Below are 139,722 nucleotides of genomic sequence, written 5' to 3'. Positions count from 1 at the left end.
TATAATATAATCATTTCAAAATCTAGCTCTTCGTAAGATATTAGGAATATTCAAAACAGCTTCAATTATTCCAATAAAAGTAGAAGTTAGTCTAAAACCTTTCAAAATCCGATTAGATTCAAATATCAGACAATACGCTTTCCGATTAGTTAAGTTATTACTAAAGCATTCAATCAATATCGAAAAAGAAATTTCAGTTCAATATCAAGTCGATTTAGAAGTAATCCCTATATCTCGAAGAAAACGATATAAATCTATTTAACTAGATAGAATCAGAGAATCGATAAACCAAAACTTCAATTCTTCCCTACTCGAAAAGATTATTTATTTTAACTTTTCTCTATAGAAAAGAGATATCCTTTTCAAAATCAATATTAGCAATTCATCAAAAAAAGATACTGCTATTCTTTATAATATTGTTTTCAAATACAGAAATAAGGATACTATCTATATTTATACTGACACCTTCTTTATTAGAAAGGGAATTAGTATTGGGATAAGCATAGTGACTATACAGTTAAATAATCGAATTCTATATCAAGAGTAAAGCAATATTTTATTTATTTATTTATTTATTTATATTAATTAATGTCTGTTTTGGATCTCCCTAAGGGTATTTAGACGTGCTAAGATAAGGAACTATTTGAGCAGTGTAATCATCGCGACTGAATTTAGCAATTTAATTTCAATGCTAGGGGCTATTCGCTTTTCTGCGGGTGTGATCTGCTTTTGTTTCCAGAAGGGAATGTCTGATCCGGGTTGTTGTTGAGGTAGAGCTTGATTCCCGGGTAGATAGGCTTGTTGTGAGCTTCGATCCTTATGATAGAGGAGAAGAAGTGAGAGTGGGTTGCTATTTGTTTAGCCGAGCAGTAGGGCTCTTGTATTATATATTGGGTTTGTGGTTTTTAGAGGTATAGTATATTCGAGTAATCAGTTGAGTGGTGAGTTTATAAGAAATAGACAACAAGCTTTATTGAAAAGATTGTTACTTTCTAAAGGTCCTTTAGTAGTTAGGATAGATCTGAGTGTAGAACTCTGAGTCGGTGATCAGCTGAGTGAGCTTGCTAGGTGTGTATAAGAGTTTCTTGATATATGTAATCACCTGCTTGTTAGATTATGTCACAGGTTCACTAGCATAGTATATTAGCATAATGAATGCTTAATCATCTTTGCCATTATATAGCAAAGTTACATCATACCACTTTCAACCTCTTTATAGAATATCATATATCCAATTTAATACCTATCCCTTACACCATAATAGTATATTCTATTTTCTTAAAGATCCCATTACTATATATCAATAGCAATCCAATCTTAACAATAATACTTTGATAGAGATTTTGTTTTCACCCTTATCTTTATTTTTGTCTTTATCTTCATCCTTATCTTTATCTTCATCCTCATTTTATCTTCACTTTTAAAATAACAGATACACCTAATTTATCATCTGCAGAAAATGGAATTCAAATACCCGACAATCTTAAAACAAATATTCGAATTGTCTTTACTGAATAATAATAATTCACAAATAAACTTTCAAGTATCTCCGACCCCGATCTTCGAAACCCAGCGCTCAGCCTTTCTAAGAATAAACAATTATACTTATATTATTTATATAATATTATTAATAATTCATTAGAATTATTTTATAACATATAAACTAAAATGAATACAGATCTAAGCAATAAACACACAGTCCTAACTGATATACAAACCCACTTACAAATCTAAATACAACTAAACATAATATTACAAAACCAGCTTTTCTAACTACTACAAAACACATTAGCCCAAACCCTCAACTCACCTACTAACATTCAGCAACAAACCTCCAAAAACCCGAAAACCTTTAAAGAAGAAAAGATTAATATAATAACATAATAAAACAAATATCTAACTTGAAAACAAAAATTACAAATCTACTGAATATCTGATGCCATTGTATTTGATATTGAGAAGAAAAAACTTTTGCATATAACCTCCCTTATCGAAGAATATACACACCAAAAACAATTAAAAGATATTGATAATATTTTACAAAATAACTCAATCCATATAACCACCAATTCATTCCTCAAAAAGCTTAATAATCTTTATATTACAATCGATTTCGAACAGAAAACAGCAATTTAATTCGATAAACTCAAAATACCAAAGAAACAGGTCTTTACAATATTTTATATACAATTGAAACATTTAGGTAATCAATATCACAAGTCTAATCGAGAAATAATTCTTACTTTAAAGCAAAAAGTTTTTAAAGAACTAAAATTTATAGTTTATATGAACTCAAGCCTTTATACATTAGATAATATCAAAAAGTGAAAAAAGAAATTCATAATTTGAAACCAGAATTACTAGGAGAATGATTATTATAATATAAGTCTATCAAAAAACAATTACAATCAATCTCGATTCAACACAATCCTTTCTACATTTACTACTACTTTATATAGTAATTCTATAAAGCTCAATACTATCAAATTCCAAAACAAAATATAACAATATAAAAAAAACGCCATCTTGGCCTTTGCCATTACTACAAAAAATCAGGTTACTCTGTTTGAGATTGTAATGTGAAAAAACAAGTCGATATATAACGAGTAACCAAAGGATACAACATAGAATTCCTAAAAAAAAAATATCAGAATACAGTTACAATAATACCGAAAAAGGAAACCAACAATTCGGCCAAGGCGGATAATATTGAAGCAATAACAATTATAATCAAAATGACTTTCAGGAATATAACTATCAATAACAGTTTTACACACAACAATAGCTTAATATAGTTTATAACTATATTGAGAATAATTCTTTAATATTCTTAGAAAATACCTTTAATATCTTTTTATATAATAATACAATATCATTATTACTATCCAACAGTATATATAAGTTCCCAGAAAATGTATTACTTTCATAATAAATTGACTATAGAGATTATCAAGAAATAAGAAATAAATAAAACATATTATAGATAATATTAAGCTATTATAATTTAGCTTTATAAATAGCAAATCTCTATTTATCCAAACTATTATATTTCTAATATACATTTTCCCTTTTAATATAATCAATCTGATTGATAACAAATACTTTAGTAAAATATTCGCTGATTAATTATTTATCAATTAACATAAAATTCACACCCAACTTGTGTGAACAAGGGAATTCACTTCAAAAGAATGACTTCAATACAATGGCTACTGTATCAAAGGTATTTAGGCGAATGCGAAGGAGACTAGCTCTTTCAGTAGTGCCTATATAAGGCCTACTATTTCCCCTCATTAGCTAGCTCTTTAGACAGAATACAATATAGATATTTAGGGGCCTACTAATGATAGTGGGAATCACGTCTCCCGTATTCCTGATCTCATTATTGAATCAATACTAATTAGTGATATTACAAATTACTTAACTTATTTATTCGAAATATCTTCTCACTTTTATTTCTTTTATTTTCCGTTGTCAGTATTATGACATCCCGGGCAAGTACTAATACTAGCTCTAAACAAGCTGGCAAGAAACCCGATACTGGTAAGAAACCTATTCTATCCGATCAATCCACCGGCATAGAAGGATTTATCGATACGACAACTGACGATACTGATTCTTTGCAACAGGAGTTTAAGACTTCTCTTTACGAAGATATGACTAGTACTCCTCCTCATCCTCCTACTCTTTTCAATCCTTATATTCCTAATAAAGCAATAGTTGAAGAAAGAAAAACTCAGGAAATTACTAAGGATTTGAAGTTCAAAAGAGAATCTCAGAACTATTTCTTTCCAAAAGATCTCAATAAAGCTAGATAGTTCTATAAAGGATATACATTCAAGATAGGGACAGAGCACTAGATCGACGGATACTTTCTTTTTCGAATGGCTATGTACTCAAATACAAGGATCACCGATGCATTTCTTCAGAATACAGTCACATTCGATTTCGAGCTCATTCGATGAGCTTTACTTAGAAGTGTTGATAAGTTGATATTATATGACTTTTGCAAGGTCTTGTAACATTATGGAGTTTATGTTAATATGAATGCAAATCTCGATAATGCTTTAATAGAAGTATTTCTTTGCAAAGAGTATTACGATTGAACTACGAATCAGTTTCTGGAATACCAGATTAATGAGGTACAACCATTTGTATCTACGAAATGGGCTCACCTTTCTGTCGGACTCGGTCCGAGACCACAAGCCGAACCTTTCATCGAACCTCAGAATAGTATTCCAGCTGGTTACCTAACTTTGTCAAAATCTGGCAAAGTTATAAGTGGTTCGATTATTCCTCTTGATATATATAGAGGATCAGTTCTATTCCAATCTGGGAATATACGAGTCCTACATGCACCTTTACTAGTACTAGAACCAGGCTTTAGAATTCCATCGGTTGACGCTCCTGCAGGATTACTTGGTGATGGTGATGATCCGGATGATGATGACGATTGGGGTAGCGATCGAGGTGGTAATAATGGTAGAGGCGGCGGTAATGGTGGTAGAGGCGGTGGTAGAGGTAGTAGGGATAGGGATCATTCTGATTGTTCTAATCATAAGGACGATAATCAACACAATCAGAACTATTATCTTGTTGATCTTTCGAAAATCTATAGGGATGACGATAGATATAAGGGTATCGATGATTCTTTTGATTTGAAGATCTCTATATTCGGGGAGCATTGTTGTAGGGTATTTGTATCAGTGAAGATAACTATAACAGCCTTTTCGATTATGCTTGCGGGCACGGTTAAAAACTACTATCAGGCAAATCTTAGTAGTCTTCCTGATTTGTATCAAGGCTTGTGCGATATGATAATCAACAATTTCGAAGGATCTGAATATCAATGGAATATGTTTTTCAAGTGAAATAATATTACTTTCAAGGATTATATCGAGAAAAACCTATTTATAGAGCTTCAGGAAGTGTTTAATACAATGATTACAGATTTATGCTTCCTTTAATATATTATTTTCAGGACAATGCGCGATTCTCAATTGTATTATATTAAGATTTTGTTTGTGTGTGATGGTGTTTTGGAGTGTTACTCTGCGATATGCAACCCTCGTCCAATTGTTGTAGAGCTTATTAATCAGATTAAACAGACTATCAACTCTTATTGAAAGGCATTTCCGAAATCATACCCTTTATTTGAGATATTCCTTACAGATCGATGTTTCTATAATAGTGTATTTTCAGGCTTTTCCTCTCGGAAACCTTATAATAAATACACTGGTCGATAATTCTTCTCTATACCAGTTGATAAGGGTAAGGATGATTATTATTTCTCTGGTTGTAAGAAGAAGGGCTATAGATATTACAAGTATATACAAAAAAAGAAAGATTGATTTAAAATGAATTATTGTATTAAGTATAGCAATCTCGATAACAAGAGTTTTACAAAATGATATGATCAGTTCGTTATTGATATTGGATAAGAAGATGATTGAGATGGTGATAGTGATAATGATGATAACCATCTCATTAATCAGTATCTTATTGATATAAGTAGTTCTAAAGGGATCTCCAGGATATTCTTTATCTCAATAAATACTTATAATGGTTTTTCAATAGCAATTAATCTCAATAATACTGTAAGCACTTATAAATTGATAGTTAAGGTATTCATTGCAAGTGGTAAGCGATATAGTGCTGATACATTTTTCGATATTATAATCGATATGGGTATGGCTAAGAGATTATTTATCAAATACAATCAGTATTTGGTATGAAAAAAGATCGAGGATGTTGAGTATGATAAAGCTATTATTGGATAAGTAATAATCCAATATGGTATTGAAGTAACGATTTCTATTAGTTTGTTTTACATTAAACTTCCATTTGGAAAAATAGAATGGAACGTAATGGAAGCCGACTTTCCATTCTTGTTTTCTTTGGCCGATATGGATAGACTTAGGTTCAAGTATGATAACCTTGATGATGTTGCTATTATACCTAAAGGCGTTTATCCTGTATATCGATGATTCGGCTATGTATTTTTGCTATGGAATGTCAATATCGAGGGACTGATCAATCATTTTATTGATAGTGATGATTACTATCTTACCGAAATCGAGTTGTAATGAATTCATTATCGGTTCGGTTATCTATTTATATACAAATTTTATAAAGTACTTAAACGCTTTGGGTATAATGAAGATTTTGAAGCGATTAAACAGCTTACCAAGTTTTGTCATTATTGTCAAATCCATAACAAGTTATCTGATAGATTCAAATTCTTTTTGCCTGATAAGGATTTTGAGTTCAATTATATTATACTTGTTGATATGCTTTATATCAATAATAATCCGATTCTATATATTGTTAATAAAGCCATACGTTTTCAAGCCGCTTAATAGCTAAGCAATATATTTGTAAAATATATATGGGATAAACTCTGTGAGTATTAGATTAATATATATATTGGTCCACTGGAGTATATTACTTATGATGCTGGTACCAACTTTGTTGGAAGAGAGTTTCAATAATATATTATATCAATATCCATTCAGACAAAGACAGTCCCTATAAAGGCACATCATTCGATCAATATTGTTGAGAGATTTCATATATTATTGCGAAGATCTTACAAAATTATTTACAAAAAGGTTTATAAATTCAGTATTCGCAAGGCAGTTATACTCTAGATAACTATAAAGACAATCAATAATACTACCAGACCTAATGGTTTAATGCTTACTTTACTTGTTTTTGGTATTTTTTCCCTGTATGGTCGATACCAGCCCTTCGACACCTACTATTCAACAATATACTGCCACAATCTCTAAAGCTATAATAGAGGTTCGCAGATTATATAGCTCTATGCAAATACAAGAGGCCTTAAATATACACAATGGACCCTCTACAATTATACTTTATGACTTACTACCAAACAGCAAGATTTTGGTCTGAAGAGAGAGCAATAGAACAGCTACCAATAAATGGAAAGGACCTTTTTCACTCATTAGCATAGAAGGGGAGATATATACTCTTAATCTACCTTATAGACCTACAAGATTTAGATCTATATCGATAAAGCCGTATTATAAGCATTTAGAAGCTGGACATATTGAGAAGATTAAAGAAATTGATCATGATATTGATCCCAAAATAACTTTGCCAAATTCCAGCAAAATTATATCGCCTTCTTCAGAAATAGTAATCACACATACAACAAATCCAAAGGAATCTCTCTTGAATTTATTCAAGAACAACCAAATGCCTACACCAACATCTTTCCCGCAAATGGTTATACCTCAAATTCAAGCTTATATACAAAATTACTATTCCGAATATTTTGCTACTGATTTTAAGAATCCCATTATATATAAAGAATCTAGAAAAAAAGAGATTGATAGATTGACAACTAAAAGTATATTCAAGATTGTATTATTTTTGGATGTTTCTTTTAATATACATATTTTTAAGTTGCGATTTGTTAATGAAATCAAAAACAAAAGAACAGATACTGAATTCTACAAGTTGAGGCTAATCATTCAAGTATATAATAATACTGATAAGATATTTGTATTAACACAATCCCCAACAATTCAATGATTGTATCAACACATTTTAGTTTCACTAACTACGAGTATTCGAAAAACAGGTATAGAAATATATATTCGAAATATCATTCAGGTGTACGCTCAATCCGTTTCGAACTTGCATCGCACTTTTTATACTCATACTCCAGAAGAAATGAATCTATCAATCAGTATGATTTTATTTGTTGTTAAGCTATTATATAGTATTCCTGAGGTAGGAAACTATTGGTTCTGGACATACTATACTCATCACTACAAAAAGCTTAAGATGCAGCAATCCACATATAACCCTTGTCTTTTACATACTAATAATAAGAAAACTAGATTCAGCATTATAAAGCTTCAGATAAATGATACACTCATCATTAGGGATAGTACATTTATACAAGCTAAGGATAAGTAACTCAAACAAGTTAACTTTATAACTAAAGATCGCGAGGAATTTACTCATAATTATTTATTAAAGTTTAATAATATCATTTTTACACTCAAAAATAATGATATTCATCTTGACCAGAAAAGACAATATAGCAATCTACAGCTTGTATCTATAGGATCCATAAATATACATAATACACATGGCAAGGTTCGGAAGCATGCTTTTACACATAAACAATATATTGCACAACAAGCCCGCGGAGTATACATTGCAACTATGTATCAATCCGAGGCATCTTTCGATCTATCCATAACAGCACAGACAACCCAATCTGGCAAGGATGATATTGCAGTGCTAAACAAGCATATCAAGTAGCAAAAAGAAAACTCTGCCAGAGAACTCAAATACATACCACTTGACTTAGATTCACTTAAGATTGTTGTCTTTGCTAATACCTCTTTTACAAATAATAAGGACTATTCGTTCCAAATAGACTATATGATTGTTATGATAGATAAACACAACAATACTAATATCATTCATTGATCATCCATTAAATACAAAAGAGTTACATACAGTGTTTTGGCATCCGAGCTATATGGATTAGTTCAGGGATTCGACATCAGTACAGCAATCACTTCTACAGTTAGCGCCATTCTCAGCAAGGAGATTCCATTAGTTTTGTGCACTGATTCCAAGTCATTATACGACCTACTTACGAAACTGAGAACAACTAGTGAAAAGAGATTAATGATCGACATCATGGCACTACATCAATCCTATGAGCAGAGAGAGATCGTTGAAGTGATCTGGATTGATGGTCCGACTAATCCGGCCGATGCGATGACGAAAGGAAAGCCATGTCAAGCTCTTGCTGATCTGATTAATACGAATAAGATCGATATCAAGACAATGAAGTGGGTGAAACGGGATTAAAGGAAGGGATTGGTTCTACTGGTAAGAGGTCAGGGACTTTAGCCAGCAGATGGAGGATTTTTATGATTTTACGAATTTCTTTTCAGCCATTGTATTTGAAGCTATAAAAGAGAGTTCCGAGTGTGTGAACAAGGGAATTCACTTCAAAAGAATGACTTCAATACAATGGCTACTGTATCAAAGGTATTTAGGCGAATGCGAAGGAGACTAGCTCTTTCAGTAATGCCTATATAAGGCCTACTATTTCCCCTCATTAGCTAGCTCTTTAGACAGAATACAATACAGACATTTAGGGGCCTACTAATGATAGTGGGAACCACGTCTCCCGTATTCCTGATCTCATTATTGAACCAACACAACTCTTACCCCATCGCCAATAGTTTTGCTTAGCCAATAGCAATATAGCAAATATTATTACAGAATATTTTATTATACCTATAGCAATAGAATTACATTTAGAACCTGGATATTCTTATTACAAAACTCTTTTTCAATACACCAATCATTTTTGGCTTACCATAATTACAACATTACAATCTGCATATAGATTAAACAAATATAATACTTTCTTTTACTTCTCAATACTATACAATACAATATTATCATAAAGGAAGCTTATACCCTTAAATATCTATAATCAAATCGATTCAGTAATAATCTGATAATATCTCAATTTTTCAAAATATTAATCTAAAGACTAAAAGGGTCTTGAATATGTTACCGCCACCAAAAATCGTTTTTCAAAAAGCTTATAAAACAAAAGATTATTGATTATTATATATAGAAAACAATGATAAACTTAATAGTGATTATAGATCTGAAAATGCTAACACAAAACAAGATATATCTATTGAAGCAATACTCATCTTTAGCACAAATCACTATTATATAAGGATTTATAATAAAAATATAGATATACAAGCATAGATAATACAAAACCAGTTAAAAATATACTTAGTAGTAATAAACAAGATCGCAGGACAAAAACAAAAAAAACCAAATCTAGTGAGGAAATCATTATTATTCCTTTTGATATTATTATTAATAGTTCGAGAATACAAAACAAGCTTAAACATAAAGGATATTCGATAATTATATACCTCGAGCTTTATTTCTTTTTATCAACAAAACAACATTCATACAATACGAATTATCTGAAACAAATTAGATTAAGCTATAATACCCAAACATAAGCTCGATTATATCTCTATAAACAACTTTGCCAAAAATAAGTAAAATTATAAAGATATACTTTAGGGATGTGGTAGTCTAACGGAAGCATTTTTTACAATATTATTACATTTATATAACTTTGTTTGAGATTGCTATAAACCAACTTACCTATAAAAGATCTTTAAAACTGATATATCAAAGTTCTTAACAGAAAAATCAGACCTTAATAATAAAAAAATACAAAACACATTTCCTAATTGACTTTAAAACAAATTATTAGCTTTCCTTCCTCAAAATACTAAGATACTACCACCACAACAAGCTTAGGATCATAGAATCGAACTAATATCAAATAAAGAACCACCTTATTTCAAAAACCGGCCACTATTATTATTAAAACTCGAGATAATTTGGAAGTGGATTAATAACAATCTTTCTAAAGGATTTATTCAGAAATCAAGATCTCACAATACAGTACCATTCCTTTTGACAACAAAGCCAGAAGGCAGAGTTTACATTTATTAAGATTATCAAGAATTAAATAATATTATAATAAAGAACCACTACCCTCTACCTATTATACAAAAGACTCTTAATATATTATATAACACTAAGATTTACTCCAAATTGAATATTATTACTGTCTTTAATAAACTATATATTATAAAAGGAGATAAATGGAAAATAGCTTTTATTATATATTTTGGGTTGTTTGAATCCCTTATTATACCCTTTGGATTATATAATACACCAACATCTTTCTAGTATTACATCAACTATATGCTTTTTAATAAACTCAACAAATACTATACAGCATACCTTAATAATATTTTTATTTATTCTAGTAATAAGATGGAATATAGGAAGTATATGTAAATAATTATCTAAAAACTTGTTGATACAGGTTTATAGATCGATATTAATAAATACAAATTCAAAACAATATTTATATAATATCTAGATCTGATTATCATTATAAACAATATCAAAATGAATGCCAATAAAGTCAAAGCAATTATATTTTAAAAACAATTTCTTTCAATAAAAAACCTATAGTGTTTTTTAGAATTTGCCAATTTCTATTAACGATTTATAAAAGACTTTTTAAAGATTTATTGTTCTTTAAACAATTTGTTACGTAAAGATATCTTTTAAGTATAGAATCAAATATATAAGAATACTTTCGAAATATTAAAATAGGCTTTTACAACTACACCTATCCTTACATATTTTGATTATAACAAATGTACGGTTTTAGAGATTAATATTTCAAATTATTATTATTATTATTATTATTATTATTAGTAATTTTCAACCGGGCCGTATAGGCGAACCTCCCAGGGGGCATTACGATTGGGCTAACTGCGGGATAATCTCTAATTTACATGATCCCCCTCTCCTAAAAATGAGGTCTCAATACCCTCAGTAGCCTTCCAAGCGATAGCTAGCACGCTTGCGCTTTTGTCTCCGATCCTCTGAGTGCTTCCGTGCGTGCTTTCCGATCTTTTATATAATGTTTTGATTGAAAGCTGCTTTATCCTGTAAGGGTAGCTTTTGTATGCATTCTAGTGTAATGCAGTGTATTGCATATATCGATTTTATTCTTTATAGCTTTGCTATATCGATTGCCTCCTATTTTGTATTTGTGTTTACCCGGATCGGTCGATTCATTTCCATTTCCTCTTTTTATTCTTCTGGTAGCGTTCTAGGGCATATGCTTTTATAGAAGTCTGTTTATAGCAATAAATTCAGCGAACTTGGCTGGTGTGTGCATTAGCTGTTTCAGTAGTCGTTCTTGAGCCGCCTGGTTGCGGGGTGGGTATTTGGGCCTGATATCTGGGGGCCAGGTTTTGTAGGTCGCAAGGACTTTGTGGCAGTGTACGATGTGCTTGGGGGATTTGTATGCGTCATATAAGCAATGGATTGTTGCTTTCTCGTGTTTAAATCATCAGTGATAACTTTCGAAATTGTTGTATGCTAAGCGGATTGCTAGTATGTGGTGGAGAGTAGTTTGTGAAAGTTTTAGTTTATTAGGGCATTTGTTTGTGTTTTTTGGATTCCATTTCTGGTATTATTTGGAGAGCATTGGTTTCTGTTTGATCCACCACGCCTGTGCTGCCGATTCCATAGCAGTTTTTGCTATAGAGCGGATACCATATATATTTCAAATTAAACCTCTAGAGAAATACTTTTTCAATATAACAATAAGAATGTTTTATAACTAATAACCTATTTCTTATTAAAATATTCAATAGTAAAATGTAATTACGAAATCTACAATAAAAAGCTTTTAGCAATAATCAAATCAATAGAAAAATAGTAATCTGAATTTCAGGGCTTGTAACAAAAATTCGAGATTCTCATAAATCATAAGAATTTAGAATATTTTATTATAACAAAAGCTCTTAATCAATAATAAAATTAGATAATCCGAATTTCTATTCTAATATAATTTCCACATTGTATACAGACCAGATATTAAAGCCATTCATTCGAATATCTTAAACCACAAGCAGAAAGACAAACCAGATCTTTCGAATCCTGATAATAAGTGGCTGAAGAATAGAAAAAGAATAGTCTTATTAATATAAAAATTCAATATTAATTTATATAAAGAATTGATAGGGGAAGTAATATTAGTATTTATGGATTTGATAATACCTATAGAAAATAAGCTTATCAACAAATTGATTAATAATACCTATATGAAATTCAATATAGCACAACAATTATTAGCAGTAATTAGAAATCCGTATATACAAAAATGGCTAGTAGAATTCTGAAAGACTATAAGAATTGCTATATAGAATTGTAGAGTATTTAATAATAGAATATATTATTGTAACAAACTTGGATATCGTCTGATGATAAACTGAAAGTACAAATTATCTACAGAATACACTCTTCCAATCCGATTGGTTATTCTGGATATATCAAAAACTATTGATATCATCTTCCAAACCTATTAATAGCCAAATATACACCAGGAGATTGATATATATATACAAGCATATATATTGTATACTCGTACTAAATCATCAAAATCAGCTCTATCAAGAGTTTTAAAACCTTTCCTAATTCTATTTCGAGTATAATCTGATATATCAATCAACTATATCACATCTTTTCTAAAGAATAAACACTACGATTCGATATATAAGCATATTCTAGTAATAATATATAGATTAACAAAGATATATCATTTTATTGGTATAAAAATCTTGATTATAGAAAAACTGGTTAGTATATTTATTAGTCGAATATATACCCTACATAATATACCAAACAATATTATTTCGAATCGAGGTATACAATTCGTATCAGGATTCTAAATATAGTTATCGGAAAAACTAGTAGTAACTTAAAATACTTTTCGGTCTTCATTTATAAATAGATAAGTAGACAAAGTGTATTAATTCAGTTCTTAAGTAATACCTACACACTTTTATCAATTTTCATCAAGATAATTGGATAGAATAATTATTATTGGTAGAGTTTGCCTCTAACAATATAATTTCGGAAACTACAGAATATTCTCTATTCTTGCTAATTACAGTTTTAACCCAAATATTGGTATAAAGCCAAGCAAATCCTGCCCCACCAGAAATAATATTAGTTCAAAAACGTGAATTCTTTAAGGATAATAAAACAGCAAATAGGATGGAAAGGATTCTGAATCAATTTCAAGCATTTGCTAGGCAAGCTATAGATATATACAAGAAGTATACAAATCGATATTAAATCAATTTGTCTTGATATTGTATAGAACAAAAGGTATTCGTTAATACAAAGAATATAAAGATTTTTCGAAAGATAAAGAAACTAAATAATTATCGTACAGGACAATAGCATATCACGATGGAGGGGAATGATTGGACAATAATGGTATAAGTATAAGAATGTGTATATCTCCTCATCTACAGTTAGAACTGATCTCTTCTCGTAGAGAAGAGATCGGATTATATACTGGGTGATCTTCGGGTACCGATCACGGGAGCGGTGATCAGTCCTGCAGCCAATCCGGTTATCGTTGTTCCGCTCCGGAGTATTCTATATAATGAATACCTGACTATTATATGATCTGATCCACGTGGTCTACAACACCGTTTCCGTCACACACCCCCCAGATCGCGATGATCTGTATAAACAAACAAAGGAAATTAGTGTAGTTGCGTTTTGTTGGAGTCTTAATGTGGTTTAGATTATATAATGAAATCATTTTATTTTTATTATGGCAGGGCTTTGATATCCATTTTCTATATGATCGGTATGAGAGTGTGATACAAAGGAAATTTTGATGCGTCTCTAGCTGTCGGTAAATCGTTTGATTCAGGTATTATGGGGTGATATCTCTCATTTTCCATTATATTACCTGAAAATTTTTAAAGGATTGTGGGTAGATGTTTTCTTGAAGCCTCACTTTGTTATGTATGCCTGCTGATCTGCTGTTACAAATAGAGAATACAGGTTCTGATTCTCGTATCCGCGGATGTATGCTGTAATGTCAGCATTGTTATTCGGATAGGGTAATTAAATTGATGATCATAATAATAGTAGTGTTAGGTTGCCAGAGACATTCAGGAGGTCCAGGCGATCTCTGATCAAGTGATCTTGCCCATGTGCAGGGCAGATGTGATCTATAATATATACCCTTTTCTTCGAACTCTTCTTTCTCTAGATATCAATACTATCATGTTTTGTTTCCTTTCGAATGGATCACCCGTCTCCTGACAAACGTAGTCCTGGTCGGCCCAAAAACCCTGAAAAGACAGGGTGCCGTGGTCAGCCAAGAAAGTATCTTTCTGCTGTTCCTTCTTTTCCTTCTATTTATAATGAGTTCTTTTCTGAACCTGCATTTGAGTGTGATTCACTTTTATTCTTAAGGTCCCCTGCTCTGGCAACGACTGATCCTCCGGCAACATCATTAATTGTTTGTTCGAGTGGTCTTGCTACCGTTGATCCTATTTTGTTTCTGTAAGCCTTGTTGCTGATCGATTGTTGACTTAACAGCCATTTCTTCCTGAAAACTTTTCTGGAAATCCCTCGATTGGTTTTCCTCAACTGCTTCCTTTTGCTTTGCTGTCGAATGATGGTCTTGCTGATCCCAACTATGCTGCCTTCCTTGCTTGGATGCATCAAACCTGTTAATACCCTTTACTAGGAAGTGCTATTAACCCTGTATTTCCTTTTGCTCTTGTTGTTGTTACTCCCCCTGTTCCTGTTTCTGTTGCTACACAACAAGGATCTCTGCTTGTAGCCCCACTAGAAGTAGATATTATTATTACCCCTGGATTGACTATATGCTGATTCGAAACTAGATATAGTCCGCTCGAAAGTATGCCTTGTGTAATACTGCTCTGGGAGTTTGTTGTGATAATCCTGAATTGTGTTTCTTTTATAGCTTAAAAGGAATGATTGTTCCTGATTCGCAAGAGGCTATTGCGATTCCTGTAGGATCCAAGGGGAAGGTTGTTAACTGGTCAAGATCAAGTGTGAGGATCCGGATGACTTCAGAATCCCCAATCCTCTTAATAGCCGATCTGGATTGATCATTGTTGCATCTGTTAAGCACCGTCCTTTTTGCAATCCGGACAGCTACTTTCGCGCTCCCTCTCCCTCACACAACAATCCCGATAAGCATAAATTCTACAATCTCCATACTTTCGATAATAATCCCAATAACGACTTGCCTCTTACAGATCTTTAATATATAAAAACTGAAAGTGATCTGTTAAGGGCGTTTGCCAAAGCTCGGTCCTCACAACCTGATGAGTTCATCAAAAGGCCAGTAAACGATTGTCCATGTCTTAGCTGCATAAAGTCTTTGGTCTCTGGGCAAACAAAGACTTCAGGTGATTGCTACAAGGATCTCGGCCGCACCAAGAGCACTTGTTGCTGGAGTTGCAAAATATACATGTATAAGGTTGCTTCGGATACCATAATCTTTGTAAAAAAACTTTATGCCGATACTTACAAAACACAGGATAAAAAAATATATACTTACTTCTACCCCCGATCGATCATGGTATTGATAACCAAGCTAGAAACTGGAAAAGTTCTGTGGAACCCTTCAAGAACTCCTAGCAAAGTCTGAGGCTTGCAAGTCTGCTAATCGTAAAGCTATTACAATCGATTTCACGAGAAAGGACTTTTTCATTAAGAAGCATATTCCTAAGGATTCGTTTCCGAAGGCTTTTGTGGACAAAAATAAGTTGCTAGCCCTCATTCGACGTTTTGAGAACGAGGCTTGTGAAGCAAAGAGGCTTGCCGAGGATAAACAGCGTGAACTCGATTTGCTCTTAGAAAAGGAAAAGACCAGGAAATGTACTGGATCAACTGGAAAAGTTCAATCTTTAGTCAAAAGGAAGAAATAAATGTATTTTTAGCTGGCCTTTTAATTTAACTCTTTGATTTGTATATTGATATCCTGTAGATTGAGTATTGATCGAAAGCACTCGAACTTCTATCGAGATAGATTTTTAGTTAATCTGTTTGCTGTTATATCAGTAGTGAGTAAGTAGGTAACATTGAAACTTCTTTTAACGTATTCTTGATGTAACCATATATTCTGTATATCAACATGCCTGAGTTTAGTAGTGATCCGTTTGTTCTCCCCGACTACTAGGTGTATTGATTGTGTGTTATTATAGAAAATGGTTACTGGTTCTTGAATCATAAGATCGATCTCTTTCAAAAGATATAGAGTGGCCATTATTTCTTTTGTTGTTCGTTCCACACCTAACAATTCTGCTTCGGTTATAGAAGTGATCATAGTAGATTGACATAATGCTTTCCAAGAAACTAATTTCCCGAAGAGTAACATGACATATCCTTGAGATGATTTTCTAGTTTTCTTATCGTTTGTAAACGATACATTTAAGAATACTAGAAGTTGAGGGATTGGCTGGGGAACTGTATTCTATGGATAAAAAGCAAGTGTTCTATAAATATATGATATAATAATCAATAGCTTTTATATAATCAAGAGATAGATTGGTAAGGAAATGATTTAGCTGAGAGGCTGCAATGTAATGTCAAGGCGGATTGTGATTACTGTGTACAGTACTGATCCTACCTTTTCTTGGTATTCCTTGATTATTGATATAACACTATTCCATCAAATTTGATAAATTCAATGATTGACAGTGGTGTATATGTATTATCTTTATTAAGCTTAAATTTCTTAGCGATTTTCTCAATATAGGTGTTGTATGCTAGTCAAAGTTTTTTTATAGATCTGTCTTTCAGAATTTTGATCCCCAGAAACCATTTAGTATCACCTAGATTCCTTAAGCTCGTAAGCTGACTTGATCTGATCAGTGATCTTCGTAGCACTAGGTTTGTTGTTCTTATGATATATAACCTGGAAGTTATCGACGAAGAAGAGAATTAGTACAGTGTGTTCCTTGTTGAAATAAATACACGATTCTTCTATACATCCGATTATTCCAATTGATCTCAGGGTTGATGTGAAATTCTTAAATTAGATGGATGGTAAATCATGGAGCCCATACAAAGCTTTATCAATGATTACATTCTTTTCTGGTTTCTTGAATCCATCAGGTAGTAAGTATATTATAGGATTGCTAGTTGGATTGTGCCGTACGTTCACAAAAAGTGTTAATTATATCGTATTACTTGGTTTCAAATTATACTTTGCAATTAGAAACATTACGATACAAAACAATTGATTTGCAAGTGTTACTGTATATATACTCTCGATTGTAGTTTTCTTCTGTAGATCTCCCCTTATTATAAGATATAATCGATATCGAGTAATAAAGCCCTAATTATTACTTTTGTAATTGAATATCCAAACTAGTAGAATAGGTTTGATAGATTTTGATTTAGAATCTATCTTACATTATATTTCCCTTGAACACAGATTATCGATCTCCTTTTGACAATCAGCCTTAAACCACAATCCTAGAATATACTTATCAAACTATTGATATCGACTTGGGCATTTGGGTACTTGAGAGAGGTAAATACATGAATTATCTTCTGAATTTGAAATCATTAGATCGAATAGCTAAACATTCTTCATTATAACCACTATAACGATTATATTATATATTGTTATGAAAAAATGTTCTTCTCTTGATCCTTGATCTCCTTAAGATTAGACTAAAAGATAGAATAGAAATCATATAAGGATTTATACATCCTACTATAATTTCCAAGATTGATCCTTAAACAGGCAAACTCAGAAATATTGATATAGAATATACCTTCCACCTGTGTCTCTTCCGAGAAGGACTCAATCGTACTTGGTCTAACTGATTATTTGTAAATAACTGATATTGAGATAAATTCAGGTTAACTTTAGGAATCTCTATCATTATATTGCAAGCTCTCTTTCGGAGATAATCGTTCTGAAAGATTGAAACTTCTTTTAACTACTCAATTGCTTTCTGATTAGATAATCGCTTTGGCAACTCAAGTTCCTCTATAATATATTCCAGATTTGGATTCCAGTCTACTGCCTTTCGAAAAGGTTTTATACGATATCAGGTATAAAGTGAATGATCAGCCAATAGAAAGCCAGGATTACTTTTATACTCCACTCTAAGTATTATAATCGAAACTCCTGTATCCTCTATATCCATTACCTTCAAACTATTATCACCTTCTTCAATAAAACTTCTAGAATCGGGTATTGTTATCTTTTGTTCCTGAACAGCTAAATTTATGGGCTTGCTATATCCTATCCGCATTTAGATGTTGTAATCCGTAGGAGTAGTAAAAGCCAATCTTCTATTCATATTTCCTGGTGTTGGAGTAATATATGGCTATAAGTCCTCACCATCTTCTAACACCAAAAAGCTATCTAGTAGTTCAGGGGATAGTTGGATAAATTTCCCTTTGCTTAGTATCTTGCTTACTTTTTACTTTCTATCCCCCAAATAATTATCTTCTTTAGAATTCTCAGAATATAAAAAAAATGATTGATTATTTGAAGTGTGCGTGGTGAATAAGTCTAAGAATAATAATTGGCCTATTAATATGGTAAAGATGTTTGTATCGTTATTATTGTTTTCGATAAGGGTTCCATCCATATTTACATAATTAGTAATATCCAATAATCTAACTAATTGCCTTAACTGATTCACGGATATAACGTTAACCTATTGACTAAAGTAATCCTATTTATAGGTAAATGTTTTATCAAAAACGATATTCCGAGAAACAATAACCCGATTAAACATTAGTATCCAGAGGCAATAGATCCGTATACTAGGGATATATCCAACTAAATACCCAACGTGTACTCGAGGATTCGTCTTATATTATTTTATTAATACTCCAGCCTTGCATTCCTTATCCAAGGGGTACACTCGATATCCATATCTGTAAATTGAACTCCAGTTAGGCCAAAATCATCAATAATCTTGGTAATGAGCAACAAATCACCTTCTTTCAGGTACAATCGAAACCACTCATCTAACACTTGATTCGGTGACTTGAATGATCTCGTCTTCAGGGGACTAATATTATAGAGGTAGGTAGTGGCCATTATAGCCTCTGCCCAAGCTTGGTTGGCAACCCTGCGAACAACCGCATTTGATTTGCTTGATTACCAACTCTTGCCCCGCTCGCTCAGCTCCTCCATTAGTCTTGTGAGTATGGCTAGGGGAGAGCTCAAGCTCGATTCCCTCAATCTCAATCCATTTTTCAAACACTATGTAACCCATAATTCCGATAATAAAGATATCGTTATCCTGTTTGATTATCACAATCGAAAATCCGTACTTCCTGTAAACCCAGACAAAATAATTCTGAATAATCAGGAATACCTCATCATGAATCCTTTTTACCAAGAAATAGCTAAACAGCTTTCCGTTATACATTTCTTTAATAACCAACAGCCATATTACTTCATTGAGTACACGAGAGAAGTCAAACAAGTCCCATTGTATCTTATAGAAAGGTCTAGGTGGTTGACGATCACTAGGTGCTCTGGAGATCACCTGTTTTGCATATATATGTGTACAATCAGAGCATTCTTATCTTAAAGGGCCTTTGATCCTTATTTCTCTCGCAGCAAATACTAAGTATTCAAATGCTTCCTTTTCAAGATATCCCGCTCTCTCGTACTATAATTCTGCTTAATCCTTTTTTGGGATTAGGGTGTCCCTTGATTGTCTAAAGAATTTGTTGATTTTACAAAAAGCAATAGGACACATAAGATTACAATTTGAAATTGGAATAAGAGAATAAAAGAAACAAGGCTTTATTTCTAAGAATACAAGGTTGCTGTGTCTAATATACTGAGTACATACCTCACTCTTTATCATATCCCCCAAAGTATAGAATAGTATCGAAACCACTAAACCATAAACCTAGTTTAAACAATCGTACCTCGGAAACAATATTGATGTGGAAACCAGGAATCAGGGCAACATCTGTAAGGATCAGATCCTTACCATTAAGAATGCCTCTCATCGTTCTCTAACCTCTTCCAACAACTTGGTAGAATACTAATCCTGAGTCCACCTGATTATTCTTGGAGAATTGATAGTATGATTGATTATCCAAAAGAGATATATTGTTGATAATATGTAATACTCTACAACTATCAGAGGAGGGTAGAGTTATAGAATTCAAACTCTGGTTTTGAAATCGAATTGGTTACAAATATCTTCAGTATGGTAATATTTATAAATTTGTTTTAGCATTCTAACAATAGATAAAATGGTATCATAAAATGATCTTTTCATTTATTCCTTGCTCCTGAAAGTACTGTAAAGGTACTTCCAACTGGTTCATAATCTTGTACCTAATCTCCTTAATCTAATCTACAAAAAAAGTTGTGCTTGGGTTGATTAATACATTTCCCGGGTCAAAGCAATTTTCATCTTGCTATAATTCTTAGAATCACATTTGTAAAAGTTGTGCCTTTGTTATCTTTTTTAAACATACAAGGACATTTGCTTTTTCCAATATTCTTATTAGAATGGGAACCCTTAGATTGATCTTGTGAAATTCCTTTGAACAGAACAGATGGTTTAGGCTGCTCGATAGTATAGATTCCTTTTGCTTTAGGTAATGTAGCATCGCGACTCACAATATCCCCGAATATCATAAACTACCTGTTAAAGTGTTTGACATTCTTAGCCTAAATAAATCTTTTCATCAATCTTATTGATTTTGTGTTGAGTTTATGAAAGTGCTATTCTGATTCCAACAGCGTTGAGGAAAGTGCAGGTAGCTAATGGTCTATGAGTGTTTAGAAGTCTATATACGGATATCTTTGAATAGGCAATACCCCAATCCCGAAACCATTTGACCGGATCAATTCGTCCACTGGATGCCTGAGCAATCAGCACACGGTATTCGAACTGAACAATCATTTCAATGACTTGGTAGGATAGTGCCAGTTTGTTATGGAGCGAGAGGACCACCTTATGAAGTGGCTAAGCCTTTGATCCCTTGTTTGAGAAGGACAATTCCATGAGATGAGCTGGATCAACGGTTGATTGGATCCATTCATAGACTTGTCGATAGGATTTGTACTTGTCATCATATATCATTTTCTCATTACGATATGACCTATCAAAAACAATAAACAAGGGAATTACATCGACAACAGATATAGATACAGGCTCAAATAATAGCAAAAAAGCAACTGGGTAATCAATTGATTCCTTCATTTCTATATCCCCATCTTCGCTTTTCCGTTCAAAATACTTAGCATAATATTCAACAAGCTCTACCTCATAGGCATGCCGCTTAACCCTATCCTGTTCCTATCAAGTACTCTCAAAAGTTGAAGGAACAAGTAAAGCTGCAGTCAGCCAATCGATCACTTCGAATGATGATTCTAAGGAGAGAAAGGCTAAAGGATTTATCTTTGATAGAAATTCAGAATCAATCTTATCCCAAATATCTTCTAACTAACATTTAACCCTAAAAGCTTATACCAGACTGGCCAATCCGATTGGATGGTAAAATATACCGACGGATGTGTATATTGCATTGACATGATTGATCCGGATATTTGGACAGTGAAAATTTGGATTTTCAGATATAGATCGTAATATACCCACTCTTGATCACAAAAGTAGTCTATAGCAAGATAGCTATATTTAAACACAAACCAGGCTCATAACTATCATACAGAACAATAGCATATCACGATGGAGGGGAATGATTGGACAATAATGGTATAAGTATAAGAATATATATATCTCCTCATCTACAATTAGAACTGATCTCTTCTCGTAAAGAAGAGATCGGATTATATACTAGATAATCTTCGGGTACCAATCACAGGAGCGGTGATCGGTCCTGCGGCCGATCCGGTTATCGTTGTTCCGCTCCGGAGTATTCTATATAATGAATACCTGACCATCACATAATCTGATCCACGTGGTCTACAACACCGTTTCCGTCACAATAATAAATAGATTGGATCTTATAAAGTTATTAAAGTTTACCCACAATTTTGTTTTATTCAATTATCAGAAAATATACAAATCTTCCCTATCTTTCATTACTCTTTACTTCTACCAATACATAACAATAAACGATTCCCAATACAATCCCAAATCAACAAAATAAAAACTATTACTACACGGGATAGAATCCTTGAAAAGGAAAACAGTAAAAAAGAGTTAGTTTAGAAATAAATATTCAAAGGTATTTTAGATAATTATAATGAGGATGGATATCACTATTTAGTTAAATAAAAACATTACACCCCAATTTGATAATCAGCCTCAGATCTTAAGAGTAATAAAAAGATTATAGCTCACTACCATCGCTTACACCCAGAAAAACTAGGTCCACCGAAATAGGTACTGGAAAACCCGGAGGCTAAGACAATTTTGATCCCTGAACAAAAAGCTGCAAAAGAACTTGGGGAGCGAAGGTATTTATTACAATAAAAGAAAGTGTGGTTTGTATAGTATACTTTCTTTCAGCTTGTTTAGAACAAACAAATCTTAAAGGAAGGGATACTATCACGGGTTCACTAGTGTAATATATTAGTATAATGGATGCTTAGTCATCTTTGCTATTATATGGCAAAGTTACATTGTATCACTTTTAACCTTTTTGTAGAATATCATATATCCAATCTAGTACCTATCCCTTGCACCGTGATAGATTACATTTCTATAAAAAACAAGAAACCAGTCTGAATGCTTTAGGTTATTTATAATGCATTTAAAGAAGTAATATGGTTCCTTAGCGCTGCCGCATGAGCAGTCCAGCTTGTTGTTTAGTAAAGCAATATTGATATTAATCAATTAGTATATAATAGAAAGCTCTTTGGAGTTATAAAAGCTATCGAATATATTAATTTTATTATTTGTAGTAATCAAAAGTTCAAGATCTATTTAGACAATTAAGTTGGTTTATATTGCTTAAAAACTTCTTTAGATTATTCAAAACAGATCTACTAAATAAAAGCTATTGTTTTATATAAAAAAATAATATAATAATATATCTTTTTATATATATATATAGTTCTATATTCATATAGTATACTAAGAGCAAATCACAATATCACATGATCAGATCACATGATCGTCGCTTAAGAGAGCTCTTAGCCTAGAACGGCCTGAAAATCAATTCTTTATTAGCTCTTTATTAGTTCTTTCAATCCATTCGTAGTAAGATCGACATAGTACTAGCGAAATCGAATAAGGAATAAGAAAGAAAAGCTTTATTTAATGGAATGGCCGGATTAGGAAGAGATCTACGAGAAATAAACGAAAGTGGAAAGCTAGATTAGTAGGAAAAAGCATAAAATAAGGCCTTTTCCCCTCGAATATAGAAAAAGAAAATAAGAATATCATATACTGTTTCATGAAATCACGTGTTTCATAGCTATTTAGTTGTTAATACGAGCCAGCTTCCCATAATAGACTAATATTAGTCTATTCCCTCTTATATACTATATACTCATATACTAGCTCATGACCTACGATAAAGCAATCAAAGCAGTAAAGATTATTAAAGCAAAAGGAGCCGAAATCTCGCTAAATTGGGTTCCTGGCCATACTTTAGTTAAAGGAAATGAATTAGTAGATAAGTTAGCTAAAGAAGCAACTATAATATAATCCACCTCGAATGAAACAAGCTTTAGATTATTAGATATAATTGTTAAGGAATATGCTTCAGATCAATAGCTTGATATTTTTAATCAATACGAATTCAGATCAAACTAATCCCTATCAATTTACTCAAAATTATTTTTATAGAAAATAGGCTCGAAAATCAAGTTATCAAACGGAATTAATCGAAATACTATTAATATATTCTTTCAACTCAAATTAGGTTATAGATATATCAAATCCTATTTATATTGCTTCAAACTTTCCAATAATAAATGTATATGTAATAATATCGAGGCACTATAACACTTTCTTATTAGTTGCCCCATATATAAGCTAAAAGAAAAGAAATCTTTAAGGAAATACCTTTATCCAAATCACTATACAGTTTCTATTTTATACCAAAATTGATATCGAGTTAGCTATCAAATTCATCAATATTACCAAAATAGCTACAAAAGCATAGCATCTAGCTAGAACTCTGATACAAAACGAAACAGAAGAAAAAAAGGTAGTAGAAGAAAAAGAAGATGCAATAATAGAGGGAAAAAGAGTTATTGCAAAAATGGAAGGAATAATAGTTGAAGAAGAAGAAGAAAAAGGGAGAAATCTCTTTCTAATTTCTTGAGTATTATATTTCTTTTTCCTTATTATATGCAATATGTATAATAAGCGGGCATTGGTCTCCAATATTTGTTTTCATTTCCCTAAATCGAATATATCCATTTTATAGAATAAAAAGTTACTTGCTAGAGCCTCTAGAGGCCTAGCCGTCCTATATAGTCTTAGACTGAACGTGGACGTAAATGAAATCAATCAATCAATTGATAGATATGAAAATGTTAATGATTTTATCTGGTCTGGAAAGAACGTGGACCAGGCGTGGTCGGGTGCAAATCTCATCTAAAAACGTCATCTCATCGGCCTTGTCGTTGTTCTTGACGACCCCAATGTCTTGTTCACAACTCGAGTCTTCTTCTCACTCAAGGTGTGTTCGACTGAATAATCTCCTCGCACATCAGGTTTCCCAATATACAATCTTCTCGACTGAAGAGCCTTCATCACTAAGGGACAAGTCCTGGGAAATGCTGAGGACCTGAAAAACATCAACATCATGGTATGGATAGCGTTGTGGAAACACAAACGAGAAAAAAATCTTACTCCTTCTGTACTTCCTCGGAACATGGGTACTAGTTAGAGGAAACATCAACTAACGACACACGGGGCGGGATTGAAGCGCGCAGACAATTATAGGAAGGAATGTGACATTGTAACATGGCATGGGAAAGGAACGGGCTGATATACCCCTGCCATTGAGTGGCGGACAAATTTCTTTGGGGCGGAGGGTCGGGAAGTGAATCGGAGGAAATTTCAATGTTTCAATACGTGGTTGGGAGGGATTAGTTGAGACTCTTTGGGATTTTGGTGGTGCATAGCTAGTTTTATTGAATTAATATCTTTTCAACGACTTTACTCCCACGGACTGTGACTGTGACTGTGATTATGGTTGTGATTGTGATTTTGATATATTTTGAAGAACGATTTTTAACATGAGAAGAAATACTAACTTAATGATAGAAACAATGCGCTGGGAAATGTAGAATGATTTTCATGCATCGTGTGAAGATCCGATTGGACACTTGTCCAGGGTACACAAATCCCAACACTTCAAATGTCTCCAATAGATACGTGTTAAACTGCGGTCAAGGAATGTGATATGAAAGTTTGACTTGACCTGGAAAGACAAAATACATAATTCCAAGACCGGAGCTCGCCCATGTATTACATAACCCAGAAGAATACCTATTTCCTATAAATTATATACCATCAAAATTTATCCTCGAATATTCAACACACTCAACTGGAGTAATATCAAAAGCAACAGGGAATATCAAACATCCCAGCCTCAACCGTCTCGCTTCCAGCCTTAGGAGCGGGATATCACGCAACCGCAGCAGCTTCATCCGCATCTGGAAAAGTAATACGGAACGTCTTCTTCCAGCAATACAATCATGGTATTTATTATTTCCGCCAATGGCAATCATTCTTCAAGCTCGGAACATGAAATTCGAAGTCCGAAATCTAGATACCGGTCGGAATGGTAATATGAAATATGATAATTATCTGTAGTGCCCGCAATACTCCTGGGATAGTTTCTAGAATATTGATATGAGTGGGTACGGCAGGTACAGTTTCTTTGAAGTGGTCTTCTACCACGGTAAAATGTATGCATAAAATAGTAATCCCGACCTTGGCATTGATGTTGAAATGACTCGGGGGTCCAAAACAAACATTTTGACCTGCTTCCTATTCTTTAATTTCTCCATTTGGTCAGATTTTATGGAAGGAGTTCCTCCTGACGACATGCAACAAAAGAGCTCGCTCGAAATATGCTTGTTTGATTTGCTGTGATCTAGCTCAGTCATTGCACATATCTTCCAGGATATTAAGCATTTTCTTTTGCAGCTCCACCAATTCATCCTCATCAATCATACCTTTTTCCCCCTCCATACTAGTCGTCCCAGTCCTATTTGTGGCATCATTCTTTCCAGGGATTCTAACCAATTCACTCTTCGTCCCAAAGAAAGGTATCCCTAAACTCCTTAATTTTCCATTCATCTCTCTGACCATTTGAGTTTGAGCTTTGTAAACTTTCATGTCGAATGTCTCTAGCTCTCTTGCCAATTCTTCGGGACTGGTGTTAGATGCCCCGCTTGATGTGGCTCCACCTACTGCTTTCCTGTATCGAGGTCAACCATTTGCATAACCGGAACTCGATCGATATAGTAGGACAACTCACAATACCTCTTCTAATTTCTTCTGTCCTTCCTTCCTAGCGGCTTGTCGCTCTATAAGAGCTTCTCTCGACTTCCACCATTGCTCTTCATGCTCATGTTGCACTTTGATCATCTATGTATATGTAAGCTCAAGTGAAATGCTTTACAACCAGGTAATAGATCAAGTCAGACTGCTGATAGCAAATACAACCAACCTTCCGAATTTCCTGGAGTACATAATCGTGTTTATTCATCGTCCTCATAACACATCGCAGGCCTGCACTCCAGTCAATGATGGTAGCTGGATCAACGGCCTTTGAATTGTTGATAGACTGTACTTGAGCTTGAAGCTGACCAGATTCACGATGTGGTATTGAAGGGGCTGCAGACTGAGACCATTGTGGTTGTGGTTGCTGTTGTTGTTGTTGCTGCTGCTGGATTGCTTGACCATGTGACGTGATATCTGGTGTTTGAGCTGAAGCTATTTGCGTGGAAGGTTGAGCTTGTTGTTGATTCTTAGCTTTTGCTAGATTTGCTAAGATTTCCATTACAGAAGCAAGATCTGGAGTTGTATTATTGGACGACATTTTGACGAAATTGATGAATTTATATTGATTTTATTGTTTCTTGATTGGGGATGGTAATGACTGACGGAAGGATGAAAGGTCGCAAATATCGCGAAGTTTATATCATCGTCCTTGCAAGTATCTCTATCATGAATTATGAGGCTTAAACACTTCTTGATGTTGATATCTATAAATGCTGTACCGAAGATGTATAAATTGGTCTCGAAGTGCTTTGATTTAAATTGAAACTGTACGAGTCCTCGAGTAATTATTGATAATTCAAAGAGCTTCCATCATCAAGTCTGTGTGGTATGGTATGGTAACCTTATTGCAGGGATGCGGAATGACCCGCCGCTAAGAAATCCCACTGGTCATTGACATCCTCGAAAAAAATCATTCGATAATGAAAGTTCTATCATAATCCTCCATTTTAATACGACGACGACGCCAGATTACGATATTTCTAAATCAAGATCCTCTTAATTAATATTTCAAAGGATGGCGCGCTCAGCAACAGATGCAACACGATTTACTTCGACAACCCCACACGCTGCTACAAAACCAAAACCCGTATCGAGAAATCCAGGACCACCAGGAGAGACACCGCAACAGAGAGTTAAGAGGTTAAGGGCTGCGGCAGATAAAGCTAGAGATGCACAAATTTCGACTTTTGACAAGTTCCTCTTAAGGGGAAGAGTGTGGGCAGATAAGGCGCATAGGTTTACAGCTTTCAGTTTGATTGGACTTACATGTATGATTTCCCCGCATCGTTGTCCGGTTCCAATTGGGAATCCATTGCTCTTGATTCGAGTCTGGAGGATCTGGTAACTTAAGCTGTACATCTGCTAATTGATTTCATTTAGTCATTGCCGGTGGCGTCACAGTCTATGCATTGGGAGATATGATGGTATACAATCGCAAAAAGCGCGCCGAGTTTTACGCAGAACAGAAATTCAAATATGCTATGGCACTTGAGAGTGCACAAACTGCCGCAGCATCTGGCACTGCAACCGAATCACAAATAGAGTTCTTGAACAGAGAAAAGGAGCGGGAACAGAAAGTGAAGATTGCAGAAGAGGCCAAAAAGAAGGCTCCCGGAGCATGGAAGAAAAGTAAGGATTGGTTATTTTCGGGCCTCAAGAAAGAAGAAGAGGGAGATAATGTAGGGACTAGTGAGAGAAGGCTAGGATATGAGGCATTGAGCGAAGAGGACGATAATCTTGGAGAGAGGGAAAGTGATGTTCTAAGAGCGATCGAGGAGAAGAAAATGGCAATACAAAATAAGGCCAAATCCGCATTTGAGGCAGAGAAGGAGAGACAGAGAAATGGTGGACCGCTGGATAGGATAGGGACTGATGGAGAAGAACAAAAGCCGAAGTCTGGCGGCTGGACATCTTTCATGATAAGGAAATGAGCAGTGGGTGTGGATGAGGAAGGGGGCAGAAATAAAAGAAATAAATGAACGTCTATGTATCATATGGGATGAAGGTGTCTTGCATTGGGCTTGGCGTTCGATTCATTCTCTCCTGTACTAGAACTAGGAGGTAAATATGGCCAAGCCGACGTCTCTCACTGTAGATTTGGCTTACTATTCCCAATCGCGTGTCAATGCTTCAGTGCTTTGAAGATTCTTAGATCTAACTGGGCAGATCATTCGGAATATAACGTTCGAGGACGGGATGTCAAAATGAAAGACACCATACTTTCGGCAAGATATGTACAAGAGGGTCTTGACCCCTTTTCCACATTCTAGACCTAATCTACGATTGTGCCAAATAGTTCTATGTCTTAAAGACTAGGAATCATTACCAAATACAGACAAATATGGGAACATATCAGAAGCATGTATAGTGCAGCACAACAATGATCCAGCTGGATTTTGAGAGGGGTCTCATAACGAAAGATGGTAGGTATCAACTTCAGAGAACCCCTTTCGAAGCTACTGATTGTTTTCAATGCCAATTCAACCAGAAATTAGCCCCACCAACAGGAGTAGTTTCATGCTAGTCTCTGAAATTCTGTATACACTCTCGCCTCAGTTTCCTGAAGGAATACACAATCGAGCCACGATCATCACTCGGAAATCGGAATACTGGAATAAATCCATTGCTAAGTAACACTGCACAGCCCAGTCGTACCCGAAGACTCGTGATTGGTCCAGCTGATACTTCTTCTCCTTTTCTGTCGAGTCCGTTAGCTAGCACCCCTGATATCCAATAGTCATTAGCTTACACCATTCATATTTTGCCTTCCATCTTCCATTTACACAACAGAAATTAAGCATAAACAATTCATCTGAACAATTTCCAACCACCATTCAACTCTAAGATTGACCTAGATCATCATCCCCACTATTTCCACAGCTGTCAGATTGTCCAATTGGTTATTGAAGCTATATATAGTAACGCCAAGCTGGTCTTACAAGCATAAATTGCTGATCTTCTAGAAAAGATTCTCCATTTTACTTATACAAGGCAACATAAACAAATGACGTTGAATACGAATACACTGGATAACCCAGTCCGATGTTTACACGACATCGAAGATACGAGGGAAAAAAACACTTCATATGCAAGTAAGTATTTACTAGGTATGCAAGAGGTCAGGGACTCGTAAATGTGGTGACGGTCGTTCTTGGCAATTGAATAAGTATCTCTTGTTTTCCCTTCTTGCCTCTTTCTATTTTGTCTCAATCTCTATTATATAATCTACCTCTCACTTCACATACTCAGAGTTCTTCATTGCACTCTATACAATCGTTTAAATTAATCTCTATTCATATCATCATCATGAAGTCAACATCTATTGCCCTCGCACTTGCGAGCACCCTCACCGGCGCAAACGCATACTGGAAAGGTTTCAACTCCCAAGCTACCCTCGGAAACGGTGCTTGCAAGACCCAAGCTGATTGGGAAAACGATTTCCGTCTCATTCAATCATTCCCCGGTGGATTCGACAGTTTGAGAGTCTACGCATCCTCGGATTGTAACACCATTGCCAACGTTGCCCCAGCTGCTATTGCCACCGGTGGAAAAGTTCTCTTGGGCGTTTGGACCGAGGATGCCGCTCATTACGATGCCGAGAAACAAGCTTTGTTGCACGCCGTTCAGACCTATGGTTTCGATTGGGTCGTTGCAGTATCTGTCGGCTCGGAAGATTTGTACAGAGGAGATACTACCGCTTCTACACTCGCACAACAGATCTATGACGTTAGAGGAATGTTGAGCACCGTTGCCGGATACAGTAGCGCAGTACAAGTTGGACATGTTGATACATGGACCATGTGGGCTGATGGAAGAAACGTCGATGTTATCAAAGCATGTGACTTCATCGGATTAGATGGTTACCCCTATTTCCAAAACACGCAAAACAACGATATCAGTCAGGGCTCTCAACTATTCTGGGACTCTGTAAACCAAGTCCGCACGACTGTTCAGAATGCTCAAAGTGGTGCTTGGGTTTGGGTTACCGAGAGTGGATGGCCTACTGCAGGTGCTCAGGAGAATGCGGCTATTGCATCGGTTGACAATGCTCGTACTTACTGGAAGAATGTTGCTTGCGAGGCATTCAACCAAGGACACACTTTCTGGTACTCTCTTCAGGACTTTGATGCCGTCCCATCGTTCGGTGTTGTAGATGGAAATGGTAACCTCAAGTATGATTTGAGCTGTTAAGATACAGGTTGAGTGGTGAAGAGAAATTGGACTGTCTATTGGTAGACTACTCAGTATAACTTGATTCTAATGTAATTATACACCCAAATTTACGATTAAGTAACAGTGTGATATTATCTCTGCGCTTTCCTTGGCAGACTGGTTTTCGTGATTGATTGAACCTCATGAATATTGTCAGAACACAATTCCGTTGATCTTTGCTCAAGCAATTGAAGGGAACCATTATGAAAGCGGAAACCCATCTCACTATCCTATTATTCTTTCTCGATTTGTTGGATCCACCCCTTGCTATATTAATACTTTTCCCCTCCAAAAGATTCTTCAAACTCTCCAGACTGAACTCATATAGATTGCCGATCTACAGGATCTCTCAACTGAAGGACTTGATTCAATTCCGGAGTACGTGCGTCCAAACAAGTCGAACAACACACTTCAAACCGGTAACATTTCACCATTAAACAGATCGACTTAAGAACTTGGTGTTTCTGTTTCGTTGAGTTGTTGATTGAAATGGTCAATCATCGAAGATGTGGATCTCGAGGGCCTAATTGACTGATTGGGCATACTCGCTCCGCCTTCATCGACTCTTAGAATGATGGTCAAGTCATCCATGGCGAGATCTCCTATTGGTATGATTTCGCTATTCTTGGAGGTTAGCTTTTATAATAATAAGGAATAGTATTATTATAATGATAGTGGAAGATCTAGTCAGTTTAAGCTTGAGGGATAAATCGAATATATAGAATAAGAGTTGAATTGAAGTCAATTTAGAAGAGCTAGGCTGAGTTGAGATGAATTGCTTGCTTTTTCCTAGATTTTCTTTAAAGAATATTCTAGGTTTATATAGTTTATAATGAAATTCCAGTATATTCTATGCTTATAAATAAGATCGATTTAAATCGTATCTTATAGAATCATTTTAGATAATAAAAAGAAAGTACAACCAATCAATTTAGCGATATTTCCTGTATACTTCCATCTAGTTCCATTTCATTCTATTCCATTATAAATCAATTTGATAAGAGATACTATTATACAACTATATGATAATATGATTTTATAATATAAGATCATATTATATGTGTATTAGTCATCAAGATATCTCTTATTTAGTAAGATATTAATAAGTGATTTAGTGGACTTATTATGAATCCTCACAGCTATTATGCATTACTCCTTCATATGTTCGTGCGCTTTGTGGTAGGTTTGAGTGTACATTCTCCTCAGATGTCGGGGTCATGTGTTCAAAAAGCCTAGTCGAGTTATTTCTCATAATTTCCGTACCAGCGTCTACTCTCGCTTCAGGCTGCATTACTGGAGAGATCGATACTGCAAAGCTGGGTTTAGCATCCCTAACAATGTTGGTATCGACAGGCTGTTGTAAATCTTGAAGGGTAGAGCTCTGAGATGATGCATATGGTTGTGATTGTATATTCCGACCAAGCTGGCATCCTCTGACTTCGCCGTCAATCAGATCATTAATGGAGTGGCGAAGCTGGCAATCTTCACACCTAATATCAGGGATTGGACGAATACTCCCACTCTGCTGCATCTTATTGTACTGCGGCTTGCTATCGCTCCTTTGGTTATGGCAACTATCGAGATAACTCATTTGCCAGATCCGGTATTGTTCAACTGCTCTTCGGGAGACTGGCGGATCGAAATATCCCTCTGCGACTGGAAATTCAAGTGATGGCGGAGAATTCTCGTCAGGGACTGTATGATTTATCAGATACATTCCATAAATTGCAATAGTTGGATTGCGTACAAAACTTCGTCCAGACTTGGCGCTCTACCATTGATTGGCGCATCTCTGGTGATAAGTCGTACTCTGTTTCCTCGACGGTGGAAAGTATTTCGTTGTAAGCCTGCATGAATGCAATCTGCGTGGCTCCTCTTTCTAATGCGTAGATCAAGATGCGGAATCTCATCGGAATATGGGCTTCATCTTTGTGGTTGTCTTGGGTTTTCATGGTGATGTGATATCGGGTCTTGAGAACCTTCTTTCAATGATCAATGATATTTTGACAAATGAAAATGATTTCTAACTTGGATCTGATGAGAGGGATAGATTCTCAAAGCGTGGGAGGGCTATGTTGATCTGTATCTTGGCTGTGTCTTCGAGGAGTGGTGATTCGAGATGAGAATCGCAAAGATCCTACCTCAAGGGCGGTCAAATGACAACGAGGCAGGTGTAGAGATGGACTTTGAAGTTATCGTCGCAACTTCCCCATCTAACAATTCAAAATCTACAACTCGAACTTTGAATTCAGCAAAGACGTCAGAACCTCAACGCATGAACCTCAGTTCATACCACAGTCTGACTAGAATATTACACCGGGTCTCCAAGCCGGCGAATAAATTCCTGTGGAAAATTACATGCCATCTTCTTCTAGTACCAACACGACCACAACAAAATGGTGCTTCGCCACCCTTTCACAGATACCAGAGCGTAAAGGCAGATTGGAGCAGCTATAATGCCATCGGCGGTGCTATTGCTCAACTTGAACATTACTGTCTTATTCTTCATTTTCTGATCTTCCATGGGGAAATTGTACAAAGATTTTGAAGAGCTTCTTTAGAATATGGATGGAGGCTTTGGATTGGTGATCGGTAAGAAACATCGATGCTATGGAGCTAGATATGCTTTGTATAAAATGTTTGTGTATCTGCTTTGAGTTTTATCATTGCCTCGGAACAGATTAATGCACAATATGATGCTTATGGATCTGAATACTCGTCATGGTCTGTGTTGTCTGTGTACAGAATCAACAGATTTCATGACGATGACGTTTCATTCTTGACTTGTATCTATCCTCAGAGGTACCTAGTAGGTAAGAGATCTAAAAAGGCTTTGATAAATACATAAGTTATCTCGCGTATTTCTGGGCCATTCTCAAAGCCGGGATGGGGATGTACTAGATAATGCAAAGACTGGTCGCCATCTCATCTCCAAATTGCCATACGCATCGATGATACTAAACATGAAGGGTTTCCAGGCAACGAAAGAAAGAACAGGACTTTGTAAAATCTCCTGTCATCATGAGCAATGGATTGTAGTTTTGAGTTTTGCACAACTACTCGTGGACCCACCAAAATATCGATTTTCATCCCATCTTCCCCACATCCTAACTTTAAAACAAAGTCGCCACACAACTTCAATGCGTAACATCACATCCTACGCTTCAGGGAGTTGTTCTCAATTGACTTGGCACTGTCTGATAGTCAAATAGATGAAAACACTAATAAACATCAGCTACTTTTACTATACTGGTGCTACAATTATCAATTTCGGAGAAGTACACTTTAATAGTCAAATTTCCTATGAACCGTACAGCACTTCACATGGATTTTTCAATTCAAGATAATTTTTGAATTTTATATTCACTATTTAATCTTTGAAATATTTGAAATCTTTAAAGTCTTTAAAATCTTTTGAAAAGACATTTTGAGTTGCAAAGTCCGTATGTAGGACTATACATGAGACGAAAAGCAGGATAGTATAAATGACTTTCGCGATATATTGTATTTGAATTAAACAACACGAATCCTGTTATGAAATAATCATGAATTAACTTTTATTTTTCAAAGTTTCTTGGCCAATGAGCTTCTAGCATCTGTATGAACCTGTTAGCAGGGAGAATAAATCGGACGATGGGAACTAAACGCATACCAAGCTTCGAAGTCTCTTTCCGTAAACATAAATCGGCACCGCCAGCATGCAAATACCTGCATTGATTAAACCGATAGTAATAAAAACGCTCTTTGCCCCAGCCGTATCTAGCCACCCATTAATAAAAGAGCTGGAGACAAACACCATAATCGCCTTGACGAAATTGATGGTTACAAATGCTTGGTTTGCATCTTTGGGATGGCAATCAATCACATATGTGAAGCTTGCTGAAGTCGCAAAGGGTACAGCTAAGGAATTGATCGTCATGAATGCTACGGGCCAATAGATAGGTAGTCCTCGTTCTACAGAGATACCGAAGCCGAAAAAGCCTATTGTAGAAAGAATGACTGCTGGTATCATCAGAGTTAAGCGGAACTCAGGCTCATAAACACCGTTATTGTGACGAGACATGAATGCAGCAATCTTATCCGCGGTCCAACCGGCCAACATTGTTGCGGCAATCCCCATGAAGAATTGGGGAAGATTTGTAAGACCAATTTGTGATGAAGATAAATTGTAAGGCGGAGCCGAGAAAATATTGACGGACAGGAGAGAGAAAGATATTAGCCATGTTTGAACTAAGGCACAAGATTAGCATACACTATTCATGGGCTCAAGTATGTGCCGACCTACATGATGCATGAACAAAGGTGCTGACAATAACGGCGGGGTAGACGATAAGCGGAATAGGTTTGATTGCGGTTTTCCAAAAGCCTGCGTCAGAGACACGACCGTTGTACAGAGAAAGTGTTTCAACAAATGTTTTCTTGGACTCTATTTCCTGGATTTCAATCTCCATTGTGGATTCTTTCTCCGAGATATGAGTGTGCTCAAGTATTTTTCGTTGGTATGAGGTCTCTGGAACAAAGAAGTATACCAGAGGAATGATTACTATGTAGCAAAGTGAGGTGATTCCAAAAGAAGCCGAAAATCCCATAGTTTCGATGATTACCCCTGAAATGACTTGACTGAAAATGATGAGTCTAAAAGCACCTAAAAAGCAGATTCAAGATGACTTACCCTAAAAGTGCACCTGTAAGAATAGCGAGTCCCCATACTGCCAGCTTTTGCCCTCGTTGATGAACGAAAAAGATATCGGACACTGTGGAGGTAACCAGCGTTTCTACCGGAGCACTAGCTGCACCTTGAATTGCCCGCATCACCGTTAAGGAAACGAGGCTCTGACTTGATGTTAAAGACTTTTCGGGGTTGTACAAAAATTGAGCTTACAGTGGCATAGAATCCCCAGACTGAAGTGATCAGCAGGACAACCATAGATATGATAAACATAGGTCGTTTCCCCCACACTGTCGCAGCAGCGGAAGTGAAGAATGTGAATGTACCCGTAACCAAAGTCAAAACCCCTACCAAAGCTATTGACACAGCGTTGAAGCTGACATGATATGTAGCAGCTACTTCCCCAAATCCTGGAGTAACCATAGGACCGAGTCTAAGTGTTGTTAGAATTACTCTACTGTTTACTGAGTAAGTAGGTATACATACGATACAGTAAGCCAGAGGCGATCGAAAGGATCCAAATAATAACATTTTTGCGAGTTGAAGACCTTGGACTCAATTAGTGATATACGATGTTCCGGGTCTCATCGGCAAATACCAGTTCAGAGGATCATTTACACTATCACTAGGTTGAGGGATGAGAATAATTGAGCCAGACTTTTTGATGTTGGGATCGACTTCAACACCATCTGCCAAATCGATGCCTTCTTTGTTGAATAAAGTGGTTCCCGGAACTTTCGTCAATTTGTAATCATCCAGCACACCCCAAGCCATGTTGACGCTCTCACAAACAAGCAAGTGATAGAGATGGGTATCGTCCAAGCCAGCTTGAATTTGAATATGATACTAGATGATGAAGTCTAGCTTGCACGTTGAAGAAATGGAAGAAATCGAGATGTGGCGGAGATCCAACATCTGCAAGTGCCAAGTCGCGGTCAAACCTCGTCCGCATATGTGCCGAAAGACGGGAAGGACCGTCACATACTAAAAGATGGTAATTCAGCAAATCAACTCATAGCAAATAGAAGGATGGAATCCACAGTTGAGGCTTGTTTATATGCCTGACGATCCATGTCTCCGTTGAAGTGGAAGCAAAGCTCGATAGCCAAAAATGTTCCCTCATTGCATAAACTTCATTGAACTTTGTACAGGGTATTGTAACTCGATGCTACAGTATGTGTGGGGCATTTTGGACGAAAATTGCCGGTGAAACTATACTCTGCTGCGGTTAATTTCTGGATGTGAGATTTTAGATTGTCGAACGGCGGGAATATGCAACACCTATTGAAACCCCTGGCTTCGTGCTGTCAAAATGAAAGTCAATTGCCGAGTAAAATGATTCGAAGTATAATTAAGCATCTTAGATCAGATGATCGAGACCCTTGCATGACTTTACTATGTTGAAATCGCGAGAAGTTTGCAACCATTATCAATACGGGCAAGTAGAAGTTTTTGAGGGTGGCATTCCACTCATTCCAGAAGGCGTTGGGAGGTGCGGCTGTCTCGGATTGATCCAATCTTCAAATGGGATTGCACTTTTCAGAATAGATGGTTTATTTATGGCCGGTAGCGATAATTTAGCAGGTAAACCTAGATAGAATCGGTAGTACACTCTTATTAGTCAAATCGTCGCAATCTCGACGTGAGGAAATCTCAGAATGCGGTAGTAGTAATACCATGATCCATTCGATGAAAATGTTCGAGGTTGATTTCATGGGGGTCTGTGCACATTTCGTGTGGGGCCAAGTGAGCGTGGGGCTGAGTAAGCAGGATAAGGTTAATCCAGACGACAACCCAATGTGACAACATAAAATAACAACTCGTGGAAAGTACCACCAGACATCCAGCATTACAGCAAGAAAATCAAGTGATATATTAGCTAAAATGTACTGAGGACTGTGAACGTTTTAGCAAAGATTTCTTGGCGATAGAAGGGATACGTCCAAAGTTGAGTGAAATGGTGAGATAGCACAACGTTTTTGCGAATTGGACTTGTGCAAACGAATGTGTGAAAGCTTTCTTGGATAGTGTACTTCCTAAAAGATGCGTCTCCTAAGTTGATAGACATAACCTTGTACAAAATATGGGCGACTGCATCATATATTGCGATCCTTGATGCTAGCATCATGACCTTGCTCTCTTCGACATCTTCAACTGCCCCCGGAATAGACTATGTCGATTCTGCGGTAGAACTACTTGTATGTATCTCTAGGGCTTCCTTGAAGCAGGTAAAGTATTTTCTGTCTACTGCCGATGAATTTCGGCTATCTGCTATTCACACCAGTGCTCAGCGGTAAATTGACGAATTCTGGTGTTTGCTTTTCTGATATACAGCTTGGAATTTTGACTTCAAATTCTTGCCATTGCTCTTCTATGTCAGGCCCAAGATGGTGATGATGAAAGCAGTCACCCGAACTAGCCAACCTATAAGTGAAAAGCACGTAGATACCACGATCGGCACCGGGAACCTTCTGGACAAATAGACTTTGAAATGCCCAGTGACTCTAGAAGACGCCGATTTCGTTAATAAAAACTTCTTCCAAGGAAAACCCGGTAATGCCTCTCCAATAAAATTGTCGCTAGTACCGATCCTATCAATAAGCTGTGTTTTGAATATTTTCCCATCTTTCGTATGCCTTCAATCCCTCATTCTAATCTTCCGTCTGTAATTATTACCCCTTTGATTTACTGTTTCCCTGCGGATTCAATGATTCGAGTATTTGTTTTTGTAAGCGGTGTATATACAGCCATGCGACTCTTTCACCCGAAGGGTCGCGGTTTTAACACACCGAAGAATACTTGTTTAGAAAAAATGCACGACTTTCGGAGAATAAGAGGACGTGGCGGGAACAGTTCCATAGTGAGGAGACTCGATAACGCGCAGATTTAAATGTTCAAACAAAAGCGCAATCTTATTTTATGACTGCTTAGTGTGCGCCGGGATCTAAAGAGTACAAATTGATGAATGTGGGAAATGCATTGTCAAATACTTTAGGTCGAAAAGTGCACAAGATTTGCTTGAGTATCGACAAGTATTTAGACTACCCATTAAATTCCTAACCAATTAGAGAGTTCATGTTCTGTATTGTTTGGGTAAATCTTATTGTACTCATTGGCCTTGTTGTAGATCTGGGAAATGTCGAAATTGATGTGATGAATTCATATGAGCCAGTGACCTTGCAAGCACAAATTGATATTACTAAAGGCACTCATAAACAGCTTATCATACATCAGTATCATCCGAAGGTTCTCGAAGCTTTTGAATGTGGCGCTAGAGTGAATTACGTCTCAACCATTTCATTTTGTTGCACATCTGAGGGATATCGAAATTGACGTCATACTAATTAGGGAGCCAATAGACTGCCGAGCGCAAGTTTATAGATGTAGTCTGAAGTTTATGAACGTGCGTTTAAGGTGAATCATATTGCCATCGAATTCTTTTGTTGCATATCTGAGGAACATCGAAATTGACGTCATGCTCATTGAGGACCCAATAGATTCACGAGCGCAAACATTTGAAGGTGAGAAGTCGCAGACTAGCGGCGGGAGCTATAACTAGCGTCGCACTACTTCCAGCAGCACGTTTGGAGACGCTCGTGGTTGACTGGGTGGTTTGAGACGTTGAAAAGTTTTGTTGCATATCTCAAAAAAAGACAAAGTTTCAGAGCTCAAAATCTCAAAAGGACCAATAACTGGGCGAGCGCAAAGTGTCCCAAGCTTTGCGCTCGCTTGTTTATTGGTCTCTTGGAAATCGTAATCTGCGGTTATTCCAAGCCAGAGGTCTAGAACTCTGGTGCGTTTTGAGCTAAGTGCAAATGCCGAAGCCCCCTGTCTTGTATCTGCCGCCTTTCCGCCTTCTGCACTTTTTCTGGCCCTCTAAGGTAAAGTTTTGGGATTCTAGACGTGCAACAAATCTTCCATAAGGCGGGATGGCGCCATAGAAGGTGAATGATGGGAAAAATGAGATGCGGGGTACTATTTTGTTGCATATCTGAAAGTTTGACAATTTTCTTAGCATCCCTTGGAATGGTTGGCTCTCGTTGAGCGCAAAGGGAAATGGAAGAGAAAAAAGTGACCAAAGCTTTGCGCTCGTCAGTCTATTGGATATATTCCAGAATCCGTAGATTTTTGTTGCACATCTGAAGGTTTGATCTTTTTGTTAGCGGCTTTTGGAATGGTTGGCTCTCGATGAGCGCAGAGGAATAGAAGAGCCTAGGCTTTGCGCTCGTAAGTCTATTGGGTACATTCCATGAATTTGGAAAGTTTTGTTGCATATCTGAATGTTTGATCTTTTTTTTAGCGTCTTTTGAAATGGTTGGCTCTCGTTGAGCGCAAAAGAAAACAGAAGAGAAAAAAGTGACCTAAGCTTTGCGCTCGAAAATCTATTGGTCTCAGGATATATAAGTGAAAGAAGAAAGCCAGATTGGAAGAAGGTCACACGTGATTAGGGTTTGTGAGGTCGCGGCTTCGCCATTCACCTTCAACCTCTTAAACTTGATTAGCTTGGAAAACCTTTCCCTTGAAATCTTGTTTAACCTCGACAAAATATATTGAGTGTGATCATCAAACGCCAACCATCGACGAGTCCGGCCATTTTCTTCAAAACTTATGTCCTGCACAGTATTTTACAACAATTTGGGTTGAAAGGAAAAAGGTTCGGCTTCGACACAACTTTACGACAGAAGGTAGGACTACGTGATGGGTAGAAATGCGACTTTGGCAATCTATGAGGACACACTGAACACCCGGAGATTGTGCGAGTGACATCGATACAAAGACGGAGATACAAGATTGCTGTGAAGATTTTCAACTTGTGCGACTTGTGTGACTCAAGTTGAGATGAAGTCTGATCAGCAGGCTTTTGCGACAAGAAGTAACTGGAGTCGATAGACGCTATAAATTCAGATACGACATTGATAGATATGGATTCCGAGGAGCATAAATTGACTAATGTAACAAAAATGCAGCTGAACTGCGTCGAAACAGCTTCACGATAAAGGCGAAGATGGGGTTTGTCGAACTTCAAACAAACACGATAGTAGTGCTTAGCAGACGCGAAGATAAGCTTCATAGGCCTTGGCCGGTTTGATTGCGTCTTGTTGCGACAAATGTGAAGAGTGATTTATGTGACTCAATGAGAACTTGGGAGAAATCACCTTGAACTGGATGCTCAATTGCGACAACAACACAAAAGGAGAAAGTAAGACAAGCATGGCCAGGACTGCCCGATAATACTCTTAAGATAGCAGGTACTAGACAGTGCGCTGTGGTCCTGAACGATATATGGAACGACGTGGGACACTTGATATTGACCGTTTCCACGATTTGGGAAGAAAATGCTGCAGCCACTTGAAGGAAACGGAACCTAACATTTTCTTGCACATGGTTCAGTGCACATACCATATTATGTTCGGTTTATTTTAGATTCCCCCCTTGGAAGAAAATCGAAAAATATATCAGCTTCAATAAATTTCGTCATACTTCACAACGATGATGAACTTCTATTTCAGCTCTAGCTGATGAAAGAGATTGAATGCTTGGTAAGTAATCTTACAGAATTTGATTGTATTCTAACAAGTCACCATGACCATCTGTACGAATGCGAAAGATGCGCAGAAGACACATGTTAATCGGAAGTAAACACTGAATCGACATTGATTAATCGGGAGGTACCTGCGGATAGCGGACGAATAATTACGGGGACCCTACGAGATACGCCATGAAGTCTAGATTGATGAATGGATGTGATGAACCACACTTGTCAATATTGAAGGAAAAGAGTGGTGAAAGCCGATGGATGCTATGGAAAGAGTCTTTCGAGGCACACTACTTGATGAGGAAACCTGACCCTGGCCTTACCACTCGCTTGCCTGGAAAAGTTCTGTAAAGGGCGAAAGGGGAAAGACAGAAAAGCAATGAATGAAAGAAGTAGCGGGTGCAGGAGAAAGATGAGGGGCAAGCGGAAGGCAAAGGATGCGAGGAGAATACAGGAGGTGGCAGTCTGCTTGAAGGAGACAAAAGACTCAAGCCCGAAACCAGCAAAGCCATTAACGCCTCTGAAGAAAGTTGACGGGAGCACACGAGCAATTCGAACGATCAGACTGTACTAATAACTAAGCGGAATGGGCTGGCTCATAAACAAGCTGCGAGAATACAATCCCTAGTTGGTACTCACAAGCTGATACATAGAAAAAGGAAACTTCCTCGCCGTCAGAAGGACTGGAACATGTGAGTTGTGACTGGTCCATACTGATTTACCCGAGTTTCAGGGCGGACTGTCTAAGCTACACGATAGATGATTCTGCAATATCTCAAGCTACCTAACCAACAAACAAATATAAAAGGGACTGACCCATACGGACCAAGCGTACTTCAAGTTGATCATACCCTGCTATCGATCTCCAAATGACAGAATGTCAGTGTAAGGAGTTAATTTGTCCGGAAGAGCGCTGCCCACAAATTCGAGACGCCAGTTTTTGGCTTAGAGCAAGGGCTTATGACGGATGAAGACAGGAATATTCATACTACTACATATGAATAGAATCCTATGGTGCACCAAAACGAAAATTAAAAAATAATACGCTCAAATGTCGAGAGGGCCGGCAGCTCTGCTTGTTCAGCATCTGAGACATCATAAGGGTGTGGAACCGAGTCTCTTTTTCTGATTTAGAAGTAGGTTATTGAGACAGCAGGTATGCTGAGAATGCTTGATTCAATGGGCTATTTTCACACTATGTTAGATCGGGTATGAGTCCATGGAAAGCTTCACACTCCCAGCTTTGTTTTGATGCTCTCACAATTGCTGATCTACTTTGATATGCACAAGTACCTAGCAAGCTTCTTGTGATTGATACCTGCTTTCTCTCTCAAAGATTTGATTCTTTTGCATTGTTGAATCACAGAATATACCACATTGACACGAAGCAGTATGGCCTCCGCACCTCACCACAATTGGGAGCGGAGAAGCCTGAGGCTGGGAGAGCGTGAGCTGATTTCGGAAAGTGAATATAAAATGTTCAGACCCAGGCTGTTCTTCATTAATATATAGTCATTCCAAACCTCCCCGAATCTTCTTCCAATTTATCTTAACCCTTTTCAACAGAGAAATCACAAAATAAGTTCAAAACTTAAAAGCTTATAGGCTCACCTACCGAGTTAGTCTCTCCCCAAAATTGTGGACAGAGCTTCAAAGACTCTGACTAAGTTTGTAAACTAGTGGCAGAGATTATACGCTCCTCAGAACAAGATTTGATGATATCATCATTATCCATCTTCTCTTTACATCTCCCTGACCCAGAAGGCAAAATCGTAGCTCAGATCCTGGACCCTATAAAGACCGACAAGCTTGAAACATTTCACTATTTTCCATCCCTGATCAAGGAGCTACAAATCAAGATATGGGAAATTCGCTTTTCCTCCTCCACGAAGAGTCGAAGTACGACCCAATCGCTTCTGCCGCCAAAAGGAGCCTCACTGCACTTCATGTAAATGCAGAGCCAAGCACACGGCTCCTTTGCCCATAACACTGTATGTCAATCAGCAAAGTCGAGAGGAGACACTCAGACACTATCGACTTGTTTGGATGACGCCAGAAACACAAGGCACTTTCAACGGCAAAGTAAAACCTCTTTGCTTCGATCCATCACGCGACTTTTTGTACACAGACATTTTCGACATGATGTGTTGTACTCGTTCTGATTGGATGGCTCCATTGATCGCCAATCGATTCCTGAAGAGAGATTGCTTCAAAGATGTGAGAGTGTTGGAGGTTCGCTCTTGGCAATGGCATCATGATATCGGCGAATCTCTAAAAACGCCATATTGCGTTGCATTAGAAGTCTTCACACAACTTGAGGAAATACGCCTCATGCTACATCATCCATCGCAATACCTTCCAAAGTTCTGTGCAGATTGTAGAAGCAGGCATGGAGGGAGGCCGTGGACAAAATCTATGGAAAAGAAAAGTATAGATGCGATGACCGCATTTTTTCAGCGCATTCATGATGATACCGCCGTCGGTGAACAGCTCGCTGAGTGGGGATTTCAGTCACATACTAAACATGAGATTGCGGAAGTCAAGATTCCTAAAGTTGTTGTTGTTCCATGGACTAGACGATGTTAAGTGGGCTATGCGCTAGTCGAAAGTTAGGTGCACTTCTGGCTCCTCTTCATGGAGCGCTACCAAAGTGATACGGGGCTGACAATTAAAATTGCGCTTAGCGGGTTCGGATAGTGCGATGAGTTTATAGCAGAATAACGTTGAATTTTTACATCATCTCTTTACATGTGCAGATGCTTTCTTGTTGAGGCGCTTGAAGATTTTACCAATATCAAGAGACCTTTCGTATTTTCATGGCAACATTTTCCCAGGCTTCCCCTTCCCTTACTCTTCCTGCTCCGCCATGAACCCCAAACACTCTTACAGCCTTTGGCATCCACCATTTTCTCGTCGCGTTAATCTTTCTCGTATCTCGAGAAAAATTCACAACGCCAAATCTTTGCTTTACAGCTTTTAATTCGGAGATTTCGAGCCTAGTCACCCTTGGTTTCCCTACAAAGTTCATCGTAGTGATATCGACCTGTGCATCTTTTGGTGGGTTCCTTGAGTATCTCATCAATAGATCCCGTGAATTACGAGCGAAATTGGGCAGCCTGAGATGGATGTAATTGACAAATGGCGATGTTATATATGCCACGAACACCACTGGAACAGCTCCAGATAGTAGAACTTGGAATTATATTAGTTTCTGAGAGAAAAAAGGACTCGGTAGTCTTTGATGACATTGCTTCATTTAAATTCCGCAGAATTCGTAATCTTAGCATTAACTTACCAGCAGGTGCCACCCATTCAGGTTCATCCTCCGCATAGTAATGTGCTGGCGCTACAACTAGAGTAAAAAATACAAATATGAAAATAGTTGTAACTTTCAAGCAGCCAAGAAACACTGTTCTTCCAGTCCCAGAATGATAGATAAGTAGACGTTCGGGATATGCTATTTACAGTTAGTTTAAATAACACAAAGGGGCAGATGTACTGACCGGGCCTTTTGCTTGCATATTGTGGTGTTGGTACAGGTTGTGGTGTTGCTGCTCGTGGTATTTTATTTTTTGTAATCTGACTAGCGTATCTGAAACCAGCTGTTCGAAGACATGATAAGGGTCTCTGGATAGCCAGCCCTCTGGGCGCCGTTAATCGTGCGAGCAATGTTATCATTGCAATTGATCACGGGTATGGCGAGGGGAAAGAATGTCGTCAAGAAAATATATTTGGGAATGAAGTATCAATCAATCATTATTCTGCTTGTGGCCGAATAGCTGATCCAATGTCAAATCGAATCTCAATATCTGGCAGCTGTGTAATATTTCAAATATTGTTTAAATGGATACAGCATAGAAATAATTTGATACAATGGCCAAGCGCGTTTGACGCCACGGGCCGCGATATTTAGCCGCGGTTACATATCTCGGTATCATTGTAACAGATTACCGTTAGACTTTAGGAACGAATAGTATTTGCTCACACAACATTTGGGGAAGTATGATATTGCGGAGATATTGCAGATAAAAACAAGAGGCGCTCGCCTTTTCACTCGGTATAATGATTTCACAATACATCGGAACAATCGCTTTCTTGATTTGCAGCATCTTGAGTATCAACGTCACGGCATACACTCCCTTATCCGATGAGACATTCCATAGTCTCCCATCTGCAGACGCAGATTTTGACATACATAATGGGGCCATTCTTTCCCCGATTTTGATCCCTAGAGTCCCAGGAACCCCAGGAATCCAAACTGTTCAAAGACACTTCGTTGATTTCTTTACAACGCATCTTCCGGAATGGACAATTGAATTCCAAAACTCGACTTCGAAGACTCCCGTCACCGGTGACAAACAAGTACCATTTGTTAATATTATTATAACGCGCGATCCTCCTTGGGCGAAATCTGGAGATGTTGGAAGATTGGCCTTGGTTGCACATTACGATAGCAAACTCACCCCTACAGGATTTATTGGCGCAACTGACAGTGCAGCTCCGTGTGCGATGATTATGCACGCAGCTAGAAGCGTGGATCAGGCATTGACGAATAAATGGGAGGCTATGAAAACGGCGGGTGATATTGGTTTGGAGGAAGAAAAGGGTGTTCAAATACTTTTCCTCGACGGCGAAGAAGCATTCCTGAGCTGGACTAATGATGATTCTCTTTATGGCGCAAGGTGAGTGATTTTTTCCCAATCCGCACAAATCGCAAACTAACTCATTCAGGGCATTGGCGGAAACATGGGAAGCGACAGCTCATGCAGCTATGTCGAGTTACAAAAATCCATTGGACTCGATTAGCTTATTCCTTCTTCTTGATCTTCTTGGGCACGAAAATCCAAGCATTCCTTCATATTTCGAAACTACACATTGGGCATACAAAAGTCTTGCTACCATCGAAAATCGTTTACGATGGCTTGGGATAGCTCAAACAAAAGCCGAACAACATTTCCTTCCCGATGTCAGTCGGACTGCCTTTTCTGGTTTTGGTGGTGTACAGGATGATCATATACCTTTTATGGCCCGTGGTGTGGAAATTTTACACATGATACCTAACCCATTCCCGAGCGTTTGGCATCATATTGAGGATGACGGGGAGCATTTAGACATGCGTACAGTAGAGGATTGGGCCAAAATGCTAACAGCGTTTGTTGCTGAATGGATGGATCTGGAGGGACATTTTCCATCGAAGGCACAAGCGGAAGCAAAGCAGGCAAAGAGAGACACTACTTCTGATAGAAAGACTGAACTGTGAGTTGTTCATAGTCACTTTGTAGCTTCCAAAACTCGTATTAATTTTGCAGTAGTAATGAGACTTAGGGATGCCAACTGGATACATCGTTTCAGTCAAATGATGTCTGCTTATTCGAGTGGATTTTCTTGCTATTCCTGTCTCATTGTGCCGCGGAAAAGTGATATTAACTGAGATTTACAAAAGCTTCATGACATCGAAACTATGTTTTTGCTCAACACACATCCTATTTTACTTACCGTAAACAAAATGTAATAGGCAAGAACTAATTCTCTGGTCGTTGTTTGCCCACTTCGCCTTGTGTTATTACTGCATTTACTCATCTGCTTCATGATCTTTTCGAGTCTTTTGTATCATGCCATCTTGACTAACTCTCGCCGAACTCGAATTATGATGAAATTATAACTGGATGCAAATACTTTATTTCCAGTCACTGCCGTAATTCTCTCAGAGGTATCAGTCTTTCACTGGAACGAGCCAATCAACACCAGACTCAGCACGAACAAGTTTCGAATCAGACCAATTGTTGAATTCTAGACTTTGTCAAGCAGGGCGATTGGCTTTGTTACTGGTTACCAGAAATCTGTCCACAAAGAACCGTCAAAATTCAGAATTTTAACGCAGCTCGATGAAGCTACAGAGAAGTATCACGAGTGGCATACGAAACTAAGATGACTCTAGGGCCGGTAAAAATAACCCTGGACCAGGGAACATCTACGATACAGCATATGAGGCTGTTTGATGTCAATGGCCTAATGTGACATTAAAAATAGGTAATTAATGAAAGCGACTAAGGATATTGTGTCTCTCTTGAGTAACTTCTTACATTACCCTCGCCTTTGAGAACCGATCTGTACCATCGCCTACCTCAAAGGATCAGGGCACACTTCACTCTCGAGGGAATCCCATCGGTTTAGTATGCTTTCCCTTAAAGTTTTCATTCTTTTCCGAACGTTTAGGCTCCTCTTAAGCATTGAAGCATGAAGGAGGAAGTTATAAGGGGAGAAATCGCAGTACCGACAAGAATTCATGGTATCAAAATTATTGTGCAGATGCACATGGGAGCAGAAATATTGGCATAAGTACCGAGGGATAGGCCAGATGGTCATGAGTTCGATGTGTGCAAGTTTCTCTTGATATCTGGAGTAGCTACTTGGAGGGTGGGATCACGTTTCAGATTGGCACCCGCCGAGGCTGTAGCTCAGGTGTTGGAATCATGTATGTCCATGATGCATAGAATACGGTGATGGCATCGCTGCTGTGTAGGTTCAGATTTGGGCACGGTTTTGATTTTCAGTCAGGATAGATACTTCAATCTTAGGCGTTGGACGGTTGACGTGATCTACTCTGGTTCAGCTTAAAACTCTCGGGCTTTAAAGTTCAACGGTTTCAATTTTTGCAGCACAGAATCGATATCTCATCCATTAATAATTATAGTTCTCACTACGCGGCTCACTCACAAGCATACTCAAGTTCAATTATAGGTCCAGAATGAAAACAATATATATAAGCTAAGTATGGCCTCAAAGAAATGACTGTCTCTACCTGGGATCAGTACTGAAAAGCTGTATTCAGCAGCAAGAAAATAATTCATGACATGAATTCCTGTCAAAATATGTACAACAAATTGTCAATACTCAAAAACACAAACTATCACTTATCCCGAAGCACCGGAAGTACAGGTAAGGCCCGTTGATTTATCAACATTTGCGCACAGAAAAGTGGCAGAACCAGATGCTGGAGCAACAGACCAAGATGAGAAATTAATATTACATGTTCCGCCCCTTGGGCAGTCCAGATTCGCTACATCTGGAGAATATTTTGAGCTTGTCGTTCCTTTAAAATTTGTGAAATGTACGTCTGTGACTGAGGCCGTGCTGGGACTGCTGGCACAATAAGTTGCGTCTTCGTTGTAGCAACTTTGGATTTGAGCTGCCCAATCACTGTTCTTTACTGTAACATCATTGAAGGTTACGTTGCTGACGATTGCTGATCCGTGTGAGCTTCCCCCAGGATACAGCTTGATGCCAACGGCTTTGGTAGAATTGACCATCGTTGCCCCAGTGACGTATATGTTTGTTACTGAATCGGTTGTGCCTGCTTTGTTTCCAAGAGAACCAACCGAGAGTCCATGTGATCCAGTACAAGTAATGGTATTCACAGTTGTGTAGTTTGCTCCAGGCTTAAAAGCTACACAATCATCTTGATTTGTAACTGTGATGTTGTTTAATGAAACAAATGTCGAGTCACCAACGTCGAATCCGTCTGTATTTTTTGGAGCCGTTGTCGATTTCGAAGCTGCTGTCATTGTCAAGTCAGAATATGCCGACATTTTCGAACCTCCAGTAACACTAAAGAAGACGTTGGGTGGATTCTTGACCCTGAGGTTCTTGATGGCGATATTGGAAGATGCCCCGGTTATGTAGTGTAATGTTGGGCGAGCATATGAAGAGTTGATAGCGAAATAATCGTATGCTGCTTGCCCATTTCCATCTATCACTCCGGTTCCAGTGACGGATTGAATAGTTGCTTTGTTGATGCCATTCATATAGAAAATAGCTCGTTTTCCATCCCAAAAGTTCAAATCGTCCGAGACTTTGAGTGTGCCTTCGATATTGAGGGTGCACCCAGCACACCCCTTGAAGTCGACAACACTATTTATTGCATACTGTACGCCCGGCCGGAATTGAATGACTCCGCCACTTCCACATGATGAGATGGCGGCAGCAATGGCTGGAACGTCATCGGTTCCGGAATTTCCAGCAGAAGCAGGAGTGCAAGTCGCACGTTTTGCAAGACTGACACCGTTCGCTTCGTTCCTCACTGCAGTTGGTGATGCATAGGCGGATAAGAAGAGCGATGTTGCTAAAGCCAAAAGCTCAAATTTGTGATGCATGGTTGCAGATGTAGTGGTAGAGATCGAACAACAAATTCGAAGAGCACAAATTTATATTCACGGCTGACTGTCTTGGATGGCTCAACGGGTACTTTCGTTCACTTAAATGAATTAATCTATGTGGAAACATTTGCTTGATGATTACAAAACAACCCCTCGAAGAAGAGGAAGGGAGTTGAAGGTATTGTCCATTTCTGGAGTATTTCCACGTATAGACATCTTATTCCTGTTACAATTTAGGAAAGGATCAACTCAACTTGTTTGTTTCGAGGCGTTTAAATCCTTCTGTTTCATACCCCTTCTCGCCCTTCACTACGAAGGTTGTAAGGGTAATTAATGTAAACCCCACTTATACTCGTAAAATCTTACTGTTTTATAGATTTTGCTGCTGCTTTGAGCGATTCGAATAGATATTGAGCTGTTCCCCCCCAATATTCAATCTTTGAAGCTTTTACTTGCTTTTTATCAATTCTGATAGTTTTTTAGTATTTGAGTTATTTGAAGTTTCTGATAAGTTCTAAATAGATTCTAGATAGAATTTCGAATTAAAATTCAATAAGAAATTAGAGATTTTAAATAAATTATAAATAAAACATGACTTTTATAATACTTCCACCACCTAGAATTCACCATATAATTTTTCAACCAGCAATATAATTCTATTGATTTAAGAGCTAGACATGGGGATATATTTAGGTGCATTTATATTATTTACCCTTCCAATCTCCGTATGTTCCTGCGATACGAAGGTTAAAAATGCTTTTGAACCTCCGTACGATCCGCAAAAACGTTGCGTAAATTGCAGGGTCATGAATTGAGCCTGAATACAGGACCGTCATGTGGCATGTGCGTGGTCACTATCGCCCCCTCAATATACCGAGAGCGACTTGTTCTCACCCTGATATTTAAATGAAGTACCGACGTGTGGATTCTCGAGATGTTTCCGTTACCACTCAAACGGAAATTGAGGATTGATTCCCCGCGAAATAAGCACATTGATGATATTTCCGTACCATTCCCTGCGAATATACCAGCGGATGTATCCATTTACAGTATTTTCGCCTGAGGGAATCAGAGAGGTAGATTTGAAATCTCAATTGGAGCGGTGAGGAGTTGAACGAGCTTCATTTCTTGGCTAGATCTAGGAAAACTAGATTATATATAAATAAGTACTGTTACTGTTGCATCTAGAGCACGCTTCTCAATTTTCATCAATCAACTTCACAGTTTGCTGTTAAAGTCTATCTTTGAAACCATGGCAGCTTTCAAATACATCCCTAGTTTCTTACTTGCCATTTTCTTGTTTGTCGGTTCCATAGATGCATCAGCAGTACTGCACAAAAGAGCCGGCCGAACTAGCCCACCGTCTGGATGCCTAACAGTGAGAGGGAGTGGTACTCTCTCCGGCGAATATAGCACAGTTGGGGCTGCTTTGACTGCGCTTGGGTCGTCGACTACTACTGCTTGCATATTCATATACAGTGGAACATACAACGAGCAATTGACGATCAGTTACGGAGGAAACCTCACTGTCTATGGATATACCACAAAGTAAAAGCCCTTTGACAATCTCGGGGGGCAAGCAACTAACTCGTGCCAGCACTGGGACATACAAAAGCAACACAGTAACAATTACGCATGGCATTAATTCCACAACTATTGGCCTCGATGCTAGCTCTACAGTTAATATCAGAAGCGCCAATTTCAAGGCCTATAATATCAACTTTGCAAATACCTATGGAGCCGGAGTTCAGGTTCGCTATTTTACTCAAGCTGCATTTTCTAGCAGTGAACAATTGACTAACATGACCATTCCTAGGCCGTTGCTGTAACCGCCAATGGAGACCAACAAGGATATTATGGATGCTCATTTACTGGCTACCAAGATACTTTGTATGCCAAAGCTGGCAAGCAATATTACTCAAATTGTTATATTGAAGGTAAGGTTTGATACTGGAAGAATACAGATGGAGATTGCTGACTATAAAAGGGGCTGTGGATTATATATTTGGAAATGCTGCTGCTTGGTTCGGTGAATGTATGTTATCTCGAACAATGCAACAATCAAATAGATGCCAGCAAAGTGTTCTAACCCATTTACAGGTACAATTGCTTCGAACGGAGGTGGTGCAATCACCGCAAGTTCCAGGACACTTGCCACTGATTCTTCTTGGTATATTATTGACAGTAGTACCGTAGGAAATTCCAACTCTTGCCCCGAAGAAATCTCTAAACTTTTGTAGATCACCCAAGCAGACGGATTCAGTCTGACAGGAAAGGTCTATCTCGGCCGACCATGGCGAGCGCTTGCTCGTGTAATCTTCCAGAACTCTGTATTGACAGACGTGGTTAACGCAGCGGGGTGGACTACACTTGCCGCTGATGCCACACCGTACGTTTCACCCCAAGTTTTATTCGATGGAAAATGCTGACATGAGTTAGAATATTTATGGAATATGCCAATACCGGAGCTGGCTCAAGCACATCTGCGAGAGTTTATGTGAGTAAAATAGACATATGAACGGATTTAGAAAATTATGCTTACTATTGATCTAGGAAACGGCTGCTACTGGAACAGTCAGCAAGACCACATTGTGGGGAAGTAACTGGGCTTCTTGGATTGATTCTTCATATTGAGTTGAAGTGTTGAGAAAGAAGGTTGAAATAATTGTTATCAATTAAATTATTCTCCGCGACTTAATCCGGATAACTTGTCCAATCTTGTTGCTCGTAATTATAAGATGCTTTGTACCTGGATCCTTTGCAATCACTTCTTCTCCAATTGACACACAACAACAATCATATCCATAGAAATGCTAACCCCTTTTCTCGTCTCCAGTACCGCTTTGTTGAACGCCAGTCTATAAGCTGTTCTTTCCCCAAGTGCTCTCTCCGAAACGACATATCCCAGATCTTCAAGGCCCATCAAATAATTGTCCGTTGTCATTTGTCTCAATATGTCATTACAAGGAAGGCGGAAATTGTCGACGACTTTCAGACCTTGTTGGTTACATATCTCTGCCAGATTGGAGATCCACCTGGCCGTCAAAAGAGGTTTGGTTAGCTATTTTCCTGACTGACTTGGTGGTTGATAGAATCAACGACTTACCCAAAATCTAGATCACTCTTCTTGCACATGTCTTGGAAACTATCTATAACTAGTTCCATATTCACTTTGGTGTGAATTCACTTGGGAATGGGCACTGAAAGATGCAGAATCCATCTCATCCCATTGAAGATATCCTCCCGGCTCTGATATTTCATACATGGATTAGTTTTCCAATCTTCTCACCCATCTTGTCGAAGTATGATATGATGTAATTACTCAGCATAGCAATAAGATTGTCAGCAACACTCCAGGGTGGTCCCCTTTTACAACAATTGTAAAAGCCCTAATATGAACAACATCGAATTTTCCCCTGAGGTGTTCTGGCAACGTTCCAAAAGCATCGAGAATCTCTAGCTTCATGTTCGAGGGGAGATATGCTTTTGCTGGAAAAAGCTCGCTGGATATGTCGAAACCATGAGTTGGACATTGGGAGAGACTTTCTGTGATAATTCTAGCAGCCAATCTCTGCATTCATAAAAGTTTAGCTTAGTGTTGGTATCCAGTTGACTTGTTGGCAAAATACTTACGCACTGCCAATTCCTACATCGGCAATGGAGAACATAATCCTCTCTTTGGGGAGCCGCCGGCACAAGAATTGACGGGTGAAGTAGCCATCCCAAGCGTATGTTCCACAGCAGATGTTGAATATGAAGTCTATTCAAGTCAGTAAAAAGCCGACTACCCTCGATTAGATCTAGGGAATAGCTACCGTGCCGAATCTCGAAATCCACGACTAAACATATAATCCTCCTGAACTTTGTTCTCACCCATCGTGATGTCGAAAGTTATGCTGGTGATTAGAGTACTATTCAATGGTGGCCTCTCAATGCAATCTTGTCTGTTCTGGTTGAGTCAAAGGAGCAGGAGGCTTCCACACTGCAGAGACAAACTTTGTTATTGTGCTATCTCATTAGCTTATAGTTCCTTGAGTGGGGTATCACCAGTATCCCTCATTCATGAGCATTCCTGCGTGTTATCAGACTCCAGTAATGCGTCTCGAGAAATTAGCTTACAGCTGTGGTGTACCGTGGTTTAATTGCTGTTTCGGGGACTGACCTCCGATCGATAATTTTCTATTCATGTCCTAGCTACTTCTATCGTATGAATCTGGAAACACTTGCAGGTGTGCTTGTTTAATGTATGATGCTTTGCTTGACTTGCTCAGTGCTTCCATCCTTCCAGGGAATGATTGGAAATAACACGCTATTTAGTATAAATCCTGACTATTTCCTGGTATAACTTCTTGAGAAATATATAATTACACGAGAAAGAACCCGGACGTGCGTAGCATCTGGTCAGGGGCTCCTGAGAGTCAACGCATTGAAGACGAAAGATCCTTGACGAATATTTGTGATTGCTCGATTATGACTGGTTCCACAGTATTACCAGGGGTGCTCTCTAACAGTTGGGAATGTAAGGGCTTCTTTCGATATAACGAAATGACTGAAGTTGATCTAGTAATAAGGACCTGGCGAACATAGAAGTTAGGGCGGGGGGACGTAATCTAATGCAGAATTGGGGGTTTGACCCCTGGGTATATTCTTATCCCCTTTTGCATATAACTATATATAGTGTGGTATCCGTCAATCATTATCTATACCCTAGAATATATCCTCGTAAAACAGGGATAGAACTAGATCAATTTGATAGAATAGAGCTACATCTCCATTCATAAGTTGTGGCCACTCTGACAGATACAGAAGGAGAGAAGCTTTCCCTCTTCCTTGAATCCACATTGCCCAGCTATAACCCCATAAAGCTGTACCACCATTAAGTGACCTGATCACTGTCAGACCCCGTTGATCCTGGAAATTCCCCACTTGCGGGGATTTGGGGGGCGCGGAGCAATCTTCCGTCGACAATTTCTTCATGCAATGTATTGTCCTGTACTTTTAGGGCTGTGCCGCATCGCTTCTATTACTTTGATGTTGCCAACTATTTACCTCACTCAACCGGAAATCTAGTCATGTGCGTGTACTAGGCCGGTCATTTCTGCGCATTTTTCTTAACTCGCGGCTAAGAGACCTTGTCGTGATGTTATTTCCAGAGCCCAAATCAATCTATTCAAGCCGTGTCATCGGTGAAAACATTAATGTCAAGGACTTCATGATTATGAAGACGAAAACCAAAGGCCGATATCAGTCAAAAATGTAGCGTCAGATTTTGGACTACAAATCTGTATAGTAGTCTACTCGGATGGGTCATACGCGGTTGAGATGAGAATTACGTCCTTTCCCGTTTTTTTGTAAAACCCGTTGACGACAATTCCTGGTTTCCTGAATTTCCATACACGTTTCCCACCCTCAAATTAAAACAGGCTAAACACCCATTGTGACGTTAGCAAACAATTTGAAATTGGACCCAGAGGATCGGTATCAAACCCTGGCATGATAATTATTGCAGTTTCTTGATTGGCTGCCATAATATTGCAGTTCATCGTAAGAGTCGTTATTTTTGCAAGTCCTATTGTTTTACGACTGCGACTGGCTCAAAAGAAATGTAGGCATTTGTACCCAGCTGCAAACCTTTGTAACGTTTGTTTGATAAATCTCGCATAGAGAGTCCCTTTTGGTAGCTTTCATTCACCCTCATAAGGGGCAGCGCCCTAATCATTGATATTCTCTCCTGGTCGAAGTCATTACTTTCGTCCGTGGACGGAAAACAATGATCCTGATGCAACCCACACTTCGCACAAGGTTCTTCTACAATTAAATACACTATACTACACCAATATGAATCTCTTTGGGCGGCAAGCGATAGAAGGTGCTCTTCCTCCACCACCTGGAGTGACTCCGAATTTTGACAACTCACCTAGCATTGCTAAATATAATGTTTCTTTGTCAGGCCGTCTGTGTACCGGTTGTCACTGTATTCGTAGTCATACGATTGTATACGAGAGTCTTTATACATCGAAAAACAACGGGAGATGACTGTAAGCTTTACAATCCTAAACCTCGAAAAACTTACTGATGTGAGAAGATTCTTGCATAGTGGCTTGGGTAAGTCATCTTAGCGACACATTTACTGAAGCTTCAAAAGGCTGATTGGGCATGCAGGTTGGCACCATTATATATTCTGGAATGGCATTATCCTGCAAGTTCTCAAGCAGAAGACACATACACAAATGACGCTAATAAACGATAGTGAACCAGTATGGCGCTGGAGTGCACCAATGGGATGTTCCAGCTACAGATATCAAAATGTTTGGAAAAGTGAGTTAAAGAAATACACGAAGTCAAACTGTATTGACGTCGCATGCAAAGTTAGTTTATGTGACTCAGATGTTGTACGGGCCGCAAGTCTTTGCGACCAAGGTCGCAATTCTACTTCTATTGTCTCGCATATTTGGCGTCAGCAATAAGATGTTGTGGGCGATACGAGTGCTGATCGGCTTGATGGCACTATACTATGTTCCTGCAACAGCAGCAAAGATATTCATATGCTGGCCGGTCGCCCATTTCTGGGATCCTCTAGCCAGGAAAGGCACTTGTCTTAACGAGAACTCGATATTCCTTGCTGATTGTGCCATGAGCATTATTAGTGATTTTACGATTTTGTTCCTACCAATACCACTGATTTGGGGATTGAAAACTCGTACAATGCGGAAGATTGGGGTCTCGATCGTGTTTGGAGCCGGCATTTTGTATGTATCTTCCGCAAATAGAAACGCAGTCTAACAACTTTCAACAGAGCCTGCACCGCAAGTGTTCTGCGTCTTTATGAAACACTACATCTTGGGGGTACTCTGGACAAGACTTATGGTCTAGTACCTATACTCCTCTGGAGGCAAGTGAGACTTCTTAAGGTATTACAGAGTATTGACTTACATACATACATAGTATTGCTGAGGTGAACATCGGCATTATCTGCGGCTGTTTGCCATTTCTCCCATCCTTCATTAAAATGACGTTCTTCAAGTCTCCAAGCCCGAACGATTCCACCGAAAACAGTAGTTATTATCGTCTGGAACGAATATCAAAACCAAAGCGCAACGTTGATAATTCTATCTTACGAACACAAACGAGAATGGACGATTCGGATGAGCGCTTAAACGTGGAACAATCTACACTTGCACAAGTTAATCAAGGCAACATATAGGAAAAGGGGCTGGGATAATGAAGGAGATAGAAATCGATCAAAGGATTTGATAGGTGACAGTAGTTTTCAAATTAAATATGTAGTAGTGTTCCTGACCAGTATGCTTGCTGTTGGTCTTTGGCTCTTGTCCCTATGCCGATCCTGATGTTTGGCCAGCAATATTGCAAAGCTTGGGACGGTTTTTCTGTCTTGTCTTTCCTGGCTGGTTTCTGTGTCGGTAGTCGAAAAGGATGCATAGCCTTCATCAAGATTATATTGCGTCCCTGTAAGGTTGAGAAATATACATGTCATATGATTGCAAATATCATATGCTCGGAGGCCATTCGTTGACACACGGTATGATGGTCAATTTCCATCTTGAACTCCAAGCCTTCCACGCTTCAGAAGGTCTATGAATCTTCCATTCTCTCGTCCATCAATTTCATCATTTCATCCTCTTCATCGACCTTCTTGCTATGACCATTACTCGTCCCATTACTTGGTCCCAGCCCTCGTTTCGCCAGTTCTTCCATAATATCATCTTTAGCAATCATCATCTTCTCCCCAAATATTTCTTTCCCCCTCCGTGCCACGCCCTCTAAACTCCTCATCCCAACTACCAAGAACCCTAACTCCTCCCTCTCAACATCAAACACCTCCCACCATTCATCTTCTGGCATTTTGATTCCCTCTTCCTTTGCTGCTAGGTATACTGCCGCCACTGCTAATGCGCATGGCTGATGTGTCAAGTATAGCATCTGCGGACTGAGCAACGCTGTGTTGAGATATTGTATGGTCTTCTTCGCAACCGCTTTGCCACTGCCATTTTTGTGTGCCGGTGAAAATATATCGAGAGTTTGGAGATATGTAATTGCGAGGGGATGGGGAAGAGCGACGTGTGTATTGAATCCCAGAGCATTCAAGACTTGGCCTTCAATGTTGAGGAGTCGTGTACGGTAGTTTATGTAGGCAGATTCGGAAAGATAGTACGACGAGGGATTATTTTCGGGCACGTAAGAATTTGCGAGAGTTGCGGATTGAGAGAGGAGATAAGCATATACATTCGTTATACTGCGAAAGGATCGAGGAGACGCGGATACTTTAGCAGTTAGGTAGAGGGTAGCTGCTGAGACATCCTGAGAACATGTTATTCTAAGAAATCAATGATAGACTTCCAATTCATCACGTACGCTATATTCATATTGCATCAAGTCATCCACAAGCCAATATCTGTAGAGAAGAACATTTGCTTGAGCTGTGATGTCTTGGGGAAGGCCAAGCAGAATGCCTGCGGCTTGCGTAAGTCGTGCGGTATAAAACCGGATGCTGTCTTGAAGTTCAGATGGAAGGCTGTTGTTTGAGGTATTTTGGTATAATTGTTGAGCTGTTTGCAAGAGGATTATAAGGTGTGACATGATTGCTGGTTGTAAACAAATGAGGAAATGTAGGTCGCGACGTGGTTGAGGTTTGGATGCTAGAAATTGTAGCCTTTTGCGCAAGGCTGCCATTTTTTCCCACAGCAGCCAATCTTCAACTCCAACACTGTGAAATAGCAAGCTTTGAACGAACGCTTTTACGACTTTTTATTGTTATTAATATCTATGAAATACCGCTGGTACCAGAGGAATCTTTATTATGTTATATACCAAATACAAACCCAACTCCCTTGCTGCCTAGATGCCAAGAGGGCAATTCTCACTATGTTAGGAGACTTCAGAAAACCCCCTCCGGTCCGAGATAAGTACCCATGATCTCAAGTCCTCGAACATTGTCCTTCGAAACCACCTCGTTGCCTGCTTTCAAAAATTGAAGAATGACATCGACTGCCCAATAAACAGTATTCTCAACTGTGTCATCGACAGTAGTTCTAACAAACACGCCGTCGACATTCTCCTTTCCGGCCTCTCTTAACAGCCAACCGAATGAATCTTCATAACCCTTCCAAACAACTTCTTCAAAGTATCCTTCTGACTTCCACATCTGTCCAGGACATCTTCCACCAGCTGGAAAGTCGATGTATGGGAACCTGCTCAATCTCCTCTCTTTAGCGACCTCCTTGCTAGTAGGCAAGAATAGTTTGATATCAAATTCTTGCATTAAAGCTGCCTTTGCCACGACCATCTTCTCCTTCGTTCTCATCATAGAATCTTCCTTCAATGCAGCTTCTTTCTCGAATTTTTGTCGTACGTTTTCTGATCGCCCTGCGCAACGGTCTTCGACCTCTGAGGATGCATCCAGCCATGTGCTTCTGTCGTCAGAAGGCAAAGTTTTGCTGAATAATAGAAATCCCTCAACAAATACCCATCCATAGTTATAGTCCGCAACAACATCGTTTCTCATATGATTACCTATTCCAACAGCTAAGCACTCTCTAACCCTTCTGCGCATGCTTTCGATCACCCCGGAATATTGCTCAATCAGTTTCTTCTTGTCTGCGTCATCTTTATATTGAACACAGATTTCTGACTCGGGAGTATTGGCCTGCGCAGCTTGAACCATTCGAAGTAGATTGCTAAAATTGACCGCTTCCATACAATCAGTATTTGGTCCGGTGATCTGTACATTTCTTCCCCATTCGTGCCAGTTCGGGCGTAGAAATAGACTGGGTTTTCGTTCTTTTGAGCAAGACTTTCTTTTACAAAACGTTTGTCGTTGGGAGTGCTGTTAAATTGGACCAATGGACAGTCAGCTTTCGGAATGAAGAAAGCGTCCTGATGGATTATGGTTGTAAAGGGATGTGTAGCTTTTGCATCGCCTAGCTTATTTTCCTTGGATATATGTGGAGATTTATTTTCTGTCGAGTGTTTTGTACTTGGAGAAGAGAAGATCTCTGAAATTAGTAATGCCAACGTTGTTTTGCCTGATGAGGTGCATCCTGAGATAGCTACAGTGAGCGCTTTGGGGGTAATTTGAATGACACTACATTCTTTTGTTGTTAGGTGTGGCTCTGGTGATTCAAGTCTCTCCAGTGCTTCAACAGAGTATAACATTTCTTTTTGCTGGCTAGGATGATAGAAAGAAGGGTTGGTGGTTGTGAATTCTTGAGACTCCATGGCTTGAAATCTTCAAATAAGACCAAATTTGTAACAACCTGAGATCAGTCTTACTCAAGGATAATTTTGGGACTATTCTGACTAGATGTAGGAAAGTCGCAACCGCTGTATCATAAGGTAAACAATCAGCTTCAATAGTCTCTGTCGTCTTTCGAAGAGGTTTAAACTACTGTTTATATCGGCCTGGTCGAAGAAAGTATTTCTTTGATATATAACGAGGATTCAGTATTGCCACAACGTGGTTTATTCTATAGAGTGAATCATGAAGTCAGGATTAATTTTTCAATCTTCACGTGGATGACTGTCGATCAAGGGTTAAGTGGCATTAACCTACCAAGGTGTACATCGCTGTTTGAAACACACTGAGTAAATCTACGGAAAGAGTCAATATAATAATCTAACTGCGTTTTGGTCTTTGTGCGTGTTCGCTTGAATCATCATCGGGCGACATCGAGATTCCACCCACCACTCGCAAGCAGCCTCTGTATCCGACAGTCAGCCAAATGTAACAAGATTCGTACGAACCAAATCCTCATACACTTGCCATTTAAAATGCTTCAGAAGACTCGCACTTAGTTTGGTTCTAATCCCCGTATTGTTCTATAGATTAATCAAAAATAACAGGAGAAAGCTAATTAGGAAATCACTCGACATAAAGGTTTCGGCAGGACCACATCAAGATCGATACAAAAGCTTCTACATTCTTGAAGTACGAATGAAATATATATAAGGCCCAATGTCTTCTGTTACAAAACCTCAAATATCCACGAAATTATAGCTTGATCCAAGGTTAGAGCCAAGGCAGGAAAGGCAACGTAGGAAAAAACCAAAATATACATAAAAAATTCATGCGATCAAGACACTGCCATGCCATCCTGATAAGAAGTCTTGCGTTGGATTCATGATACTTTTAGTCTTGTTGTTTGAAAGCTCTTTCACTCAAAGATTCTTGGCGAGTAGGTATTAAACAGGCAAATAGGTTAAAGCAACAACAGCATTCAACAAGCACGCAGGTCTGTACCGGTTTTTATTGTGAAACCCCTTGGTTTCCGAATACGCAATGCTATTGAAAGATTGAAATAAGAGTAATTATTGGAGCCAGCCCTATAATGTAACTTTTGCCATCTTTGATTACCAATGAATCCCTGTTCCCGCCAGGTTCATGCTGTCCATGCTACCTCTTCGTGTGTTTACTGTCTCCCAAGAATCCTTCGATACTAGGATTGCCTCCGATCAACTGTAGATCTCACTATTAGCTCGGTGATACTGGCTATAAAAGAAATTATGCAGAACGATAAGAAATTTGCGTTTGAAGAACCAGAAGACTTACACTGATACCAACTAGACTCCACCTAAGACACACAAAAAACTCACATCCGAGGTGCTTTTGACCTGCATATCACCAGGTCTCGAGTACGACTCAGTACAGGGAAATGGTGCCATGATGCAACCAGATGCATCCCCGTGAGCTTTAGGCACTAGATATCGGATGCCTGAGTTATCGCAACAATTGTCAACCGCAGAAACAGCATAATAGCTTTCTCCTTGCCAGCCCTGGAATGTAATTTCACCAGTGACTTTGGGAACGTTTGGAGTTTCTCCTGGAAGAACAGCTTTGAAGGAGCCGCTCCAGCTAAATTAAGTTTTCATTAGTAACTTGAAGACTTGATATCTGATAGGTAGTGGACTTACCCTTGAGGAAATTGGACAACAACTGCATATTTGTCCACAGGCTTCGCAGGAAGAAAGAGGCTGGGAACTTCAGCAGAACCGGTATTTGGGGTAAAGAAGACGGTGCGCTCGGTGGTGTCTTGAGAGAAAAATTCCAAGCTATTTGCCATGACAGAAGCAAGGAGCGAGAAGATAGAGATCATAAGAATAGTGATACTGTTGAGACGAGACATATCGTAAGAGGTCAAATGAGGATTTAGCGAACGAGAATACCTTATAATGGAAAGAGTAAGGTTTTAGGATCAAATCGATCAATGATGAGAATTTGATTGTCTGTTGTTCCGATGGATGGAGGAGAGGAATTTTGTGATTAAAGAGAGGAAATTTTGGAGAAGGCCGAGTGCGAGTTTATAAGGAAGAGGAGGAGCCAAAGACTAAGGCACTACTCCAGGCGAAACAAATTTCCAGTCAAATCTGGAGTGGTCGGCGGAGAGTGAATTGCTTCCTTTAAGGTGAATTGACAAAAGTCGTGCAATAATTTATGTCTTTGACGAAAAACCATGCCACAAAAAGGAGAGTTTGGAAAAATTGATACTAGTGTATTGAATGAGAATTCTATGAATTTTCAGACATAAATTTTGGATACTAGAGTAAGAGATGTGACCTGAATTATAAGTGATCACAATGTAATAAAGATGGGTTTCAGTGAGCAGGGGTGCTTAATGAATATCTAGCTCTCCTGCAAACGGCGATCTGCCGCAGACTATCTGTAAGGATCACTCACCAACCAGAATCTTACAGCCTGGAAACAGTTATGCTATCTCTTATTACTTAGCGGTTGAAGTGAAGAACTAATTCTTCGGAGTATGATGCACGGAAAAGCAGGACTTGTCAAAACCGACGTTTTCAGTCTCCTTAGAACATTAATTTTTTTTAGATATCGCCTGGTACCAAAGATAATGCAGTCCGGAAATACCTATATTACTTAATTTGAATATGGACTTAGCTCAAATCATCAATATACAGGTGCCTGGTATTTCCTCACGACTCACGTGATACTATGTTCACATAAGATATTTCGATGCCGAGACTAACAATGTCAGAATTGGGAATGTCGGAATTCGAGAAGATGAAGGACCACTATATGTAGAAGCTACACTTAGGTTGTTATGATAAGAAGAAGTAGGTATGAGAAGAAAGATAAGACGAACAAGCTATCAATGCCGAAAACCGCGGTGTCGAAAGTTTTCAAAAGTAGTCCATTCTAAAAGAAACCTTGGAAGAACACGTCCTACGGAAATCAGAAGCTATGATTTATTGCCGGGCTCCTGTACAGCGGAAGTTGCATATGGTATCGCTATGTAATGAGGTGGTATGAATTATTCCTACTTTGAATACCTAGTCACTCCACACACCGATACATCCCCTATTTCGGTACCCCCACCCTTTGCAATCAAGCGAGAAAACGAAGCCACGGATTAACAAGACACAATTTATAAATCCAAATCCAAGCATTTTTAAAATAAATACACCCAAAACGTTGTATTTCCGGCAAACATGGAGAAGAGGGTGCGTCAGATTTGGCTTGTGAATGGATGGATGGAAAATTCTTTATCCAAAAAGGTAAAAAGCAAATGCAACCACGGCGAATCGAACGCCGACCTCCACCTTGGAAGGGTGGAATCCTAACCATTGGACTATAGAAGCTACCATGATGATAAAGGTTTACTTGATTTCTTGTTAACGGAACTCTATTTTGATTACATATTACCTACTTGTGCCTTGTGGGTGGAGATGTGTGGAGTCAAATGGGTGTGTGGAGATCAAATTAGTCATATCCGTGCTTCAATGTCAAGGATTTGATGTTTAAATTTTGGAAGACTTGACCTTCCTCAATCTATAATAGAAGACCTCAAACGTGCGCACATTGACCTTTGGTTCCGCTCCCTTGAGTTTTTTGATTTCTCGAGTCGGGCTCGAAAAATGGCTCGGTCCAATCACTTCCCTTTCCTCAACCATTAAAAATCGGGTGACTCGCACACAGTCTATAGCATAAACTTTGAGATTATTGAGCACCAAAAAGTGTACAATAAATCAAAAAGATTGAAGATAAATAGAAAAAGATCGCAAATCCCTTCCCACCCTTTTATTCTTCAATGCTTGTAACAGAACTATTGCCCGACATTGATTCGTTACCTGCTTATAACAAACGTTAGAAGAGAGTTGTGATAAAATCTGGCAGGACTTATCCGTAGAGCACCTTCCAAAGTAGTCATGGAAGCCCATAGCAGTTACCGAAAGTTGGTAGCTTTGCTAATTCTTCACTTGACTTCTTGTCCCAAATTTGAAGGCAGTCCTCATATCTGGTAACATGAATAATCCATAATCCATTCAAACGCTTGCAAGATACACTTATCAAACCGGTATGAACATTTTTCGACAAGGTTGATCACATTTCTCGTGGCCTTCAGTTTTTGTTTCATGGTCTAACGTATCAAGTTCTCCAAAAGACTTTTAATTAACCACCTCACGTTTCCATCGATATTCCCAATTGCTTGTCGCTATTTGAATCGCACTATCACCTCGATTCAATAAGCCATTGGCGATGATGATCCTTCAAGGCCATCGCTCCAACTCCCTATCCTCTGACGATGAAATCGCCATATCTGCACATCAAGAAGCCAGACAAGGTCCTCGACGAGACCCTAAGCCATGGGCCCGTGATTCACCTTTTTTTTCGCATAATTCTGAGCGGCAAGCGAATCTTACACCTTTCAATACAATGCATATGCCCCGTCTAGATTCAGTGGGCAGTCAAGAACGTCGCTCACATATGCCTATCTGGGAGCCTCTATATATGGAAGAAACTCCAGATAAAACGGAACAAGATGAGACACCCAGAAGCCGAGCGTCAACGGATGCCAATGGTTCGAAAGTGTTCATCAAGAATCCTTTCTCTGGTGGTGATGACGGAGATGAGAGTAGCATGGACCACGGTTGTTGCGCTTGGAATTTGTGCTTGTCCCTTATGACCGCGAATTGGATGTCTCGTGCAATGTGAGGCAATCGTTTGGATGCTACTGGCATTTTCATAAGTTGCTATCTCGGAAGGAATGAACGAAAGAAATTGTGCGTGTTAGGATTACCTTTCTTAGGGTGGATTAGGTAGAATCATTATCCAAGGAAAATCAGTACTCAAGGCTTCATTCAAATACAATATGATCAAAGGTTTATGCTGATATTATTCCACGAGGGTATGTATGGTATTGTTTACTGGTTTTTCTACGGAAGTGGAAGTATCCTTGTAGTGGGCTTCGCATCTTCTTGTTTATGAGAGCGGCATGATGTAAGGTGAAGTCACTTTTGCCCAGATCTGACTTTCGCTTGCCTTATTTAATGGGCCACGTTAACGATAATACCGATGGTCATCGGCAATTTTGTTCCTCCTATTCCCTTCCCCAGGGGCGAGTTCCATATTACTGGTCCACCAAAGTAGGGGAAGTAAGAGTTTATGCACTCCATCCGTTATCTCATTCATTGATGTTTGCAGAATTCTGTCAATTGCCTGTAGGAAATTCTCATAAGGGAATAGATTTGCCCTTTTTACTATTGTTAACCAAGAACCCTCTACTTGTCTTTATTTGAGATCATTTCTCTTGAAAGAGGGCCTTAATATTCTGCGCAACTATTACTAAGAAGCTGTCTCTTGTTGTGAAAAAAAAGTTGCGAGTAGTAGGTAAATAGGATGAAGTTGATAAGTGCATAGTGAATCACAATGATTCTTCCCTTTACGAAATTTGCAAATTCGTTTATTAGAGCCATGAGTTTGCAGCGTGCTTGTTTATGTTTAAGCGCTTGTATATTAGGATTATATCTGCTCACCTGTTTGATCAACCATACATTCAGCCGTTTAGTTTCGAGTTCCTATCAAGATGTAATATCACTCAGCAGTGCTCTTGTGTGAAAAGGGCACCTAGAAGCATTCAATCAGACTAAAGATTCTACGCCCATTCCGTGTTCCAGTTACTCAGGAAGTGAATTTATACAGGATGCTTTTATAATAGACCCTTTCAAGGTTTCCGTAGTATCAACTGAACTCATTATCTCCCGCGGTTCCCTAGAAGCAGCATATTGTCGCCATGAGAGTTCTGAGAGTATAACGGAGCAGCTTTTAGCTGTTTTCTTCTTCACCATACTTGGTAGTGGCTTGAGAAATTAGACATCATTATGATAGCATTTGGTTGAATCTCGAAAATTCACTTGTAGTAAATTAAATGAGATCTCGCTAACCGTCTTTAATTTTACGCGTTCAATTTGCAGCTTTTTGGCTCCACTAAAAACTGACACGGCAGCTTCGAGATTTATGACTTGATATAATCTCGCACTTTTCAGAATTTGGACCTGCAACAATTACAAAGTAATAAACTCCAGATCTCAAAGACCAAGTTCACATTCACAAAACATTCAATTTTCAACAACTCTTTGAACATACCTTTCAATTTTCTCTACTTACTAGTAAACTCTCAAAATCACACATTTGTTTGACAGATCATTCTACAAATTGCCAACATGGATTTCACCACCAAGAATACAGCTTCTGGAGATGCTCGCCGCACACGGGGTTCCACTTCGTCATCGCCAAGAAACACCCGCAAGCATGATGTCGAGTCCGACAACAACGATGAGCAGCACACCACCAAGCGTACCAGACGCGAGGAGGCCCCGGCCACTCCTTCCAAAAAGTCAGCCAACCATCCCCAACGAAAAAGCGAAGGTAAATCTAAGCCAATCTTGTTTACAACTTCGCGCGTCGCAGGCTCCACTGGTAATATCTCTGCTGGTCCATCTGATGGCCCTCGCGGTCATGATTCTCCTTCCCCTGCTACTAATGATCACCACATGGTTGACCCAGTCACCCAGGATACCACATCCACAGCTTCTCAGGATATTTTGAAGAAGCAAGATCATGAACGTCTCAAACAACTTCTTCATCAGAAAGATGAAGAAATCATGAGATTAAAAATCAAGCTTGAGGTCAGAGAAGAACTTGACGGCGAGGATGCTGCTCGTGAGTTGAAGCTAAAAGATACAATTGAGAAGTACCGTTCAGACGCCGAATACTGGAAAGAAAGGAGTTCTGGCGGTCTTGAAAGCTATCATATTTTGCAAGAGAAACACGAAATTCTTGAAGTCAAGCTTGAGACAGTTACGACTGAGCTACAGGTGAAAAATAAAACCCTCGAAGCCGAACACGAAGCAGTCAAGGCTGAGCTTGAAGGGCAATGTACTGTTGTGGCAATACAGGAAACAGAGCTGGCTGAATTACAAGAGAAATACGATACACTGGAAGCCAAATACAAGACACTCAAAGCTATAGACGTTAACCAGGCTTCTTATGTTTTGTTTGAGGGTCGAAAAGTGAGATCTCCCTCATCTTGAGGGTTTAATGCTCCGCTAACTTTGCTCAGTCTCCTGAATTTATATCTGTTAATCCCGATAAACCACTTTTTACAGACGAGGAGCTAGCAGCAAAGCGACAGGAGCTTGCGGACCAAGACGCTGCCGAGTTGCAGAAAGCTTTGGATGATCGCCGTAACAACGTCGTCAAGGACTGCGATGTTGTTATCCAGTCCATTGAAGTGTTCCCGGAAGATATGAGATCCAGCGAAGTACCTGAAGAAGCGACTGATGCAGGCTCGAGGTCATCAAACCCAAAGGTAAAAACATTTTCACTGCAACCCTGAAGATCTCCTAGAGGCTCCAGCTATCCTTGATTTTCTTTTGCTGATATTGTGATAAATTCAGAGAACTGGCTCTTCTGTTCCTCTCAGATATGCCACACCATCAGTCACCGCCAAGTCACCGGACCCACCCAACACTTACGAGTCTAATGTTCGTTTGTGGGATACACCTGACAGACCTCTTTTTCCTGGTCCGATTGAGGAATCTACATAGGTATCTTTACATATCCAAAGTCAGTTACCACTTCCTGTCCTAGACTTCCTTGTACAAAGCGCAGCAACTAACTTGAAGATATCTGCAGGCAGTAGATGGTCCATTCGATCAGCATGTCTAATACATGACGCGAATCGCCCGAGCAACGAAGCAAGACCGTCGATTACGAGGAAATGTTCAAACTGCCCAGAGGGAGTCAGGACGCCTTGGGAGTGGCTCTACCAAGGCGGATTCAGCTCTAATGGGCAGATGAATGATTCCAAAGTTTCGGTCCCGTCTGCCGAGGGCTCAATGTCGACAAACCATACGAAGAGACTCATCACAAAGAACATACAGCTACCTGCGGCATAATCGATCGTGTTGACTCGAGTTGAATCTTTAGTTGTCTTTGAGCTTTGAACGGAGACGTCCTGACAAAACTTGAAGCAACTTCAGATTTTGCATCCTGTCCCTGATCCCAAACCACCCTTACTTGGTAATTCGTTCCGGTCAATTTCTTAACTCGACTCTACTACACATATTACAACTACACCTTGGATCTAATGATAATCAAATTTCACAACTCAATCTTCCGATCACATCATTCTCATTGTCTGCTCTGTTACAGTCAATATCTCAACATGGTGGACATCCTTCTGCCTATCTCACGGCCACGTCCGGCTTTGATATTAGGAGTAAGATGCCCGTCGACTTCGAAAATATTCACGACTTTTTGGTCCGTTCCAAAACTCAATGTTGCTGCTCGCAGCCCCCAATTCTAAGGTCCACGACTACAGCACCTTATCTTCGCACGTTCTGCTTCTTACTGTTGATATGTGCTATGGTTTAGGGACGCGGTTTTCCCGAATCCATCGTGTGCCCACAAATGATGGTGGATGTTGTAGATTGCCTGCAGGACCCTGCGGTGAAGGATACTCTATGTTTTAGATATTTCTCTAAGTCTGTGTGCCAATTCCAGGCTCATGATGACGGCTGTGGCAACACATGTTTTGGTCATTTTTGTATGGTTCTACATGTTTGTAGTTCTTGATGTCCACGGCTGCGATTGGAATCCCACCGATGGTAGAAGTTGTATATAGTACTAGCTACATATTAGATATTGTCTAAAATCTTGATTTACATCCATAAGTCTATATACCATGCCGTGAACAATCTCATCTATCTTGTTCGTGTCTAATTTTGCCCACTAACCACTTCCCGTAGAACACCTCTTGATTCCTACCTAGATCTTGAGTATTGGACCCTCTTACATGAATTCAAGATGAAAATGTAGGTCTAATCACCACTATGCCTCTCTGTCAAACCACAGTCCCAGTCTTGTGACTTCCCTGAACCAAGAGGCCAAACTCATATCTTGGCATCAGTCTTACAAGAATCATTCACTGTCTATTACTAAGTTATAATGAGCAATGAAGGCGGAGTAAATCGTAACCCGCCTTTCAATTCCAACTAACCACTGATATCAAGACACTGAGAAACGTGCTCATACCACAATAGGCAGGCAACAGTACGGGCGTCATACATAGATGCAATTTCCCGTAATGAAAGATTTGTTGAGTCATATAATAAGTGAATTAGACGCCTGAATTCTCGATTTTCCCCGAGATGAAAGGCGCAGCACGAATTTCCGCGGCTTTTACTTTCTATCAAGCTCCTCTTCCTGTTTCACCACCACCGACAGTCAAATTACCCCTCAATAGCAAATAAGAGAATCCATTATTGCATAGCATTATCCAATTACCATAAGTGAAGCTATCAGAATAACATGAGCGCCCCTGGTCTTCCACAACTACCTCGGTACTTACTGGGTTTTTGTTGGGAGGTCGCCGTAGAAAAACTCAGCGAAATGATAGTTTGAAGTGAATGAATATCATCAAAAGCCTCAAAAGTGAATATGGCTAACGCTCAGCCGATCAGAGTTTTCATCAAGTTTGATTAGCGAGTTCTTTCTTGCGCACAAAAGCATCCTCTTCTTTCTCAGAAATTTTCCCAACCTCCATCCTCTTTACATCCAAAAAATTCAGAATCCATTCAAAGCATCCTTCATACTTGACAACTGTCGTACTACTTGCAAACACTCAATCAATCCAACCCGTACAACATTACAACACGCTTTGCGTATTCTGACTCTTTTACAACTCCTCTTTTACTTTACCATAAGAAAATCCTTCTCTCTTGAAAACAGACCGCTTCTCCATACGTCCTATTCATACACAAGTCTTTTTTTACTTTACGTGTTACCCAACACCACATAACAACAACTTCACCAAGCACTTCTTGAGAGCACCTCGTCTCTCACAAGTACTTATTAATTACTTCAAACTACAACGGTAGTTGCAGAACCTCCTCTTTTTACCATCAACCATTAAGCCTTGTTCTTCACGAATCATGCCTGCCGTTACACGCTCAAAGTCTCCTTGCAAGAAGGCATCGGCCGATCAAAGTCAAGCCTCCTCATCCGCCGCGAATACCTCCGCGAATGTCGCACCGGTCGCAAACATGCAAGCACCCGCAAATGGAGCTCTAGCTGGTGTTAATAATGCAGTAAGTCCCATCTGTTTATCAATCGCACATTCTTTGATACCCGATCATGTTCCCCTATCTTGACCCCACTTTACATCTCATCAACGTGAATGTTCCTTGCTTCTGGAAGCTTCATGTCTTCATTTTGACACATCTTTTTCGTTCCGCACACCATACAACAAGACATTGCCATAGCATCATCTTATTTGATCACATGCTCAATTTAATCATGACACTTGCTGACTCCATATTTGCAGTTTTCCGATGCCATGGTTCCAGTCTTGGCGCCGCTCTCTCCTTCCAAGAGAAAGAGAAGCGCAAAGACTCTCAGCGATGACGAAGGCGTTAGCGCGCAACCTTCTGAGCCTATGAAGAGAATACGGGTCGAGAGGAGTGATACCCCTCGTTCCCACCTAACAAGTGGTCAACCTGATTTGGCTGCAACAACTTATTCTCAAGTGGAGAGGGTAGTTCTTGGTCTTGAAGACACACCAGTATTTGGCGCTACTGGTGGTGCTCCCAAGGAGGGTCTTGATGCTGCTGCATCAACTCCCACATCCTCTCCAAAGTCCGTCGAAACCACGGCCACCGCTCCAGTTTTGGACGGCGAAGGAAATGGTGCCATGGCAAAGGCACCAATTTCTGCGGTCTCTCCAAAGATTGGTATCACCAATACCTGCAAGTGTGATGAGCTTGCTACCAAGTTGGAAGAGATTACTGGCCTGAAGGCTGCTGTTGCAAAGGCCGAAAACGACGCTGTTGCCGCAGAAGAGCAAATAGCAAGATCTCAAGCGTATTTCCAGGAGAAATTCAAAGAGGCTGTGGAAGAGACAAATGCTATTGAGATCTCGGAAAAGAAGACTCGTGCGGAGTATAACAGAATCCGAAACAACATGAGAGACCATTTACAGTCAACTCACCAGCTCCGACTTGAGAACGAGCGACTTTCTGAACAAAACCGAATTCTTTCTGACCTTTATGAAGGTCAGAAGAGAGAGAAGGAGGAACTCGCCGAGAGAAACACGGAGCTCATGGAGGACATTGCACAGTATCGTGAGGTCTTCGATTTGATGAATAAACGAGTTCCTATCCTCACTGCAGATCAGGTAGAACTCAAGCAAACGAAGAAGCTTCTTGCGGCCGAAAAAGTGAAGAACGCGGAATATGAGGGTCAGTTTCAGGAGTCAGCTGAGTTTTTCGGTGCAAATAAGGTGGTTAAGAGCATCGAACCAGTTGATCCAGCTCAAGGAGGTATGTTCCACGAAAATCATAATTATGAGGAATATGCCCAGGAAGATCGCTCCCGTCGTTATCGCACACCAACACCTGCTGGCACTCAAAAGTCCCATCGAGCTTCTAGTTTAGTCGGCTTTCGGGAATCATCTAGGTGGGAGTGTCTTCATGACCGTGGCTACAACGGAAATACCTGTCGCCACTGTGGCGACCACGTTCTCGCCGAGGGACATCCCGAGTTTGATCGTGAGAGATCCGTTGCCCCAGCTGATGACTTACCACCCAGTTTCAGTGATGAAGAAGAAGAGTGCAACCGTGAAAGCGCTTCTTATGAACCAGAAGAAGCGGTCATCAATAACCAGGATGAACCTGGAAAGGTCGGTTCCCCAGTCCTCACTGGCAATGAGGATTATGAAGACAACGACCAGGAGGATGGACCTCAGGATGATGGTGCCTCAGATCTTTATGATTATGAGCATTATGAGAATGAAAATCAACAGGATCATCAGGAATCTCTTAATCCTGCTGCGGCAGTTGAAAAGACGACTTCTGCACCTTCTGAGTCCCACCCTTCTTCCTCTCCTTCTCCCTCATCTTCCAAGAAGAGAAAGGGAAGTCCTGTCAGCGCATCGAGCCCTGCCAAAAAGGTCAAGTCAACCGAAACCGAATTGGCTGGTCCTAGCAGTCCTGCTGCGCCACGTGTGATCATCGACTTCAAGCCTGCAAATTCAGGCTGGGGATCCCCAAGCGTTCTTTCCCCACAGGTTGCTGTCACTGCCCCAGCACTTTCAACTCCATCTTCAGCATCCTCGTTCCCGACCGTCATCACTCGGTCCGGAGCTGCAGTTCAATTTGGAGCTGCGACAGCCTTTGGTGCCATTGGCACCGCTGGACCCTCTGTTCGCTTTGGAGCTACTAACTCATTCGGAGTTCCAGCTTTATCGGCAAAAAGCTCTTCGGTCGCTGCTTCCCCTAAGGAGGATAATGCTGAAGAAGACAAGCCAGCTGATCAGAATAAGTAAGTGGAAATCCCAGCCTGCCTAACCACCAACCATCTCATCTACAACACTCGTCATCTCTCAATCATTCAGACGTCGTAGATGCAGCGATGAATGAACACTGGTTTCTTGTACCTGAAAGAACTACGCTGCCTTGAGTTTGGAACGCTCATGGTGGATATTGGGTTCTCGATGGGTTCCATGCATGAAGCTTTTGTTCTTAGTCTTGTACTCTTCGATGTCATCGACTCCTTATACTGGTTGGGCTCGGTTTTGCACAGGATCATACTTATGTTGGTAAAATGCTCTCCTCTCTCTGGTGTCTCTTTTCAAGATTGTTTACTCGGTGCGGCTCATTGCCACCAAAATTTCGGTGAGGCTTCACGCATTTCAGGCCTGAAAAGGTTCATTCGAAATTCTACAATGAGCAGCGGCGACTGCTATGTGTACTGCCACCATGGATTGGTGTATTCTCAAAGAAAACAGAAAAGCTCAAAAAAAATTGATAACAAAAAACAATCACAAAAAAAAAGCTTACCCTCACCTCTCTCTTGATCTCGACCTTGTCACTTCATATTCTTTGGCTTTCGATCCTTGGCCATACCTCTCCTGGACTTTTCCGGAACTTATCTAACCCCAGCATGACACCTGTTGGTCTAACCATCTCTCTATTTCGAAGACCTTCCAACGTTCGTCATCAGCGAAATCCTATTGAGAGTCCTCTGACCACATGACTCCGTCTTCGTATAACCAAGTTTCTTGACATTGTCATGCAGCTTTATCGGTTTGAATACCCCTCGGAATTTTGACGCCAAAGATTTTCCACGGAGAACCTTACCACCTAACTTATCCTTCGATATCATAACCCTTCTCGATATCGATTTACTTTTAACTTACGCACTCGTTTGCCTGCGATGTGCATTACTCATATCGGATTTTCGCGCCAACGTCTATCCACCTAAATACAACCACCATAACCAAATAACTTTCGACATTAGCATCTCTAGAAATGTCGATGATGGCCATTACGCCTTCATTAATATTAGCTTCCCTTCAGGCACTCCTTCACCACCAGGATTCTTGGGAATTTTACCTTCTCTTAACTTCGCACCATCGACACCTTTTCGATTTATGCACCAGCTCAAACGATGACGAGATCATTCTTCGTATCGAGAGCTTACTACCTTATTGACATTAACATCTTTCAGCAATGTCTATGATGGCCATTACGCCTTCATTAATATTACCCTTCGGACACTCCACCACCACCAGGATCAATGTGAGTATTACCACCCCTCTTGAATTCGCAACATCGAAGCTTTCCCGTTCACGCACTTGTGACAATGCTGACAAGTTCTTTCATAGTGCCTAACCCTTATCTGCATTTGTTTCAACAATTTCAACATCATCATCTCACCTCAGTGCTGGCACTGGGGCAAGAGACACGGACTGAATCTCATGAAGACAGTCCAGGAAAGAAACCCCTCCACTCTCAAAAACTAATTCCTTGTTTCTTCATACTGCGGCGGCGATCTAGTAAAGTACCCCCAGCAGCACTCGGATCTTTTCAGCTTTCACACAGCGGCGGCGATCCTTTGTTCCCTCGCACCAACTCAGTTCGTCCACAATAGGATGGTATCTCAGAATTTTTCCTTCACCAGCGGCAGCGATCTAGTAAAGTACCTCCGCACCCATTCATTCGGCTTCGTCCTGAAAAGGACTGCACCTTTCCGGTCTATCGACGTCCCACAATTAACGGTTCCACCATGATCAAATCACTGGTGTCGAAAAGTACCACAGACACACGAAACAATCACAAAAAAACTTCAAAAGAGAAAACCCTCAAAAAAAAAAAACAGTGCGCCCTCTCTCGCCGGTCTGGTATCAAGCTCACCTTTCAACTCATACGTTCTTGATACCCACCTGGATTTCGACCCATCTAACCTTCCTCCGAAACTTCCACTTCATCGATTCTCACCAGTTCATGTCCACATCGACAGGTAGTGACGACTACAACGGACATGTATCTCGGTATCGATACCTCAGAATTCCTCTCTCTTCTCTTTCACTCCCTTCTCCTCCGCATCAGCAATCGCTGAGACCTCTTTTACCAACTCCGCTTGCTTCATCATAGACTGACTGCATCAAATTCTCTGCGACAAAATCACCACGTGCAGCAGATCAGTCATTGTCTAGATGGGAGATCAAGCATGAGAGGTCAACCTTGAAGGAAAGAAAGAGAACAAAAAAAAGAAAGACATCAGAATGCAAGAAAGTACCTGTAGATAGTCAGCAGTAGATAGTTCCATTTGAGGCACGTCCGCCCCAGATGCGTCTGATTTTTTTTTCCTAGGTTCGGAAGCGCGAAAACCCACATATGTGTTGCAACGCTTGGGAAGGAACCCAGGTTAGTTCCCGTATGATGAGGGTGGAGGACATGCTCGAGTAGATGATTGGGCGTGTTTTGAGTTCTTTGTTTTTGATGCTTTTTACTTGGTGTATGGTGGTGGAGCTCTAGTTGTTTGAATAGATTTTTGATATGGTCGATGGTATTCAAGAAGCAGCATGTTGCTATTGAAAGGGAGTTAACATGATTGGGAAGAATTACGAACAAAACATAGGAGCAAGATCGAGATAGTCAGAACCCGGAGAGGCCAGGAAACCTTGGGAGTGGCTCTCCCAAGGTGGATTCAGCTCTAATGGGAGGAAGTGATTTGCGCTTTGTTTCTGTCTGGATATAGGATCTGGAGTTTGGGAGTTGGAGATGAGAAGTTCAGGTAGATACCCTTTTGTTCTGATGGTTTTCCAGAACGGTTTATGAAAATGGAGATTTTACAAATTACTTGTTTGCTTTGATTGTGACTGTGATTGATGTGCTTGTGAATTGTAATTATGCTGGTGGTATATAACGAAAAATTAACTTCAAAGCCAGGGTTACTGAGTGCTGAACTGAAAGAAGGCCTATACAGGTACTCGAAGCATACCTCCTTCATGGTTCAAAATTAAAAAGGTGACATGGCAACTTGCCAAAAGACACTCAACGTGTGCTCATCTTGCATATTCGCTGCACAAGATCCCCGAGTTTCTAAAGTGAAGTCGCCAAATTGAAAGACAATGAACGCAAATCAAGGGAAAACAATTATTCATTATTCATTAACTCATTAATCATTACCCGTTAGCCATACACTCGTTCCACGATCACAATCCATACGCAAGTTCATCGTAGGAGGAGCGAAGGAATTCGTTCCTTCGATCTCTGATCCCTCTTCCTCTTCCTCCTCCTCCTCGTCATCATCATCATGATCAACGCGTGATCTCATCGATCTCTTTTCTAACCTCCGGTTACACCCAGAGATGCTTATCACCTTCTCGCACTCAAATATCCGGGAGCTTGACTTTTTTTCTCATAACACTACATGAACGAGGTTAATCGGCCGGTTTCGAGGACGTAGTCCTATATCCGTTCTCAAGGCTCTCTTCAAAGAGAATTCACATCGCCTAGGAGCATCCTGCTACTACAGGCACGATCTGGTTGGCCCTTCTCATCACTTCCTTGTCGTGTCTACGTCATCGTGGCCTGGCGGAGTTTCTTTCGATTATTGATCGTTCGAAGTGTGTGCCGACGTTTCAACATCCAGCAAAGTCTCAACGAAGCCACGTTTGCCTCGGAGGTTCGAGTCCGAGTGAAAAGCGGAAACTTTTTTAGGCTAGAATCTGGATGTCCAGACCCTTTAAGCATTGCACGCCGTTTTGATGTTCAGCAAAGTCCGAATTGGCTTCGGCGATCCTCGTGAGTCCTATGTACGTTTATTCAAGGCAGTTCTTCTGTGATCGATTCCATGGCAGTCCTCATATATGGTATACAGAGCTTGAATCCATTGATCAAGTGCTGTCTCAGCCGCGGATATCACGTGTGAATCACGTGAACCCGCTCGCAGACCCTTTCGAATCGATTCGTAAGCCTCGATCATAAGCAGGATCTCTAAGCTTGATGCTTTGTTTTCTTGTTCCGTCGTATGATGATCTTGCTGGAGTGATGTTGATAACTTGCTTGTCAGGAGATTCAAGCAAATCTGTAGGCTAATATCCTGGTCCGATGAAGATGTCTTGTCTAATGGCTCGCATGTTGGGGATGCTGCGTTCTCGGTCCCGAATTTGTTATTCTTTTCATCCCCTTTGAATATTAAACTATGCGGCGAACCTCTTCCATCGGATCCAACCAGAGTTTCGCAATCCGAGGCTTCAGATGGTGATGTCGCATTACGTCTGCAAAGATCCCGCAGACTCTCTTGAGATTTTATTTTCCTTAATGTTCTCTTGACCGGAATGACAGGTAGATCGAGGTTCCAAGAAGAGGATATACGTCGTCGCGGTAATGTTTTCTGATATTGGTTGGCAAGCCATTCTGAAGAGTTGTGTTCCATCGCTTTCTTTTCCAATTGGCCAATGAAGAAGACCGGGGTTTTAGCTCTCTTTCGTAAGGTCTCCATCTTACTGGTAGTACTGCGTTCGTCGGAAGAATATATACTAATCGAATAATTCGAAGGTACACGACGAATGCGATAATTATTAATGTCGGTTTTATGTTGAACTTGGGGTGGATATCTTGGAGATTGTATACTCATCCGTAATTGAGCTGGTGAATAAAAGTTTTGTTCATGTTCTTTCTCTGTCAGATCCAAGTCTCGACCCGCACAAGTAATGGCTACGTCATTGTTGCCATTGTCATCACCAATTGCTTCATTCTCTTCTTGTATTAAATTTAAACAGGGTTGTCCTCTGAAGTCTGACGCTGTCACAACTTCACCGAATAGACAACGAGGAGGAAGCTGATCCCTAGGTAGATCATTGAATGTAACTTGTTTTTGTGAACGTTTTGCTTTTTGGAATTCTGTTGGTTTCGAATCTTCGGAGCTTTTCTTGAGGCCTAAAGAGCCTAGAATACTGGTAAACGACCTCATAATGAAGGGGCTTGATTGTTGGTGTTTCTCGCTTCTTAGTTGCACAACCACAGCATAGAAATCTTGGTTTGACAACAATCAACTTACAACAAAGAGCTTTCCTCGATAGTGGGGAACTTCGATGCATTATATGTGTTAATTGTTATTCTTCTGACTTCAGAGCCGAGTAGGGGGATCAACGAGTTATACCATCAGATGATATGACATGGCATTTGAGCTTTGATATTGTGAGAGTGAGAGTGAGAGTGAGAGTTTGAGAGTGAGAGTAAGAATTGAGAAGGCTGGCCGTGGCGCAACCATTTCGTCGAATGAAACTAGAAATTAGTGTACATTGTGCTATTTTGTTGCAGCATCTATATGAACTTACATGCAAAGAAAAATGTTGCGAGTATCTTTTAACCTGGACATTATTTTCTCGACCATTCATCTTAACGGCCACAATGCACTTTTGCGTTTTGGTGGCTGATTGATGCTTTGCGGTATGGTCTTTCTTCGCCGATTAGACCTGCTTACAGTTCAAATACCAACTTTAATCATGGGCAAGTTCGTCGAGCGTAATTTCTATATGATGAGAAAAAAGGCACAGACTCACCATTTCAACAGAATCCATTGAGATGGCGCAAATTTTCAAGGAGCAAAGAAAAGTAAAAGGATGTTTAAGGCTGGAAAAGAGTTGAAAGTAACAGAAGATGGGGAATTACAGTTCTTATCATACTTCTTGATGCGATGTAGTGCTCAACTACCGAGACTAGCAGTGCCTGTATGTATCCACCCCGAGCCACCATCATTTTATTTTTGCAACACGATATTAAACACAACTCGCCAGGCCACTGATGAATGAGAGTATTCTGCTTAATTGTCTTTTTATGACATACTCGAGTTGCGAATCCTCCCTTTTCGACAAAGCCATCCATCATGAGATTCACGAATTCGTCAGACAATAAGAAACTCGGATTTCAGAATAGCTTTGAAACCATTGTCTTTAGAACTTTAAGGCTCCATGCAAATCTCAACTCTACACCAAGTAATCAGATTATAGACTTTTATCAAGATTAAATGATATTTAGATTACTATGATCTTTCGCACTTAAAAAAGAGTCTTACAAATTCGCACCCACTGTTGGGACTTGACATTGACCATCGACGGCTTGCCGGCTTTAAATCACGGCACGATACGAGCTTAAATGGTTCAGATTTCTACATCAGGACAATCGTAACACCTCAAATCACGATAAATATGCCCCAAACTTAAGACCTTCTGCTTATCTCGTATGCTTTGTGCTGGGCGTGAAGTAAGCACATCTGCCAACACACGTGGAATGGATGGGACGAAAGAAGCCGGTCTATGCACAAAATTCTCGACACCAGAAAAGTCTACTCGACATGCTGAGTAGAACCTTGGAAGAGTTAATGGTATAACCTCCAAAAGAGAAGCTAAGATTAAGGTAAGACGGTACCTCACTAATGCTTTTGCGCTGCTCTTGATTGCTGCACTCTAGGTCTCATGGAATTCAATGTAGGGTTCTAGCACGCAAAAAACGGCATTGTAGACACGCCTTTTTTAAACTAAGAAAGTCAATCTACACCTTCACTGACAGGGCTGAAAAGAATATCACGGGGGCATCATTATGTGAGACCAAATTTCACACTAAATGCGGGGTCTTTCAGCTCCAACCACGGCTTAGGTCATGAAAGAGCGATTTTTCACGCGAGAGAAACCTCAGAACCTATCGCCGTGCTCAAGTTCTTTCGACACAAACCCTCGATCGTTGTATCTGGACCCAGCAATATGTCTTCGAGTATCGAAAGGATTGCGTCTGGACACAGCATGTTCCGGGGGTCCTGGGCGCGCGATGACCCTAAGCAAATGATGACGGTTGCCATGGCCCTTCCATCCTCCCCATTTACGGGACATTCTTGTTTGGTATTAGTCTTGGGACATAATTGGTGTTGATCAATGGTTATCTACTGCCCTTTATTACATACATTCCTGAAGTGGAAAAGAGTGTATGAATTACACGCCGGTGCCACACATGACAAATTTCAACTCCGCTTTCTACCATCAAATAACCATATTAGAGATTCATTTTTCCTCGTGTTTTGTTTTGTTCACTAATATAGCCCTACCTAATCTCATAATTATCAAAATCATGGAAGAACGTATAGAAGGAGTTCCCAAATTGCTACCTTCTGAAATCGTTGCTCGTTTCCCTCTTGGCTATTTCCTTGAGAATATTGCCGTACGGTCAAATGGAACGCTTCTCGTCACGAATATGATTGTTGGCCAGATATTCTATGTTGATCCCAGACATAACGATCCCTAGTCTACTATTCAGTTGATACATGATTTCAATGCTGCCGAAGCACCTCCTGAGGACGATGAAGAAACTGGTATCTATGGCTCAAAGAATCACGCAGAAGCGATTATAGAGCATCCGAAAATTGCTGATTTATTTTATGCGTTCTCTGGTGTGCATGGGAAAGCTGATACTTGGGCTGTATACTCCTTGGACTTCCGTGGCTTCGATCCGTCTCGCGGAGCAGCTACAACCATGGTGGAAAGCTCGCGAACATACCTGGAGCAGGATGGCTCAATGGTGCTACGATGATTCCTAAGACGTCGACTCTATTGATCGCTGAATCCCAGCAATGTAAAATCTTTGCGTTCGGTTAACAAACAAAAAAGTTTCGATCTGGATTGAGGATGAGAGATTAGGCAAGGTCACAACTCAACCACCATGGCCTGCATTCAACGGCCTAGAGTACTTTAGAGGCCAGATTTTCGGAACGGTTACTGATCGTGGGACACTCGTGAAAATGCAAGTAGATGAAACTGGCGAGTACAAGAGCGGTAGTCTGGAGGTTGTAGTCAATCAGTTTATCGGGGATGATTTTGCATTCAATTGTGAAGGGAGCGCTTATGTAGCTACAAACCCGGCACATACAGTTTTGAAGTTTGTCCAAATTGTGACTGGGCCACAAAAGGGGGAAAGGCTCAAGATTTTAGGTGGACTAGATAAAAAAGAGACTGCTGGTCCGACTGCTTTAGCTTTCGAGAGAGGGGAAGATGATAGTGACTGCATCTATGTAGTGACATGCGGTGGAGTCGTGAATCCAACTGGTGATAATGGACCAGGGCAAGCATTAATTGCTAAAGTTCGTGTTGGAGTGAGAGGTGAGGCATGTTAGACTTCGAATGAGTGTTAGAAGTCTATTACAGTACCCAGACATACAGCATCTGAGACTCATCTTGTAAATTATCATCAACTATACTATGCGTCTTCATGTCGTATATTTGCAAACACGAGTACACTTGCAGATGCCACTACCGGGGTTGCTCCACTTCATTCCTAAATTAATGTTGTCGAAACCTTCACAACTCACCAAGACACAAAACTGGGAAACTAAAACTGCTCGCTACACTTCTCCTTTGACTAAAACTTTAGATCAAACGAAGAAAGCCAGCTTCAAGCAGCACATGCAATCTTCTTTAATTACCTCAGCTTTGCTTCCAAGAGATATATTTCCAGCTTCTACCGACTTTCCTTGAGCCATTTCTCGGGCTGAATCTATTCCAAAGCACAACATCCAGATAATCTTAATTTTTCAGCTCAAACCCCAGCAATTATTCAACGTCGAAATGGCAAAAATCAAAGGGAAATTATTCGAAATTGATGTATCTGCAAGAGCTATTGAACTGCTGCACTTTATCTCATATGACTGGATCATTTTTTCATCACCCACACACAAGAAATTATTGAGGTGAATATCCCTTTAACGTGACTATGAAGCTGCATATGTTTTGACCGTTTAACATTGAACAGCTGACCTCGGTACGTACCCGGTTAAGGTTACCCGACGTTCATCCGTGTGTAACTTTGCAAATACTGACTTAAAAAGGCGATTCACTGCACTCGCGAGAGTAAACCCCGAACTCTACATTATACTCATCTCCGATGTAGTTGTAATATTGAAAAGAACTATTGGAAGAAATTATTGACCGTTTCCCTCTTCTACAGGATGTATTTGAGAAACAGTCAGGTGGTTGTAAAACCTTGGCGAATTTGTCAGGCACGCGAGGCGCCTCACGCGCATTTCATCATGACATTACCTGAAAACATTTAGACGCGCGCGTTCTTTCGATCTTGACTGTCTCAAAAATGATCCGATCCGGTGCTACCTTTTGTATCCTTGGTGTTGGTCATATCCAACGTCAGGATTAAGTTTGGCGTTAATATCCGTTATGCTTAGCATTGACGCCTGCTGATCATGGGGGTTTGTCGCCATAATTATCTACATGGGTTCATATTACGGCTTTGTTAGTGCCCCCCTATTCACTCAAAAAAGCTCACTTACCCCAGACGCCAATATCCATGCGAAGGAACCTACAAGAAATTGTTTAATATTGAAATGTTGGAATTCGGTATCTCGGGTTATTGAGTATCATGGACGAGATCAAGAAAGGGAAATGATATCACCTCTACAGAGGCCGTGTTCCCATATAAAGTATGAGCCTGGGCCCAAAAGGTACAGTTACGGAAATCTCTCAACATTCTTTCCAAGCGGACACCAAACCTCTGCTTCTATCTATTTTTTTCGTTGGCGCCATGTCCTACCGCCTTTCCCTCTTCGGAGGATCACAATTAGCATCGTTGTTTCTTTGCATCTTCGTCTTTACAAACTTAGTGAACTCTTCTGCACCAAAAGACTTCAAATATCCCATTCAGAACCGATTTCCCTCCAGACAGGACGCCAGTGCTGTTCCAAGCTGGCAAAAATATGTCAGAGCTCCTTCCTCCAATATTATCTCACCTCAAAGCATTGTTAATACCTCCGGAGATGTCAACAATCCTAATGCTCTCCTTCGACAAGGTGGTGGGGTTACCACATTAACTAGAGCTAATGGATCAAATGACGTTCCTTCTATTATTGTTGACTTTGGACAAAACACTGTGGGATACTTGAGCATCAACTTTGCTGGTGCTTCAGAAACTTCCCCCGGTATTCGACTTGCTTTCTCCGAAACTTTGACATATCTTTCCAATATTAGTGACTTTTCACGATCAAACAGTGTTAGTGTACTCCAAAGCTATTTAAATTATAGCTTATTTTGACAGTATATCAGGGCCAGACAATCACTCCAGGTTCTGACCAGGTACGATATTCACTATGCTTCTCTATGCCCGCTACCTGTTTCTAACCACAGACTATTCAGATTGCTGTTGGTAGCCAACCTTATACCTGGACCGAAATGTACGGGTGTCAACATGGTACACAAGTGTGTGCCGATGGCCTTCATGGTTTCCGTTACGTAAAGATCTATCTCGATGCATTAGCCGCAGATGCACCATATACAGCTCCATACGGAAAGGTATCCATCGATTACTTGAGTTTGAAATTTTCAGGTGTTCATGGTACCCCAAACACTTTCACCGGCTGGTTCGAAAGTTCTGATGAGGATTTTAATCAATGGTGGTATGATGGTGTATACACTAATGACATCGCAACCGACATTTTTCAACAAAATTCTAGCGACCCCCGAGATGCCTTCAGTCCAACTCTTGATGGCAAATTAGTTCTCTTGGACGGAGCAAAGAGAGATAGAGATCCCTACGTTGGTGATGTTGCTGTTGCTGGAAAGACGTTGTTCCTGTCGCATGATGCACCCGAGGCATCTCGTAATATTCTTGCTGATTTAGGAGATCATCAACGTGCTGATGGATGGATTCCTCCTGCATCGATGTAAGGGATCATCTCAATCGTTACTCGTGGTTGTAATACTTACATTTTTTTAATAGTGGCAGCTATGATCTTCACCTCCTCGATTATCCATTGTGGTGGATTGTCAGCAGCTATGATTTATTGATGTACACCGGCGACAACAATTACATCACAAAATATTACCCCAACATCGTCAAAGTCCTGGACGTATTCTACCCATCTGTCACAGACAACGGCACAAACCTCATCTGGAAAGGAGTCGGTATTTCAGGAAGTTATGGAGATTATGCATTCCTTCCTCGTTTTGGTCCAGTCACGTATTACAGCGCCCTTTATGTCCTTGCACTCGAGAACGCTGCTGTAATTGCCAAATCTCAAGGTCAATCTTCCGATGCTTCTCGCTGGCTCGCTCGAGCTAAAGTTGTATCTGATGCACTCAATTCCAATAACTTCGACAATTCAGTCGGAGCATTCTTCGACGGACAAGGACCTCCCTGTGTCGGCGGAGAATTTTGCAAAACCCACTCTCAGGATGGAAATTCCATATCTATCCTCGCAGGAGTTACCAATTCCTCCCGCTCCAATTCTATTCTCAATTACCTCAATACCGCCAATAAGCGCTTTTACGGCAATTCATTTTATGACAACGACGTTCTGCAAGCAGACTTCTCGCAGCGTGTCTATGCATTTATTTCTTTCTTCGAAATATCTGCTCGATTCAAGACCAACCTCGTAGCAAGCGCCTTTGATGAAATCAGAAGATTATATGGTTGGATGGCCAATAACGATCCCAAAGTTACCATGTGGGAAGGTATTGGACCGAATGGAAGTGCATACGAACAAGGATTCACAAGTATGGCTCATGGATGGAGCACGGGTATTGTGCCTGCAATGAGTAATTACGTTTTGGGTGTTGTCCCTACTGGACCTGGATTTTCGACCTGGAGTATAAAACCATATCCGGGTGATCTTAAATGGGCTAAGGGTCAAATTCCTACTCCGAAGGGTCCAATCCATGTGGATTGGAGTATCAAGACCAATGGATGGTTTGTGTTGAGTATAACTGCCCCTGTTCGAACATCTGGGTCAGTGAGTCTACCGGTTCGATTTGGTACTGCTGCGAAACGTGATACTGCACTCGAAATCGATGTTGATGGGGAGGTTGCGTGGAATAATGGACCTAAAGCTTTCGATGCGCAATTAAATGGGGATGATGGATACATTACTTTGAGTTTGGCGGGTGGTGCTGTTCACAATATCACAGTGAAGGCTTAGTGATTGGGTTAGTGTTATTTCCTTTCTGTGTACTTATATTAGGAACGAAAGTTTGCGCGCATTCATATCAAGGTCTGGTTGGCTGGGTTAGGAGCAAGGATTTCAACCTTTATGGGGAGCATTATGGCACCATGAGCCATTTCGTTAATAGAGTTCTTGGGTATGGTAATCGGCATGGGCATTAATTTATCAATAGACATTCAGATTATTATAATAAGAGCCTTTGCACGATATCTATTTACCCCAGTAGTAACACCGTATATAATATATCACGGATCGGCGACTATTCCGTGCTAACCAGGGTGGTGTTCGGAACATGGGCTCGGATATCTTACAACGATCACACAGAGGAGAAGATCATATCCTGTTTCGGTACATCCCCAGATTTTAACCAAAATTAAACACCAGCACGGAGGAGAGTTTCTAAATTTGAGTTTATTGAGTGCTAGCTAATTGCGGATAAAGCGGGATCATACTTTATTGCCGAGATTTACGAAGTAGTACTCCTTTCATTCTATTTTTCTAAAACCACGAACATACCCATCGTCTTCCGATAGAATCAAAACATTAATAATTCTTTTGCAGAAAAATCGCAGACCTTTTAAACATGCGCCAATCCAAGACCCGTAAATGAACATTCCTCATCATAAACCCTCTTTTTATTCTTCCCATCCATTCCCACTCTATACACCGCACCACCCAAATCCGTCAAATAAACGTGTTTATTAACCGTATCAAGTTTCAATCCAATCGCTTCATGCAATTGTCTCGTCAAGATTTGATACTCGTTCTTCTCTTCGCTATCATCCTCTAGTGCTTTCAATGAATTTTCCCCAAGCTTTGCTGCGTTCAGACTGTTTCCTCGAGGAGGATCTCCTCTATCAGTCCAATACAATGTCTGTGTATCTTCGTCTATCTCAAGATCAATAGGTTCAGGTAGTTCTTGAAACAATAACTCGATATCTTTTCTAGTGGAAGCATTTTGGCCCGCAGGCATCTGTATATTGGCGCGGAAGATCCGACCTTTCCCACCTTTCGAAAATCCCTTTTGCGTCCAGTAGAATTTTCCTTCTTTGTTGTTTATGGAGATTCCCACACACCATTTGAGTTGATCTTTTGCATCCTCTGGATTTTGCCAATCGCCGGTTTGGATAATGGCTTCGTGTTCTGATCCGTCGAAGTTACATCTCATGACTCGTAAACCTTCGCGGTCACAGAAATATAGTTTGGAAGCGGCATGATCAATGATTAGTTGTTTAGGCGTGTGAACTGCTCCGGATGGAATCACAGTTTGGATGTCGCTTCCGTCGAGTTTGCATGATTGTACTGTGCCGTCGTTGGCTGTTGGGATGCCCATGCATGTCCAATATATACGACCGGTCTTCAGAGAAATGTCAAGACCGTCTGGAAGATGCTGGCCGGAGACTAGAGTTCGAAGTTGACGGCCATCAGGGGAACCGACTACGATTCGACCTGCGTTTAGGGTATCGGTCAGGGAATTAAGTCCAATATCTAGCATATATCTAGGACTGTTAGCTTCAGTCTCGTGGACTATGGGAGGAACAACTTACAAAGATGGAGCATGCAAATTCTCATGATGATCTTTTTCTTCGCCCTTGACTTTTGTTGTTTGTCCAGGGGGATACAGTCCTCCCTTCCCACTTTTAGCACCCAGCTTTCCCTCCTCCAAATAACTCTTCTTTAGAAAATCAACAGTATGCTCCGAAGGTAATCCCCTCTCCTTAATATAATGTTCTTCAATAAACGCGACCGTATCCAAGCCCACTCCATCTATCATAGCACAAGGGCCCATCCCCTTTCCACCCCAAACATCTCTACCCAAACCCTGTCCAATTCCTCTGGGGTACTAACCCCCTCTGCAAGAATCATCAAGCACTCTCTCTTAATACTCGCCCAAACACGATTAAACACAAACCCCGTACTCTCTCTCTTAGCAACAATAGGATGCATACCCACCTCCTTCAACCTCTCTACATACCACGGAAAGATTTCTTCCGCCGTCTCTCCATCCGTCATAAGTTCCACAATCTTATTATCCGGCGGCATCATATAATGCGTATTAAATATTCTCTTCTTCGTATCCCCACCCACCTTCTCTAGCATCTCCGAAGTCTTATAACTACTCGAATTACTAACCAACAGCGCATCTGACTCACACAGTTTCTCCAACTCGGCAAACGTATCAATCTTCAACTGCAACTTTTCTGGCACCGCTTCAATAACATTCCACGCTCCTTTTACCGCTTCGGCTAAGTCTCCATGAACGGTTACGGTGCCCGGAGACGAACATTGGATGGCGGATGCGTAGATGGACATGTTGTTTTCGATGTAGTGGAGCGCTGCGTTGCGCTGTTCGGGTGAAGGGTCGCGGATGCGTACGTCCCAACCTCCAGATGCCCATGTGCAGGCGATGCGACGGCCGAGAACACCACCACCTAGGACGGTTATGGGACGGTTTTTGGTGGTGGGAAGTGTGAAGGTCATTTTTGGGGTTTGGGGTAGTTGAGTCAAAAAAATTGTTGAAGGGTTCAATGCGGAGGAAAATTCAATCGGAATGACTTTGGGGGAAATTCTTGATGAGATTAGGATAGGTTTACTGTCAATGTTTGTGTTAATGTATGTATCAGTATTTCTCTATCAAACATGTAAGCAAATCTTTATATATGAAAAGCCGTCTACAAATCACATAAAATCCACAACCCACGCACCCTCACATCCCTTCCGAACATTCCACACTCCTCGGTATGATGTCAGGGCCAGTGACGGAAGGGAAAACTAAATGTATCTATTACAATCCCATCAAACTACTTGTCTGGGCCTCGGTCAAGCTATCTGAAGCTAACGCATAACTAATGTGGGTCGTTCCGGCCGTATCTAAAGGCAACTAGTTCGAGGTCTGGCCAACTGAGTGCTAGTCATCTTCATGCAGGATTTGTGAAATTCATGATTTCGAATCTTTTGCGTATTTTTTGCATCATACACATGCTCTGGATAAAGCTGAAGATTCTTTGTATTTGAGATTTAAACGTTGAAGAGAGGTCGAGGTTCGGATATACAGCGGAGGCGAACGGATGCTTAGTTTTCGACAGAGGTCGGAAGATTTAGCACGCTTCACGTACAATTTAAACTTTAATTCCAACAAGAACAAGAATAGTAAAATCTAGCCATATTTCCAATATGATACAATTAAAATGAAGCTAAAATGAGAAGACTTGGTCAGGCAATTTACTGACAGCTCTTGGTTTTTGCCAACCCAGCTCTACCAAGCTAGTTTTCATCGAGTCAACCAAACCCGGTGGTCCACACAGTAACACCTTACTATCATCGCTTGGTTCTGGAAAGCATTCTTTGACCATCTCCTTGGTCACATATCCTTTGGCCAGCTTCCAATTCTTTGACGGTTTGGATAACACATAATGTACTCTAAGGTTCTCAGGGTATTTCTTTGCGAAATTGTCCAACTGCTCGCGGAGTAAAATATCCTCTTCGCTGTTGTTACCATAAAGAAGAATAACAGATGTTTCATCCGTTGGGTCTTCACATATTGCTCGAATTAACTTGTTCGATGTTAGCTTAGGTTGTGTGTAGAAGAGTAGACATTGTTACCTGATACATCGGTGTAATTCCCGTTCCTCCTGCAATCATTCCCATCTTCTTCACCATTCCCTTTCGATATCTCATCGCACCTTTTGGTCCACGTACTTCAATCTCGTCTCCAACTTTGAGATGCTGGAGATATCTTCCAGTGAGAAGTCCATCCGGATACATTTTTATTACCAATCGAAGTTCCCCAGGATCGGAGTTATTAGAAACAGGTGTGTATGATCTACTGACGGCCTTCCCGTCGATTTCTGTTCGAATGCTAATATGCTGTCCAATAGGAAGGCCGATTATCATATCATCTTTTGGAAGTTTGAATATCAAACGATGAGTATTTGAAGACAATTTCTCCTTTTTGACCAAAGGCAACTTTTGATAATTATCAGGTTGTAGATATCCCTTGACTTTCGTGATTGGCTTGGCAATCTGGATAGATGGTTTGTAATGAGATGGGTATGAATATGGATTTTTGAAAGATCCCGATAATGCTTTTTCGAGATAAAGTCCCGCTCCCGCCGCAATAGACAGGGTAGCAATACTCGAAATAAGCACACCTTTCCAAAACCCTCCATGTTGTGCATGAAGCCACCCGATTTTTGGTGACCTCGAGTAAATTTCATAGCCTAGGAAAAGCGCAGATCCAATTGAGAAAACCTTGAGCCCAGCCCTACCAGCGGTCATGAGCGGGGCTTCACTATTAAAGTCTTGATCTTCTGATTTGGCTTTCAAATCTGGTTTCGGCATCGGCAATCCTCTGTCTTCATCTTCCTCATCGGGTGCTCCTTCCAACCTTCCTATCAGAAATGATTCCATAGTTTCTCGCGCATCTGCTGAATGTCCAACATCTTCAAAAGCAACTGTAGAGTTCTTCCCTCCAACTTCGAGCAATGAATCCGCTCCACCAGGGTGATCTTCAAGGTATTTTGTTACATCGTAAACTTCAGAAATGTTAGCTTTTGATCGATAATGCGTCAAGGTAAAAACAAACTATTATGATGAATTATGAGCCATAGATCCGACTTTTTGTTATGTTTCTGAACTTCACTGAGGGAAAATTGCTTGCTTTCACTCATGATGATAATAATATGTTCTTAGTAGCTAGGCTAGAGCAAGTGCGATTGGGGATCTCTTCAAAAGACAACGAACAAGATTTTCAGTGCACGGAGATGGAAGAAGGAAGGAACTTCAAGGAAGAACTAAATCTCTGAAAGACCGAGGATGCAACTTTGACTTATCTCCGTCGACGCCACTGATTATTGATCCCGAGGTCACTTCAACTTATGCATATGTCGTATATGTGGAGATGACCTCAATGTGCAGCGGCGCTTTCATCAATCAATCGGAGTTTCCAGATTTGATGAGAATCGTAACCATCTTCTAGTAAATAATCAAAGACATATTAGCCAAGGCAAGATGGTTCCATGTTAACCATCAGAAAAGTCCCAGGAGTTTTTCAAACTAGTATGGAAGGATCGCCCTCGGAGACCCACCAGCCGATTAGCCGTCTATCTGCCGCTTGCCGTTCTGGATACTAACCCCTTTAAATAAGGCCGTATGGGCTTTGATCCAATTATTCCAAGGCTATTTGAGTTTCTTGATTGATTTTCACCACATCTGGGGACCCTGTAAGAATTGATGAAGAATATACCGAGGAACCGCGGTAAATATCTACCGGTAGTACCGCAAAAGATTTCATGTTAACAAATTATGACTTCATTGTCTGGAACCAAAATATGCATCTGAAATCAATTCTGTCGGTAAGTCCGCCTGGTTTATTTTTAGAATATATAGTTTATAACTTGACATTTATGTTCTGGAATTTTTAGCAAGTCAATATTCCATAAAGCGGGCAATTGAATCATCGAGTTCTCATATTCCTTTTCTAGCTTGACACTCGCCTTCCCCCCCCCCATTGACTTCGTTTTTCTCTTGTTTGTCTCCTTGTAAACAAAAGTATATAAAACCATGGTGGAGAAATCATTCTTCTTACTGGGACAGCCAGCGAAGACATCTCAAGCACTTGAAGTCGATCTTCAAAATACATTTGAGTTCCTGCAATACACTGTTGCTCAAAAGTTTTCAATTGCGGAACCATCAGGTAGGTCCGCAATATATGAACTAGCCATGCAAGGGTTAACCCACAAATAGGAATCTCGTTTCAAACGGATGAAAATGGAGTTCTTGATGATCTTGATAACTTCGTAGACGTATCTTCTCCAATCGGTATTCTGATTAACGGAAACCAAGTCAGAGATGTTCCCGGACCAACAGGCCTCCCCATTGCTGGAAGTTATTACGAAGTGTATCCCGACCATCTCGGAAATCACCAACGTTTGTTTGAACAATATGGACCAGTGTTCAAAACGACAGACATGGGTCGTACAACATATTATACCAACGATCCAAAGGTGGCCGATGTGTGTTTTGGAGAAGGAGGCTACTGGTCGAAAGTGATAAATTCCGATCATCCCCTTTATGGTATAAAAGATCCTATGGCAGGTGTCTTCCTATCAGATACGGATACCGAAGCATGGAAAGAAGCACATAAGTTCTTAGCACCGGCGCTTAGCCCCAAAGCCGTCAGGCATTACACACCTCAAATGCAAGACACAGCGGAACAGGCTTTTAAAGTCTTTGATGAGCTAGACAAGAAGGATGAAGCTTGGAACGTATATCAGTATATGTTCAAAATGGGTTCCACTGCGATTGGAAAACTAGCTTTGGGAATGGACATGCATCATTTTGACTCGATCGATGCACCTCTTCATGACCTCGTAAGGACTGTTGGCAAAAATTTGGAGCTCAACAAGAAAGTTTCGACAATGGGAGATTGGTATTCTCATATGCCATGGGGAGCACCGAAGCAATTGAAGGATAATAAAGCACACGTGAAAGAATTGATAGAAGAAGCTATCAGAAACGTCAAAGGTGGTGGAACAGAAGATTTGCCCATTCAAGATGCAGCTTTGAAGGCAACTTGTATTGTTGACTATTTAGTGAGAGCGACTGATGAGAAAGGCCACAAGCTTGCAGAAAAATACCGCAACAACGCGGCACTAGTAACTGTGGGAGCTGGATTTATCACTACGGCTTCACTTCTCAGCTGGCTACTATATAGCATTACTTCATACCCCGGTAATCAAGAGCGCTTGCTCCAGGAACTGGTTGACCATGATATCAAGAACGATACAGAGTGGACACCTGACCTTGCAAATTCACTGGAATTCCTCGGGATCCTCATCAAAGAAACACAACGTCTCCACAATCCATCTTATCAACCAGGTCGTACCGCTCTCGCAGATGTAATCATTCCTGGTGGTTATCGTATCCCAAAAGGCTCCATAATGATTATTGCCATTCACCATATTCACAACAATCCCAAGGTTTGGGACTCGCCAGCAGATTTCAATCCTGATCGTTGGAATACAGAAAAGGTCAAAAGTCGACACAAGACCTCCTATGTGCCATTTGCTGCTGGTCCTCGAATGTGTATCGGTTTCAATTTCGCATTGCAAGAAGTCAGAGTCATCCTTTCAATGTTGGTGTATAGATATGAGTTTGAAAAGATGGGTAATGAGCCAGTGGAATATGATCCAGAATTTCAACTGGTCCGTCCGAATAACTTCTACGTTAAAGCCAGAAGAAGAACGAGATGGCCAGAGAAGTCGAAGAAACCCACGAGTGCTGAATAGATGGCGCTTGTAAGCTGTAGACAAATTAGCAGAATATATAATTTCAAAATAGTAAGATATCCAAACTTTGAAAAAGACTGTGTTAGTTTTAAGGTGCGAATTACGATAAATTATAGTGAAAGGTTTTAGGGAATGGCTCATTGATACAAGAATTGGTTGAGGTTGGTAATTTTTATATATCTGAAAAGGTATTTCAGGGGGTGATTGAATTCCGGTTTCTCGCCCTAAAGAAGCCCTCGTAGAAATTATACTCACGTGACATGAATCTAATATTAAAAGATGGGAACAAACATTAGGTGGAGGTTATTTTGTGAATTCTTGATACAGTATCAATAACTTCACTACCTATCATAAGTTTGTGCAAACGTCGATACTGCTTTTTGATGTGATCCTATTACAGTGTGATGGAGTTCACCTCGATCTGTATGTGTAAACCGGAAAGTCATTTGATAAATCAAACCAAAATCATGTGACTCCATCCTTCACCGCTTTCCTCCCGTTCCTTTTTTCTTCTTCATCTTTTGTCGAACTGAACTGGATGCAGCATTTCATGATCATACCATCAATCATTTCCTTATGGAATCGATGTTTCATTATGCTATCATGATGCTTTGGAGCCCAGTTCATCAGTATCTTTGCACCTCATTCACCGTAAATGTTGTCGTCGCAAATTACAGTCCAATGAACCTTCGAGGTTTCAACTTGAAGGAATGTATTCAAAGAATAAGTAGCTCTTTGAGTTTTACAACCGCAAACGACGTATTTCCTTGTTCAAATGTCAATGAATGGTCTTTATTCACTCGGGATCATCATTTACATTGCTCTTTGGTTATTATGAAAGAACATTAACAATGCAATTTCACGACTTGGAAACTGGAGGTCTAAGACAAGTGTTCTGCCCAAACTAAAGGTTTTGTCCTTGATATCTCTTTTCCGTCATTTGAAGCAACAAAGGAATGATTGCAAACTTTAGTTGCTAGAGCTCTGTCTCCCCTTGAAATTTGTAGTGCCTGCTTCCCCTTGTTTTGTTCTTCTATCCATTCAGATAGCATTTCCATCATCATTCCCTACCTTTTTCACAATCAGCATCTTCTATTATGGCAGCAACGGGCCCATACAAACCCTACGAGGTATAATCTCAGATTTAAGAGAATATTTCTTGCCTCATCCTGTGGAACCAGTCGAGGTAACTATTGCTCCTCGGAATGCTAGACCTCTTTCGGAGCAGGAAGTTGCTCAATTACGACGCGAACAAGCTAAAGCTATTGATAAATATTTTGATGAAGAATTAGACAAGAAAAACTACGATGAGATTAATAACAAGAGTCGAAGTCTACAATGGATGCCAGACATTCGCCCTGCGGATCGTTTGTGGCGGCAAACTCGTGCATATTATGCCGAGCTTATCAAATCCGAGAGAATATCCGATGTTCTTGATGACAACTATGAAGAGATGCAAAAGATTTTGATAAATCCTCAGGCGTGGAGTGTTGAAGTACAAGCAGTTCGAGATGAACAAAGTAAAGAATACTATGAGAACATTGGCCCAGGTGGGCGTTTCGAAGGACAGCTCGACAATCTTGCAACAAAAATGACAATGGTCCACTTTGGTCTTCCTGTGGCACCAATGACATTGAATAATATCATGGTCCTCACTCCGGATTGGAAAGACGATGCAGACGATGAAGAAGACCCCGCACCTTCTCCCCCTCGGACACAGAGAATTATCTATTCCGAGAAGCCTCTAGAATTTCTGGATTCATATATCGAGAGATCTTTTGGATACCAAATCATCCGACGTTCGTTATCAAAACTTCCTTGTGATGCATCTGCTAATATCAATAGGTCCTCGAGTAAGCATGCGAGGTGGCGCCGGGTCTATTGAGGAATTAGAACTAGCAGATAGTAGTGATGGTGAATGGCGCTCAACTGTCACTATGCGTGGCGGTGCGGATCGTCGTGAGCGCGCTCCTCTACTAAGAGGACTTTATCTTAACCTGCTGGGCCCAAGCCCTAAGCACAAGTCTCGCCGTACACATCTGGTCCAAAGAGAATTCCTCAATTCAGCTCATAGGCTTCTTGGGATCCCGAATGATGTGGACTTGCACTTTAATGTTGATATCTATCGCCAGGTAGATCCACGTAAGATTGATAAACCACTACAAATCTCGTTTTCAATAGCTTCACATGAAGATTTTGAAAAGAAGTGGCCAAGTATCGAGGAAGTGATCGGCAAAGTTGATCACGACCAACTGAGTATCATAATTGAAGACCGCTTTCCTAATGAAGATGTCCCTATGTTCTATGAGGATGTACGTCGTTTGGCAAAAGAATTCCCAGACGATGATAAAAAAACATCTCAGCATCCCATCTATTCGTATTTTGGGAAGAAACTTACCAGACCAACATACCTTGCCTTCAAAGACAACCGTTACGAAACTCTTGAATATAGATCCGAGATCAGATTGGTCTTTCTTAGTTGATGTTCACACTGAAGATCGCATTTTACCACCTTTAAATTTTACCAGAACACAATATAGGAATGATTTCCTGTCTCTCAGGGATAAGTTTCTTATCGGTGCTAGTAGTAAAACAAGCGTCTTCGTGCGCAACGTTAGTGGTTACGCGCCCTCACAACACCAAGTCGTGGAACCACCTCAAGACAGTCAAATTGTCAGATTATACAGTCAACAAGAAAACGCGGAAAGTTACTGGAAAATACCCTTGGTCCTCAACCCCGTATTACCATACTGTCTAAAACCACTTACAGCCCTCATTTGTCAGAGCTTTTCTTGCCATTTACGGTCAGGATCGTCCCTCACGCAATCCACGACTTTCCAGCACACAAGAAGGGGTTCACGAACAGGCTCTTAATTTTGGCGGTATGGAAGTAACCCCTCAAACTTGGGAGTGGGTTGTTGAACGAGTCAGACAACAGAAAAATCTTCCAAAACCTGTTCCACAACCTGATGATGATTCTGATGCTGAAACTGAAGTTGATTTGTCATGTCAACTCACTATAACAATTCCACCTCATTCCGACATGAGAAAAAAGCCCGAGGATACAATCTACCCTCCATCTCATTGGCGATGATTACCAGAGGGATATTGCATTTGAACGCAATGAGTATCAGCATATCTACAGTTTTATTGTAGAACGGCTGAGAAAGGTTCATCGTCATAGCCAGAATTCAAAATACCCGAACGGCAGTCTTGTCGCAATGTGGTTCAGTGCTATAGAACGTGAAGAGAACCTGCCGCCTGTCATTATGGAAATTGATGACGACTTGCCAGATGCTGAGAAGGGTAATATGATTAGAACAGCTTTCCTCGGTCGCGTGCAAACTTTCTCGAATATTTGGTTCCGTCCGGAGTATCAAGTTTTCACGCTTCATGATAATTCCGAAGGTGAACGTATCTGGCAGTGGGATACAACAGACGAACAACACAATACCTCCCTGGAGAACTTCAGGGCAAACATGAGAGAAATGTATGATGATTGGGATCATGCTCTTGACTCGAATTTTGTTTTACTCCAAACAAAGACAAATCGTTCATTCGCAGTAGATCGAAGAACCACAGAGAGTTACTGGAGAAAGTATATTTTCGATTGGCTCACAGAAACCGACATATTCATTGAGCGAAGAGAAACTAGACCTTTTAGTGAGTTTCGCCATGCTTCAGCCGATATGACTAACTAACCCTCCACAGTGCAACCTGATACAATTCCTTGGGGCTATAGACATACTCGTCAAATCCCGCCCCCTCCTCCAGTGGAACTTAACCCAGTTCCGGTGGCGCCTGTTGCCGAAGCATCACAGCAGCCTCGTATCAACAAGACACGACTCATTGCACCCGTTGCCGAAAAGGCCATCACTCCAAAATGGGAGACTTGGATGACAGATCAACATCGTAAGGATGCATTACAACGTCGTTCTTACATTCAAGACCAATCGGTCATCGAGCCGGGCCTTGACCCTTCAGCACCAACATACGGGCCTAGTAAAGAATTGACATTAGGAGTTTCTCTTTCGACTCCTGCAGTTTATACACAACGACTGACCCCCACTGATATTTTAAACTTGGTTGAAGAAAATCAGAAGTTAAGAAATGGCTTGTTAGAGCGATCTCACAACTGTCTCATCTGCTCTGTGACCATGGCTGGCTATGAGCATGCCGAAATACAACGCCATTATGGACAGCATCTAGTCCAACTCCAAAAAGAGGGACAATGTCCTCTCTGTGAGCGAGAATCGTGGTCAATCATGACCATGGAGCAAAAGAAAGAGCATCTTGAAACTCATCAAGTGGAAACAGACACCGAAATGATTCGAAATTTCTGGAATGGCATTGAATGTCCTGTATGCGACGCCAAACTAAGTGGTTTTACAGCCGAGCAAGTTCTTCGCCACATGGCAGACCACATACCAGGAATTGTCGAATTCTGTGACAAATGCGGACTTCGCACCGCTATCTGTAATCATGCTGAACTAGTTCATCACAGATACGTATGCCTTGATCAACCAGATCGTGGACCCCTCGATCTAGAACCTTCATTCTGCGGCGATTGTGGCCAAAATCGTACCGCGGAGGATGAAGAAGAACGGGGTCAGCACGTTATAAATTGTACCGCTAAGAATCGACGTGTTCAAGATAAGAAGTTCTGTACCAAATGTGGCATTGATAAGAGTGCATGGAGCAACGATGAAATCACCACGCATGATGAGCATTGCACATCTCCTCAAGGTTTGCCAAAAGCTTTTTGCTTGAGATGTGGCACAAGGTTGCTTGGTGCCACTGAAGCTCAATTGGATGGCCATAGAGTGTACTGTTCTATTAGAACAAAAGAACCGGAGAATTTGAGACAGCGAGTAGAAGGTAAGTTCGCTATATTTGCTTATCCCTTGAATTCACATGATTTCTGCCCAAATCGTTTTTCCTCCATTCCATTATTTCCATAGGGTATCAAGCTGATATCCCTTTCTTCCTCTCAGATCTTGAAACCCTAATTAAGCGTATCTGGATTGCACCTCGTCCCCTTACGGGTCCTCTAACCATTACTGATTCACCTCTCCCCATCCAGAGCTTCAGGCGCGAACTGCAACACTCAATCGCATCGCGGCCAAGAACGCAGCCACACTCTCCTGGATTACCCAACGGGAGAATGAGCTCGTAGAAAGCGAAAGAGCTTTAGCCGAACGAGAGTTGAAACGTCCTATGGACGAAAGACGAGCGTACGCTGAAGATAGGAGTAGTCTTGGAGCATGCCCTTGGTCTCGCAAAGGTTGCAAATATCATACGATCAACCAGACTCGTAGGCAAATCTTTACACACATGGCTACACATTTCAATACCGATCAAAGCAAAACTCTCCCATTTACCTGCCCATTCCCTGGATGTAGTAAGCAAATCGCTGTACCCGGCTCGGATCCCGATGATAATCTTCTCGTTGTGGATCATTATCGTCATCGCGACTATCAAGGTATCGCGGATGTACATGGTCCGCCTAAGGGCAGAGATCCGAAGGAACTCAAAAAATTGGTAGATCATTTTCAAAAGGCCAATGCAATGAATGCTCGTACGCGCTTGCGAAACATTACACCGCTTCCTGAACCAGGCCAGGGACAAGGGACGGGTGGAGCAGGAGCGGGTGGATTTGGTGGCGGGTTAGGAGGTGGACTGGGATCCAAATTCCAGTACTCCGACTCCAGCCGCCTCGAACCAGGTTACGCGCATCACCCCTCATACCTACCTTCAGACGACGACCTACAACAAAGTATCGAAGCCGATTATGTACAGTACGGAGACGATGAGAATCTTTTCCAAGCCGGCGATTACGAGCCTCCATCTGAAGCCGAAACCGACCCCGGAGTCGAAATTGAGATCTCGCAGCCAACACCTACCAGACGACACCGATCCTTTGCAGCTCCGCTAGTTTCATACGATAAACCATACTCCACATACACTCCCAAATCCATCAGCCAACCACCTCCACTTCCGTACTCCCCCACCAAACGTAAAGCATCCGCCGCAATCCCAGAAGAGGACTTATACCCACCCTCTAATCGTACGACGCGTCAACGCACGGCAATCCAGACTCCAAGTCCAGATATTGAAGCCCCACCCGTGCGAAGATCAAGTCGACAGGATCGTCGACGAAAATCAATGCACGGTGTAGATCAAGATGGAGATGCAGATGAGGGAGAAACGAGAGAGGTAAAGTCTCAGGATTGGAAGAATATGGTGGATACGTATGAAGCCGAGTCGTCGCAAATAAACCAGTATGAGTCGAGTGGAGGTGATAGTTCTGAACAGGCACAAGTACATGAGGAGGTGGAGGGCAAAAATGAGAGTTCGGAGCAAGTTACTTCGACGTCTAATTCGAATCGGAGTCCGAGTCCAGCTCCCAGGGTGAAGAGGTATAGAACTAGGTCTGGAGGATAGACGTTTAGCGGGTGGAGAGGAATGGTTGGTTCGAGTGGAATTGTGATGATTACTGGTGTGGTTTAATCTTTCTTCCGAGAGTTTGATTTTGGTTTTTGATTTTGATTTTGCTAATCCTTTCTTTTTGTACTTTCTTATACTCGTTCATAATTATCTCTTTTCTCTCTTTTCTCTTTATCTTTTGTATTCTGTTACTCGTAATCATGTTATCTGTACTACGCTACCGTAAAGTGTTTTGGAAATATGAAAGGATAGGAATATTAAGTACCATGATATATAACTCTTTCAGTCTTATTATTCCTGCTTATTAAGTGAACGAATCTATGATTGTGATTCGGATAGAGAAAGTGAGTAATATGTGGATCTGATAGATAGATATTCTAAATGAGAATGCATTCGTGATAACATATCATCTGAGGTAAGATCTTACATATATCGATATCTCATTCCATATTCAACAAAACCAGTCAATTCAGACTCCTTTGACATTCTTTTCATATGTAACTACCTAGTAGATATCCCATATTTCTCTACGCGTATATTTCTCCATCTTCTAGTTTTTTTTAAATGTAAAAATATGGATTATTTCTATATCTCTCATCATACAACCAACATTCCAGCAGCTCAAACTAGGTAGGTATAGGTCAACGAGCAGAAGCTTGCATAGTCAAAATAGTTTGGAATGTTGTATTTATTTTCTGATGCTATGTCTGCGTTTATGTAATCTTACTCAAAATCTGTATCCAATTACCGGTCAACCGTGTTGGATATCATATGGCAGTGCCACAGATCTAGAATATTACAGAATCATATCGAATTACCCATCCCGTCCCATTCTTCATATCTATGATTTATGAACCACTCATCACAAGAAATATTTGGCGTCTAAAGATTAAGCGACACAATATTCACTTTTCATCTCAGTTCTGATTCCCCATCCCGGACATCCCCTCACCTCTTCTCCCCATCTCCAGAAACCCACACCCCTTCCAACCCACCCTCCGCATTCTCCCCCTCACTCCCCCTCCCCTCCTCCCCCTCCACCACATCTCCATAAAACGACCTCTCAACCAACGATTCCCTCGCCGGCCAAACCCAACTCACCCCCACATAAACCACCACACTCACCACAAACCCAAACAACCAATCAAACGAATAGAGATTTCTCGCTCCCCGACTAATCCTCACCGCATCCATCTCCACCCCCGTCTCCCCATCCGTCCTCAACGCAATATTATACGCCAACCCCGGCAAATTCGGACACACCGCTAGTAGTAACGCCAAGAGCGCGCGCCAGTTAACTCCACACACGTATCTATATCTTCCAAGGGGATCGTACAGCGCCGGCACATCCAGATGTTGTTTCCGCAGCACCCAGTAATCAGCCGCGAGAATACCCGCAATGGGCGCGAGAAACACGGCATAGCCGCCCATGAAAGAGAGGAAGGTTTGGGCCGAGCTGATGATTTTCCAAGGGACGATGACCCATCCGCCGACGATGGCGGCGATGACGCAGCCGCGTTCGATGTTGATGTAGCGGGGGAAGAGAACAGTGAGATCGTTTGCTGCGCTGATGGAGTTTGCGGTGATGTTGGTGCCGACTTGTGCGATGTACCAAGCGGCGGCTGCGAAAAATGCTGCGGCGCGTCCGCCGTGTCCGAGGTCCAGCCATTTGGCGAGGATGTCGAGGGGGTTCCAGAGGGGTTCTCCGTAGATGACTCCGCTGGCTGAGGTGGTGATTATACCGATCGTACCACACAGGGTGAAAATGAGAGGGAGGAAGGGAAGTTGAATGAATTGACCTTTGGAAGATCGTGCGTAGCGGGAGAAATCGGGGATGTTGCATGATAGAGTAGCCCACGTGCCTGTGACTGATGACATGCAGGAGAGCCAGAGATATGCTTTGGTGGATCCGGAGACGGTAGGCTGGAGATCAAAGATCGATCCTGAGCCGCCGGCTTTATGAATACACCAGCCCATGGTTGCAAGTGCCGCAACAGGGGCTGCGATGAGTTTTGTGACGAAGAGATATCGGAGACGAGTAGGGGGTATAAGAAGAAGTGGAAGCTGAATTATCCAGAAGAGAAAGTAGCTAAAGAAAATGTGATTAGTAGTTCCTACTCTCCATCCAGTAAAATGACATACCTAATCATTCCCTGCGTAGTGATTCCTTGGTCTTCTGGAATATGATTCGGCACATTCGCATAACTAGGCCAAATAGCCAATATCATAATCGTAACACACTGTGCTCCGCCCGCGCCTACTATACCCAACCAAAACATCGCCAGTACGGCTCTTGAAACTATACAAAAGTATGCAAAATAGTATCCAAACGACGCTCGGATTGCTACTGAAAATGGAATATGGAATTTGGCACCGATAGCCCCATTGAGTACCACGGGAATCGCAACGCAAGTCGTTCCCACTACCATCTTTTGTGTTTATCAGTTTTGATCTGATGATTTGGAGATAGCTAGGTCATGTAAAGAGATTTCGAATAAACTCACAATCGGAATTGCTTCTCTCCATGTTAACCCCACCGCTAGAACGCTACTCGCCGTCTCCCAAGTACTCAGAGTGATTGTATCAGTTGCCCAATACGCCATCCTATATTGCATATCATCAGCCAACACCTCACCTACCCTTATCCATCATCTCTTTCCCAAAACCAACCCAATATCCACCAGCATTCCCTATCCCCACCCCTGATCACTCCAAACACATCCCTACGAAACCACAAATAACAAACTCACCAAGTCCACAAAGTCCAAGTTTGATTTTCCTTCTTCACCGGATCCATATCCTCATTCGTCCAAACATGTTCTGGCGCCAACGCACTTTTCTGTTTCGGCAATTGCCATGCTCTGACCGTTGTGCATCGTTCTTTGATTTGTTTTCCAGTAGGAACATATGGCATCGAAGTGAAAGAACGCATCGTCACGTTTTGCCTCTTGTCAACAACAGCAAATAACCTCCTGATCGTATCTATGAACAAACCCTTCTTTCCTCCAATCTCGAGCTTCAAAGCGTACTTCAAAGCAAGAGATAAAAGACCAAGACCAAGAATGACAGAAGACAAGATGCTGAACCTCGGTCTGTGGTATAAATACACATTTGATTCAATACCTTATCCCACCTAAGCCCAACTTTACCTACAAGGTAGGTAGGTAGGTAGGTAGGTAGCTTTCTATTTATTCATAAAACCCCTCCTTCCCCTCATCGCAACTGCATATCGTGTACTACGCGATAGATATCGAACCGGAGAAGGATAAGCAGAATGATAAGGCCCATGCAGAGATATGCAGAAGCAGATATATACTTACCAGGGAGTGGTCGATCGTGGGCGAATCAGATGAGAATCATCCAACAACCTTGCACTTGCAGATCTCGATAATATGGGCGAGATGAGATATAGGTGTCTTAGAAAAGCTTAATGAATGCTATTGCATCTTCGAGGATCATCTCATAATCATCATTCCATATACCTCACTTGAATGTATATACTAATTCCCTTCGTGGCTATCGTATTCTTTCTTCACCATCCCATCGAAAATTTCCCATAACCTTATCATCAAGACAACAACAAAAAGTACATCACCACTCCCAAAAACCCAAACAATAGTCTCGACCTCTACAATCGACAAACCAGCCTAACCGAATCCATACAACCTTACATACATACCCGCCCAGCGTACCCAACTGTCGAAACCTACACAAGCCAGCACTACCTACGCACTGAAGATCTCCACACCGGGCACACTCCCTCGATCAATAGGATCTGAGCAGGAATCTCCAAATCCAATTCCCTCCCTGTGACGAGCAACTTTTTTCTTCACGATTGCATCGAAAAGTGATTATTCAGCTGTCGTGAATCAGAATTCCATGACTGACTCTGCCAAGGAAGGACAGGAAACACCCACCCGGGGAGTATCGAAAGAGTTCCTACCTAGTACTCAGCCTGCTATCCACTAACCCTCATCCATCCATCATCCATCAGATAATGAAAAGAAATAAGAAGGAAAGGAAAAGTTCTAATCATAGGTATCGAAGCTCTGCTAGTAACCTTATTAGTAGTCACAGTCTCGAACAACACTTCCCCATTATCCAAACCCTTGCACACACAACTACCTCGAGCTCCCTTCACATATAATAACCAAATCTTATTACCGGTACACATATTGCAAATCATCCAAACTCTCTCCTCGAATCATCATCTCTTTTTCGCCATCCCATTCCCTTCCATTCCCATCCTATTCCCTCCCTCCTCTCAAAATCACAATCAAATCATATCACATCACATCACATGACCATACATTGACAACACTATCTAGGTACCTATGTAAACCTACCTAACTACCTAGCAACACAAGCCAAAAATCCTCACATTCATAACCCTCACCATCATGACTGTCCAAGGTTCTCGCCAGCTCCAACAAAACAATACGAGAACCTCTTGACAAATACGTATCACCTGATTAAATCATAAACTACTATTTGGATTTCAGTCATTAAAATTGATAGGGCGTGAAATTCTATATTTAATTTAAGAAAAATGATCGCAAAATTCCAAACTTCGTCTAGCAGCTGCAACATATATCACGTATTGAAGCCCCCAAACAAAATGACAAGAATAAAAGACCATAAAGATGGATTTAATGATCACTCAAACAACTTATCACATGAGGTAAATGCTTCACTTATAATGCTCTCTGTTGTACACATCTCTATACTATCACAATGCATTTCCTTCACTTCAATACGTGCATGATGCTATCCTCAAGGACTGCATCTAAAACACGCTTCCGCTGAATGCAAACTGCTAAAATTACAGATTTCACTATGAGCCCTAAGTTAAAATGATTTACTGTTCCTCCCCATCAGAGAAATATTCGAAATCATTGGGCACAGTAGCCTCCTCGTCACCCTCATCGTCTTCATCGACAGCGGTCAACACACCTGCGGCAGCAGCAGCTCCTGAGAATGCACCTGCAGCTTCACCTTGGGCATGGGCTTGACGACGCAAGTTGAAGGCTTCGTTGCGTAGATCCCCAAAAGTTGTAAATGTTGCAGCCTTCTCGACATTGACCTTCTTCACCTTTTCTTCAATCAGGACCTTTTCTTCTTCTGGCTGGGTATCAATCATTACGATGACGCCCCCAGTAGGTTTCTTGACTGGCTTGTATCGACCAGCTGGGAAACTAATAAACTTGAGTTGAGATGGCAAAACTCTGGACATGTTTTCAATCTCATATCCAACCTTCTCCTTCTCAAGCTTCTTCTTCAAGGTCTCTCCAGGGGTATCTTTTTCACCTTCATCCTTCTTCTCGGCAGACTTCTCTTCGGTGTCTTTGGATGACTCGTCTACATCCATCTTATCATCAGCTGAAGAGGGAAGTTTTGGTGTGGCAGGAGTTTGATCGATATCCATACTCTCTCGTCGTTGAGCACGCTCTTTCTTTTGTGCTCTGCGTTTTGCTTGAGCAGTTGTCGATAGTACGGCAGTTGCAATCAAAGTTGGTGCATCCTCAGTCTTGACTTCTTGCTCTGGGGGATAGTCGAAAAGGCTTGGACGAGTAGCACTGTGGAATTTGAAACTTGGAATCTCCAATTCGCTGTTCAAGCCGATCATAGATGTAGGCGTAAAGGTCAAGGAGAGGAAATGGGTGAATGGGAACCAGTACCAGTATTGTGTAAAGACTGCCATGCCGACAATACCTGCCATGTTCAGGTTACCAGTTTGAGTTTGTAATCCGATTGTGCAATTACGTCCTCCAGCATCAATGATACCCAATGCTAATGCACAACCAAACTTGGCCATAGCGTCCTCATGACGATCTGCAACGACCTTCTTCAAGGTTTTGCGGATTTCCGTAACCTTTGGATTCATTGCCTCATTCTGTTGAACCATGATCATGGCGAGAGAGATCAAGGCACCCTGTCGAACAAAGTCTGTAGGGTCCTTCATCATAGGCTCAAGCAAATCGATGGCTTCATCAAGACCGGTACCGGCACAAGAGATACCAAGAGCCATGGCGGCACCGTATCTAACATGTGGATTATAAGATTCGGACAAAAGTTCGACCATACGTGGCACACTTCCGGGCTTGCGGAACAGAATGAAACCCAAACTCATGACGGCAACACGACGAACATCGTCGTTCACATCACTGACGGCTACATGCAGTAATTGACGAACTGCCTTGTTGCTTCCTGTACCACAGTATGCCATAGCTACAGCCATGATACCACCATAACGGAGAGATGGGTCTGCGTCTTTCAACAATCCCTTAATGAGATCATCGGCTCCTTCTTGTCTGCCGTACATAACTAATGCCATACCCAGAGCAAGACCTCGAACAGTCTTCTCGTGTTGAGTATCGTGAGCATAGAGGATCATGTCTTGCAAAACTTTCTCATTTCCAGTTCCCAACATAATGAGACCAATCGCAAGACCAACAGCCTCACCATTCAGTGCGGAATCGGTTAAAAGTACGTTTTGCAAGTTCTCGAGAATTTTTTGATCACCTGTAGCCATACCAGCAATACCCAATCCTAACGCACCGCCATGCTGGATGACCTCTTCCTGGGTCTCATTGAAGCTTTTCTTCAGATAATCGAGGGCATCGGCGCCATGGTTGGCATAGATCAACCCATAAGCATAAAGAGCACCACCCTGACTATAATGTGAACCTGTAATTGACGAGGCTTTTGGGAGATAAGGTTCCAATAGTCTCTTGGCCTGTGAAAGATTGCCACGGTGAATAACACCAAGAGCAGCAGTAGCAGAAAACTTTGACCAGTTGACTGCCTTTCCTAGCCAATCTAGATTGTCGCGGAAGAATTTGTCGTTGGTTGTGCCGTGGTTCATGAACGCATTGCAGAAGGTAACAGCTGTGTGGAAGATGGAGTTGCGACCTTCAAGACTGTCACGAACCTTGTTGAGAATACTGAGGTCGGTGTGGTTATTGCGGTATAAGAATTCAAGGTTAAGTCGAATGGTCTCACTACCATTAAGGATCTTTCGGATCGAGTCATAGACCTTGAGTTGTTCATCCGAGGCTCCTTCGGTAGAGTCCCCAGCTTGATCGTTCAACTCTCCTAAGAGCTGATCAGATTCTGTTGCTACTCAAGAAATTAGTAAAAACTCAAGCATGAATATAGAGTCTACTCACGCTCCTCTGTAGATGGCTCCGCCTCGGTGGCCTTCTTGGGCAAAGATTTAATTACTTTGGCGAGGAATTCTTGAGTACCATTATCATACAAGTCGAAAGCGATCTGATATGCGATAGCGGTAGAAGTTTGATCATCCTTGGCCTGAAAAAGGTCAGCCTCATTTCAAATAAAACGTCAAGTCACTGCTTCGTCCGGTTGGTGTACTTACCACCAGCTTTTTCAACATTGCCGATGCCTCTTCGTCGATGTTGAGGTAAACAACACATTTTGCAATTGCAAAATAATCGGGAGTTGGTATATCGTTCAGTAGATCCAGGATCAATCTGAGTATCTCTGTTCGAAGCCCTCTCTCTTGTACGACGCCCATGCAAATGTCCAAGACATATTCCATCAATTCTTCTGTTGGACCAGCTGTACCCTCGGGCACCTTCGATTTTGACTTCTTTTCGTCGTCACTGGCACGCTTGATGACTCTTCGTAAAACCTCCAAGTTTCTAGCCTCGACCGCAATTCCTACCACTTGTCTATATCTCCCTTCGCGTAAACAATTCTCAAATAGTCTTTCAACAATCTTTTGGAGCGCAATCTGAGTAGAACGATCTGGTAAGATGGTAGAATCCGAAGCCTTGCCTTCTGCTACGGGCTGTTCCAACATGTTATTGGTAGAGGCTCGTGATAGAAGGGATTTTGATGGTAGAGTAGACTGCGAGAAAGGCGTAGTAGGTGAAGTCAACGCAGCAGCAGCCGCGCTGATGTCATTGAGTCCACTTGCAAAAGTCGTTGCGAGAGTAGGTAAAGCATTATCCCGTTTCTTTTCTTGTGGTGCAGCATGGTGCTGAGCAGATACACTGATATAGGTGTCGACACATTTTGAAATGATGGTTTCTTCGAATTCGCCTGGGTTGTCGAGTTCAAATAGATCACCCGCTCCGAGAGCAAATGACATACTTTCATTGTATGCTTGTAAATGATAGTAGACCTTTGCCAACACCAAGGAAGCTAGTCGTCGCTCGGGGAAGGATTCATCTTCGTAAAGCGCCTCGCTGAAAAGTGGCCAAATTAGTCTCGAGTTGGTCATGGTGATGGAGCTACCTTGAGATGGATTATCTGCGACGAGTTGGGTTTGACTTACATTTGAGAAATCGAACCTGCAACCTCTGTCCATAGGGTATCAATATCATCATTCAGCGTTTGAAGAGCAAAAACCTTGAGCTCTGGTTCTTCGTCTGAGAGGAAACCCAAGACACCAGAGGCTGAAGTTAGACTCGGCATGGTTGGTTGAATGGCTTGAAACCCGGAGAGATTTGCCTTTGCAAAAGTTGAATTATTTGAAGAAGGTTAATGAAAGTTACTCTTCAAGAATATGAAGGACTTGAAAGAGATTTGATGGATTTGGTAGTTCAAAATGAGTTTGTGTAGAGTATACAAACCTTGACCGGAGCGTATCGATTACAACAATCAGGCACACCTTTTGGCACGTCAACACTCACAAAGCTTCAACTACGAATTAAGCTTAGTGGGAGAGACGGGATTAGCCGGCAGTGAATTGTAGGTGGGTAGGTAACAAGTGGTGAATGAATCTTACATAATCATTCTGAAGGTTAGATAAGGCTGAGAGGTTGAGTTGACAAGAAGACGAGACAAGACAGGACAAGGCTGAGAACACTTATTAGGTCCAGGTATTTTATTACCTACTAGGTAGTAGCTGTACGGTATTTCCCACCTCCAGTACCTATTGACTATTGATGCTAACTTGATGATTTTTAAATTCTAATTCGTATAAATATCAATCTTTTGAAGATATACTTTGAATCATCTTCATCGAAACTTTATATGTTAAATACGCCGTATTCGTATTATAATAGACACATTTCATTCTTCACTTCAAATCATGCTGTAACACCTACTGCTTAGACACATATGAATGCCTCTTACTGGTATCCTCCCTACCTGCCTCCCTGCCTCCCTACCTACCACCTATACCACCAGACTGTAACTACATAGGTCGTTCCATCATATGTAAATTTCCAAAGACCACAAACCACAAACCACAAACCACAAACCACAAACCACAAAATCACAAAACCACAAACTTATTATTGTCATTATTATCTCTCGTGCTTCAAAACTCCAACCCCCTATTCATCATCCCAAAACATTCAATTATTTATCACCAAAAAATAAATAAATCCCTTCCAATATGTCCTCAATCTCTACGAGTACTGTAAAATTTATAATCCTTTAAATTTCCACATTTGGGCCCATCTGATCAAGATCCCCTCCCAAAATTACTGTGGTCAATCCCGCCAATCTTGCCGTTATTGTTTGCGTAGTTCTAAACTTTTTCATCCTGATACGCTTTCTTTGTTCGAATGTGTTTGCGCCTGCCTCTCCTTTGCGCCAACTTCATTATCCCCAACATTCGAGAACGAGATCAATCCAACCGCACGACAAAATTTGACATCATCAACAAATGAACCACCGGTGGAAGGTCTGAAAGAGATACTGAGAGTGTAGCTCGTGGGGTCTGTAAGGGTGTATATGGTGGTGGTGCTGCTACTGCCACTGCCACTGCTACTGGACAACGAGTCGCAAATATGGACCTCCGTTCAATCATCAATACGGAAAATGGCGAAGGGGCGCGATCGAAACAAAATGCGCCGGCACCAGTTACTCCAATTCAGACGGGTCCCCCATTCGGACAGGGACAACAAATCTACAGGAATTATAGTCATTCGTCGCAAGTCTCGCCAGGTCCGGGCAAACATGGCTCACAATCACAAGAGTACGGTTCACAAAATGGTGGGCCTTATGCATCGCCAACTACCTATCAATCAACTCATCTAAATCGTCCGCCTCCTCCTACTCCCATTCAAGCTCCTCCTCCGAATGACCTTCGTTCTCCAACAGATTCTTATTCGGCCCCCTCACCTTATCGGCACACTTCCACTTCTTCAATAAGCATTGTCGGGAGTGGTCAATACCCGTTCCCGCAAAGTCTTCAAAATCCTATAAGTCCTGCTCAACGTCATCAATATCCTCCTCCAACTTTTCACCAACCTCAAAGAGAAAGTTATTCGCAGTCTAATCCCCCTCCCCATTTACAACAACAATATAATTCACAGGTTCAACCATCGCCAGTGCCACAAACACCTCCGATTGGGATACCAGGGGCAAATAATCCCTATTTTCAGCATCAAAGATCACAATCTTCACTGTCGAATTCTACACCCACGTCAGCGCACAGTCAGCAGCAGCAGTATCAAAATCAATTCACTCAAGATAGTCCTATACACACAATTCAATTACCGCAAAATCAATTTCCAATTCAGCATCAACATCAACGGCAACAATCTCAACACTCTCAACCTGGAACTCCTTTGGGTCCTCCTTTACAAACACAACGCCAATCATCCGGCGCATTTATACAGCCGACTAGTCCTTATCAGCAACGAGCAGTACCCACGAATCCTTTCAACAGTACTCAATACAATCAAATCTCTCCTGCGCCGGCGAACGCTTCGATTCCACCTCGAATGCCAACGACTCCACAGAGTGCTTACGACTCTCAAAGAACCTCAACAAGCTCCACGCAACAGAGATCTTTGATTGAACGAGAAAGAAGTCTCAGTGTCAGCCCCAAAACGCGTTTACCAAGTCAGACAAGAGGAAATTCAATGGTTCAGCAGCAGCCGGAAGAATTCAATAATTCTACAAAGCGTAAAATGGAAGATCGGGAAATGTCTTTTGAAGCGCCTCAACGAATTGACCAATATGAAGTCAAACCACAAATGAACGGTGATCATCGATCTAGCTCTACCGCTGCTCCTTCTCCTCAACAACCACCACCCAGAAAGAAGATTCGTTATACTGAGCCACCAATATGGGCCCGAAGTGCCAAGGGGGTAAAGGGTCTAGGCCGTAAGAATATCAACGGAAGACAACACACTCCTCAGCCAACCGCGCAAAGTCTACCAGCTACATTGATCAAGCAAGAAAGCAATGGTATGCGTCAGCCATCACCAGCAGTTCCTCGACCGGTTACAGGAAATGATTATGATTGGGATGGTCCTCTTGGTCCATGGGAGCCGAGCATATCTGGCACAAAGCCCCCTGCGGAGATAACGAGACTAGTAGCAGACTTTCTTTACATGCACGTTGTTAATCGAGAAGATACTGGAGAGTTAGCCAGTCATGGTGTGGAAATTGAAATTGAAGCAAAGTTAGGGCAACTCGTCAGTAAAGAGACGAATGTGAGATTGAGTCTGCCAGTTCGATCGGAAGCAGTACTTTTGGATAATCAGTTTGTTGCTTTCAAAAGTACAATGACAGAGGTACGTTACACAAATCTTGTATCATTGCCCCGCTAACACAAGTATAGGCTCAGCATAGAGGATTGAACGAATTCTTAAATAAAAAAGTCCAGGAATGCATGCCAAGTAATAACAGTCAGTCGAAACGACGTGTTAAGATTGACTACTTACATCGACGTGAGACGGATAAGTTTTATGAGCTTCCGTCTTCAATGCATAGCACTTTACCTCCTGCTCTACGAGCTTTACTTAACCCACGTTATTCTGTGAAAGTTCGTGTTACACATGATCAGAAGACTGGTGAACCTCTGGCCAAGATTATCAAAGCTCGAGTAGCAGATTTGGATCTCTACTTCCCTAGTCAAGCACTCGATTGTCGAATTAGTATAAACTTTGAAATGAAGTTTGATGGGAACGTAGAAGAACTTATTGTTTCAAGTGATGGAGCCCAAAGACCGGATCGTAACAAGGATCGTTTGAGTTACAGACAATCGCATTATCAAGTGGACCTCACTCAAGTCACTCAAAACTTGGTATCAAATGTAAGTCTTTTATGCACCTAGCCTCGCTCGGATATCAACTAATCATAAAAGGGTGTATCTCGAACTGAAAAAGAACACGAGCTTGAAATCGAACTCTCAGCAGCAGCTCTTACTGATCAAGGTCTCAAAGCTAGACATGGCGAACCAAACGATTATTTCAAACTGGTTGATGGTTTCATAGATAATGTTCGATTGTTGGCCAGAACAGCTATACCCGTTTAGGCGGTTCTAGCAAAGCTTTTGTTCTTCAGACTACATGAAGTCAAACACCCTATTTTGTTTATGGCACTCTTTTTTCATGGCGTTTGGGAATGGGAAAAATTCAAATGGGACACATCATAATGAATGTGTGGAAAAGACCGCAATGATATTTTGGTGGTAATTTCTTATTTTGGAGGAAAGGCAAGAGTTGTCCCCAGATTTACTTTTGCAAATATTCTACCTGCATTTCTGAGCATCATTGACTGGTTGCACATGGAAGGAAATAGTAATTTGGGTTTGAAGAAAGGCTTTCCATGTTGTTATTATTATTCTTATTGGGAGGGACAGGGAGAAATTGGGAGAGATTGATCATGAGGATGACTTTTGATGATGGGATGTGTAGATGAACAAAAGGGGTGGAAGAGAGGACGAAAGGGAATGGATGGAAAAGGAGAAAGGAAGGCTTTTTATGCTTGCTTGATAGCTGGCGCGATGATATGATCGCTAGTTTGATACGATGTTATGCCATGCATACCTAAGTAGGTAGGTATATATGGTTTGTAGATTTTAAATGTAATAATGTATGTTATGTATTTGTCGTGGGCTTGCTGTAATCGTTTGCGTATGTATGTATGTATGTATGTATGCATGTGTAGATACTAGATGGATGCTGTATCAATACCTTTTCCTTTTTTATCTCTCCCTCTCTTTCTCTCTCTCTCGCACACATTAGCATATACCTTCAGGTTCGTCTTCTATACAGTTATGTTTTATGTTATTGCAAGGACTGACAATGTGGTTGGAGACTGATTGAGGGGACTGATTGAGTATGATAAGGAATGGAATTGATCATGAAGATACCTGATACCTGTTGCAACTTGCTTTTACTGGAGAGGGGTTGTTGGGGGTGTTAGAACACTTCGATGTGGTAGTAATCCTCTGATTAGAAGAAATACGATGAAAACAGATGGATTACTTGACTAGATGATTAGGTGATCTCCATACTTGGAAGAAATGTAGCCAAAATATAGAAGAAAGTATTCGAGTCCTTGTTAGCAGTGATGGAGAGCTGAAAAATGGTTTTAACGCATACCTTTATCACCTCTGAATAACATTTGAAAATATATATGCCGTTGGTCCATTGCAGCAGGATAGTTAGGAGCTGCAAATCCGAGATCATAGATCCCGCACTTTGCCATCAGATCCGGTTATCTTGTATGCGGATAGATACACAATAGCATGTAGATCAAATCCAAAACATCGATTTCAAAAGTGCGGGGAATTTAACATTCCGGAGATCCGTTGATCTCAAAATTTCATAGCTATGCTCGTTGAAGAACAGAGAGGAAGTTTATTTGTCTCTGTTGTTTCAGATAGATGTGAAGAGGTACATCGCCGAGAGGAAAGTCTAGAACGTTGAAAATCGCATACTCGTACGGCCAGACGGTGTGCATTCCGAGACCAGATGCACATGCCACAAAATGGTAATCTACGAGAGGACGGACGAATCCGCTTTTCGGAGTCTTGGTGGCCGAGTTGCGTTACGCATCTTCTTTCAGCACGCTGCACGAATACTAGATTGAATACCGAGAGCCCGGTTTGCTTCATGGAATGACCCACGCTGCCATCCACACATGCATGCATACATGGAATGGAATGCTGATGGAATGCTGATGGAATGCTGATGGAATGAATCCACCGCGTGAAAGGAGTCTAGAGTTTGTAACATGTTATTCATGTTTGCCGCAGGAAATGGCGAAATGTGCAAGCAAGTACGAGCGGAATAGCAGATCCCGCAAGGTGTCACATATATTGTATTGTAGTCATCAGAAGTACACCGAGGATCCCCATCTCGACTCCAAACTCTAAGACCAAACTCTATTGGGAATATCGGTAGTCATTGGCGGAGAGATGGGAAAATCAACCAGGCTCCGGAAAGTAAGAACGAAAGAGGTAAAATGTTGACCGAAATAAGAATTCTTCCAAACTGCCCACAGGAGAAGAAATGTGGAAACTCATTAGCTGTAAGCGCTGGAGCGGCTCGAGAGCGGTTGCGGGAATATAATCATGTAATCATATAATCATACTAACTAGGGATAATGTATGATAATAAATTAGAAATACCTCGATTGCCGTCTTTGCCAATAGGATGTCACCCCCTTTTTTCCAAGTTTGTAGGATTTTACCGGCTTGGTGCCGTCTTGGGTACGTACCTCGTGCACATCTACTAGGTAAGATACACAGCATAGTCAGGAAGAAACCCAGTCAAGACACTTCCAGTACCAGGAGCCAGTATGTACCTCCTTCCACTCTTGCTTTTTTCTCCCGAGGATTCAATTAAGGTTCATAATGTCGAACCATTTTCCTTGCAAATAAACGGTTTTGATGTGGTTGGGTTGGGTTGTTGGTCCTTATTGAAAGTCTCGACTCTCGAACAATATCCGGTTCCATTACTGCCTGACCTGACCTCGAACCCAGCTGGATGAATGGATAGATAGACAGAATAATCACCATCACCATCACCATCATCAACATCAACCAAATCCTCAAAGCCCCCAAGCTCCAAGGTAAGCTTACGAATACACGGGTAAGCCCTCCACCGGCGATCTTCACAGGTCTGTATCCATTCTGGTAAAGGAATATGCTTGTGCAGAATAATACGGAGGGGAGGATTCCAAGTTTTAGTAGCCCCGCAGAATTTGCCAGCATTGCTATGATCAATATGTTGTCGAAGTGCCTCCTTGCTTCAACCATTAGACGCCCTTAGTTTAACTAACATTCTTCCCTTTGGATCTAATTCTTTTCCTTCTCCCACAACTCTCCTCCGTTTGCTGCAATTTCGTTGGTGCGTCAAAAGGCCACGAAAATCTTGCGCATGTAGCTCTCACCATGTTGGTGTCTTACACAACGTTGCTGTTCAGAGAGGATGACCACCACCAACAAAAATATACAACCAGACGTGCGCTTTCCTAGAAGCGACGATAAGAACAATGCTACTATTCGGAGTAGTGAGATTTTACCCATTCGTCGAATGATCGCGGGAGATAAATCTAAAAATCCAGCACTACAGAAGAAGGAAATCAAGTTTCGTGCCAGATTACCCAAGGTCAAGACAGGATGTCAAAATTGCAAGTAGGTGCTAGCCTTTTATTATTACCACCACCTTTGCATCATAACTAATACACATCAAGGATCCGAAGAATCAAGTGCGACGAAAAACTGCCCGGCTGCTCTCGCTGTTTTAAATTCGGAATTTTGTGTAGTGGATATCCGAAACAACCGGAGAAGATCAAACCAAATTCCCGTCAAATCGTGCCCATTTTACCCAAGGGGACGATTTCTGATATTGCACAAGGATCCATAATTGAATTGTACCTTGGACCTCGATTTACGGAAGAGCTCGAGGGTAGGTATTTTAAACACTTTTGTGAGAATGTTGCGGCAGGATTAGCAGGCCCGCTTCAAACGAGTGTTTGGTCCGAGATCATTCCTCAGGTGTGTGAAATCGAGCCATATATTGCACATGGCTTAGTAGCACTGGGTGCATTCAGCATGTATAGCAAGGAGATGGTCCAAGGGGGTGAATCGTCAGATACCAAAAAGCACCTTGAATACGCTTTGCGAGAGTATGGAAAAAGTCTACGAGGTATGCAGAAAGCAATTGATGGGAACGTGAGCCGGAGTCCAAGAACAGCTTTGATTGCGTGTATGATAGTTTTTTGTATCGAAAGTCTACAAGGACATCAAGCATCCGCTTCTATACACGCAACCAATGGTATCATGATGCTCTACGATTACTATCAATCTTCAGCAGCCGGCACCGAATTCACAAAAGAGAACGTCATAGGACCTGAACTTCGGCGAGCTTTCACGGATTTAGACTTACAAGTTTTGCACTTCCTTGATATTCGTCCGCCAGCTCACCACGTTATCATAAAGGAGCAGCTCAATCGATACCATCTCCACGGAGCCCAAGTCCCAACTTTTCAGAACATCAAGGATTCTTACGAGTATTTACAAATGATCATGAGAAGGAACCTTCATTTCATCGATATAGCCAGGAAATTACTCTTGGAGACTGACTTTCAAGAGCAATCCACAACCTTTTCACCCAAAGATTGGGAAGGAGCTGCAGATTTACGCCAAAACAATAATCCATGGACTCAGCTAGAGCCACGCGCCTCTCATTCTTCACCTGCGGTATCATGCGATACTCATCCGCGCGGTAAAATCTATGGGGAGGAAGAATCTGCCGCGATGCCTCAAGAATCTCTGAATCCGACCAATTCCGGCGTCGAAGGTGGTTTCGCGGATCCCTGTATGGATTATGTAGCTGCGGCCCGTTTTCCACCCGAAATTCTACGAGAACGCGATATCTATCTGGCAGATCTGATGCATTGGGAAAAAGCGTCTGAATCTATTCTTCAGAAATGTCTCGCATCTCCTCACCACTCGCAAGAATTTCGAACGGCGGCTCTCCTCAAAACTCACGCCGCTGCTAGTGCCATTCGTCTCCACGGCTCCTTTTTCATCGATGAAATTCAATACGATCAACTTACGCATTATTTCCAAACTATTATTACTTATTGCACATACCTCCATCCTTATTACAGTACCTCATCCTACCACACAAATCTGGGGATCTTAATGCCGCTCTTCGAAGTCGGTACGCATTGTCGAGCTAAGATATTGAGAGATCAAGCAATCGCAATGTCGTTTGTGAGTAAAGAATATAGAGAGGGGGTATGGGATAGTTATGTCGGCGGATTCATCTGTAAATGGATTCGAGATCTTGAGGAACCGTGGCGAGATGAAAAGGGACATATTCCTGCGGATAGAAGAGCGAAGATTGCGGGATTGAATGTGGTGGTTGAGAAGAGGAGGGCGCAAATGTTTTGTTCGCAGCGGATTGGCGTGGGAAGGGAAAGTGTGACGAAGGATATTATTGTTACTTGGTGATGGATGGGTTTAAGGGGTAGGGGTAGGGGCAGGGCGCGAAAGGAGGGAAAGGAGGGAAAAAGGATTTGCACAAGAATCTTGGATCGAGGGTATATTGTCCGGGATTGGATTGGATGGGAATGAATGGTCGTATGTAATGTAATGTATTCATTGGGGAATGATGGGGAGTGTGTGTATATATATAGTATATATAGCATAGTATAGTATAGTATGATATGATATGATATGATATTAGAATCAAAAGAATCCCAAGTCAAGTCAAGTCAAGTCAAGTCATTCCTTATCTTCAATTAGCGATATTCGATTCGATTTCATATCATATCCATCTATCCATCTATTTATATATTTCTCTCGGTAGGTAGGTAAGTTAGTTAATTAGTTTATAATCTCATCTGACGAGGTTTGTTTGTTTGTTTCCTTCTGTTCTTCCATTCTTCTGTATTTGCTTTTATTTTCGAGGGTTTACTTGAGATACCTACCTAGGTATTTATATCTATTATTTTTAGTTTCGATGGCCGCCAGCTAGTTAGTAGGTTGGTGAGATTTCCAGATATGATGAGATAGAGGGGGAGGGGAGGGGGATTAGGTATCTACATTTTTATCTCGTACGCTTAGATTAGCGATATAAATGAGAATGAGAATGTACAGCTGGAAGCTGGAGAGGAGAAATAGTCGTTTCGATTATTGAGATAATAGGTTACATTCACATGTAAGATTACATGCACATGCACATGCATATATGCAAACATACAAATCTCAGAGAGAGATACGTATTTTACCATTTCAGCACAAGACACGTATACAGATTGGGTATCATTCCATTGCACTCTAACAAATTACTCCATGCCCTTAAACTTCAAGATTCCATTTTCAACCGGTCCTTTCTTTCCCCTCTTCTTCTTCTTGCGTTTCTTGCGTCCGCCATCTTCCTCATCGCTGCTGTCTGCCTTGGCATCGCTATCATCACTGTCTTTTTCCAATGCGCGCTTTCCACCATCACCCACGATGTCGTCATTATCCTCAATATCTTCTTGCTCTTCTTCTTCCTCTTCTTCTTCGTCTTCCTCGACCCTTTCGTTCCAAACTTTAACCGTATCTCCACCGCCAGAAATCAGTCTTCCTCCAACATCAAATCCCACCGCGACAACCGCCTCAATATCATCATGTTTCATATCCTCTACTACCCCCTTCGTCCCCCCAACCCTTACAATCCGCACACTCCCATCTCCACATCCAACCACCACACATTTCCCACCATATCCACCCTCCAAATCCTCCGGCATCGCAATTATAGCATCCAGACTCTCGCCGCCCGCCTTTCCACCCCCATCCACAATAATCCTCTCGCTCTGATCATCCCAAACTCCCTTTTCCCAAAGCGTAATAACCCCATTTCCATTCCCTACACAAACTTTTTCTCTCCCGTACTTTCCCCTCGCAGGTAACCCGCTCACAAAAACACTACTCAGTAATTCCTCTTCCTGATCCTCACTTTTGACGAGCACTCCTCTCCTGAGATCCGTAACCGCCAATGTAGTTCCTCCCGTCGTGATCCACTGTTTACTAAACCCGCTCGTGCTCATTTCTGTAGGTGGGAGCGGTGATAAACTAGATATGTAGTCATCGTGTGGATAATGTGTTTGAGCCGGTTTACCAGATTTGAAAGACGAATTGTCGCGGAGATCGTAGAGATGGAGAGCGCAGGAATCGGTGGCTAGGAGGAGAGTTTGAGGGGAGAGGGCGTGGAGAAGAGTGGGAGGATCGAGTTTATCGGTGTTGGTATTGGGGATGAGGATTTTGGAGATTACCTGGCCGGTGGAAGATGCGGCGGCTTTGAGGAGGGAATCGGTGCCGGCGGAGTAGAGAACTGGGGGTTGGATGTTAGTATGTGGCAATTGAATAGTAGAATTTCAGTTGATACGCAGGTGCTAAATGATATTCTACTTCCAATAAAAGCTCAAGAAGGAAATGGAAAACAAACCTTCACCATCATGACTATACCCCAATGTCCTGCAACTTCCCTTGTGTCTCCTAGTTCTCCATTGCGTGTCAATAGTACTAGTTCCCGTGCTTACCACACTCGTATCTCCATCTTCATCCTCAGCAGCAGCAGCATCAGGAGGCGGTAATCGATAACTTTGTACATGACCAGACGAAAGACCAACTGAGAGAACAGGTTCGGTGGGATGTAGAGCTTGGGCGAAGAGCTCGGAGCTGAGAGGTAAAGAACAGAGGTTTTCAAACATGGTGGTTAGATGTTGATATGATTCTGAGAGGACTATAACATTATCTCATTGAGATTGCATCGATTTCGGATTCAATTGGAAGAGTTGGAGGAGCAATTGATTAAAACTTTCTTTTTCGTGAAAGAGAAATTTTGACGAGGCTGGGGACGGGAAGGCTACACTTTTGCGACGGAACGGAACAGGGCTCACCGGGAACTAAGGCAGGCTGGCCGGCACCTTGCAGCTATCTAATCTGTAGCTTCTTTTACTCTTTGATCAAACATACTTACATCATGCAGCTCACAGAATTCATTATCTAACAAACTATTCCCATTCTCCATTATTAAATGAAATACCTCCTTAATAAGGTAACATATTTTGCCGAACTATGAAGCTCTCTAAATCACCTACTCAACCTCCACCCATTTCACACCCACCAATTCCGGTTTCTTCATCTGTAACAACAAGACAATCTCACTATCCCAAACACTCTTCTCCGCTCTTTTCCTTGCCTCTTCAACACTCTCTCCCTTTTCAGGAACCACCTCAATGCGATGCTTCCTAAACAACGAAACCATCGTCGCCACAAATTCCACCTGACCAAATTTTTTCCCCGGACACGCGCGTGCTCCTTCCGACCAAGGAACATACGTACCTTTCTGGGGCGAGAAGAGAAATTCTTCTTCTGGTGTTGACTTGGGAGTTGTCGATTCATTTGGAAGATCTTCCTCTTGAATTCGAGTTTCGGAGTCGGATTTCTTACTGAAAATCCATCGATTAGGACGCCAGATAAGTGCATCAGAACCCCAGTATTTCGGATGCGAGTGCATTGCGTTGATATTAGGTATCACGCGCGTATTTGATGGGATGACGATGGTTTTTCCATTGAGTGTAAGAGGTTGCGGTTCCGCACCTGTTGATTTAGCGATTCCTATTAGGGGGTTTAAGAGCCGAAGAGTTTCGAGCTGGAGTTTCTTTTAGTTTCTTTCCATCAATGTATGGATGGGGAAAGCAGGACGTACCAGAACAGCTAGACAGCGACTCAATTTCGGATAATACTCTTGATATTTCGATTGAGTATCATCATTGATAACCACAACATGTATCTCCTCGCGTAACCATTCCTGAACTTCTGGAGTGGCAGCAAGGAGATACAAAGCCCAATTCATCGTGATGGCCATAGTATCATGTCCAGCAAAATTATACACAAATATATTACCATACACCTCATCCTGTGTTAATCCTCTTCCACCCATACCCTTCTCTCCCGTCAACTCAATCATTTCATCAGACGCCATGATTAGCGAATTAATGAGATTCCGACTCCCAGATGTTCCTTGATGTATAACCTCTTTCTCCGCTCTTACCATCGTCTCCATATGATCCCTAAAATCCACACAAGCTTGACCCAAACGACTAAACCTCTTCGGCAACCATTTGTTGCTGAGAAACTTCGGCCCAAAAACTAGAATCATTAAAGCATTTTCCAAAATCAAAGCCAACGAATCCCGATAATTAAACATATGCCCCTTCTTAGGAGATTCCGCCGCCTTTGTAAATGAATACGGTTTACCAAACCCAGCGCCCGATAACACATGAAGAGACAGCGTTCTCGTATCTTTATGAATGCGACGGATGGATGTTGGTAGCGTTTTCCAGTATTCTAGTACTTCGGTTGCTTGGGTTAGTGCTTGAATCCATACTGTGCTACTATTTTGTTCGTTGAACTGTGCGCCGGTGACTTTGCGTTGGCGTTGCCAGTCTGCTCCGCTGGCCTGGATGGATGTTAGTGGATAGCTCATGGACAATGATGGGTGCGATTATAGTAATAATACGAATATACGTACGGTAGAATATTAGGACCAAAAACATCCAACATCGCTACAACCGCAAACATCAAATTAGCCAAAACCCCCTCTCCCTATGGAAAACCCCAAAAGAAAAACCCACCCAACATCTCCGCCGGCCTCGGAAACCCCTCTCGCTTCCGAAAAATCTCCACAAACGCCTCCTTCTCACAAACATAAACCCAGTTATACCCCGGCGTCACCAGCACAATCGCATCTCCTTTCTCCCTATGCACACGATACTTGACGTAGTATTCCCAGCCCAGTTTGCCATAGCGCGTGATATCGCATTCGCCGTATAGGAGACGGATGAGAGGGAGGATGAAGCGCTGCGTGAGGATCCAGAGGGGGTTTTCCGGGCTAGAGGGGAGGATTATGAGGGGGAGCTGGGTTTGCAGCGCGGTTTGGTAGTTGTGGTAGAGGTGGTAGGTGGTGTAGTAGAGGTGGTAGGTGGTGTAGAGGATCCAGGATAGGGGGAGGAGAAGGAGGAGAAGGAGGGTGTGCATGGTTTGGGGGGTAGAAGGAGAGGCGAGGTATTAGATTTAGAAGAATAGGATGAGATGGGTATGTTGTGCTCTTATAGCAATTCTGTAATGGAAAGAAAAGGTGGAAAGAGAAGGGAAATCCGAATTGAACGCTGATTTTATTGCATACAAGAACCAACAGCGCCATGTGTTGGTAAACATGTTGGAAACGGCACCAATATCCATTAGCTTCCGGATTTCACAATTTTGCGGCATAAATATCGATGCAGAGCATGATTGTTTTCACTCGATTGAGAGTATGTATGTCGTGGAAGCCTCGAAACTGTTTGAGTCAAGGTAAAGGTCCCTTAAGCGACACTTGATTTTTGTTGAAGATTTCAATCTTCAATCAGGGACAGGACAAATTTGAAACCCGACACCTGTAATACCTTGATGATAACAAGAAAGCTATACTATAGCCAGAAAGATGTCTAACACGATCACGATCGTCAATAATAAAGTACATATTAAACAAATCTATATTGCTAAAATCATCATCGTTCATTCATTTATACCCTTTGGCTTGATTACATCAAGCTAGTCTCTTGCTACCCCAAAACAGCAACCCTCCATCCTATTTTGATCTTGCACAAGCTAATGACAATATTTACTTGACTGTCAAAACAACAGCTAGCCAATGATGAGAAGTATGGTCAAGCAGAAAAGCATGTTCCTCAACCAATGCGTGCAATCACAAACAAAATTGCATTTCCCAACCTAAACTCCCATTCATATTCATAAATCATTCAAATTCGACCTCACAATCCACCATCAAATCTTTTAGCAAGTGGACTTCCCACCTTTGGTGCCCACTGCAAACTCTTCCTCCTAGCTGCCATCAATCTCATCATGACACTCTGATCTTTTTCCTTCCTCAAGAAACCCATGCCGTCTCCCGAGTTTCCACTTCCACTGCTCTCATCCTCGTCAAAGTTCACAAACTTCTTATTTCCACCTGGAGCTGTCATCTGCACCAATTTATCCTTCTTGAAATAATAAGGCGTTTGGGCACCTGGAGTTTCAGCACCCCACAATCCTTCTTCCGCATATGCACTGATTGTTTCCGGGGCAGGTGTAGCGGGAACAGGGCTTAACATCCAATTGTCGTCACCCAATTCATCTACTTCACCATCTTCATTGGAAATAGGTGATTTTTGCCACTGTGTTGATTCTCTTCTCTTAGGTTTGAGGGTCATTGGTGTGGTATCCGGATAGGTCAAGGTTGAATACGTAGATTTTGCAGGTACAGTTGATGGAACGAGGGTGCCATTGAGATTAGCAAGTGCACGAGGTTCCATACTCTTGCGACGACGTGCACCTCCTCGAGGAACCATGGCTGTATCAACTGCATAAGAAGCTTCATCGAGCCATTGGTTTTCACGTTCACAACTATTGATCTTGTTAGCGAACTGGTACAAAATAAGGCGTGCCACCCAAAAAGAACTAAAAAAAAACTCACTCTAAAACCCAACCAACACCAACACAAGAAACTACTCCTCCAGTTTGTTTAGCTTTCTCGAGTGTCCTCTTTCCACCATCTTTGAAAACAATATGCGTGATTCCAATTTTGCTTTTGTCATCACTGTTTGGATTCCATGTCCATGTCTTGACACATTTGGCGCCCATTTGTGTAAGCAATTCGGTGAATAAACCACTAGCATCAGCGCCTTCAGTGGTATGTACATCAACAAAGACTACTGCTCCCTTCAAAAGTGCTGTGTTGAGATCCGGACGTGGTGTACGGGCTGGTGTGGCAACTGTGGACCAAGTAAAAGTCTCTGATTTGATAGGAGTAGCAAATTGCTGGCTATCTGCACTCTCCGTGGATTCTTCTTCTTGTTGAGATTTAGGTGTACTCTTGGATGGCGAGTATGAGATCACGGTATTGTTACGAGATAACGAGCTAAATGGGCGTACAGCTGGAAGTTTTGAACTACTAGCGCTTCTCTTCGCTTGTGATGGCCGCATTGGAGTTTCATGAGCACCTTTGAGTGGCACTTTTGCGACGGTATGGAATGTTCTCTCGGTCAAAACACGCTTGGGGGTCGTGAAAGCTGAAGCTGAAGCTGCTGGTGCAGTTGGTGATTGAGGCGCAGGAGCCAAAAGTGCGGGATCGATTAACATTTCATTTTCATCCCCATATTCTTGGCTAGCGTCTGAAGGACTAGGCTCTCGCTCAGGTATAGGCTCTTCAAGCTTGCCCACGATCGTCGTTTCATGTTCTTCATCTTCGTCGTTTTCTTCGTGTTCCTCTGCAATTTCATGTTCCTCAATTTCGTCATTTTCTTCGTGCTCCTCTGCAATTTCATTTTCGTCATCATTGCCTGCTTCAAATGCTTCGGGATCCAACATCGACAACTCATCAGCTTCTTCTGCGAGGTCGAGATCTTCCTCTAGGAGTTCAATATCCTCGAACTCTGGCTCACTGTTCTCAGCCTCAAGAGCATCAAGTGGAATAGATTCGTTCTCGGCCATGTTGAGTTCGTCTCGAATCCTCATCTCGTCCTCGAAGTAACTACTCTTAGCTGGGGAGGCAACAGCTGGAGAAGCTGCAGCCGTGCTCAAGTCGGCAAACACTTCATTCGCTGATACCTTTCGTGCGGGTGAGGCAGGGTCAGCGATTTCATCCTCGATTTCAGCAAATTTTTCAGGGCTTGCAGCCATCCAGTTACTGAGTTGTTTTGCTAAAGGAGTGAAACCAATTTTTTCCTGATTGAATCTACTTGAAGATCGCATCGCTGATTTAATTGTAGTCATTTTAGGAGTCTTGTTGATGTTACCAAGCCGGACTGGTGTTACAGGAGAAGAAGCGAAGTCGTTAGTAGAAACCTGAAAGTTGGCAAGCGGGGCGAGTGAATATTTTTTAGCCGCAGGAGCAAGCTCATCTTCTGAATCCGAGTTGTCGTCGATTGGTTCTTCGCGGAGCTCAAAGGAACTGCCAGTATTCTTACGAGGAGGCGAGCATGGCGGTGTAGTACTCTGAGCTTCGACAGTCTCGACTACTTCATTTGTATCTTCAGTGGCCACTGGGTCGTCGAATTCTTCTTGGACATCATCCACGACAAGTTTTACGGACTCGTCTGTTTGAGGTGGAAGTTCAATCGCAGGTGACAAAGCTGGATCAGCAGAGCGCGGCATGATCGATGAGAGTCGACCGGAGAATTCTAGAACTGGAGTTGGCAAAGAGTTCGTCTCCTTCAAGATTGGACTGTCATTGGAAACATTGTTTTTGAGGGCGCTTGAAGGTATTGGAGGAAACATCGGACCAGGACGGATTGCGCTCTTCATGAGAGTTCTCGGGGTTTCAAATTTCGAAATCTTAAAGGTGCTGGCTTTTGGAGTGGCATCAAATATTGAAGCACCCTGATTGGTTCTGATTGGTGACCCAGCTTCATCGACTTTGGTAGGTGACTTTGGTCTTCGAGCTGGCGATTGAAGAAGAGATGCTTTGAAAGGAGATGCGGTTGTCGAAGGTTCTGGTGCAAACAAATTGGGTTTGAAAGGTGATCGCATGCTATGTCCAAATTCAAATCTTTGCGCATTTGATTTCAATGTCTCCTTGAAAGGTGATGATTGTGGTGGGCGTCGAGCAGGGCTTGTCAGTGTTGATGCATTGAAAATCTGGGTAGGTTCCATTGAAGGTTTATCAGCAAATGATGTAGGTACATCCAGTTTCTTCTCTGCAGTTTGTGGGGGTCGACGAGCTGGACTCATCATACTAGATGCATGAAAATCCAGTTTAGCTCCTTCTATAGGTTTTTGTGCTGCAAGGGATTTTGAGAAATCAATCTTTTTCGCAGTATCAAAGATACTTCCTGGTGGTTTGACAGGACTCTTCATCAATGATTTCATTGGAGTCTTTACTGTTGTCGATAATTCATCGTCTGACGACTGTTCCTTTTTCGCATTAACTTGTGTCGCTTTCTTCGGGCTTAACGGTAATGGTTTCTCTACCTTCTCGTCCTGGCCAGGCTTGGCTCTAGCACGAGTTGCACGAGTTGAAGCTGTTGCAGATGATACAGGCTTTCGAACCGGTTTTGCTCGCAGTCCTGAGGCTGTTTCTGCAGCCTTGGGCTTTGCTCGTGAGGATGGTAAAATATTCTCCTTGTCTGGTTCCTCAAACTTGACCCTCTTCTTCGGTCCCATGGCGCGTGAAAGCGTAGCAGAAGGAGCACGTGTGCGAGCGGTTTTCTTTGCAGGTTCCTCGACCACAATTGATTCCGGTTCCGCCTGAGATGCATCTTTCCTTGGTCGACCTCTTGTAGGTTTGGGGGGTGGAGGGGCTGGCGCTTCGATTGTAGATTTCTTTGGTCGACCTCGAGTTGCTTTTACAGGAGCCATGGTTTCCTCTACCTCCGTTTCCACTTGTACATTGGCTTTCCTCGGTCGTCCACGAGTGGGTTTTGATTCTGGCTTGGTCTCTTCTCCTAATTCGTCGTTTTGTTCTTCATCTTCTTCATCTGCTCTAGTCTTTCTCTTCGCACTTGTTGTAATGGTGGTGGCCTTAGTTGCTTTTGATACGGCAGGTGCGGTTTTGGAAGATTTGACTCCAGTGTCTTTTGTTGACTTTGCGGCTGCCCTCGCGCGGGTAACACGTTTTGGTGGTGATGGATCCATGATTGTAAATTATTCGAGTTGTCGAGGTTAGTAAAAGTATGAATTGAATCTCTAGATAGAGTTACATTTGACGCGATTTAAAATAAATGTAAGTAAGTCTTGAAATTTAGCAAGAGAGAATGTTGATTTCATTCAGGAAGTAAGGTAAGGATTTCAAGCTAATGCAAGGATAATTATTGATAAACATTTTCACGGGTCTCACGTTGGCGGATCAACCGAAACTGGTCACGTGTCGAGAACAATATTGAGCAACACGTCATCTCAAAATGTATTGTCTCGCTTCAATCTCGTGACTGAAGTCTTGCGTCTTGAATGAAGTCTTTCTTCTATGGCAACTTGATGATGGATACAAATCATTCTATATGGGCAGTATCGTATCTAAGTACAGGAGTTATTGGTTGAGCTTGGAAAACAGTCTTACATTGGTCCATGGGCTGCCATTTCAAAGGGTAGATTCAATAGTGGAATGAAGCATCTATCTCTCCCTGCAGCTGTTTTCAAATATCAGCAACACAACATTACAATCTATGAATTCTAAACAGGATGGATATCAAATCAGCATACAATATACTCGATCCTTTGCCATAAACCAATCTGCCCAGATATCAATATGAGGTTCTCGTACATCTTTGACACTTTGCACAAGGTAAGGCAGTTCCACAATTTCTCTTCGACCTGGATCATGCTATCTCATAGTGACCTCATCGACATCTACACGGGAAAATGCATGAAAATACAATTTTCAACAAGATAATGCAACTCATCAACTCACAAATCACGATTATACATGGTTTGATATTAGGGACTGGCCATTCTATTGTTTGTCCTGGGAAGAGTGTCACGCGGCGCACAAATCGTTTTGCGCCACCAAGCAGCTGAATCGCGTCAAATAATTTCTAGAAGCAATAAGGTATTTTTTTTCTCAAGTGCAGTCAAAACTACCCTCCTGGTATTATCTCTCTCTCTCTCTCTTTCTCTCTTTCTCCCTTCCTCTCTCCTCTGCTTGGCCTATGCTGCCATTAGGCAAGAAGGAATGTCGAGCTTTTTCACTGCAGACCCAGCCGATCCTCCAAATCCTCAAGATGTCGTAGGCACCTATCGTCAAATCTTCGAAAATCGCGTGTTGGAAGGAACACTTCGGCCTATGGTGGTACCATATAATCTCTACGGTTTTATACTACTGGGAATTTATCTCTGTGTGCGGCATACGAATCGATCATTATTATACAAGGCGCGGTGGATTGTGCTGGCTGCTATAACATGGTTTCAGCTCAAAACACTATGGCACACCAGCAGCAAGAACATGGCAATCAGTTTCGTGGCAGGCTTGATGAGTGTTTATGGGATTGTTACAAGTTTGACCTGGTTGTTATTTATGCGGCCACAGTTTGATGCTAAGAGGATTGAAAGAAGGAAGATTCAGGAAAACAAAATCATCGCAAAGGATGACAAGCAGAGAACTACAGCACATGGAGAGGGTATAAAGTTACATGTAAGGCAGCGCAACAGAGTAGATGGAGAAGAAAACAAACTTTCCTCTGGCTCAAAGGCACCAAACGGCAAAGATATAGGGGCGCTTCATGGTCAGCCGGCCGCAAATGAGACAACGGAATCTCAGTACTATTGGCAATCATACCCAGATGACATTTGGGAGAGATTGGACTGGATATCCGACTTAATTATCAATTTTCGTGGACCTGGTTGGAGCTGGGCAATTTCCAATATACCAAAGCCTCTCCCATCCGTCTACAACAAATTAGGAGAACCTGCAGATGAAGCAGCGAAACATGATATATCTAGAACAGGAATCAAGCGCTTTAACACAAGAAGTGAACTCTTCAGGGCTCAAGTTCCCCGTTTCATTATTGGATATTTCTTACTTGACGCTGTCAAAACTATCATGATGAATGATGCATATTTTTGGCTTGGTCCCAACAATTATGCTATGCCTCCACATGTTGCAGTAATGCCTCCAATCATACGCTCTCTATATCGTGAGCTTTTATCAATGGCTGGGGTACTCATTTCTTTAGACATGGTATTTCTTTTGGCCCCTATAGTAGGATGTTTACTTCTCGGCCCATCCTCATTCATGGGTCTCAGGGGTGAAGCATGGTACTACCCCACCACATGGGGTTCTTTTTCGGTCATTGCAAATAAAGGCCTTGCCGGGCTGTGGGGAGGTTCTTGGCATCAAATATTCCGTCTCATATTCTCCTCGCCAACAAACTATTTGATCACAAATGGATATTTAGATGCCAAGTCCTCAACTACAAAGCTCATCGCTTCGGTCTTTGCCTTTGGTATATCTGGAATCTTGCATGCTGGCGGTAGTATATCTCAAATTCCTGAAACAAGACCATGGAATCCACCTAAATTTTTCATGCTGCAAGCTGTTGGGATTTTTCTGCAAACTGGCCTTTGTGCCGTCTTATCTCAATACATCAAGAATACCCCGAAGCCAATGAGGCAAGCAATGAATGTAATCTATGCATTATCATGGGGTCTACTGACTGGATGGTTTATAGCGGATGACTTTGCTCGGGGTGGGATTTGGCTATATGAACCCATTCCCATTTCATTACTTAGAGGTTTAGGATTTGCTGGTAAAGATCATGGGTGGTGGTGTTGGGAGCATGTAGGACTTGGATGGTATACTGGAAAGCATTGGTGGGAGAGTGGTATTTCAATATGAGCTGGTTAGAATTTATGATTTACGAATATTGCACAATATGGCAGCATGGAGTCTGAGAATTGGAGTCGACCATGTTTGAGTAAAAAAAAGATCGTGCATTGGGCGAGAGACAGACGACATAGGGGAAGCAGGATTTCACTGGTCCAAAGCGCAGTCTAAGGATGACGGGTTATTGAGTCTCTTTGGTGCATCAATCCTCTTCGTAGCTTTAATCATGTTCAAGAGTCTGCGGCCTTTTGAATATCAAACGCTTTCGAAACTGCACTACAGTCCAGATTTAAGAGAACTTGAGGAGGTGTACGTAGAGGGATTGGAAAAGCCAAGTAATACTAATGATATTGTTATTCGAACCTATAGCTTCATCACGTGTATTACTAACTGAATTCACATTATCTCTTCTTCCTCCCATCCAGCAATAGACATTCATTTCACATGTAGTGGATTTGCGTCGATTATGAAATCACAACAAAACAAACACAGACCCCTTCTTGAGAGCACCTCAAAAAATGTTGCTGACATCTTATCATATCATTACTTCTCATGAATTCGCCTACAAAGGTTAAAATCTCAGCCCCAACCTGTCAACATTTACTGAACAGAGAACCGCGCGAACTTTAATTGAAGTTCCAAATCCATACTCAAACTTTAAGGTCCCGGATGAAAGGGCAGGAAAGCAATCCATCAGCTAAGTACACTATCCCATCCCCACGAAAAGGCCAAGTTCCCCATCCCCACAATCTGCCAAGTAGAAGCACACGCGGCATGAATTTCGTTCGCGTTTGGCTGTGCATGCATGTGTGTGTATGCTTGGCCACGGCTACCTCTCATATGTCTTTGCTATCTTATCTCCCCTATACCCCCGACCATGATCAACACTAAATTAATAAAACCCCAACATGCTTGGTAAGTGTCTTTCCCAACCATAATTTGTCGATAAGTATTGCTCACGTTCGGTACTAATCTACTCACATTCATCTAAGTCATGTCGATGTCCCGCTTTCGTATTGACTGACCGACTCTCACTAGCCAAGAAGGTACTAAGTAGCGCCCACACGATTAGATACGTGAATTCTACTCGCTTCAGAGCTGAGCATGCGATGTTTAGTTTGTGGGGTAGCGACATGTGAAGGTGGACGGGTGGTGGAGTGCCAGGTTTTGGTCCAAGGCAAACCCCGCGTCTTCGCTTCCCCAGATTATTTCAATTCTAGATTTTGTGGGAAGGTGGAAATCGGAGTTATAAAGTATTCCGTATCCCCCATCCAAAGATGAGGATTATTTTTCTTCATCGGTTGATTTGGAATTGGATTGTTTTTCCTTCGATTTTGATATAGTATACTACCTCATTTTGCATTATGGGACCTCAAAATATTAATGCTGAGGAGAGAGCGATTGGTGTGGAGTCGAGAGATGAGAAACCTGGTGTCTTTCATGATGAGCATTCGGAGCATCTAAATAAGGGAGCTCATGCAATTGCAGAGAGAGGTAATGCAGCGACTGATAGGTTAGTAGTCTGAGATGTTTCTTGTCGCACGAAATCGTTGCTTATTCGGATTATAGCCATGGCCAGTCACTTGTTACATTTGATCCCGTTGCGGAAAGAAAGTTGAGATTGAAGATTGATTTGATGATTGCTCCCACCGTGGCATTATTATACCTATTCTGTTTTATCGACCGAGCAAATATTGGTGAGTTAGAACACTTCTCTGTTCATATCGGACGATACCAATAACGATGTTTAAGGCAATGCAAAATTAGCAGGACTTGAGAAGGATCTAAATATGACGGGATACGACTATAACAAAGTCTTATCTATCTTCTATATCTCATATATCATCTTCGAAATCCCGGCGAATATGGCTTGCAAATGGATGGGCCCAGGATGGTTCATCCCAGGAACTTCGTTAGCCTTTGGAATTTGCTCTATTGCCACCGCATTCGTGCACAACATCCACGCGATCTCAGGCGTTCGTTTCCTCTTAGGTATTTTTGAGGCAGGTATGCTGCCTGGTATCGCATACTATCTTTCCCGTTGGTATCGCCGATCTGAATTGGCTTTCCGTCTATCGTTGTATATTGTCATGGCCCCATTGGCTGGTGCATTCGGAGGTTTGCTCGCCTCGGGGATTCTAAAACTTCCCGGCTTCGGCTCACTTCACACTTGGCGAATGATTTTCGCCATTGAAGGTATCATTACCTGTTGTCTCTCACTCATTGCTTTCATCACCCTGACCGATCGCCCTGCCACCGCGAAATGGCTCACACAAGAAGAGAAAGACCTCGCGATCGCTCGTGTTAAATCCGAGAGAGTTGGAGCTACCGAAGTCCTAGATGCGTTCGACACTAAAAAGGTCCTCCGCGGTATCTTCAGTCCAGTAACCATCGCTACATCCTTCATTTTCCTCCTCAACAACATCACCGTCCAAGGTCTTGCTTTCTTCGCCCCCACGATCGTGAGGACTATTTACCCCACAGCCACCGTTGTCTCTCAACAACTACACACTGTCCCACCTTACATTGTCGGTGCATTCTTTACAGTTCTTTTCCCATTCCTCAGCTGGCGCTTCGATCGACGCAACATCTTTTTGATCGCAAGCGCTCCCTTGATGATGTGCGGCTACATCATGTTCCTCGCCACCAGCGATGCGCAAACCCGCTACGGAGCCACTTTCCTCATCGCCAGTGGAGCTTTCTCTTTCGGCGCACTGTGCAATGCTCAAGTTGCTGCTAATGTAGTTTCTGATACTGCACGCTCTAGCGCAATCGGTACTACTGTCATGATGGGTAACATTGGTGGTCTCGTTTCCACGTGGTCATTCTTGCCCACTGACGCGCCTAATTACCATATTGGAAATGGACTCAATCTCGCGACTGGAACGACGATATTGATTTTGTCGATTGCATTGCTCTTCTGGATGAAGATGGATAATAAGAAGCGAGAAGCGAGAGATGTGGATGCGGAGTTGGATGGTTTGAGTCAAAAGCAAATCCAGGATTTGGATTGGAGACATCCGGGATTCAAGTGGAAGCCTTAATTATTTTGGATGGAAATTTGGTTGGCTTATTGTATTTTTTCATTATTAGCCAGGGTGTTCTTGATTACACTGTAGTAGATGACCAATCACGAATTTTATTTATATTTTGAAATGAAATGCGAATAGTAAGGTGCTATATGGTAAACGACACAATGAACATTCATATGGAAGAGATTGTACAAAAAGATCATGACTTTTGGCGTTTAGAACAAGAACTAAGGACGAAGCGACTTAGCGGGCGCTCGGCGTGTCAAACCGACATATGGTATTTGATTTGTGAGCTACAAGACTTCGGAATGTATCAATTCAACAGTTATACATGAAGGGCATACTGATACATGGATAAAAGAAAGAGAAGCGACAAAGCGACAGTTCTTTCGGGATAAGAACGAATGTAATGATTATCCATTCAGCTACTGATCTGTGTTCTTCGCAACAGTTGAGAATAATGCAAATACCCAAATAACAAAAACAAATTTTTCCGATCTATACTACTGATAAATCCAAATAACATCAAAGAAATATGAAGGAAAGACCAAAATACGAGAAAAATAAACCCCGACCAAAACAAACTTCCATCAGCCCACAAAAATATTCATCTATCATCCGTCTATCAAGTGACTAGCGAGATAGAAACGATGATGGCACTCCAAATCTCAACCTGCCAAGTTATCGGCGGGAGGAAAGGAGTCTGGGTATTGATCCATATATTTCGCTCTACTGTAGTAAGAAATAACCATTTGAAGGCCGCATTGTTGAAGACAACTATATACTCATTAACAAACAGTCTTCTATACTTCCTGCAGATATAATATCTGCATAGCCACAAGAGGAAAACATCAGACTTACTATTGAACACGATAGCTCATTGTATCACCGGTAGCAGCCGCAAGTCTCGTTCCACAAAGCGCCATGCAATTGTACTTTCGAAATGTCAGTTTTTGTGAATCTGTTGATTGGCATGTTTGCTGGGATTTCATATGCATACCAATGCCTCGTAATTTGTGAGGCGTTTTTCTACTTCAGATAGTTCTCGAGAAGTCAGGGCTCTTGATGATGGTCAGTATTGTATTTGATATGCATTGTGCTGATGCGATACTTACTGCTTGGCCATCCAATCTTGGTAGTCGGCTAGACTGGATACTCCAGATTCATCGCGCTTCACGGATGAAGGTTTGATGCTGGAATATACGGTTCCGTGTTCGTTGGTGCTGATTGCGTACCATTCAGAATCTTGTCGTTTCTCGGTGGGTTTGATGGTGGAATAAACGGTGCCGAGCTCGTTTTCACCGATAAAGTAATAGGTAGAGGTGTCTCGTCGAGTTTCCTCAGTAGGTAATGTGAGAGCAGTTACACTACTGATGAGTAGAAGTGGAATGAAAAAGAGTGTCTTCATGATTGCTACTAATCTGAAGAGTAACTGGTATGGGAAAAGATGATATGTGTCTGTTTTAGACGTTTGGCTTGTGTTGTTGATACACAAGAAGAAGATGTTCGATATGAAAGCGCAGCACGGCAGTTATATACCCTTTATTTGTTTGGGAATCTCTATTTCGGTGCGTGTCTTCCCGCTGATAACACTTCATATGACAGAATTGTAGAGGCAGTAGGATTGTTCGGTTCTCAAGAGCCTGATCATAAAACTGGGATTATTGACCTCGCTGATCTGCTCGATAATCATGAACGAGCAGCCAACGACGACTGCCACGCTGCCACCATTGTTTCAATTCCTTCCATCCTCATCAGCTCTACTAGTAGTTGGGGATAGATGGCGCAATGCGAGTAGTGCTATGCGTACGAAAATAACGTCAACTCCACGAATCTAAGCATGGCATCTTCGGATTGTTTGAAACTCCAACATCGTATGAGCTATTCAAGTTGTAACTGTTGTATAATATATTAGAATAGACGATCCTGTAGTGATGGTGCCGCATGTGCCTTTTGTTTCTCCGTCGGCTTACCACGATGGAACGAATTAAATCCTCCACATAATGAGATTCAGTAGACTTTTGCAAAGGTTACCAAAACTTTGCCTCCTTGATTAACATTCAAGGGCGTCCCGAGCCCAGGGTAGGATTGCACGAGTTCGAGACAATTTTGTTGACACTTCGACCCCTCGTGATCGATTTATGTCAACACTTAGCTTCCATTCAATATGCAAAGGATTGTGGGCCCCATTGAACTGAATTATAGAGATCCCTACAGCAGGATCTCCTCATATTGTGCGAATATAGTTATACCAACATAAAATGCTTGAATATATGAGTATCACACACGAGTCAGGGGGATTCTCGAGACTTTGGCCAGCTAAACCTTCTGCTGCCTTCGATGAAATTAGAATAACAAAAACTGTATAGCCTCCATCCTCGAAATTATCGAGGACACCCCAAGTCGAGATTCGTCTTACGGAATTAAGTCACCATGCCATCATCGAAGACTGTAAAGCATGAGACGATGTCATCCTTTGCGGCTAGAAGGTCTATAAAACACTCCCCAAAACCCCTCAGATCTATCCTCATCAACACCATCTTCGACAATAAACATTTCACACAAATACCGCAAATTCAACTCATCGAGCTATACTTTGCCTTTTCATTTTCAATCCAATCATCCCATCAATCATCATGTAATTCCTCAGCATCATAACTATTCTCTCCTTCACCACAGGAATCTATGCTGGCTGCTACACCAGTGGCATCTCCGGTAGCGCAGTCAATATAAATTCTTATCTAGGAACCATCTGTAACGGACTCTCTGGAAAATATGTCAAGAATGAGCAGCGACACCAATGCGTCATGGATAGCGCTAGTGTCCAATGGGACTTTACCCTCAAGGTATTTCCATCTCTCCAAACGTGATATTCATGCAATTCTAAAGGAAACTAGTATATTGGATCCGATTCTTCCAGGAACATCGGTTCAAGTGAGTGCATCAGTGGCATGCAGAAAGAAACCGCATGCGGCAAGGGTGGATCTTCTTCTTATTCGAACTGGGCATATACGTAAGTGCTCTCATGTTCTTTTTGCTTTGGCGAGAAGAATAAGAGGATGGGGCTATGGCTAACGAGGTGCTAGCGCCGATCCAAATGCCGGTTCTTGCTATTCGATCTCAAAATAATTGGGTCTGGATCTCGAACGTGTCATCAATTGCTAAAGATAGCTTCCACACTTGTGTTGATGGTAGCTAAGTATGAACGGTCCAAGATGTTGGTACGTGGTGGTTGGCGTCAGATATTGTGAAGTCTTTACTTGTCTTGCGATGTTATTGTTTTCATTGGATTGCTTTAAGTCACACAATCGTTTAGTCCATCTTTGTATTCTTGGTTTCTGTTTTGATGCTTGTATATCGTAGGTTCGCTGGAATCAAATGGTTTTTTATCTTAACATACCTAGGTACTCTCTTCCGATATTCAACTTTGAATTTCGTGGTATTTACTGCTTCTATCTGATACTGTAGGTACAGGGGAGAGATACCATATTATTGGATGACTAGGTACTCGCGTAATTCTTCATCTGTAACAACAACAGTTGGTGGCACGGAAATGTACATGATTGGTGTCAGCATCAGCACGACAGGGGAGTTCATGGAGTGGCTATGGGCCACAGCCTAGTGCTATTGTGTAGTTGATAACTGAGACTCCCCCCATTCCACATCTACCCTTCTTTATAATCAACTTTCAATCTTCGGTTCAATATGTCCGAACAACTTAGCCAGGTCACCGACACAAATATCACCAGCGAAGCCCGGAAAATTGACGACTATAGCGAATACAGCTGGAGCATCATATCCGAAGTCACAGTTCGTACCTCTCATCCATCTTTCAAATCTCACATCTAACAGTATCCCGAGGCACGACTACAAGGCACGCCCTACGCCAAACTATGGCGGACTAGCATGGAGAAATTCTCAGTCACTCGATCGATCTCCGATACACAAAAGGAACTTGGAGAATTAGTTGCCAATGCACCACTTCCACCGGATTTGCTCAAGTCTAGGATTGAACCTTTTCTCAGTATGCCTACCAGTACGCAAGATGAATGTGAAGCTGCTCGGCTTAGGCTTCATGCTATTCTTGACACGCCTTGTTATAAGTTTCCTCCCGACTACCCAACGACCTATGAAATGGAGGTTTTTAGAGAGAATCTAAAGGTAAGAAATTATATTCCTAGTATTTTGTTGTGATATATTAATTCTTATCGACAGAAGCTCTTGGGACCAGAAAGAGAAAATCAGTTCTGGAAAACCTACAATGAATTTCCAGGAAATAAAGGAGCAAATACAAAGGAGAGTAATGCAGCAAGACAAGAATTACTAGAGTTATTAGGAGAGAATGATGAACTTCTTGAAGTATTCAAAAGAAACTGGCCAGCTGGAAACTGGGAAGTTCGCTTTATACCGAGTGGAAGTTATGGTGATGGGTTGTAGGTTTGAGGGCTAGACTTTTTGGATTTAGAGCCCCTTGAGTGATCAATGCGAAGCTTAGAGAAAGATATTTCTAGTTTTCTATAATGAAACATGGATTTGAAGAGTTTCTGGCGTCAGTCATGTTCTTCGAGTACAATATAAGTGCTAATCAAACGAGAATTTCAAATTTTGAGCTGAGCCAGCATCTAAATAACTATTTTTTCAAGGTGTAGTATCAAAGTTTTATTGATATTTAAATTCAAAAGATCAAAATGTAATTCGACGTTCAAATGATGTTCCACCTTTGTTTCTCTCCTCAAAAGCCAGAACCTTACAAAATACATAGAATAAGAGAGGTAGAGTTCAAGAATAACCAAAACTTGAACTGGGCTACCAAAACATCCATTAAAGATCTCGTCAAAACCAGCCCCTATGTTTTGACCATCTTTTCAATCCCCCCAACCTTTGAATCCCAGTACCACATGAACATCATATCTCACACAACATTGACTCTCAATCTCCCTCTCCACCTCCCTCTCCAATCTAAGCAGTTCCTCAGCAGACAACGAACCAGCTAAATTCCTCGACGAAACCAACCTCGCCCACCCAAAAATAGCATCCATTGCATTCCTCGCCATAGCCGCTCTCGTCTCTACGATTCGATCCGAACTCACAATATCCTCCACCACATCTCCCATCCCAAACTCCTCATAGATCGGAGAAAGAATCTTCCATCCATACGAGAAGTCATCCTTCATTGCCTCTTTGAAGCGTGCGCACATCTGCCGAGCAGCTTGCACGGATAAGTCAATGTCAGAACGGTAATATTAGGTTTCCATCCGATTGCATTCTTCCCACTGGATAGCTCCGCCGGGTTTGAGAAGCTTGAGGAGATTCTCAGCGATAAGTTCCCATTCTGTGGGGTTTACTCCAGCGGCGAGGAGTCGAATGTGGATGAGATCGTATTTTTTGTATTTGGATGAGGGCGGGGTCTATTTGATGTTCATGACGCTTAGAGAAACTTGCGGGGACAATGTCTCTTGTGGTGGAAACAAGTTTGGGAATATATCGAAGCCGTGAAGAATTGCATCGGGGTAGTCTTGTACAAGTTGGGATAGAAAGAGTCCTGTGCCAGTGCCGATATCTGCTATTGTAGGCCAGGAGGTAGTTTGGAGGCAATGGAGGGATGGATAAGATACCCAATGTTTCTGGAAAATTGAGTCAATACTTTTGGAGATTTGTGAGTGCAGAGAGATACTTCCGTACCGACTCAGGTGTTCAAATTGCTCGTTTAGTCTTTACGAAATGTTAGTAGTCTATGATTCTTGTTTAACGAGGAAGTCTCGAGAAATTGCTGACCTGCGAGACTCGGATTTATTTCGTCTCATGTTTTCAGCGTAGATATCAGACAGTATTGATGCATAAAAAGAGCAAGAAATCAGAACTGCTAGATCTATGATTGAGAGAAGAATTATTGAATAAAGAGGTTCAAGAAACACCTAAGGAGATACGATCTTATCTTTCCCTTCCAACCGTTGGTACACGGATCAATAGAGCACTTATCCAACTCCCAACTTTTAGATTCAATAATTAACTCAACTGATTCTCCACAGTATCTATTGCCACTCGACATATTGTACAAATTTTGCGCGATTTGAAGCAAAGTCCCGCATTATCAAATACCTACATCTCAAACTTTATATCGCAAACAAAAATCACACCAAAAAAGAGCACAGCATATTCTCGTTCAGGGGAAAGAATTCATATACAACCATCCTTCATTCAATTTTCTAAATACAACTAACTAACTATTAAACACAAAATACCTCCGTCATTATATAAATGAAATAAATGTCCAGATTCATATTCCTTTCAACTATTATTCAATTCTTTTCCATCCATCCATCCATCCATCTTTCTTTCTGTTTACCATTGACTTTTCCGATCCTCTGTCTTGCCAACACCAGATTGCTGAAAAAAAGAAAAGTAAAGATAGGACAAGTGAAATAATCAATCTAGTAAAGGAAAGACAAACTCCATGACAATGCCGGCTTCCTAAAAGGAGATTGCTCTCGGACTACTCGTTGAAAGAAGGAGATAAGGAAGAAATGGAAAAATGAGACATTCGACTGATCTAAACGAAAAACAGGAGAAAAGAAAGAAACATTGAAGAATACATCTCCATACAACAAAGTAAATCTCGCCCGAACTCCGCTATTCACAGAAGGTATTCATTCATAAAAGTCATCATCAAATCAAAATGTGGTATCAAACCCCGCCCATCCATCCATCAATCAAACAAGTCATCAAGTCATAATCCACCAAGCCCTAAATCATATTCCCATTAACATTAACCTCATACCCCTCGCTCTTCTGTTTCAACGCCTTAGCCAACATCAACTCTCTCATCCAATCGATCCTCTCATCTCTACTCCTCACAGCAAAATAATGCGTTTTATTATTCGCTCCTGCATTGCCCATGCCACTTGGCATCAAGCTATCTCTCTTTCTCAATTTCACACCCTTTTCAATCGCCTGCGGAATCAATTGGAAAGCAAAAACGTCAACTTTCTTATCTCGATCATTTCCGCGTCCCATCGCAATATTCACTCGTTTAAACGCTGCGTTAAGTTTAGAAGAGGAGGCTAAAGATGAACACGCAATGGCGTAGTCATCAACATCGATGCATTCTAAAACATCGAGCGCACGAGCATCTTTGTGCATGGCGAGAGTGGTGCCGCGGAGTGTGAAGTGGTGTTCGTGCCATTCGTGGCGAAGCATCTTGGTGCGGCGCTTTTTCATCCAGCCAGCATAGGAAGGTGTGTCTTTCTCTGGGGAGGAGGTGTTGGAGGAAGATGTAGAGGAGGAGTGGGGTGGAAGGGGTATTGATGTGGTGCTGTGAGATGGATTGGGATTTAGACCGCCGAACTGAGCCCATGGGTCGGTTGTAGAGTAAGCACGGATAGAGGTTGCGATACCCACTGGGTGCGTGGGATCTCTGATGGTGTTTGAACTTTCTGGAAATGTGTGGGCTGGTTCATTGGGAAGAATCTGGACCTGAGCTGGCTGGGAAGGCTGGGTTGATTGAGTGGCTCGATATTCATCAACTCGGGGAAGAAGAGAGGGTCGACGATTAGAGATACGAGAGAGGCTGCGTTGAAGAGAGTTGGCCATCGAGTTGTTGGTAGATGTGTTGGTGTTTGGGCGGTAGGTCATATTGGGTGGAACGGACTGAGAAGCCTCTCTTGCGACAGGACTCATAGGTACAACGGTAACCGGCACATCCATCTCGGAAAAGGGAGTACCAAATCGATAGACCGAAGGAGAGCGGGTTTCGTTGCGGAGCTCTGGAGAGAGAGCTTCTGCGCGGTCCATGTGATAAGGTGAAAATGCGATAGCGCTGTTTGGAACGGCGGTTGCGCTGCAAGGACCATATCCATTGGCACTCTGGGATCTGATGGGTTGTTCAGGACGAGGTGGAGGAATAGAAAGTTTAGGCAAGCCCCTGAGACCTGCAATAGGTCCTTTTAGTGGCGGAAACATTTCATACGGAGGGGTTGGAGGTTGTTCGGATGATTGGTTCGGTGCGAGATGCTGGAATCTGATGAATTGCTTCACATTATCTTGAGGATCACGTAATCCAACATTTCTAAGGTTCTCCTCTTCTAAATAACGAAGAGCAGGAGTAGAGCCAGGACCAAGAACATCTGAAGATGCAACAACTGAAGGTACTGCATCAGAGATTGGACGAGCTGTGAGAGCATTTCCTGGATCTCCAGCAATAAGTAGCGAGCCACCTTCTATTTGACTATTAGTATTAAACTCAAATATTCTGTCGCAAATCGAAAACGTACCTTCGGGACTGATCGGATGATCCTTATTGAAAGCAGCAATCAATCGTTGTTGTTTCCTCCATTTCGAACAATTTTCTCCCTTTGAGCATTTGTGTGGTTTCGGCATAAGTTGTTCGATACCCACAATTGAAATAGATTCCAAAGGCAAAACAGTCTCGTGTTTATTCCCTCTCTTTGAAGCCTTGCGCCTTCGAGATTGACCTCGCTCTTGACCATTCGACCAATTCTCTAGTCTACCTCTCTCCGATCTATCTCTTATCATACGGAATTCCGTGGCTGGAGAAGTTTCTTCGATGGGGGTAATTGGCTTAGGTGTACTTGGAGCACTTCCTCGCAAGATGTGAATCTCGTTCCAAACTTTTGTTCGTTGTCCAAATGATGAGATACCCAGTTCTCGGAGATCCTCAAACTTAAGAGTGGTCAGAATCGCACCCGAGATGTCATTTTCTTCAAATTTCTCAACAATCGACCATTCGAAACCTGCATCGTGCATCCATCTTGCGACTTGGCGTGGTGTCCAGTGAGTGATGTCATTCAGATTCAGATCCGCGATGTTTTCGGTCAAGAGAGATAATCTCTGGCGCCTCGTAGGACTATCTGGTGAGACTGGAGTAGGCGGGCTGACTTGGTGTCGCGGTGTGAGCATCGATGGCTGTGGACTTATTGGTGACATTTCCAAAACATATTGATCCGGGATATCCAGCGACGAGGAAACAGAGCTGCGGAACAAATGTGGTCCCCGAGGTCCTTCGACCGGCTTTTTCGGACCCAAGTCGAAATTGAAGGATTGGAATTCATTTGAGGCCGATGTGGGTGTAAATACTTCTTCGTAGGAGGATAATGTTGTTTCACTCGCTCGACCTCCCTGAATAGTGACATGTCAGTACGAGAGATAAAAAGAATGAAACGTGGTACATACTGATCTATAACTTAGACGTGGGTAGTCCAAGTCTTCCTCGAAATCCGATCCATATGCGGCCTCTTCTACATATCGTGGAGTATCTTGGTGATCTTCGAATTCTTCAACATCACTTACGTCATCCTCGAAGTCGGTATCGAATACAGTTGCGGATGATAAAGGTCGCTCAGGACGATGCTGTGTTTCTTTGAATCCGAGAAGAGTATCCCGGGGTTGATTTGCGAAACCCCTTTGGTACATGTCCAGCCGAGTGTCGATGGCTGTTAGAGGGGTTGTAGCCTACATTCATCGTAGGATTAGTATGATACTTCAATATACATGAGCATATTACTGGCATAGCCTCATCAACTTACCATACTGCCTAGTACAAAGGCGGGAATAACAATTGATAACTCGGGCGGTACAAGAATACTTGCAAGACTGCTTGCTTGCCCGTTGCCGGGGGTATCTTCTATGAGCCGAAACAAGTCCAGATGAAATCTTATGAACCGCGATAACGATAAAGCAAATTTGCAGCAAGAATCAAATTCAATCTGACATGAATGAATCGTAAAATTTCAAAAGGATCAGAAGGAGGAATCGGGGTTATA

General features: G+C 41.3%; 40 protein-coding genes across 40 annotated transcripts; 20 read left to right on the top strand and 20 right to left on the bottom strand.

The window, feature by feature from the left end:
* Positions 1–26,516: 26,516 nt before the first annotated feature.
* On the bottom strand, positions 26,517–27,462 carry EAF02_000952 (uncharacterized protein; the record flags this gene model as incomplete). Its single annotated transcript, XM_038897000.1, has 3 exons — positions 26,517–26,838; positions 26,899–27,008; positions 27,091–27,462. 3 exons carry the CDS (start codon positions 27,460–27,462, stop codon positions 26,517–26,519), a joined length of 804 nt encoding a protein of 267 aa, XP_038763859.1.
* Positions 27,463–27,939: 477 nt separating this feature from the next.
* Positions 27,940–28,855, top strand: EAF02_000951 (uncharacterized protein; the record flags this gene model as incomplete). The annotated part of the gene is made up of 2 exons (XM_038896999.1): positions 27,940–28,192; positions 28,305–28,855. 2 exons carry the CDS (start codon positions 27,940–27,942, stop codon positions 28,853–28,855), a joined length of 804 nt encoding a protein of 267 aa, XP_038763858.1.
* A 1,375-nt stretch (positions 28,856–30,230) lies between these two features.
* Positions 30,231–31,115, top strand: EAF02_000950 (uncharacterized protein; the record flags this gene model as incomplete). Its single annotated transcript, XM_038896998.1, has 1 exon — positions 30,231–31,115. One exon carries the CDS (start codon positions 30,231–30,233, stop codon positions 31,113–31,115), a length of 885 nt encoding a protein of 294 aa, XP_038763857.1.
* Positions 31,116–31,583: 468 nt separating this feature from the next.
* On the bottom strand, positions 31,584–33,088 carry EAF02_000949 (uncharacterized protein; the record flags this gene model as incomplete). Its single annotated transcript, XM_038896997.1, has 3 exons — positions 31,584–31,760; positions 32,290–32,831; positions 32,884–33,088. 3 exons carry the CDS (start codon positions 33,086–33,088, stop codon positions 31,584–31,586), a joined length of 924 nt encoding a protein of 307 aa, XP_038763856.1.
* Positions 33,089–34,776: 1,688 nt separating this feature from the next.
* Positions 34,777–36,579, bottom strand: EAF02_000948 (uncharacterized protein; the record flags this gene model as incomplete). The annotated part of the gene is made up of 6 exons (XM_038896996.1): positions 34,777–35,366; positions 35,422–35,756; positions 35,809–35,969; positions 36,019–36,238; positions 36,297–36,353; positions 36,404–36,579. 6 exons carry the CDS (start codon positions 36,577–36,579, stop codon positions 34,777–34,779), a joined length of 1,539 nt encoding a protein of 512 aa, XP_038763855.1.
* Positions 36,580–43,202: 6,623 nt separating this feature from the next.
* On the top strand, positions 43,203–43,927 carry EAF02_000947 (uncharacterized protein; the record flags this gene model as incomplete). Its single annotated transcript, XM_038896995.1, has 2 exons — positions 43,203–43,289; positions 43,346–43,927. 2 exons carry the CDS (start codon positions 43,203–43,205, stop codon positions 43,925–43,927), a joined length of 669 nt encoding a protein of 222 aa, XP_038763854.1.
* Positions 43,928–44,135: 208 nt separating this feature from the next.
* On the bottom strand, positions 44,136–45,019 carry EAF02_000946 (uncharacterized protein; the record flags this gene model as incomplete). The annotated part of the gene is made up of 3 exons (XM_038896994.1): positions 44,136–44,533; positions 44,637–44,798; positions 44,845–45,019. The coding sequence occupies 3 exons, from the start codon at positions 45,017–45,019 to the stop codon at positions 44,136–44,138; spliced, it is 735 nt and encodes a 244-aa protein (XP_038763853.1).
* Positions 45,020–45,403: 384 nt separating this feature from the next.
* On the top strand, positions 45,404–46,666 carry EAF02_000945 (uncharacterized protein; the record flags this gene model as incomplete). Its single annotated transcript, XM_038896993.1, has 3 exons — positions 45,404–46,023; positions 46,073–46,597; positions 46,651–46,666. The coding sequence occupies 3 exons, from the start codon at positions 45,404–45,406 to the stop codon at positions 46,664–46,666; spliced, it is 1,161 nt and encodes a 386-aa protein (XP_038763852.1).
* Positions 46,667–48,255: 1,589 nt separating this feature from the next.
* EAF02_000944 (uncharacterized protein) lies at positions 48,256–49,494 on the bottom strand (the record flags this gene model as incomplete). The annotated part of the gene is made up of 1 exon (XM_038896992.1): positions 48,256–49,494. The coding sequence occupies one exon, from the start codon at positions 49,492–49,494 to the stop codon at positions 48,256–48,258; it is 1,239 nt and encodes a 412-aa protein (XP_038763851.1).
* A 1,255-nt stretch (positions 49,495–50,749) lies between these two features.
* On the top strand, positions 50,750–52,131 carry EAF02_000943 (uncharacterized protein; the record flags this gene model as incomplete). The annotated part of the gene is made up of 8 exons (XM_038896991.1): positions 50,750–51,045; positions 51,095–51,248; positions 51,314–51,434; positions 51,485–51,532; positions 51,598–51,689; positions 51,738–51,886; positions 51,937–51,994; positions 52,051–52,131. The coding sequence occupies 8 exons, from the start codon at positions 50,750–50,752 to the stop codon at positions 52,129–52,131; spliced, it is 999 nt and encodes a 332-aa protein (XP_038763850.1).
* Positions 52,132–52,256: 125 nt separating this feature from the next.
* Positions 52,257–52,662, bottom strand: EAF02_000942 (uncharacterized protein; the record flags this gene model as incomplete). The annotated part of the gene is made up of 2 exons (XM_038896990.1): positions 52,257–52,532; positions 52,604–52,662. The coding sequence occupies 2 exons, from the start codon at positions 52,660–52,662 to the stop codon at positions 52,262–52,264; spliced, it is 330 nt and encodes a 109-aa protein (XP_038763849.1). The 3' UTR covers positions 52,257–52,261.
* Positions 52,663–52,819: 157 nt separating this feature from the next.
* On the bottom strand, positions 52,820–53,374 carry EAF02_000941 (uncharacterized protein; the record flags this gene model as incomplete). Its single annotated transcript, XM_038896989.1, has 3 exons — positions 52,820–53,068; positions 53,131–53,257; positions 53,313–53,374. 3 exons carry the CDS (start codon positions 53,372–53,374, stop codon positions 52,820–52,822), a joined length of 438 nt encoding a protein of 145 aa, XP_038763848.1.
* A 1,961-nt stretch (positions 53,375–55,335) lies between these two features.
* EAF02_000940 (uncharacterized protein) lies at positions 55,336–56,701 on the top strand (the record flags this gene model as incomplete). The annotated part of the gene is made up of 8 exons (XM_038896988.1): positions 55,336–55,389; positions 55,448–55,535; positions 55,583–55,602; positions 55,660–55,696; positions 55,748–55,815; positions 55,867–56,246; positions 56,294–56,389; positions 56,443–56,701. 8 exons carry the CDS (start codon positions 55,336–55,338, stop codon positions 56,699–56,701), a joined length of 1,002 nt encoding a protein of 333 aa, XP_038763847.1.
* Positions 56,702–57,090: 389 nt separating this feature from the next.
* On the bottom strand, positions 57,091–58,095 carry EAF02_000939 (uncharacterized protein; the record flags this gene model as incomplete). Its single annotated transcript, XM_038896987.1, has 2 exons — positions 57,091–57,816; positions 57,871–58,095. 2 exons carry the CDS (start codon positions 58,093–58,095, stop codon positions 57,091–57,093), a joined length of 951 nt encoding a protein of 316 aa, XP_038763846.1.
* Positions 58,096–58,393: 298 nt separating this feature from the next.
* On the bottom strand, positions 58,394–59,212 carry EAF02_000938 (uncharacterized protein; the record flags this gene model as incomplete). Its single annotated transcript, XM_038896986.1, has 1 exon — positions 58,394–59,212. One exon carries the CDS (start codon positions 59,210–59,212, stop codon positions 58,394–58,396), a length of 819 nt encoding a protein of 272 aa, XP_038763845.1.
* A 1,862-nt stretch (positions 59,213–61,074) lies between these two features.
* On the bottom strand, positions 61,075–61,637 carry EAF02_000937 (uncharacterized protein; the record flags this gene model as incomplete). Its single annotated transcript, XM_038896985.1, has 2 exons — positions 61,075–61,366; positions 61,426–61,637. 2 exons carry the CDS (start codon positions 61,635–61,637, stop codon positions 61,075–61,077), a joined length of 504 nt encoding a protein of 167 aa, XP_038763844.1.
* Positions 61,638–64,012: 2,375 nt separating this feature from the next.
* Positions 64,013–64,465, top strand: EAF02_000936 (uncharacterized protein; the record flags this gene model as incomplete). Its single annotated transcript, XM_038896984.1, has 1 exon — positions 64,013–64,465. The coding sequence occupies one exon, from the start codon at positions 64,013–64,015 to the stop codon at positions 64,463–64,465; it is 453 nt and encodes a 150-aa protein (XP_038763843.1).
* A 1,508-nt stretch (positions 64,466–65,973) lies between these two features.
* Positions 65,974–67,148, top strand: EAF02_000935 (uncharacterized protein; the record flags this gene model as incomplete). The annotated part of the gene is made up of 2 exons (XM_038896983.1): positions 65,974–66,822; positions 66,873–67,148. The coding sequence occupies 2 exons, from the start codon at positions 65,974–65,976 to the stop codon at positions 67,146–67,148; spliced, it is 1,125 nt and encodes a 374-aa protein (XP_038763842.1).
* Positions 67,149–69,747: 2,599 nt separating this feature from the next.
* On the top strand, positions 69,748–72,137 carry EAF02_000934 (uncharacterized protein; the record flags this gene model as incomplete). The annotated part of the gene is made up of 2 exons (XM_038896982.1): positions 69,748–69,903; positions 70,140–72,137. 2 exons carry the CDS (start codon positions 69,748–69,750, stop codon positions 72,135–72,137), a joined length of 2,154 nt encoding a protein of 717 aa, XP_038763841.1.
* A 3,773-nt stretch (positions 72,138–75,910) lies between these two features.
* Positions 75,911–77,074, bottom strand: EAF02_000933 (uncharacterized protein; the record flags this gene model as incomplete). Its single annotated transcript, XM_038896981.1, has 1 exon — positions 75,911–77,074. The coding sequence occupies one exon, from the start codon at positions 77,072–77,074 to the stop codon at positions 75,911–75,913; it is 1,164 nt and encodes a 387-aa protein (XP_038763840.1).
* A 2,150-nt stretch (positions 77,075–79,224) lies between these two features.
* On the top strand, positions 79,225–80,263 carry EAF02_000932 (uncharacterized protein; the record flags this gene model as incomplete). Its single annotated transcript, XM_038896980.1, has 3 exons — positions 79,225–79,353; positions 79,399–79,671; positions 79,778–80,263. 3 exons carry the CDS (start codon positions 79,225–79,227, stop codon positions 80,261–80,263), a joined length of 888 nt encoding a protein of 295 aa, XP_038763839.1.
* A 1,418-nt stretch (positions 80,264–81,681) lies between these two features.
* EAF02_000931 (uncharacterized protein) lies at positions 81,682–84,070 on the top strand (the record flags this gene model as incomplete). Its single annotated transcript, XM_038896979.1, has 4 exons — positions 81,682–82,146; positions 82,200–82,229; positions 82,290–82,816; positions 82,873–84,070. 4 exons carry the CDS (start codon positions 81,682–81,684, stop codon positions 84,068–84,070), a joined length of 2,220 nt encoding a protein of 739 aa, XP_038763838.1.
* Positions 84,071–84,671: 601 nt separating this feature from the next.
* On the bottom strand, positions 84,672–86,575 carry EAF02_000930 (uncharacterized protein; the record flags this gene model as incomplete). Its single annotated transcript, XM_038896978.1, has 3 exons — positions 84,672–85,599; positions 85,642–85,916; positions 85,943–86,575. The coding sequence occupies 3 exons, from the start codon at positions 86,573–86,575 to the stop codon at positions 84,672–84,674; spliced, it is 1,836 nt and encodes a 611-aa protein (XP_038763837.1).
* Positions 86,576–87,288: 713 nt separating this feature from the next.
* On the bottom strand, positions 87,289–88,764 carry EAF02_000929 (uncharacterized protein; the record flags this gene model as incomplete). Its single annotated transcript, XM_038896977.1, has 3 exons — positions 87,289–87,648; positions 87,698–88,629; positions 88,680–88,764. The coding sequence occupies 3 exons, from the start codon at positions 88,762–88,764 to the stop codon at positions 87,289–87,291; spliced, it is 1,377 nt and encodes a 458-aa protein (XP_038763836.1).
* An 892-nt stretch (positions 88,765–89,656) lies between these two features.
* EAF02_000928 (uncharacterized protein) lies at positions 89,657–91,383 on the top strand (the record flags this gene model as incomplete). Its single annotated transcript, XM_038896976.1, has 2 exons — positions 89,657–89,789; positions 89,840–91,383. The coding sequence occupies 2 exons, from the start codon at positions 89,657–89,659 to the stop codon at positions 91,381–91,383; spliced, it is 1,677 nt and encodes a 558-aa protein (XP_038763835.1).
* Positions 91,384–92,480: 1,097 nt separating this feature from the next.
* On the top strand, positions 92,481–94,477 carry EAF02_000927 (uncharacterized protein; the record flags this gene model as incomplete). The annotated part of the gene is made up of 5 exons (XM_038896975.1): positions 92,481–92,513; positions 92,612–93,182; positions 93,229–93,695; positions 93,808–94,056; positions 94,154–94,477. The coding sequence occupies 5 exons, from the start codon at positions 92,481–92,483 to the stop codon at positions 94,475–94,477; spliced, it is 1,644 nt and encodes a 547-aa protein (XP_038763834.1).
* A 127-nt stretch (positions 94,478–94,604) lies between these two features.
* Positions 94,605–97,827, top strand: EAF02_000926 (uncharacterized protein; the record flags this gene model as incomplete). The annotated part of the gene is made up of 3 exons (XM_038896974.1): positions 94,605–95,046; positions 95,095–96,261; positions 96,467–97,827. The coding sequence occupies 3 exons, from the start codon at positions 94,605–94,607 to the stop codon at positions 97,825–97,827; spliced, it is 2,970 nt and encodes a 989-aa protein (XP_038763833.1).
* A 951-nt stretch (positions 97,828–98,778) lies between these two features.
* On the bottom strand, positions 98,779–100,762 carry EAF02_000925 (uncharacterized protein; the record flags this gene model as incomplete). The annotated part of the gene is made up of 4 exons (XM_038896973.1): positions 98,779–99,919; positions 99,973–100,259; positions 100,335–100,434; positions 100,581–100,762. The coding sequence occupies 4 exons, from the start codon at positions 100,760–100,762 to the stop codon at positions 98,779–98,781; spliced, it is 1,710 nt and encodes a 569-aa protein (XP_038763832.1).
* Positions 100,763–102,688: 1,926 nt separating this feature from the next.
* On the bottom strand, positions 102,689–106,272 carry EAF02_000924 (uncharacterized protein; the record flags this gene model as incomplete). Its single annotated transcript, XM_038896972.1, has 4 exons — positions 102,689–104,949; positions 105,000–105,141; positions 105,209–106,043; positions 106,133–106,272. The coding sequence occupies 4 exons, from the start codon at positions 106,270–106,272 to the stop codon at positions 102,689–102,691; spliced, it is 3,378 nt and encodes a 1,125-aa protein (XP_038763831.1).
* A 1,325-nt stretch (positions 106,273–107,597) lies between these two features.
* Positions 107,598–110,077, top strand: EAF02_000923 (uncharacterized protein; the record flags this gene model as incomplete). Its single annotated transcript, XM_038896971.1, has 3 exons — positions 107,598–109,334; positions 109,382–109,855; positions 109,907–110,077. 3 exons carry the CDS (start codon positions 107,598–107,600, stop codon positions 110,075–110,077), a joined length of 2,382 nt encoding a protein of 793 aa, XP_038763830.1.
* Positions 110,078–112,982: 2,905 nt separating this feature from the next.
* On the top strand, positions 112,983–115,015 carry EAF02_000922 (uncharacterized protein; the record flags this gene model as incomplete). The annotated part of the gene is made up of 2 exons (XM_038896970.1): positions 112,983–113,188; positions 113,248–115,015. 2 exons carry the CDS (start codon positions 112,983–112,985, stop codon positions 115,013–115,015), a joined length of 1,974 nt encoding a protein of 657 aa, XP_038763829.1.
* An 836-nt stretch (positions 115,016–115,851) lies between these two features.
* On the bottom strand, positions 115,852–117,261 carry EAF02_000921 (uncharacterized protein; the record flags this gene model as incomplete). The annotated part of the gene is made up of 2 exons (XM_038896969.1): positions 115,852–116,882; positions 116,997–117,261. The coding sequence occupies 2 exons, from the start codon at positions 117,259–117,261 to the stop codon at positions 115,852–115,854; spliced, it is 1,296 nt and encodes a 431-aa protein (XP_038763828.1).
* A 386-nt stretch (positions 117,262–117,647) lies between these two features.
* Positions 117,648–119,593, bottom strand: EAF02_000920 (uncharacterized protein; the record flags this gene model as incomplete). The annotated part of the gene is made up of 4 exons (XM_038896968.1): positions 117,648–118,205; positions 118,263–119,015; positions 119,084–119,121; positions 119,191–119,593. The coding sequence occupies 4 exons, from the start codon at positions 119,591–119,593 to the stop codon at positions 117,648–117,650; spliced, it is 1,752 nt and encodes a 583-aa protein (XP_038763827.1).
* Positions 119,594–120,369: 776 nt separating this feature from the next.
* EAF02_000919 (uncharacterized protein) lies at positions 120,370–124,228 on the bottom strand (the record flags this gene model as incomplete). The annotated part of the gene is made up of 2 exons (XM_038896967.1): positions 120,370–121,000; positions 121,071–124,228. The coding sequence occupies 2 exons, from the start codon at positions 124,226–124,228 to the stop codon at positions 120,370–120,372; spliced, it is 3,789 nt and encodes a 1,262-aa protein (XP_038763826.1).
* A 1,033-nt stretch (positions 124,229–125,261) lies between these two features.
* EAF02_000918 (uncharacterized protein) lies at positions 125,262–126,923 on the top strand (the record flags this gene model as incomplete). Its single annotated transcript, XM_038896966.1, has 1 exon — positions 125,262–126,923. One exon carries the CDS (start codon positions 125,262–125,264, stop codon positions 126,921–126,923), a length of 1,662 nt encoding a protein of 553 aa, XP_038763825.1.
* A 1,352-nt stretch (positions 126,924–128,275) lies between these two features.
* On the top strand, positions 128,276–129,955 carry EAF02_000917 (uncharacterized protein; the record flags this gene model as incomplete). The annotated part of the gene is made up of 3 exons (XM_038896965.1): positions 128,276–128,424; positions 128,481–128,608; positions 128,664–129,955. The coding sequence occupies 3 exons, from the start codon at positions 128,276–128,278 to the stop codon at positions 129,953–129,955; spliced, it is 1,569 nt and encodes a 522-aa protein (XP_038763824.1).
* A 404-nt stretch (positions 129,956–130,359) lies between these two features.
* Positions 130,360–131,617, bottom strand: EAF02_000916 (uncharacterized protein). Its single transcript, XM_038896964.1, has 4 exons — positions 131,059–131,617; positions 130,944–131,004; positions 130,805–130,878; positions 130,360–130,720 (listed from the first exon to the last, which is right to left on the bottom strand). The coding sequence occupies exons 1-4, from the start codon at positions 131,349–131,351 to the stop codon at positions 130,612–130,614; spliced, it is 537 nt and encodes a 178-aa protein (XP_038763823.1). The 5' UTR covers positions 131,352–131,617; the 3' UTR covers positions 130,360–130,611.
* Positions 131,618–132,508: 891 nt separating this feature from the next.
* EAF02_000915 (uncharacterized protein) lies at positions 132,509–133,344 on the top strand. Its single transcript, XM_038896963.1, has 3 exons — positions 132,509–132,789; positions 132,841–132,956; positions 133,030–133,344. Exons 1-3 carry the CDS (start codon positions 132,719–132,721, stop codon positions 133,140–133,142), a joined length of 300 nt encoding a protein of 99 aa, XP_038763822.1. The 5' UTR covers positions 132,509–132,718; the 3' UTR covers positions 133,143–133,344.
* A 304-nt stretch (positions 133,345–133,648) lies between these two features.
* EAF02_000914 (uncharacterized protein) lies at positions 133,649–134,380 on the top strand (the record flags this gene model as incomplete). The annotated part of the gene is made up of 3 exons (XM_038896962.1): positions 133,649–133,753; positions 133,805–134,104; positions 134,159–134,380. 3 exons carry the CDS (start codon positions 133,649–133,651, stop codon positions 134,378–134,380), a joined length of 627 nt encoding a protein of 208 aa, XP_038763821.1.
* A 2,307-nt stretch (positions 134,381–136,687) lies between these two features.
* On the bottom strand, positions 136,688–139,488 carry EAF02_000913 (uncharacterized protein; the record flags this gene model as incomplete). The annotated part of the gene is made up of 4 exons (XM_038896961.1): positions 136,688–138,159; positions 138,214–139,078; positions 139,133–139,411; positions 139,486–139,488. The coding sequence occupies 4 exons, from the start codon at positions 139,486–139,488 to the stop codon at positions 136,688–136,690; spliced, it is 2,619 nt and encodes an 872-aa protein (XP_038763820.1).
* Between the last annotated feature and the right edge of the window lie 234 nt (positions 139,489–139,722).

This window comes from Botrytis sinoallii (genome assembly GCF_014898435.1).
Source record: "Botrytis sinoallii strain Bc 23 chromosome Unknown BSIN_001, whole genome shotgun sequence".
In the NCBI taxonomy this organism is placed as follows: Eukaryota; Fungi; Ascomycota; class Leotiomycetes; order Helotiales; family Sclerotiniaceae; genus Botrytis; species Botrytis sinoallii.
The sequence above is the reverse complement of the archived record's forward strand: the minus strand, read 5'-3'. Positions and strand labels throughout refer to the sequence as shown.

What these genes read in the sequence shown, in the direction of transcription:
- EAF02_000916 (XM_038896964.1), bottom strand. Translation starts at nt 131,351, where the DNA reads ATGAAGACACTCTTTTTCATTCCACTTCTACTCATCAGTAGTGTAACT. An exon ending in CAAGATTGGATGGCCAAGCA is followed by an intron (nt 131,005 to 131,058) that starts GTAAGTATCGCA and finishes ACCATCATCAAG; the next exon opens with AGCCCTGACTTCTCGAGAAC. An exon ending in ATGAGCTATCGTGTTCAATA is followed by an intron (nt 130,721 to 130,804) that starts GTAAGTCTGATG and finishes ATGAGTATATAG; the next exon opens with TTGTCTTCAACAATGCGGCC.
- EAF02_000915 (XM_038896963.1), top strand. Translation starts at nt 132,719, where the DNA reads ATGTCAAGAATGAGCAGCGACACCAATGCGTCATGGATAGCGCTAGTG. An exon ending in AATGGGACTTTACCCTCAAG is followed by an intron (nt 132,790 to 132,840) that starts GTATTTCCATCT and finishes AAAGGAAACTAG; the next exon opens with TATATTGGATCCGATTCTTC. An exon ending in TATTCGAACTGGGCATATAC is followed by an intron (nt 132,957 to 133,029) that starts GTAAGTGCTCTC and finishes ACGAGGTGCTAG; the next exon opens with CGCCGATCCAAATGCCGGTT.